The sequence below is a fragment of the Mercurialis annua genome, linkage group LG3 (genome assembly GCF_937616625.2).
Source record: "Mercurialis annua linkage group LG3, ddMerAnnu1.2, whole genome shotgun sequence".
NCBI classification, from domain to species: domain Eukaryota; kingdom Viridiplantae; phylum Streptophyta; class Magnoliopsida; order Malpighiales; family Euphorbiaceae; genus Mercurialis; species Mercurialis annua.
In genome coordinates this window covers 1,777,770-1,882,309 of record NC_065572.1, presented here as the reverse complement: position 1 = coordinate 1,882,309, position 104,540 = coordinate 1,777,770, and the positions used below count along the sequence as shown (strand labels likewise).

At 32.3% G+C, this 104,540-nt stretch overlaps 13 protein-coding genes and 3 non-coding genes across 19 annotated transcripts; 5 read left to right on the top strand and 11 right to left on the bottom strand.

Moving 5' to 3' along the window:
• Positions 1-955: 955 nt before the first annotated feature.
• On the bottom strand, positions 956-8,548 carry LOC126671103 (uncharacterized). The gene is made up of 5 exons (XM_056104917.1): positions 7,474-8,548; positions 6,493-7,160; positions 3,317-4,151; positions 3,048-3,224; positions 956-1,668 (listed from the first exon to the last, which is right to left on the bottom strand). Exons 1-5 carry the CDS (start codon positions 8,519-8,521, stop codon positions 983-985), a joined length of 3,414 nt encoding a protein of 1,137 aa, XP_055960892.1. The 5' UTR covers positions 8,522-8,548; the 3' UTR covers positions 956-982.
• A 96-nt stretch (positions 8,549-8,644) lies between these two features.
• Positions 8,645-12,036, bottom strand: LOC126674500 (F-box/LRR-repeat protein 3). The gene is made up of 7 exons (XM_050368950.2): positions 11,188-12,036; positions 10,581-10,706; positions 10,396-10,500; positions 9,903-10,302; positions 9,661-9,790; positions 9,275-9,569; positions 8,645-9,179 (listed from the first exon to the last, which is right to left on the bottom strand). Exons 1-7 carry the CDS (start codon positions 11,815-11,817, stop codon positions 8,934-8,936), a joined length of 1,932 nt encoding a protein of 643 aa, XP_050224907.1. The 5' UTR covers positions 11,818-12,036; the 3' UTR covers positions 8,645-8,933.
• Positions 12,037-16,788: 4,752 nt separating this feature from the next.
• LOC126673490 (glycine-rich domain-containing protein 2) lies at positions 16,789-21,516 on the bottom strand. 2 transcript variants are annotated; one of them, XM_050367654.2, is made up of 8 exons: positions 21,177-21,511; positions 20,940-21,054; positions 19,652-20,029; positions 19,078-19,347; positions 17,957-18,477; positions 17,753-17,877; positions 17,471-17,634; positions 16,789-17,367 (listed from the first exon to the last, which is right to left on the bottom strand). In XM_050367654.2, the coding sequence occupies exons 1-8, from the start codon at positions 21,377-21,379 to the stop codon at positions 16,867-16,869; spliced, it is 2,277 nt and encodes a 758-aa protein (XP_050223611.1). In that variant the 5' UTR covers positions 21,380-21,511; the 3' UTR covers positions 16,789-16,866. The 2 variants fall into 2 exon arrangements, with proteins under 2 accessions (XP_050223611.1, XP_050223612.1); XM_050367655.2 differs by lacking the exon at positions 16,789-17,367 and having other exon boundaries at positions 17,491-17,639; positions 21,177-21,516.
• Positions 21,517-23,550: 2,034 nt separating this feature from the next.
• Positions 23,551-23,652, bottom strand: LOC126676048 (small nucleolar RNA snoR69Y). The gene has a single exon (XR_007640223.1). It is a non-coding gene; the product is annotated as a small nucleolar RNA snoR69Y (small nucleolar RNA).
• Positions 23,653-23,712: 60 nt separating this feature from the next.
• On the bottom strand, positions 23,713-23,800 carry LOC126676050 (small nucleolar RNA snoR53Y). The gene has a single exon (XR_007640225.1). It is a non-coding gene; the product is annotated as a small nucleolar RNA snoR53Y (small nucleolar RNA).
• A 59-nt stretch (positions 23,801-23,859) lies between these two features.
• Positions 23,860-23,963, bottom strand: LOC126676049 (small nucleolar RNA snoR69Y). The gene has a single exon (XR_007640224.1). It is a non-coding gene; the product is annotated as a small nucleolar RNA snoR69Y (small nucleolar RNA).
• Positions 23,964-28,303: 4,340 nt separating this feature from the next.
• LOC126673492 (F-box protein PP2-B15-like) lies at positions 28,304-30,075 on the bottom strand. Its single transcript, XM_050367657.2, has 3 exons — positions 29,726-30,075; positions 29,514-29,632; positions 28,304-28,857 (listed from the first exon to the last, which is right to left on the bottom strand). Exons 1-3 carry the CDS (start codon positions 29,978-29,980, stop codon positions 28,398-28,400), a joined length of 834 nt encoding a protein of 277 aa, XP_050223614.1. The 5' UTR covers positions 29,981-30,075; the 3' UTR covers positions 28,304-28,397.
• A 3,173-nt stretch (positions 30,076-33,248) lies between these two features.
• On the top strand, positions 33,249-36,536 carry LOC126673493 (uncharacterized). 2 transcript variants are annotated; one of them, XM_050367658.1, is made up of 9 exons: positions 33,251-33,805; positions 34,169-34,235; positions 34,761-34,800; positions 34,920-35,052; positions 35,264-35,335; positions 35,540-35,614; positions 35,915-35,976; positions 36,060-36,142; positions 36,231-36,536. In XM_050367658.1, the coding sequence occupies exons 1-8, from the start codon at positions 33,506-33,508 to the stop codon at positions 36,121-36,123; spliced, it is 813 nt and encodes a 270-aa protein (XP_050223615.1). In that variant the 5' UTR covers positions 33,251-33,505; the 3' UTR covers positions 36,124-36,142; positions 36,231-36,536. The 2 variants fall into 2 exon arrangements, 1 of the variants encoding a protein (XP_050223615.1); XR_008790479.1 differs by lacking the exon at positions 34,761-34,800 and having other exon boundaries at positions 33,249-33,805.
• Positions 36,537-38,604: 2,068 nt separating this feature from the next.
• On the top strand, positions 38,605-45,780 carry LOC126673489 (phospholipase D zeta 1-like). The gene is made up of 20 exons (XM_050367652.2): positions 38,605-38,936; positions 39,641-39,742; positions 39,841-39,959; positions 40,062-40,203; positions 40,314-40,484; positions 40,800-40,973; positions 41,090-41,332; positions 41,420-41,536; positions 41,786-41,925; positions 42,106-42,255; positions 42,564-42,720; positions 42,799-43,272; positions 43,529-43,639; positions 43,815-43,961; positions 44,049-44,246; positions 44,384-44,485; positions 44,599-44,730; positions 44,817-44,882; positions 45,117-45,178; positions 45,268-45,780. The coding sequence occupies exons 1-20, from the start codon at positions 38,715-38,717 to the stop codon at positions 45,515-45,517; spliced, it is 3,279 nt and encodes a 1,092-aa protein (XP_050223609.1). The 5' UTR covers positions 38,605-38,714; the 3' UTR covers positions 45,518-45,780.
• A 212-nt stretch (positions 45,781-45,992) lies between these two features.
• LOC126673491 (probable protein phosphatase 2C 34) lies at positions 45,993-49,413 on the bottom strand. Its single transcript, XM_050367656.2, has 6 exons — positions 49,056-49,413; positions 47,567-47,878; positions 47,171-47,479; positions 46,848-46,965; positions 46,538-46,761; positions 45,993-46,283 (listed from the first exon to the last, which is right to left on the bottom strand). Exons 2-6 carry the CDS (start codon positions 47,807-47,809, stop codon positions 46,080-46,082), a joined length of 1,098 nt encoding a protein of 365 aa, XP_050223613.1. The 5' UTR covers positions 47,810-47,878; positions 49,056-49,413; the 3' UTR covers positions 45,993-46,079.
• A 12,029-nt stretch (positions 49,414-61,442) lies between these two features.
• LOC126673494 (CST complex subunit TEN1) lies at positions 61,443-63,446 on the bottom strand. The gene is made up of 3 exons (XM_050367660.2): positions 63,299-63,446; positions 61,930-62,083; positions 61,443-61,847 (listed from the first exon to the last, which is right to left on the bottom strand). Exons 1-3 carry the CDS (start codon positions 63,400-63,402, stop codon positions 61,731-61,733), a joined length of 375 nt encoding a protein of 124 aa, XP_050223617.1. The 5' UTR covers positions 63,403-63,446; the 3' UTR covers positions 61,443-61,730.
• Positions 63,447-75,435: 11,989 nt separating this feature from the next.
• LOC126671995 (topless-related protein 3) lies at positions 75,436-83,908 on the top strand. Its single transcript, XM_050365867.2, has 25 exons — positions 75,436-75,806; positions 76,395-76,574; positions 76,670-76,783; positions 77,188-77,346; positions 77,484-77,658; positions 77,748-77,880; positions 77,972-78,087; positions 78,238-78,373; positions 78,454-78,563; positions 78,731-78,800; positions 78,874-78,947; positions 79,023-79,118; positions 79,192-79,284; positions 79,633-79,760; positions 79,898-80,135; positions 80,222-80,389; positions 80,479-80,565; positions 81,211-81,363; positions 81,445-81,555; positions 82,087-82,266; positions 82,418-82,546; positions 82,637-82,732; positions 82,863-83,045; positions 83,132-83,307; positions 83,424-83,908. Exons 1-25 carry the CDS (start codon positions 75,727-75,729, stop codon positions 83,638-83,640), a joined length of 3,402 nt encoding a protein of 1,133 aa, XP_050221824.1. The 5' UTR covers positions 75,436-75,726; the 3' UTR covers positions 83,641-83,908.
• A 619-nt stretch (positions 83,909-84,527) lies between these two features.
• LOC126674823 (uncharacterized) lies at positions 84,528-85,437 on the bottom strand. The gene has a single exon (XM_050369345.2). It carries the CDS (start codon positions 85,261-85,263, stop codon positions 84,553-84,555), a length of 711 nt encoding a protein of 236 aa, XP_050225302.1. The 5' UTR covers positions 85,264-85,437; the 3' UTR covers positions 84,528-84,552.
• A 667-nt stretch (positions 85,438-86,104) lies between these two features.
• Positions 86,105-92,169, top strand: LOC126671373 (eukaryotic translation initiation factor 3 subunit A). Its single transcript, XM_050365142.2, has 14 exons — positions 86,105-86,213; positions 86,318-86,389; positions 86,865-87,346; positions 87,504-87,719; positions 87,860-88,228; positions 88,326-88,355; positions 88,764-88,991; positions 89,075-89,236; positions 89,750-89,971; positions 90,051-90,260; positions 90,342-90,548; positions 90,748-90,828; positions 90,911-91,112; positions 91,365-92,169. Exons 2-14 carry the CDS (start codon positions 86,344-86,346, stop codon positions 91,889-91,891), a joined length of 2,982 nt encoding a protein of 993 aa, XP_050221099.1. The 5' UTR covers positions 86,105-86,213; positions 86,318-86,343; the 3' UTR covers positions 91,892-92,169.
• Positions 92,170-94,290: 2,121 nt separating this feature from the next.
• LOC126674420 (wall-associated receptor kinase-like 20) lies at positions 94,291-95,324 on the top strand. Its single transcript, XM_050368865.1, has one exon. It carries the CDS (start codon positions 94,348-94,350, stop codon positions 94,969-94,971), a length of 624 nt encoding a protein of 207 aa, XP_050224822.1. The 5' UTR covers positions 94,291-94,347; the 3' UTR covers positions 94,972-95,324.
• A 664-nt stretch (positions 95,325-95,988) lies between these two features.
• LOC126674051 (probable protein phosphatase 2C 5) lies at positions 95,989-99,477 on the bottom strand. Of its 2 annotated transcripts, none has more exons than XM_050368421.2 (8): positions 99,248-99,477; positions 98,521-98,721; positions 97,966-98,137; positions 97,664-97,881; positions 97,431-97,538; positions 97,225-97,350; positions 96,913-97,142; positions 95,989-96,571 (listed from the first exon to the last, which is right to left on the bottom strand). In XM_050368421.2, the coding sequence occupies exons 1-8, from the start codon at positions 99,281-99,283 to the stop codon at positions 96,352-96,354; spliced, it is 1,311 nt and encodes a 436-aa protein (XP_050224378.1). In that variant the 5' UTR covers positions 99,284-99,477; the 3' UTR covers positions 95,989-96,351. The 2 variants fall into 2 exon arrangements, with proteins under 2 accessions (XP_050224378.1, XP_050224379.1); XM_050368422.2 differs by having other exon boundaries at positions 98,521-98,766; positions 99,248-99,476.
• Positions 99,478-104,540: the final 5,063 nt, after the last annotated feature.

Genomic DNA, 104,540 nt, shown 5'->3' with positions numbered 1-104,540 from the left:
ACCCTAATTTCCACCTTTCATTTTCAATTACACCCTTAAATATTAAATTGACTTATTTTTACTGCAAAAAGTTCAAATTAATACTTTAAATTTCAACAAATATTATAAATAGTATCTAATTTAATTAATTTTATGGAATTAAAACGGTAAAATTAAATAAAAGTGAATGTGAAATTTAGTAATTTTTGAAATATTTTTTTAGAGAAGATGCTTTTATTGTTGAAATTTTAACATTTAGTACTATTTAGAAAATGAGTAAAAATAAAAAATATTGATTCGAAATTCTTTGAATGAAAAAAGGTCAATTTAATATTTCGAGGGTGCAATTGAAAGTGAAAGGTGGTAATTAGGGTAAAATTGGAGATTTTAAAAGGTGAGGGTGCAAACGAAAGGGGGTTGAAAGGTGAGGGGATTTTTAGAGGATTAGCCAAATAAATATAAGAATGCAAAAAATTCTTTATTAGGCAAAGGTATTTTCTAAACAGTAAATTGTTAGGGTTTTGGAAATAAAATCACCAATTAATTTTTTAATTTAATTGGCATTGATAATCTTTTTGATCCTTGCAGTTTTTTTTATTCACATAAGCTGAACAATATTTATCTTAAGTTAAATTGGACTGACTTTTTGACTTTTGGTGTCTGGTTGAATTATCGATCTAGTTCATTTTTTAATTCATCAAACTTTATAAATCGAATACGAAATAGTTGCATTATTAAAAAAAAAGTTCAAAAATTAAATTTAATATTTTGACTCAATTGATCAACATCAAAAGAGTACATAATAAGGAGTAAACTGTTGACCGCAACGAAAGTGAATGATCATATTGTTCAAACAGAAATGACAAAACTGTGAATTATAACAGATGTTGGAGGCAAATAATTTGCTCGTTTTCATACTGAAACTTCCGATAAATGAAAATCATATAAATTTACCTGAACAGAATTAGAGCAAAAAGAACAATAAAATACAGCACACCTCACATTAAAGAACACTATAAGGTACTCCTGCAGCAGGCAACCAAGAATCACCTTGTACAAAATTAGAAACAGTAAAATTAGCCGTATCTGTCGAATTAATCACACGAAAACCCGGCCACGTAACCCTATTTCCAGTTCTTGATCCTATACCGCTGTTATTAAATTCCGCATAGTAAAGTGTATCAAGCGCAAAATCGCCGGACCATGGAGTCCATCCGGCAGGATCAACTAAACTAGCAATATAAGATTGCATAATAACAGTTCTTGAATACTCGCGCCACGGCCTGCCGAGATATGTCTTGATAGTCAAGTTACCTGTAGCCAAATCTTTAGCTTCTTTTATGGTACAATTTTGTATTATAATGCCTGTATTTTGGTTCGGGTCTGTTCTAGCTTGCGCGGTAATCGCATTAAATTGGTTTTCTAATGGCTGTCTTGAATTAATTCTGCAGTTTTGGAAAATAACTGCAGCATTACCGAATATGTAATCAACTGTGCCGTAAATTTCGCAGTCTCTGTAAAATTGTCTTAGAGAATGTGTGTATAAAGTGTCTTGATACCCTTCGAAACCGCAACTGTAAAATGCAGACATGTCTGCTCCATTTCTTACTGCTACTGCTTGATGCTTTTCCGGTCCGGCTGTGTTGCGGAACGTAATGTTCACCGCGACAAATCCTTGTCCGACAACGGCTGTTATAAAAAGTATTTCACATTAATGTGATTGCTATAAAAAAAGTGCTCAAGAACAAGTGGTCAAAATATGTACAGTCTAATTACTTATTTATAATATGTATGTTCTCAGAGATATGCATTTGGTTCGAACAAATAGAAATTTTGATTTGTTTGAAATTGAAATTTTGATTTTGTTTTAAATCTAACCAAATCGATTTTATATAAATCTTAAATATCTCAAACTGAACCGAATCAGTCGGTTTTTATTCAGTTGATTTTTTCTATTCAGATTATAAAGTAAACAGAAACCTTTTTACTTAACCGAAAAATCAAAAAAAATTATAATTAAATTGAACCAAACCAAATTTTTTGGTTCCATTCTGTTTTCCTCACCCCTAATATTTTCTTTATAAAGTAGGAATTTAGTACACACTCTATCTCAAATTGATAGGTGATTTTAGACAAATACAATATTAAGAAATTTAATTTATCTAGATAAAATGAATAGATTTATAAAAAAATATTATTCTTATAGTTATTTAATGTAGTGTAGTTTTTTATCTTTCAATATCTTGTGTTTCTTTTTAAATTATTTTGCTACAATAATGAGGTATATATATAACAGTTAACTATTTAAAAAATAAATGACGACTTATCATTTGGGACTAAATAATTAAAAATATTGTTTATTAATATGGGACGGGAACTACTTGTTTAAGGAATGTGCTGTGAGAAAATCATAAACACATGGGTTGAGCTAGCTAGTTTAATTCAACCTATAGTTTTTTAAGCATTAAGCCAAATAATTTGACTTTTAAAAGTATTTCTAAAGAAATCTTTAAAATTGGCAAACTCTTTAAATTTAAAGAGTTTGGTAATAAATTAAAACTCAATAAACTCTCTATTTTTTAAATTTAAAGAAGAGAGTGAAAATGGCTCTCCACATGTAGAGAGCCATTTTCACTCTCTACTTTAAATTTTAAAAGATCAAATTTTAGATTTTTAAAAATAAGTTAGTTAGCTTTACTTTAAAATATAATATTAATTATTTTAATATAAAAACTGAATAAATAAATAATTTTAAAATAAAACTAAATTATATTATTAGTATTACTTTTTGTAAAAATTAAATTAAATAAAAATATTATTATTAAGAAATCATTGAATTAATGTTCTTAGTATTTACTATTTTTATTATTATATGCAAAAATTCAAAATTTAACTTAAATTTAGAAATCTCATTAGAGTGAAAATAAAAATAGCACACTCTATTTTAAAGATTCTATTTATTTTACTAAAAATGCTCTTTAAAATAAAGAGCACCGTTGGAGATGCTCTAAGCATGTGTAATGTCCAAATTCAAATTATTGAATATCAATAATTAATAATTAACTTACCAAATGTGGCTGAATTAAACGTAGTCCATCCGTCAACAACGCTCCGATTACCGGTAATAACAGTCCGACCAGTGCCCTCTCCGATCATCATTATACTATGTTTATTACTCGGAATAGAAACATATTCCTGATACTGTCCCCTCATCACATAAATCACAAAATAACCGTTTCCAATACCTGTATGATTATTATGCGGTGGCATTAAATTTCTAATTATTAACACATGAGACTCTAGCATTCGATTTACATCTATGGCAAAAAAAAGATACCTGTATTATTAGGCGCTGCCCCAATTGCATCATTAATAGAAGTAAAATTTCCGCTCCCTTTCCTGTCCACAATCACCAATTGCTTCACCACCACGCTATTACTATCTTCTCTTATCTGAATAGTCTTTCTCCTGTTCACCGATTCGAACAGTTTCCGATCTTGTTTCGACATTTTCAATGGTAGACCGTCCTTGACCCCGTTTCTCAGCTCGGAAAACGCATGTTTTCGCTCTGAAATCAGCGATCGGCCTTTCTTCGCGGGTGGAACCCAACCGTGAGTGAAAAATGCAAGAGAGATACTACATTGTTTAGTTCCGTTGGAAATCGGAACTAACACGGAATTATTCAGTAATCCTGAATCTGTTTTCGACGCCTGGAGACCGTCCAAGCAAGTCTGAAGATTCGTCAGAGTAGCACTAAGTAAAGTTTGAAGATCACTAGCTTCCAATCTTTGGATCTTATCTGTATAATTAATCGATGTCAATGTATACGACAGCGAATCGATGTTTAGCTGAGCGAGAAACTGGCAATCCTGAAGAGCGGCGATAGTAGAATGCGAAAATGGCGAAGAATGTGTGAGTAGATATGCAATTAATGAACGGAATTTTCGCGCATATGACAGAGTTCGACGAAGTGAAACTCTGCCGTAGTCATGAATATTTGCAGATCTGTTGTGAGGTAAGGATGATTTGCAGAAATGTGGATAAGGTGTTGAGTTGCATAATGTATCGGTTGAGTTCGGGGCGGTTGCGAGAGTTTCGGAGAAGAAAAAGAGCACGGAAACAAGAAAAATGGCGGATAGTGTTGATAGATTGGAAGCCATTGATGGATTGAACTGTGGAATGTAATAGATTTAAGGTTCTGTATTTATATCCTTATACTGATATGAGTGAGTGAGCAAGTTGGTTTGATTAAGAACCAACTGGTTTAACCAAAACTGAAATAACCAAAAGGGTGATTTGCATACATAGTAAAATTCATGATTCATGATTTTTTTTCCCATTTACATCATAATGATGTATAGATTTATGAACCAAGATTCAATATATGAAATAGATTGTAATTCATTTATTACGTTTATAGTTGAAGTTGTTAAATTCCGTTATCTTAACTGTCAAATTAATTTGATTGTTACAGCTATTTTTTTGTCATTTTTCGAATGCCATAATAAATTTACGATAGTTTAATAAATGAACATAATATTTTGTTTTGTTATATATTTCCTTTTTCGAGTATCTATTTTCTGGCAGATTGGATAACTGGCGTATCACGTATTTTTTATATATTCGTGTGAAATGAAGCGGCATATTGAAGTTTTTTTCATTCAAATTAAACCCCATTCAAGCTGGATAGATCTTTTGTAGGCATGGGCAGTACTACACTTAGCCTGGGGTAGACTTTAGCCCGGCAGTCGAGAAAACAAAAATGAACTAAATGGTTTCGCAACTATTTGTAGGAGTCAAAGTTGTAGCCCCAAATTTTAAATGGATGTATTATGAGAGCGATTTAGACACGCAATTTAGCTTGAATTAGAAAAATGTCTTACTCATCGGCGCCTTAAGTATAAATTACTCTCTCTTTAACTGAAGAAACGAATTATCAAAACCATTAAAAATGTAAAACTGAACCAACCAAAGAAGCAGGTTAAAATCTATGAAAATATAAAGAAAAATACCTAAATATAAACATAAATGTCATGTTTATTTGATTTGTTCGGTTTTTTTTATAGCGGAACCTAAAAAGTTTATTGATTGAACCGAATTAGCCGGACTAATAACCAAACTAACTTAATCAAAATATGTAGGTTAAACCGGTTAATTCAATTGAACCGACCGATTTGCACATCCCTGCTGAACATATGATTTGCACATGCATTGTTAGAATGTATGATTATTATATATATTCAACTTGTATTATTGATCAAACCGCGTTGATCATAATGCACATTCACCGAAAATTATGTAAGAAGCAAGTAGTTGGTCAGTAAAATAATATAGAATGTTAGAATTAAAGTTCATATGAAATCTAACATATGGTTTCATATCTTACATTCAGAACTAAGTAAGTTTTGGATTGCTAAAAGTCAATCACTTAAGTTAAAATAATTGTATATTTTTGAGAAAATTATATTTGATCGTAACCAGGGACGGGACCTACCTTAGGCTAGCTTAACTTCAGCTGCGGTTCGGACCGATTTTTTTGAAAAAAAATAGAGGTAATTTTTTTATAAATAGAGAAAAATTATAATAATTTCAAAAGTCGACGGAGGTTAAAACCGAACGACCAAAAAATCACAGATAAATTAAAAGTTAAGTCCGAGCGAAAAAAAAAATCCGGTTCCGCTGCTGGCTATAAGGAAGTTAATAAAGATTAGTACTTGCATTAGATTGTCTACATATATGAAAGCTTGTTTATTGGCATGTGTAAGAGAGAAAGAAGGAGACAATGTTTCAAGAACAGCTATAGAGTTGACAAAGATAAAGTCAAAATTGCCAGTTCTGACAGCTCACGAGACTAGAAAAAAAGATTTTATTACAATTTTACTCGAAACATTAACTTTTTTCAATTTACAACTTGACAAAAGTAAATACTATCTAGTAGTACGAACGTTTTAATTTAACTTAAATTTTATAAAAGCAGATACAATCGACGTTTTCCCTATCGAAAATGTGCTGGAAATTTGACATTTCAGATTAACACTTTATTTTTAAGATAAAGAAATCTTCGTTTTGTCGTGTCCAAGTTTTCCAATATTCATGTCCGCGTCTGTACTATCTAGCTCATGCCAAATTAATCGGTCTGTTACGGGCAGATTTTCAGTTCTGTTCCAAAACATTTGGAAACCTGAAATATTATTATAATCATTTTAGCTTTATGGAAGCCATGAACTGAACAATCTCAATTACAAACAGAGATATTGATGCGGTACGTCCAATATTAAAAACAGGGATATTGACGCGGTACGTCCAATATTAAAAACAGAGATATTGACGTGATAAGTCCAATGTATTGGATAATTTTGGATTTTGGTATCAATTACACAACCCTATTTATCATCTAATTGGATTTGCCAAGAAATTTCATCTAGTTCTATTAATTAAATTAAGTCATAGTAGTAAAAAGTGTTCATGGGTAAGAACCAAGATACGATTCCATTATAATACATACAGGATCTAATTGCTTAAACCTGCAGTGAACTTTACACCAGTTGACGGGAGCCACGACATCCCGTCGATGAACCGGCCGGCAGTAAAGAACCTGGCGGTGGCAGCATCCCTCATAATGTGGTAACCCGGCCATTTAACCCTGCCCGATACAGATGCTCCAGGTCCATAATTCTTATACTCACCGTACCATAGCGTACCCAAGGCAAAGTTACCGTACCACTCAAGCCACCCTCTCGGCTGAACCGAACCACTCATGTATGTGTTGATAAATACCGTCCTGGAAAATTCCTTCCACGGTCTGCCTAAATATGTCGGTTCTGTAGCCAAAATGTAGCTATCTTGGATTGAAAATCCGGTACTTTGATGCGGATTTTTCCTGCCTTGAGCTGTGATTGTTACCTTTTGTAGAGGTAAAGGAACTCTAGTGTATATCTTGCAATTTTGGAACACTGCTGCTCCATTGCCAAAGATGTAATCTATGGTTCCGTAAATTTCACATTCGCGGTAAAATTGACGGAGAGAGTGAGCGTAGAGGGTGTCTTGGTAGCCTTCCATGCTGCATCGGAAGAAGGCGGATTGGTCTGAGTCGACTCGCAGGGCTACAGCTTGATGGTTCACCGGTCCGGCTGTATTACGAAATGTCACGTCTCTTGCTATAAATCCTCTCCCAGATACCGCTGCAGACACAAAGTCGTCATCAGAACAAAACAAGAAAAAAATTAAGATTCAAACATCAATTTACTCCCTGAACTTGTACGTAATGAGAAATTAACACCAAATTATGATAATTTAATCCAATTTTTTGGTCAGTTAGCCTCTTATATTTGTTTCCAAATAATTAATTTGATCCAATTGATAAAAATTGGAAAGTTCAAGGATTAATTGATAAGAAAAGTTAATTTTAATGTTTATTGCTCATTGCGTGCAAGTTCAGGAAGTTCAGGAGAAAATTGATACGTCAAAAAGAATGATGTAAATAGAAGTACTAACCTACAGTAGCAGTTCTGAAAGTAGTCCATCCTTGCATAAAGTTACGATTTCCGGTGATTATCGTCTTCCCGATTCCATCGCCGATTAACATAATCATTGTTTTTTTCTTCTTCATATCAATATTTTCTCTGTACATTCCCTGCTTCACATATATGATATACCTTCTATTACTGTGATCAGGAGCATCATCAAGCGCCTGTGTAATAGTATTGTAATGGCCAGTTCCATCTAAAGACACTATAGCATCTACATGCACACCAAGAATGCCAATCTTGAGAAGTTCTCGATCACCTTCCGTCATCCATTCTGGAAACTCCGGACTTATATTTGTGGCAGTACCATTCCGCGATGGTTTAAAAGGCATGCTGTGGAGTTGAATGTACAGAGCTAATACATTACCGATAAGCTGTGTTACTTGTTTTAGGCTTCCTTTCATGAAGTTCTCGAGATGTCGGTCTGTACCTTCAAATCCTTCGAGGCACGTATCCTGATTACTCAGCGCAGCACTGAGCCAAGCTTTTAGGTTACCTTCGTGCCGGATGTTATGATCGCCTGCTCGGATTTTCTCCATCTCCGCTAATGACCAAGCCAGCTCGGATACTGAGAAGTCGAGAAGTTCTTTGCAATCTTCAATTGCTACTTGTTCGCGGTAGCTGATAGACAAAGAATTGAACTTTGTGATTGAATCAATCGCTCGCCTCGCCTCGTTGAGGGAGTTCTGCAATGCAGCACTCAGAATTGAAGTTGAATTTCTATATTTTGATCTCTCAAGCTCAGCCTGCATTTTTGAGCAGCATGAATTCGGATTTTCGACACCGGCGCAAGCTTGCATAATTAGAGTTTGTGCATCCAAATGAGATGGGATCATATTAGAAAAGGCTTGTAGAAAAGTAAGCAGGAGGGGGACTAGAATGAACAGAAAATTAAAGAAGGGGGGCATTTTGGCAATGATGTGAAAGAGAAAGGGGATGAATTTTATGATCTTTTCAAAAGAAGAGGATAATTTAATATCAAAGGAAGAGCAAGAAATCTTTATAACATAGAACATAAGAATTGTTTGCTTGCAAAGGAATGGCCTTTTTCCTTTGACAAATTTGAAGTTATGCTTTCTTCCTAGGGCAAGGCGTCTGATATTCTTTTGTAATACAGTAAGAGATACTTAGAAGCTATGTTGCACAAAAACTCGACAAGTCTTACATTTCGTTCCGTATCCAAAAACGACTCTGACCTTAGAATATATTTACATAAATTACATAAGCATCACATCATGAGCCAAGAAAAGAACAGAAAGAAAACATCTTCTGTTTTTAAATTCCTCCGTATAGGCCCGGTTAAAACGACTCGATCATCTTAACATATCCTAGATTCTAGCATCCCACAAAATGAGAATTTAACTCGACATAGCCAATTCTAAGCCGATCTTATTCTGTTATGTTATGACATGTGTCGACAAATATGTTTTAATCCCACCTAATTACGCAGCCCCTGGCATCTAAAATCTCAAGTATTTCTAAGGATAGCAAGAACCTGAGAGAAGCAACCAATTTGACCTTCTTGATCCGGACACAGCATGCCCTAAGTGCAAGCTCATATCCTTCCACAGTGACATTTTTTAGGTGCACCAATTTGGCATCTTGCAGCCGTGTCAGATTTCCCATCAACATGCATAATGCCATGTCCGATATGGTGCAGTGACTCAAATTTATCTGCCACCATCAAAAAGTTTTGGCTTTAGTTTACATAACTTACAATTAGGATAAAATTTCCGCAGAGTATAACTTGATTAAACTAGATTTGGTACCTGACGCAAATTTCGCGAGTAATAGGCAAGAGCACAGAATCCCGGATCATCAATTTTCTCACAATGTTTCAAGTCCAAATCTGCAAGTGACCTGCATTTGGCTGCCAATGCTGTTAAACCTACACTTGTGATTTTGTCGAGCTGTCGCATTTCCAGGTCGGAGAGCTCCTCCAGACAGCCAAGATAATTCAATCCTATATCAGTAATTTGATTGCAGTAAGACAAATTCAGATTTTTCAACTTCTTGCAACCACTTGATAAAGCAGCTACACCATCATCTCCAATACCGGTACAGCTGAATTTTTACAAATTAAAAAAAAACACATGTTTTTACAAGCCAAAACTGCTGGAAAGTGGCATTCGATAGAATTTAGGATTCACATTACCGATATAGGTCCAGTTCTTGAAGCTTTGAACAATTAGACGCAATATAACACAGTCCTATGTCTGATATGTTTGCGCAAAATCCTAATTTTAAGCTTAGAAGTTCCGAACATCTAGAAAGACATTCAAGCCCTGGTAGAGAAACTCATAACATTAAATATGACATCAAACAATTAAACAAAACAAAAAATAAGTCTCTCATAAAAAAAAACAAAGAATAAGTCGGAAATACTTAAAAATTTACCTTTGTCATTAATTCCATAGCAGTCGGTGAGATCGAGCTCCTCGAGCAGCACGCAGCGTGATCCAAGCTGTTCAAGACCCTTTTCGGTGATCATATTGCAAGACTCTAGTCTCAGGCACACAAGTTTCTCACAAGAGTCTGCTATAACAGATATTGCAGCATCAGTTACAGAATGGCAACATGTTAAACTTAAGATCTTCAAATTGACACAACCAGAGACTAGTTGTGCAATGCCCATATTTGTCACCCCTGTGCATTTGCTCAGCCCAATTTCTGACAAAGAACTGCAATAGCTACTTAATATCTGGAAAATAGAATCTGAAACTCGAGTTCCGTTAATAACAATAGCGGTCAGGTTCTTCAAATCCTTCATGTAGTGGAGTAGTGCAGGTGGAAATTCCTACGAAAATTGGCCATAATCAAAGTCAGTTAATCAAACACAAAACATAATTAATATGAATAGTCCAGCGTCACATTGCCAACAAATACTTACCGAAATGCAGTAAGCAGCATTGAGCCGTCTAAGTCCGCTATGCCCGCTAATTATAGAAGTCAAGCCAGAGGAACTCAAAGAATCACACCTTGATACATCAATTTCCTACAGTAAACACATCTCATGCTCTTTAGAGACATCTAAACAGCCTTAATTTTCACTGCATTATGTGTAAAACATCATACCTCTAGTAAAGGACATCCATTTTCAAGAAACTGACACCCAACATCATCCACTAAAGCACACCCCACCATAGCCAAAACTTCCAGCTTCCTCAAAGAAGCAATTGAACGGAGTGTTTCATTTGTCACCTGATGCCATAGCAGTCAAAACACCAACCGTTAAAATTTCATTTTATGCATTAACACCTAGGCAGCACGGACACTCCGTTCAATGTGTCCCGTTTCGGACACTTAACGTTTCTCACACGAAACTTCATTTTTTACAGGACACTTAGCGTTTCCGACACAAAACTTCATTATTTACGGGACACTTAGCGTTTCGGACAAGAAACTTCGTTTTTACGGGACACTTGACGTTTCGGAAACAAACTTCATTTTTTACGGGACACTTGACGTCTCGGACACAAAACTTCATTTTTAACGGGACACTTATCGTTCACACGAAACTTCATTTTTTACGAGACACTTAACGTTTCAAATACGAAACTTCATTTTTTACATAGAAAACATTAAAACAACACTGTTTCGCGTTCCGCCGTTATGTATCCGCGCTACCTAATTTAACACACCCACATTCAAGAAATAAAACTAAAAAAAGAAAAGCACAAACCTTAAGGTAAGAAACATCAGCAAACTTCAAATCAACACACTTCTTACACAAAAGATCAACACCCAAATCAGTAATCTCCATGCACCATTTCAAGCTAATCTTCTCCAATCTCGAACACCCAACAGCAATCTTAGCCAATCCAACATCACTAATCCCCAAACACTTATCCAAACTCAGCTCCTTTAACCCACCGCCGCAAGATATAGCCGCCGCTTCTCTATCACCAAATCCACGACAATACGACACGTCAACCGTTTCAAGAAACGGGCACGCCCGCATTATCATCTCCAGACCCGTGGATCTCAACCCGGTAGCCCGGCTCAAGTTTAAGGACTTCAAGTTCTTCATTAGTCCAACTGAGTCACGAGTTAATAGCGACGACACCATTCCGTCGTCAATGCGTGGACAAACAGAAAGGTCTAAGCTGTCAATGTTGCCGAATTTTGTCAGGAGAGAGATTAGAAACTCGACGCGGAGGATACGCAGCGTTTTGCGAGTTACTGAGTCGATTTTATTGAATTCTTTGGAAACGAGTCGGAATCGTTTACGATCCGAGTTGTGAGCGAGTTTTTCATGGACTCGGATGAGTAAATCTTCTGTTAGCACCGAGATTACAGATCGACTCGACATTATCTGTCGTTTTGTTAAGTAAGGTTGCCGTCTGATTGAGTTTAGGTTGGGACGAATAAGAAGAGGAGGCGGAGGTGAAGGAGAGGGTGGTGGATGCGTTTCAAGAGAGTCCGATAAATACGGGTATGGATTATATGAGTCCGATTCATTTTCCGGTGACCGGTCAACCGGAATTCAGAGAAGTGTTGAGTTTAGTTAGGTGATGACAGTTGCAGAAATATTTTTGGTTTTAAAGAGACAGAGATAAGAGGGATTCTCTGCTACGTGCGTGACCATACTAGAGATGGAATATTGACCGTAGGATAGATGAGAAGGACACGTGGAGTTCGGAGGAGATGCGTGATTTTGTAAAACGATAGTGTTGATGTACGGTGATGAGGAGTGTGGGACCTAGAGGGAGTTAAAGTAAAATGGAAGTGCAAGAACCGTACTTATCTTCTGGTCAATGTTGACGTGGTGGTGATTAGGATGGAATGATGAGAAAGTGGAAGCATCTGACCTAATATAAGCTTACCTGTCATTTATTGAAAATGTATATTTTCCACTTGAATTTTCTGAAATATTCTTTCTTTTCTAAAACAATTTAATATTCCCAGTTTTGCCACATTGAATGTGCGATTTAGACGAATTTTGGATCTAATTTTATTAAAAACTAGAACGAAACCCTCGCGATGCTTCAGGTCGTACTTTTAAAAAAAATGAAATCAGTACTATTGTTTTATACAATTTAATATCTCAATTATCTACTACTATAACGAAAACAATAGGCTCACCTTCTTTTGAATAAATAATAGTATATGAACATATATTGTTTTCAATTAATAATTTTTTTGAGAATTAATTGGCAGATTACTTGAAAAATCAGCCAACATGAAAAGAGGATCAATTTGTTCCTGCAAATTATTAAAATTGAGCAGTTACAGCAGTTGGCCTACAAATAATGGATGTTCATACTCATTTCCGTTGCATATTAAATAATTCACTTCATGCCTTAATTTTTTTTTAAATGGATCATAATACAATTGTCTGAATATCAACTTTATACAATAACTGAAGCTACATTGATCAACTACTTCAAAACAAAAAACAGATTTAAGAACCCAATTATGGCTTAGGTCAGTAATTCCAAATCGACCTTCATATGACCCAAGAATGCTATCACTTTTGCTGGGTATAGTAAAGAGGAGTTGAATTAAACCACAAAGTAACAAAAATATAACATTTGATTATTCAAGAGGCAAAGTAAAAGTCCAAAATCATGTCTAATATTTATACTGCCTTGGGCAGGCCGGAAGATGTGGAACGAATCAGGAGTATAATGAGAGTTCGAGGAATCAGCAAGGAGCAGTGTAGTTGGATTGAACTCAAGAATCATGTTCATGTGTTTGTCGTTAGAGACCAGTTGCATCCCTCAATTGGAGATATAGGAATAGAAATACAAAGATTGGGTAAACAAATGAAAGAAGAAGAAAACCAACCTGCTTATCAAAATATAATATTAATAATATCTTACATAATATTAAGTTAAAAAGTTCACAGTAATATATTACAGATAACATCGCAAGAAAACATTAGTACATAAGAACTTAGTCTGTTTTGGTCTTTTTTGCTGCCTGAGTTGAAGTTGAAGACGAATTGTCATCGACAAGTTGTAGCATTCTCCGAACTCTAGGCGAAGATAGTGGAAAACCACTACCGTGAGTAAAAAATTGAGATGATGACGCAGCTGCAGAGGTTGGGCTTTCTTTTTTTATAACCATTTTAAAGAGATGAAGAAATGAAAAAAAAAAAAAAGGAATAGACTTTTATAAAGCAAGGTAGCTGTTAAAACGTTATCATTAATAAACAAATGTTGTATTTATATTAAATTAAAATTTGAGCTGTCACAATAGTATATGAGTTATCAGGTTTATTAAATACAGATATTGAGTTTGTGTTAAATATAAATGTGAGTTGTCACAATATAAATGAGTAATGTCTCTTAACATGCATACACTCTCTATTTGACATCTAGCAAAACTGAAACTGATAATTTGAATAGAAAACAAACGAAAGAAACACAAAAATGAAGGGTAGAAACGGAATATTTTAATTATTAATGGGTAAAAGGGTAACGTTGAGTCCAAAACACCGTTCCTTCTACAGTGTTTTGGACCCAATTTTATACTATAGAATAGATTTACGGATGACCGATACTCGTCAATTTCACTCATAATGTCTATCGTTTTTAGGTCAAATTTTGTTATGTAGGCATCCAAATGGAGATTATGAATTGTGTTTATTTTTTAATAATTTCGTTTATAATTTCCTCTTTTGTTCAGATTAAAGTTTCGATATTTTACGTATTTAGGGCATCTCCAACCCAACTCTAAAAAAGAGTTGGTCCCACCATTTAGAGTTGGGCAACTCCAACCCAACTCTAAAAACCTATTCTTTTTAGAGTTTTTGAATAGTAAACTCTACATGTAAAGTTTCACTATTCACATTTTTATAAGGACTATTTTATACTTTTTCATGTTTACTAATTACTAGTTTAACCCATTAACTTTAATTTATACAATTATATCCTACTATATTTAAATATTAAAAATTTATAACTTTATTATTATATTTTTATATGACTTCAAATAAAATTATAAATATTAAAAAACTGCATATATTATAAATTAATAATATATAAAATTAACAAAAAATATATTTTAGCAAATAATACAAACAATTATAAAAATAACAACAACAATAACAATAAAAAATAACAACCATCATAATAATAATAATTTAATTTTCGTGTGAGCCACTTCCACCTCCGGTAACATTAGTATACTATTCACCAAGATAATGGGGAACGGAAAATTGTTGTCGAGATTGTTGGGATCTTTTTTCTAAAATTCGTGCTTGTTCACTTTCAATATGAGCACGAATTTTAGGATCTTCAATAGCGTTCAAGATATATATTATTAAAAATATTAATATTTTATTCAATTTTATTTAGTAAAATATATATTATTATATAATAAAAATATTTATTTAAATTTATTATTTTACTATTGATAAAAAAAATATATATATTTTTATTTTTAGGATGAATATGTAAAAAAAAAATTAATTTGAGCTAAGTTGTTAAAATAATAAAATAGTGTAGTTTTAAAATAGGCTTAATTCCTTAAAAAAACCTCACCTTGCATTTTTTTTTTCGTTTATACCCTGACCATGTAAAAACACCATTTGTACCCAATTTTGAGTTTTTATGTTTCATCTCTACCCAAAAGCATTAAATTGTACTCTTTTCATTTGAAAAAAAGTTTAAAACAACCCTTCATTTTTAACTTATATACTAATTAGATATTAATATTATTAATAATACAAAAATACCATCTTTTTTAAAAAATTAAAAAATAATAATAATTTTTTTTAAGTTTTTTAAAAAATATTTCGAATTTTTTTTTTAATTTTTTTAAAAATATTTCCAACAAAATATTAAAAATAATAATAATTTTTTTTTAATTTTTTATTATTTTATCAAATTAAAAAAATTAATTAATTATTTGGATGTGTTTGATTATTTTTTAAGTTTAAGGATTTATTTGTATATTTTAAAATAGAAAAAAGTATGTTTTAAACTCTTTTCCAAATGAAAAAAGTACAATTTAATGCTTTTGGGTAGAGATGAAATATAAAAACCCAAAATTGGGTACAAATGGTGTTTTTACAAGGTCAGAGTATAAACGAAAAAAAAGTGCAAGGTAGGGTTTTTTTAAGGAATTAAGCCTTTAAAATATTGTTTTAGAGTTAGAGATAGATTTTGTGGTTGGAGGAAAACTTGTTTAGAGATAGAGATAGAGTTTGTGATTGGAGAAAAACTCACTCTATCTCTAAAAAGTAGAGTTCTAATTATAAAATGGGTTGGAGATGTCCTTATATGTTTTTTTTTTTTTTTGATAAATGTCCTTATATGTTAGTTTGAGACTTTTGTGAGGGTTTTATGATGTTTAGAACGATTTGTTTATTATTTCAATTTTCAGTATATAATTTAAATCAATGAACGTTTTTTTATGTCTAATTTTTAGTATTCATACGAATCAATAGGTTTTTTGTTGTGAGGACTCACTCTACTGAGCCGAAACTCAATATCATTGTCAAACCCCGGGATGTGGACCGCCCGCAACCCCACATACCTGGTAATTCCGGGCTATAATGGCCAGCAATCCAACCTCAACCATTCCATATTAAGAAAGGGCGTAGCCGGGGTTCGAATTAGCGACCTTTGGAGCCCAGATGGCTGAGATTTAGACCACTAGACCAAATCCATGCAGGTGTATCAATAGATTTTGAAAGCTAGTTATTGACATTAATTTATTTAATCAATAGTTTATTAATTTATTTTATTTTCTATTACTTCCTCCATGTCAGTAGCTCATTTCCTTACACTCACTATTAAATTGACATGATTAAAAATGCCATTTGGTCAACTTGTTAGTTCATATAAAAATTTCTCATCATTTAATAAAAAAAAAAAATTCATCATGGTGGGTCTCTCATCACATTCTTCATTGTTGTTTTTCCCATATGGGCCACTAATGAAAGATTGACATTCCAGTGCTTCTCCTTTGATGGAGTAAAATGGCAGCAGCAGTTTCCTACTCACTATGCTCATGACTTGTTCATGGATCAGGCTCGGAACGTGTCAGCCGTGACTCCGGTCTGAATTTCATATTTGCTATCTAAATCCGGTTTTTACACTCTATATATGCGGACTTTGGTTAAACTTTTTCAGACTCACGTGAGGAATTACGTAACAATAAAATCCCCAACCCGGAGCTAGCTTGAGACAAAATCAACTGTCCAAGTCTGGTGCAAGGCAGACGGGTTTCGACAGGGCTGGACCCATGAACATGTTTATGCTCATGGGACAAGAGCCAAGCACATGGAACCTACTGACAACACCACCTGCTTGATTCCTGAGAAAATATATATCTATGCAATGTGTTTTTTTGTAATGCAAATTGTGTGTACTCTTTACATTTCTGCTAAAAAAATGATACAGAAATGTTAAACATGTCCTGTGGTGATAATCCCTTGCTTATACAATTTATCACCACCTTCTACTTGTGAAGAACTAGCAGCCGATTGTTTTGATAAATTTTGTACAACATCTGATGTAATAACAGACTTTGCATTCCAATACCAGGGCTTCACGTACGGTGAAGCCATTGATGGCGACAAAGAACACGGATGAAGAACAACAGAACCCCAATCTCTACCACCCGTCTTTGCTTCTCTTACTCTCCTTCTCGTAAGCAAGCCTCCTAAATCTTCTTTTCTCAATTCTGATACACTTCTGAGAATCGAAATGCATATCAGAATTGCCAGAACTGCATCCTCCTCTGGTAATACTTCAACTAACAGCAGCTTCCAATTCAGAAGAGCTGTTGCTCTTCCTGTTGGATTATCTTCCGTGTATCGAATAATTGTCACAAAATCCGCTTCATCTTCTTTTTCTTCCTCGTTGTCTACTTTGTATTGCATTTTACGCCCTTTTAACAACTTCATCTGTATAATAAAGCGACTTTAATTGTGATGGAAATTTATTTCGGAAAATAGATTTTATTAAATGTTTAAGTTCTTGAAAGTGGAGAAGTAATATCGAACTTACGGTTGAATCAGAAGATGCCTGATTTGTTAAAGATAACGTTATGCCGGATAATGATGTCGATGATGATTGCCAACTTATCAATAATTCGTCTCCGGTTGAGAAACACCATGAAGCTTGCGAATTTTCCGGAGGCTCTCTTGGTGTTGCTGTTCCTACTACTTTCTCTGTACTAGATGGCAACAAACAAGAACAAAATTTCCCAAAATAAACTATTATTTCTCAAACAAACTAGATTTCAAACAAATTCTATCTATTATTATCTGAGAACTTTAAACAACATACCAGGTGCTCTACCGATTGAACCGGCAACATATTTCCAAGAACCTTCTCGTACCTCTATGATCCTGTCTTCCCATTTCACGGCTGTTGGCCTTTCTCCTCCTCTCCTCCAAAACCCTCCTGCAACTCTGCATTACACCAAATGTTGTCAATCGAACAACGACAAATTTTAATAAATAGTATAATCATTAAAATTATTTGAGATACCTTGTTCGAACTATAAAACACTCTCTCCCTGCATGATCAAGAACTGTACGGGACAGCCACCGACCTTCCTGAGGCTTGTAGTGGTTCATTTTCAGAATCACCTCTGATATCATAGCCCCTGAATCATCTGTAACTCTGTCCGGAACACATTTCAACAAGTATGGCGCTTGAACAGGAGGAGTTATTGATACAACAATCCTGAATTGCCTATCAATTTCTCTTTCCAGATTAAGAGAATATGCTCGCAACAAGTCATTCCAGAGGAACATAGCCGAGCCTTCTACTTTGCTTGACTTAAAGAAACCGCTACCTTGTTTATGAAACTCGAGCATTAGTCCTTTGGTGCCAAACTCACAATAGAGTTGAGAAACTTTATTCCAGGTATCCGAGGAGAAACTGGAAACAGGTTTATCAATCATCATTTCCCTATGGCATCTCACCATTCGCAGACGTAGAAAGCTGCATCTTTTTTCATCCTTTTCTGGTTTAATTTTAGAGTTGAGCCTCACATATATACAAACCTGAATCACAATATGAAGATTTCGACATATAAATGGCATTAGAGAATCTCATGTAAACAACAAATCAGTTGTAATCAGATTATGTCACCAGATGAATTTAGAATGTCAAGCATACAGAATCAGATAAGAACCATCAAATGTTACCGAGGTTTTCTAGCCATATTTAATGAACAAGAAGAGAAATTATGACACTACTATATTTAAGCAACTCTAACAGGTTAATTACCGCTATGAACTTGGCAATTCCGATTGTACATAACATGATTATGATTTCTAAGGGAGATTAAAATATCTTGATCCTCAAATAACTCAAATCATCTTGCTTATTTGGAAGCCTTTCATTTTTCTTTTGGCAATATGCTCTTCTGCTGAGATAAATCAAATCAATTCCGACACAAACTTGAATACTTGATCAAACCAAACTCATCCAAATTCAAGAAAAGCTCATGACAGTTTGCTCTAAATTAATTCAGTGTCCCTACGGTCCCTACCTTGATTCAACATTATGACTAATTCAACTTAATTGTTCATATTATAGCATTCAATTTTGCATAGAAAATCATTACAAATGCCTTAAAAGGGAGAGAATGGTAAACTTACTTCCAGCAAGAACCTAGGCAACAAGGACTTGTATTTGGTATTGACGTCTATATCTGATACATCCCAATACATGGGTGGCTTGACTGAGGCAAGACCATGAAAATCCACTGCTCCACCAGCTTTCTCATAAGGTTGATCAAATGCTTTTTCCCATATCCTTTTTGTTTCTTCAACCTCTTTGTCTTTCACAGTCTCCCATATCCCCACTACCTTCTCCATCATCTCAGCCTCCATCTCCTTCATATCCTCTGCATACACTGTTGCATAACTCTGCTACATTTCCCATCAACAAAATAAATAAATTAGGGATAAAACATATAATTAAGTATCATACAAATTGACAGATCAATGCAAGGATTTTGAGGTACATAGGCATTAACAATGAGGCAGCACGGATACTTCATTCAATCGACATGTCCTGTTTCGGAAATGTGTTAAGACACCTAACATTTCGGACACGAAACTTCACTTTTTACATAGAAAACCTTAAAATAACTCTGTTTCACCGTGTCCATGTCCTCGTGTCCGTGTCCGTGCTACTTAGATTAACAATGAAGAAACTCACAAAACCCACCTGATGAGTTATCAACATTAGCAAGATATCCAAACTAGGAACACTTCTAGAACACCCTTCACTGAATCTCTGCAATAAATACAAAAATCCCTTGTATCTTTTTCTAGCTGCTATTAAATACACAAGCTCACTCATATATGGCAATGATAATTTAACATATAAATATCTATGTTTCATCACTTCATTAAATAAATCTTCATTTTCAACAACTTGGTCTGATTTCAAATCAACTTCATTCTCAAATGAATCATTTGGATATCTATTCATCCAATACTCTTCACATCTCATCAATGCATACTCTTCATTTTCCTCATAAAAAATTGCTGGCTTCCCTATTAGTTTTGAGAATCTTGCACTGCAGTATTGTTTGTAACTCACCTGCAATCAATTATTACACAAGCTAATTCTATTAACCAAAGAAAATGTTCATTTTTCAGTGAATAATTATACAACACGGTTCTGCCACCTTATTTGTTATTCGTAGTATTGCTTTGGAATATTTAATGATAAAAAAATAAGTAATAATTAAAAAAATTACATCACAAATGTTCATTAACTTGTTGTAAAAATAACGTGACAGCAGTTGCAATATTTAAGGCTGAATACATAGTTTGACCCCTGAACTTGTACCCTTTTACCCATCTAACCCCTAAACTTAACGTCTCACCTATCGAACCCCTGAACTTGTTAAATAACCCGATTTGACCCCCGAACTTGATAAATACGTAAACATTGAACCCCTCCGTACACAATTTCTTCTAGAATGTTTCAAGTGACAGGTGGACACGAAGGGTTCAATATTTACAAATTTATCAAGTTCAGGGGTCAAATCGGATTATTTAACAAGTTCAGAGGTTCGATAGGTGAGACGTTAAATTTAGAGGTTAGATGGGTAAAAGGGTACAAATTCAGGGGTCAAACTATGTATTAAGCCCAATATTTAATGATAAATACTACTCCTTCCGTCCCATTTTAGAAGTTCCATTTGACTTTACACACAGATTAAGAAAACATTAATTATTCTTGTCTTTTCATGTTTTTTCATGTTACCCCTATTAATAATAGTGGAATTTTCCATAAAACTCTTTTAAGATAACTAAAATAAGGGTAAAATGGGGTATTCAATGGAAAAGTATTCTAAAAATAGTAATGAGACTTTTTAAATGGGATATCCCAAAATAGAATATGGGACTTCTTAAACGGGACGGAGGGAGTATTTTTTAATATTTGGAATATTTAATGATAAATACTATTTTTTCTCAGGAACCAAACAGAAAACTTGACTTACTGGATTCAAAGTGTGACAGAACCAAACCCACTCAATATCAAGTGGAGGAAGAATCATAGGAGGAGTTGATCCCACCGTCAGATCAGAAATCAACGGCATCCATAGCTCTTCATATCTACAAAAACAATAAAAAAGAATAATAACTTTCAATTAACCCGTCAGATCAGATTACTTTCATAGTAAAAACAGCTTGATCAGAATAAGCTGTTACATATATATTATGAGTACATATTTAACCTTCTGATAGCTTCAACAGCACAAGCTTTCTCGTGAAGCCACTGTGACTCACTCACAGCTTTCAAGAACACAATATTTCGTTTAGCAGCAGAGACAAGATCTAAGCTGAGTCGTACAGTGTCCACTTCTGAAATTTCGCTGAGTGTTGTTGTGTCCGATATCTCGGTGCGGTGGCGAGTCGCCGCCGCCGGAGACGGCGACATGGTTGGTTTAGCAGTTCGACTGTAGTGTGGTCAAATTAAGGACATGAGATTTAATTAATGTGTATCTGTGTCTGTCTGAGACTGGAGAATATTTTTGAGAGAAAGACTGAAGTGAAAGACATGTATTTTGAGGTTGTATTAATTAGGACACGTGGAGAGTGATTAGGTTGTTTAAGTGGATCTGTCGTATAGTATTTGGATCGGTTGGATTATTGGATTTTATAATTTGATTCTTGCAAATTATTGCATTATATTTCATTTCTGATATGGTATTAATGTAAACCATAAGGGCAAGTAATTGGAAATAAACCATAGAGTATAATGTACATTTAAAATCTAAATATATTAATTATAATTTTTCTATCATTTTAATAAAATATTATAATACAATTGGTTTATTTACGGATAACGTGATAAATTCGGTCTATCTAATAATTTTTCGAGTATATTGCATGCGGAAGAGGCTGCAAAAGAAAGAGACTATACTTTAAAAAATAAAGAGGAAATAAAGGAAGCATGGCAGCCCGAAAACGACCGAATGTGAGGTAAGTGCGCACTATTAGTGAATTAGTTGCCAAATTGGCCCACTTATGATATCTATATTCATGCTTCAACTATGGATTTCATATATCTATTATTTACAATTAATTTATGGTCTCTATTATAAAATGATTATATAGTTTAATTAAGTATAATATGTATTTTCTTAATCTATAATATTCATTTTCTTTTTAATTTAGATTGGTCGAACATAAACAAATCATGTTCAATCTATTTAAAAAAAATTGATTCTTTTACTATGTCTAAGGATGTAAATGCGTCGGGTGAAATTTAAATTAAGCCAAGTTTTTATAAAATTAACTCGAATTGGTAAGCTCTCAAATTAAATCTTAACTTTGAACAATATCTAAACTGCTCAAGTTCCATTGAAATTTAATAAAAGTATGATTTATATATAATAGTAATCTAAAAATTCATATATTTAATGTCTTTTAAATTTTTAAATTTAAAGATATAAAAATTTAATATAGTAAGAAAGTAAATTGTTATTTTCTGTGTTAGACATTTGTTTAAACATACAAGCATAATTATTTTTAGTTGATGCTCAAATATGACCCAACTTAAAAAAAAAAAAAAAAAAACTCACATTCTTTTCACAAATTTTACTTCTTAGAAAGTTAATTTCGCCTCGGATTTCTATTCATTCTTTTATAGGATGTTCTTTGGCTGGTCAAGCTTTAGCTTCTGTATTAAAGAGCTTGGCTATTTGCTATTGAAAGACATTTCCACTTTGTAAGTAATTCAGCTTGTTATTTATTAATTTTTTTAAGTAGAATTAAAAAATTCACTAACCCAACTCATTTACACCTTTAACTACTCCTCGCATAGATGTCAATTTCTTATACAAATTTCTCTTTCACAAATTATATAATTAAGGTTTATACAAAGTTACAAATGCACCAATGAGCTGTAACTCAATCGAACAGCAAACTGCTAGATTGTGGATTCAATTTCTCCCACAAACGCTCCTCCTCTCCAATTATAAAAAAACAAACAAACAAAACAATGAGATCTCAGAATGAGATGTTTGTGAATATAAATGAATTTAAACATCTCATGCACAAGGCTATAAACAAATTGACCTACTCACGAATTGATCTTAACCTTCTGGATAATTTTTCGCATTTTAAATTTGACTGAAATCGGATCAAGCTCGAGTTGATCCGATTGCATTTGAACTATAAACTATTCTAGAAAACCCTTCATTGTATCTCTCTGCAACAGATGCAAAAGTCCCTTGAATCTATAAAAATACACAAGCTCACTCATACATAGATATATAGCAATGACAATTTGTGTATGCTTCATAACTTCATTAAATAAATCTTCATTCTTGACAACTATCTGATGCCAATTCAACTTCAATCTCAAATGAATCATTACTGTATCAATGCACCCAATACTCATCATTTTCATCACAAACAAATTGGCTAAAAATTACTTGCAACTTACCTGCAATCAATTATCACACAGACTATTCTTATTAACCACATTACACCCTACCCTAAAAAAATCATTTTAATCAACTTAAAACAGAATTTAAACAAATTTACCAACAACTAGAAGCATACTTCTATCCATAAATCCAAAACACACATCACAAAAAGTGTAATTAAGCTCAGATAAATGTGAACATATTTCAATTCCCAGACCTTTTACAAAAAAAGGTCTCATAGAGCTGGGATTATGTATTTATCATCCTTGCAGAAATAAAAAGATTATCATATAACAAAAACAGCAATTTAATTGAAACATGAAATTTAATTAAAATTTGTTCCCTCAGAAAAAGAATCGAATTAAGATTTTCAATCAAATAATAATCAGCATTAGCATGGTTCAAAAAATAGCATCACTGGGAACAAGGATTCAATCTCAAAAACCCTAACACTAATTAAAACTCAATTAATCAAAATACTAATGATTAAGCTCAGATAAATGTGAAAAGTTTCAATTCCCGGACCTCTTACAAAAAAAGGTCTCATAATGAGCTGGGATTATAGCATTTATCATCCTTGCTGCCACAAACAAAAAAATATTATAAAACGAAAACAAAAAATTTAATTGAAATTGCATGAGTTTCATTGGGGAAGACGATGACAATGAAGGGTAACAGAGCGATTATAAAGGAGGAGATAGTGGCTAGGGTTAGGGTTTAAATAAATCTTGTTGTTTTCCGATTATGCCCCTTTAAAAAATTTAATTGGGTTATGGATCTCAGACTCGAGTCTTGGGAGTTGATAAAAGGCCGGGTTTAAATATTACTTGAGCCCTTCATAAATGTTATGGACAAATCTAATGACTTAAATAGTATTTATCCTCAACTGTGCAATGGTCAATTCTTTCTTATTTCAATTCTTTTTCTTTTATCTATACTATATATAAAAGCACGGATGAGGGGGGGACAGGCAAATTTACTGAATAATCTTTTTCAGTCTATTACTAAATAAAGATTTTATAGTCATTAACTAATTAGTTATTCAATTAATCACTATTGTAATTAAAGTCCTAATTAGAATAGGTAGCTAAATTATCTCCAATTTAATTTTTTGTATGTAAAAAATAACTAAATTGTCTCCAAATTAGTAGGAATACCTATCTTTTAGTTTGATTTAACTACAAAATTAAAATACTGTATTTGGTCAATATATTATTATTTAAATTTCTATTTTATTATTTTTAATTAATAAAATTAAAATAATTATTTAATTATGGTTATTATAAAACCAAAAGAAAAATAAATTCAGTATGAAATTTTTTTTATAACCGAATATATTATATTTACTTTTATAAAAATTCTTAACTAATTTAATATTAATTATAAATAAAAAATTGATATAATTATAATAAATTTACTAATATGTACATTGACGAGTTACGTTACGAGCCACGTGCATAGCACGTAAAGCGAAACTAGTTAGAAAAAAAAATTGCAAACATAAAACTGGAATTTGAGTATAAAGAAAGAACTTGAAACTTAAACTATCATAAACTCTAAAAGTCCAAATAAAAAAAAATCAAAAATTGAATTCTTTATCTGTTTGTGTAACTAATTGATATAATCAACTTATTTCAAATATGGATAATAGAAATAAGATTTCATCATTTTAAAATATTTTACTTTTAAATTTTTTTGTTTATGGCCAACCTTTTAAAATTGCCAATTCTATTCTATTTTTCAATTTTTAATTGAGACTATAGTAATTGTTCAAACTAGAGTGAAAAAAAAGTTCAATATACCCTACATATTGCTCAATATTTTTCCAATTTGCTTTTTTATCATCAAAATTTTTAAAACATGATAGGTATATTTAAACTTTTTTTTCCACTTCAATTTAAATAAATGATTACAATTAAAATTTAAAATTGAGAGATTTGCTAAAATTGACAATCTTAAAAGTTAAATCAAACGAAAAAGGCCTAATGTCTTTAAAAACCCCGACCTTTTAGCCCCTTTTCAATCATACCCTGACGTTGAAAAATTGTCAATTTTACCCTATTTTGCATTTTTGTGTTTCAATTGTACCCTGAAAAATTAAATTAACGTCTTTTGCGTTTGGAAATTTGTTTAAAATATTCTCCATGTCTCGCATATATTAATTGTATATTTTTAAAATTTATTTAAATTTAGTTAAATTAATTAAGAATTTAAATTAGTGTTAATTTGATTATGGTTTTTAGTTAGTTTTTAAAAATAAAGGACTTATTTGTACTTTTTTGAATAAAAAAGAATTTAATTTCATGTTTAGACTTAATTAATTGAATGATTTCATCATTTAAGTAAAAAAATTAACAAAAATTAAAATATTGGGGTACAATTGAAAACGGAAAATTCAAAAGTGGGTAAAATTGATAAATTTTCAACGTCGGGGTGGAATTGAAAAAAAGTTTAAAGGTGAGGGGTTTTTGAGTGATTAGGCCAACGAAAAACGTTAAACAGATAAGGTATTTATGAAATGATTAAACCTATAGCGGCACTTTAAGGCCACTTGAGCATTTACAGTCGATGAACCAAACATGGATTGAACTGGACAATTCATATTTGATCCACCGCCTGTATATGCATCAGCAGGCTTAACAGCTGCCCCTAATTAAGAATATGTTATGTTTGGTTCACTTCTTATTTTAGAGTTTCAATTAGATCCTCATATGTGAAGAAATGTATCTAGAATATAGCAACTTTTAATCTATGGCCAACTTAAGCATAAGTCTTTGGCAAATCAAATACAAATTGATTTGATGTGCCATTTGATTATATGATATGTATTGGCATAGAAGTTGTTACATTCTGCATTTCTTACTTTGAATTTCATTGGAACTTCTAACCTGAATCAAATTTATAAAAAATTATGAATTCCGGCTAATTATATATGTGTATGTGTGTGTTTGCGGTTTTAATCATTTGATTGTTTGGATTCATATATCTCTTACATACGCCTCTTAATTCATTTTTACGGATCATATATAAGTCGTGTATGTCTAGGCCTAAAATTTTAATCATGTTTGATATATAAAAGTCAAACATGACAAATTTATAATATGAGTTGTACGATATGATATTTATATATATAATAAATACAATTCAAATCAAATTTTTAAAATATGTTACAATTATTATATTATAATTATATATAATATAAAATAATTAAATATAATAATTATTTAATTGTGTTTAAACGAGTTAGACATGTTTAACTCATTTAGATATGAAATTAATTGTATCATAAATAAATTACTTCGCTAGTGACTGAAATCCGTTTAGTTATATATTACGTGGTCTCTAAAATTATTAAGTTTGTTTTTATTGACCGATCTAATAAGTAATAATTTGTCAAACTTTATTAAGCAAAGAAGTCTCGTTTAAACCCACTCCAACTCTACTGCCCTTCAAAAACTCCAAGACCCACAAATACAAAATGTGCCATTATTAGATTGTTAAAATCTCAAAGCAATTCCAAACACCAAAAAAATATCTTATTTATTTTCAACTATAAATTCCTTTGGTAATAAACTAATTTGCAAATCAAGAAATTATTTAGATATGCATGTTACATAACCTGATGAACAACTCCTTCTTAGTTGAGCAATTAAATTGCGCTGAGAGACAGAGTTGGTAATACGCTCTCATGTCTTAAGCGATGCCGCGGGTTCGAGCCGTACTCATGAATGCAGCCATTTAAAGCTTGAGATCAGAGTCTGTCTTCCGTAAAAACCTACGCTACTCGAATGAGAATTAATTTGAATGTGCAAGACTTCAAGATACCATCTCATAACTAATATCCGTTTAGGAAATCTCATGGATCATGTATTAAAAAAATTGTGTTGAGAGACGTTATTGGACGGACGTTGATGCATGTGATGAATGAAGAAGATAGGCAAAACAAATATTATATTACATGTAAAAAAAATGAGAAATAAACTACTCTGATTTATACTTGTTGCTGATAATTTAACCTAGGCTTATTTTTCTGGCCATGTTATTGCTATGACGACATTTGATTTCTCTTTTGGCCATTATGACAACATGAAATGAAGGTATGACCGCGTTTCAGGATAAAATATGTTCTGAAAATGATTTCTCTATGTTGTGACCACATACAGCACGAAAATGATTCAAAACAATGTGTAGTATGTAGAAAGTTTTTTTCCCCCTAACTAGCGAAAGAAAATAACGTTTATGGAAAAAATTAATTTCACGACTTTATACCATTTAAACTATAGTTTATTGGAAATGTTTACAAAACTTTTTTTATAGAATATAAAATGTATAAAAACTCTAATTCATCAAATCATATTATTTATATAATTTTAATAATATTTTATAATGTGCTAGCTTTTTTATGCGTTGCCAAAAGAGTTCAATTTTATGGAAAAGAGGGAACACAATAGGTGGCATTATAGTAGTTTCGTAATTCCACTAAAGTTTGAGTTGTGTGATTTGGGCGGTTTATGAGTCTAAATTTATTGTAAACGGGTCACCAATCGTTACACATTAGGTTCGCTCGTGATTTACATCGTTTTAGGGCTACATTATATCGTTTGAGCCATTAAAATAGTGTTTTTGCAATGATGGCCTTTTCAAGACTTGTTATTTTCTTTTCTTTTTATGTTTGATTCATTTGTTTTAGTATTTCAACAACTTTATGCGGCAATAAAATGCAACTTTGATATATGTGAGACAATTACTAAATATTTCTCAAGTATCAGCATTTATTCGAATCAAATCAATAAAATTTAGAAGTTAATTATTGATATTATTTATTAATCAACCGATTTTAATTATCTTTATATTTATTTGTAACTTCCGCTATATCACTTTTTCTTACAAATAATTCAACGAATATAGTACTCTAATATTTTCAGAGGTAAAAAAAAATCAAAATCAAATTAAAAAATTTGATATTACTATATGATATTTGATTCTTGAACAAGCAATTAACGCTAATTTGCATATATGTCATTAATATTTAGGTCTAATTTCAATGCCTTCAACAATAAGCCCTCCTTTCAAATGTTGACCCTTCACTTCCTTCAAACTCATCTTCACTTCCTCGTTACTTCCACCGTCAACAAAGAACTCTCCCAGCTCAATCTCCGACCATCCGTCGTCTCTCTCCACCGGAACCCGCCCATCCCCTTTCACCGCCAGCATATGCGTCCGATTACCAAACATTAGTAACTCCATTTGCTGTTTAATGCTATCTTCACGACGGCGTAAACAGGCTGTGCCGCTCGACGTAATTTGATTGCCGACTTCAACTGATACCTCCGACGGTGTTAAATCAAGGCCGTATGCCCGGTCGGAGATTTTTAGTATTAGAAACGCTGCGTATAATGTTTTTTCCGATAGCATTTTCGTTTTGAGTTTGGATTGTATTTCTAGCCAGCATGTTGTTCTAAGAGACGCCACTTCAGAAAATCTGCACCAATCAAAAGCATACACGTGGAGACCTGATTAGTGACTTTAGTTGACTAGTTGCATTGCCGGAATTTATTCATGACCCAACTAATCAGCTCTCAGAAAATATCACATATTTTTCACTGATTTCTTGTTTTTCAGATATTTTTCCTTTTGGACCGACGAGCTATATCTCAAATGATTTCAACGTTTTTCCGCTTAAGCAATTAAAATATTTGGAATAACCATTTAATTACACGATATCTAAAGGGTTAAAATTTGTTTATGGTTACTAAATCATAAACTTTTTATATTATAATTATCTTATTATTATTGTTTCAGTTTTTATATTTGATAACCCAACATCTATATTTTGATAACTCTGTTTTCATTTTTTTTTTAAATGAAAGGTTACTATTATAATTCCGATCAATAATCATGTGAAAATAATAAAAAAAAAATGTCACATAATTTTTTATAAGCCACTTATATATTTATTTGCGTGAATTTACTGAATAATTTTCTATCATTGAGAACATGGAAATCATGTTACCGAAATATAAAAATTGAGACGATAATAACCGAAGTGTAAAACGCTTATAATTCAATAACCGTAAGAAACTTTGACCTCAATTTAAACTAATCAAGAACAAGAAATTTAGTTGCAGAAAAACAAACCTTGATTCAGGCAAAGAAACCCAGTTCCAGTACATTGATTGATTACTCCATGTTATATCAAGATCTCTTGCTGAAATTATATAAGATTTCTTGCCACTTAATTTCTCCAACTTCAACATCTGCATCAAAATTTATTACAGAGCAACCAAAAACATACTCAGAAAAAACTAAATCACAATCCTTAAACCTTAAAAAACATGTAACTAAACTACCTTTCGACCACAATCTAAGTAAACCGCGTCGCAGAGTCGACGAAAAAGCTCCTTTTTCGAACAAAAACGGAGATGAGTTGTAGATTTTTTGACAATGTCATGATAATCAGAAGGCAAGAAACTTTCCCAGACAATATCAGAATCTGCAGCTGATAAAAATGAAGTTGAGACAAGAGATGACTTGCAGACATCTAATGGAGATGTTAATGAAAGAATTGTGGAAATACAGCCTTCTGGTAAATTAGTAAGCTCCATTTGAATTTTAAGATTAATTTTAAAAATTTTGTTTTAGAAGATCTTGATTGCTAATACTAGATCATTAAAAAAATGGTTAAGACTTAAGACAGAGATAAGTATGATTTCATTTATATATAGATTAATGCTATTAGATCTAGTATTTTGGAATTATTTTATTATATGATTTGATGTAGTGACGGGTAACATATGATTTTTTTTGTGTATAAAAATTATAAGGTCAACTTGCAAAATCTAAAGGTTACTTGTAAAATAAATAGCTTTTATTTTTCAAAGGTAGAATATACGTCAGTAAAAACATTAAATAATTACCTCAAATTGATATAAAAATTAAAAATTAAATTTAAACCTGACAATTGATCTACTAAAAACAAAACAACATTATAAAAAATTTATAATGAAATTTTGGTAGCGCTAATATTCCGATGAATTTAAATGATAAGAATTCTCAAACGCTATTTACATTTTTAAAGTTTTCATCATCACTGTTTTTCAAGATAGTTTAATGGACTGACTATAATCTTAATGGAATTGAAATTATTAAACATGTTGAAACTCATAATATTTTTATGTAATTATTCTTAAATCAAATAATAACACGTCGAGATAAAATATTAAATTAAATAATATGTGTATTTATATAAAAAAAATGGTCAAAATTGTTGAACCGTTGGCTTGCAAAAGATTATCACGTTTATCGCACAATTAATTTTTTATATTGCTAAAACATGTTAGATTAGTTGTATAAACACAAAATTCCTGTCTTTACATGCCAAATGACCCCGGCACGCATTTAAGCATTACTTCTTTTAACTTTGCTCTTTACTATTCGAGAACATGAGGATATTTTAATTTAAATTACAAAAAGTATACTTTATAATAAGGTTTAATGGCAAAAAAAACCCACACCTTTACAATTTGTTACAATTTTATCCAAACTTTTTAATTTTTACAGTAATATTCAAATTGCATTATTTTGTTGCAAAAATAGCCAAATTGCACTTTTTATGTGAATTTTTTTAAAAAAATTTGCTGTTTTTTTGAGATTTTTACTATATTATTATACATCAAAAAATAATAATAGCCTATTGTAACAAAAAATGAATTTGGATACTATTATAAAAATTAAAAAAATTGGATAAAATTACAACAAATCGTAAAGGTTTGAGTTTTCTTTACTATTAGTTATAATAACCATTAAAGAAATTGATGAGTATACCGTATACGGTTAGTTATACTGCTCATAAGGCCCCTCCTACGAGTGTGCTGTCTTGAATCATTCATGATATGCATGAAATTTTAAACTATAAAAATTCATTAATTCTCTCTGATTTGAAAAAAAAAAATCAAATAAATAATTAATAATTTGTCAATCTTTGAGTCAATTACCTTTATTTTAATCATCAAAAATGACATTAGATTAATATGTAACTAATTTAATTAAGCATGAAATGTGCTGCTAAACTTACGTATAAAATGAATTATTCACTGGGACATCAGTTTTTTAATATATATATTTGTCAGATATTAAACATAAAGGATAATTATTGTTACTTCTATAAGATTTTATCCAAAATACATTGTCCATAAATTTTAACCTCCATGAAATTTTGTCCGAAATACTAATTTATCCATGAATTTTTATAAATATTTCGGCTAACTAATGAGAAAGTAGTATTTCAAATAAAATTTTATATTATCCCAACATAATGCTAATTAACATTTTAGTAATATATAATCACTATAAAATTGTCAAAGTCATAGATTAGTAATGCAAAACAACTAGTTTAATTGTCCAGAGGTATACAAATATACAATTATACTTGGAATGATTTTTTTGACCCTTCTGGACCGATGTTCAAGATCATAAATTGCTGATATCCAGTGTTTCAAAAGCTGGAATCAATAGTTCGGTCACCGGTTGAGTCGAACCAGTTAAATAAAATTATTTTAAAAAGTTCAAAAACAGTTTATGGTCTAATTATCGGTTTAACTGATTAAATTATCAGTTCAACTACTAATCCAAGCTGACAAATTACCGATTCAGTTTGGTTCTACCGATCCAATCCGAAGCTACATGTACAATTTAGTTAGACCAAATTTTTGATTTTTAAAGTCAATTGGACCAAACAACTTTGTGTGCTCTTAATTAAACCGGTTCAACTGGCATGTTCGATCCGGTTTTTTTTAATCACTGCTAATACTAATATTAAATGAGCAAGTAGGATCATTTGGAACAATCCGTAATCTAGACTTGACAATTTGACCATGAAAAATCCATAGTAAATCAAAATTGAGGGCCAAGTCAAAGAAAATCCACTTGAACTTGATAATAAATTAATCAGCCATCCCTGCCAGAACCCGGCCAATTGTCCATTTGTCTTGTCCCTCTCTTTTCTCTAGAGTTCCATCTTGAGGTGAGCAAGTCATTTTATTAACTTTAAATAATACTTAAATCTTAATAGAATTAATCAAAATTTTAAAATGAATCGACCACTTTCAGTTAAAATAATACATAAACTCTAATAACTAACAATAAAAATAAATATTTTATTAATTTAGTTAATTAATTTTCAATGCTTTTAATCATAATCTAATTAATTAATTATTGATTAACCATAATTAATCAAATTAATTAAATTTCTATTGTAAAAATAGATTGAATAAAACTATTTGATTTTTTTACATCATATATTTTTTTAATATATATTAGATAATAAAATTACGATCTTTATCAAATTTTAAACTTTGATATTTTTGGAGGTATACTATAAATTCAAAATTTAATTTTCTTATTCCAAATTAATGTATCAGTCTTATAGTATGGTAGTTCAAAAGAAACATTTTTTTTTGAGGAAGTTTCAAATTTATTTATTTTTTTGAAATCTTTAATTTAAATTTTTTCATAACAATTTAAATTGAAACACATTTAGCGAGAGCATTACACTAATACTAATGTTTTGTTTGTGAGGCGATCTGCGAATCGGGCGGCACATATTCTAGCGCATCATGTTAATTCTTGTTTAGGTCATCAAGAAAGTGTTTGTTATTTTTTTAAATTTCTCACAAATATAACTGCTTCTGATTTAATTTAATAGAATCGTCTCATCTTTAAAATAAAAATAAAAATTGAAACACATTTTTGTTGCTTAATGCAGATAGGTTTGATTGTGAATATAGGCCCACATACGGCCCGCCCAACTTACCAGAGCCTGGATTAGGGCAGTGGTACACAACACTGTAGTCTGTAGTCTGTTCTAGGCTAGACTTTCAGCTCACCTACAAACACGAAACAGCGTCGTTTTACCAGAATTTGAAACTCCTAATCCGAACAGCACAGCCACAGACATTCTGCAGATACTCAGGATGATGACTCAGGAATGAATGTTATTACTACACCGAAAAAACTGTAAGAATTTCAATCTTACGTAATTCTGCGTCAGAATTGAAACTTTTCTTACACAATTTCTATCAGACAGCACTCAGAACTTCAAATTTCTCCAATTTTGAACTCATTTCAAATTAATGGCACTACTAACCCAACACTCAAACCCCATTAATCCATCACCCTCCACTGCATATACTAAGTATTTAAATCCTAATTCTTCATCACTTCCATTTCCACTCAAAATTCAAACCAACAAACACTTGTTCAGCTCCATTGTTCCGTTAAGAACTTGCAATCTTCAACACCCGTTGCCAATTTTTTCAAGAAGAATGGTTATTCCTGCCGTATCTGGTATCTGGGATGCCCTCTCCGGCGGCGGCAATAATGTCCGTGACGCCGTTTTGGCAGTTACACGGGGAATGGAACTCTTTAGACAGGTAACGCATTTGAATTTTCTTTAGAACCAATGCTATTAATTCTGTTCTTTTAGGCGTAATTGTTTAAAAAATAACGAAATTTAGCATGATGGACTTTTAATTTTGACAATATCAAACATCTCACTTTTATATTTTTGCACTTTTAACACCGAGTGATTTTTTGTTAAAAAATGTTGACGTGGACGCCGGAATAGTGTTTATTCCGGTGCCATATTAGCATTTATTTGACAGAAAATTGATAAAACTGTAAGAAAATGAAAATTTGTATTAAATTGTCAGAATTAAAAACACACCATGCTAAAATTTATAATTTTTAAAATAATTAAGCCTTTTTTTAGTGACTAATGTTTTCTTGTTCTTCAGGGTGATGTTTCAGGGTCTCTAGTGGAATTTGATAAGGCAATGGAGTTGGATCCTCGTCAAAAAGCTTGTAGGTTTATTGAACTTTTTGATCATTTGTTTATTGGGTAATTGATTCTAAGGTATTCAAACTATCGTTTTCATTTTCATTTTGGTGATCAAACCATTTTTTTTCATTTGGTTGCCAAACTTTCATTTTTTTTAAGGAAGACTTTCCGCCAAAAATGCTTAGATGACGTAATTTATTTAGTTTACCTAAAAACTTGTCATGTATGCATTATTTGGCCTAAAAATTCACCTCCAAAATGAAGAAAATTATGCATATGTGACAAGTTTTTAAGATAAATGTAGCACAATCTGATTACCACTTGTCAAAATCCGGCTTCTACTTTTGCATTTTAATCGAAAAAAAGTCATCTGAAAAAAATGAAAGTTTAATATAAAAAACAAAATTCAATCACCAAAATGGAAAAAAACTATAGTTTGTGTACCCTCAGGATCAATTACTCCCAGTTTATTTATGGTTAATTTTGAGAATGCCCATTTTCACAATTGCATAATGATGTATGATTATGTGTCTGGTGCTTCAACTTAGATCTTTGGCAAAGGGGCTTATCACTTTACTATCTTGATAGGTACTCATTTTGGTCTTTGTAAATTTATGCATTTATGCTTTAGTTAAGTTTGGTTGTTAACAATGAATAGTGAGTAGTTTCGTAGAGAATAAGGCTTTAGTTAAGTTTTCTATCAATAGGTTTGAGGAAGGAGCCGAGCAGTTTCGGTTTGATGTTGCACAAAATCCAAATGATACAGAGGAGTCCATATGGTGCTTCCTATGTGAAGCTCAGCTGTATGGAGTTGATGAGGCAAGGAGGCGGTTCCTTGAGGTATAATGGTCATATTTGACATATAGCTAATAATGCATAGAATTTTTAAGGGTGAATGGGTGATGAAGATAATTCTAGCTACTTAAAATTTGAAAAGTTGAATGTTTTATCACCTTAATGCATATATTTAGTTGTATGTAGTCTTTCGGTAAGTAACTAAGATCGATGGCAAGTTTTCTCAGCATTTCTGATTGTTGCTCTTTGAATGCAGGTTGGCAGAGATCGAAGACCTTATATGCGAGAAGCTTATAACATGTTTAAAGATGGTGGTGATCCTGAAAAGGTTAAACTGGTTATCTAACGTCAAAAATATACCATTTTCCGTGCTAAGCATGAAACCTCAAAGTGCATTGATTAGGCTGTTTTAGTCTATCTGATCTACAGAAATAAACACATGATGAAAACATATCAAATCCACAGATTCGTCAATTAGTCCTCCGTATTATGTATTTGATATTCTTCATCTTTGTCTGCTTGCATTGTGTAGCTTGTTGCTGCATTTCCAGATGGCGGCGAGTTTTTTTATGCTTCTTTATATGCCGGGCTTTATTATGAATCTCAGGTCAGTTCTCTTTTTCCAACTATCGTTCCCTCTTTCATAATGGGTCGATTCCGAGCATTACTACAGTTTTTTAGTCTTATCATATACCATCCAAGCATTTTTAGGCTTTTAGAACTAGAATTACTACCATGATTACATATAATAGAGTGCTTAAACTTGGAAACTCATCAGTTAATGTCACCATTCGTTTCGTAATGGAAATAGCTTTTCGTTGCTATATAGGCTGCATATGATGGATTGCGGAACTAAAAGCAGAACAAATATTATGAAAATTACAGTTGATTATGATTCTGTTTGCAGAACGAACCAGATGCAGCCAAATTGCATATAGTTGCTGCTTGTAAATCTCCTTACGGACAAGGGTATGAGCTCGGAATTCATATACGTACGTGCAGCGTTTCAGAATTCATATAGCATTGTGATCTGTGTTTACTGTTATTTTCAGGTCTGATTATATGGCTGCTCTTGCCAAGGTCCATTGTCAATGTCGGAACTGGAGCATCGACTGAATACATTTCTCATGTGCAGGTAAATCAAATTTTTTGTCAGACAAAATTTAAAAACAGACAAGTATATTTAGTTATGTCTATCCATACTAATTTGTTATCTTGTGCAGGGGCGAAGCTAGAAACTACTTCAAAGGGGGGCAAATTTTATAATTTAGTATCAATAAAAGAATAAAAAAATAAGGTGGTCAATATGTACTAAAATAAATCTAATTTGCATAATTTAAACTGATTAGTATAATAACACTAATGTAATTATTTTCGGAGAAGGCGTTGAATTGACCACTATTCTCTCAAGGGGCTTCGCCGCTTTGTAGATAAAGCTGCCAAGTATAAAATATTCAGCATCAAAATATTAGAACTTCTGTGAGAATATTCTTTGAGTAATTCGATTGATGCCATTTTATGTGCTCTAACTTTTGATGGCAATCCATTTTTTGCGTTACATAATCAAGCCTCAGTGCAGACACTAATACAGTCTATTATTATTGGCCAAACACATATTTGGGTCCCTGCACTATTATTTTTTTCCAACTTAAGTCCCCAAACTATAAAACGTTTAAAATAAGTCCCTGTACTATCAAAAGTCTCTGATTTAAGTCCCTCCGTGCCATTCCGTTAGAGAGTGAGATACAAATGCTTGACTCTGAGATTGGTTGTAGTTAAAATTTATGAAATTAAAATTTTGAATCCTTACACTATAATTTTTTTACCATTTGAGTCCTTGCACTATAAATCTAACTTAAATTTTTAGTTACTCAAAATTAACTAATTCAAAATAAATTAATTTAGTTAAATAAAATAAATATTTTTAAAAATATGATATTTTAAAGATTGCGAGGTAGATGAACAGTTTTAATATATTTAATTTTTTTATAAAAATAAAAAATTAATAGTATAAAATAAAACATTAATTGTATAAATAAAAAAATTATTTTTATTTAATTAAATTAATAAATTTTAAATAATCAAAATTTTAAATTTAATTGCAAAAAATTTATTAATAGTTGGAGATGATTCTAGTTTTGGAAATGCTAAAAACATTTAATAATTAAAAAGAAAAGAAAATAAAAATTATTATTAATATTATTTAAATTATGTGATAGAAGGACTTACAATTGATGTTTCTAATAGTGTAAGGACTCAATTTGGAAAAAAATGATAGTGCAGAGACTAAAATAGCATTTTTAATTTGTAATTGTTAACGTCATCCACATTCCGTTAACTTGCGCAACGATAGAGACTTAAAATAGATGTTTTTAATAGTGCAGGGATTTATTTTAAACGTTTTATAGTTCAGGGACTTAAGTTGGAAAAGAGTGATAGTGCAGGGACCCAAATATGTGTTTGGCCATTATTATTGATTAGTTTGAATGTTTCTATATCATTTATGAGTCCTATTCTCTACTTCATTCATCATTCCACTAAGAATTAAACCAAGAGAATATACCTTTTGCAAGATTTTCATGGTTATATACATTTTAAACAAATATTGACACTAATCTATCCTAATTTAAGTAAAATGTCTAAATAAGGTAGGCATGGGTGAGCGGCGGTCGGTTAGGCTAATAACTGAATGATTTAACCAAAATTGAATTATTATATCTCTTTATCTGAATCGACCAATTATTAATTTTAATCAAAACTAATTTAATTGAATTGCTTAAAGTTTAAAATACAAATACGTGAAAATTGATGATAAAATAAAGAATTACACTCAAAAAATTAAAATTCATAATTTATACAATGTTTGGTCAACTAAAACCTTATAATTGTTAATCATAATTGAACTAAACTTTTTTATTGACCGACTTTTTCCCCCGATAATTTTATTGACCGAAATCAATCAAATTTAATCGATAAATCTGTTAAATCGATAATTTAATGAAGCCATACATTATGTTTGGCGATTTTCCCGTTGTGGGTGGAATATGGAATCATCAACTGCCAAAGATGCTAATTAAACAACTATAATTAAACTAAATAAACCAAGTTCATGCACATGTGGAGATTCTTTTGAAAGAAAAATAACAATGATGGGTCCTTTTTGGCATATTCTTTATTTGTAGGCACCAAAAGTAGGATATGCTGAAAGTGATTCTCTTACAAGTTTACAAGAGTTTCCCATGCTAATTCTCAGTTATGGACTCCAAATTATCCCTCATGACACCAAATAAGCCAACACATTACGAGGGCAATTTGGTAATTTCTCCTCAATTTGGACCAAACTGAAACCTTAATCCGTAATAAATTATTAGCTTTGCAATCATTACATTTATTTGATTAAAAACATTAACCATAATTAGAAAACCGCAGCTTCAAAACTCCACGATATTAAATCCTGAACATACACGTACACAAGACCCGTCAGATCTGCCACATGTCACTTAAACAACTAAGTTTCACAAAAATCCTGTGTCATTGGATGTGACAATCTTCCAAGAAAAACCGGTATTTTAAGTATTTAACCGTATAAAACAAATTGCTTCCCTCCCTCTACAAAAAAAATCTTTATTTCTTCCTTTGTTTTAAAGTGACCGGAAAAAGGACATGCCAACAACATTTTCCGGTGACTGTCTCGACGGAACCTTGGAATGTCGGCAGTTAATGAACCACTATTGGACGGCACCGCCGTGCCTTCTTGTTCTGATCCTACAATATCGCTACATCAATCTTATTCCTTCAGAAACTTTCCTCAACTCTGCTGGATTTTTGATGAGCTGCCGACGGCGACGGTTGTTTCCGTTTCGAAACCGGAGACCGGAGATATTAGTCCGATAGTGTTCTCTTATACCATTGAAATACAATATAAGCAGGTAGTACTGAAAATTTCAAAACTATTTTTTTTTAAATTTCTAATTGCATTGCTAAAAGTGTTCGAGAATTATTGATTTCAGTTTTTAGTTCTTGTGTTTGGAATCTCGTAGTTAGTAAAATTCAATTCAAGAAATGAATTGAACGGAAAGGAATTGAGCGTACGACCTAGCAGATTGCATCCCATTTGAGCTATAGCTCATTAGTATGAATATAGAATTTAAAAAAAGGTTAATGGCAAAAAAAATTACGAACTTTACACGTTTTCTCATTTTAATCACGCAGTTTAAATTTTTTCATTTTCATGCACGAACTACCACTTTTTCTCAAATTCATACACGGTGTTGAGGTGGCACTCATTCATTGGTGTAAAATGACCTCCACCTCAGCAAATTACACCAATAGAGCCGTGACACGTCAACACCATGCATGAATTTGAGAAAAGATGGTAGTTCGTGTATGAAAATGAGAAAATTTAAACTGCGTGATTAAAATGAGAAAGCATGTAAAGTTCGTGATTTTTTATGACAATAACCCTTTAAAAAATTTATAGTATTGTCCACTTTAAAATTTACATTTCGTTAATTTTGAACGTCTTACAAATTTTTAGTTCAATCTTGCCCATGTTATAAAAAATTCTGAGTCCGCCACTGCTCTTTACGAATTCCCGAGTAATTGATGAGCATATTACTTTGTTTTTTGACAGTTTAAATGGCACTTAGTGAAGAAGACTTCTCAGGTTTTGTTCTTACATTTTGCTTTGAAGAAACGGGCAATTATTGAGGAATTTCATGAGAAACAAGAGCAGGTTTTGTTTTGTTTTCGTTTCATCATTCAACATTCTTTTTACTCTGCATTGGCTATAAATTAGCATTTGTATTGATTTTTTTGGGTCTAATTGGACAGGTTAAGGAATGGCTACACAGCTTAGGAATAATAGATCATCAAGTTGCAGTCGTACAGGATGCGGATGAACCTGATGATGGTGCTCTTCCGTTGAATCAAGAAGACAGTGTAAGAAAGAGGTGGTTTCTTCTGATTCTATATCCCCATGCTGTTTGTTGTTTTCCATTAATAAAATTCCGTATATGTGGTTGTAGTTTTTGATAATGTGGCTTATTATGCAGAAATATTCCATCAACTGCTGCCTTACCAATTCTCCGTCCTGCTCTAGGAGGTCAGCAGGCAATTTCGGACAGATCAAAAGTAGCAATGCAGAATTATCTGAATCATTTTTTAGGGAACATAGAGATTGTAAATTCTCGAGAGGTGAGCATAGACTAATTTACTTAAATCCTCATTTTATGCTGTTTTGTAAACATGTGCAAATTTTCATGAAACGAACCTATACAGTTTGACAAGGTAGATTTGGTATGCAGGTCTGCAAATTTTTGGAGGTTTCTAAGCTGTCATTTTCACTTGAATATGGTCCAAAGCTAAAAGAAGGCTTTGTGATGGTGAATCATCTATCTAACATTTCCGCGAGTGATGATAATGTAGGATGCTGTCCATGTCAATTGTTCAACTATTGTGATAACAACTGGAAAAGGGTAAATTTTTCTTTTAAACCTAAGTTGAGGTCATTTTTTTTGCTTCATAAGTCAAGAATTCCTCAATGTAATTATCTACAAGCAAAGGTAAATGTACAGATTTATGAAAGATAAAAGAAACTTTAAGCTTCAGTTATAATATTGGATCAAGTAACTTATGTTAGACATATTTGAATTATTTTATGAATTAGCTTTAACGAGGAAATTTGTTAGAAAACAAGTGGACTAAAAACTGTCTTTTTGCAATTCGCACATTCTTTGTTCTGGTATTCTATAACTTCAGCTTATATCGTATTCCACTTCTTCCGAGTGCAGGTGTGGGCTGTTTTAAAACCTGGGTTCTTGGCCTTCCTGGAAGATCCTTTCGACACCAAACTATTAGATATTATTGTTTTTGATATTCTACCAACCTCAGATAGGAATAATAAATGTCAAGTATTTTTAGCAAACCAGATAAAGAATAGTAATCCTTTACGTTATTCATTTAAGGTGAGCATTTTTATCACTTTGGTTTTGGAGCATAGTGTATTTGAGATTGAATTATTAATTTTCTTTAATGTTATTGGATTTGGATATTGCTTATAATTTTAACTTCTTGTGAAAAGGTTTCTTCTGGAAGTCAGAGCATAAAAATAAGAACCACTAGTAGTGGTAAAGTTAATGAGTGGGTATCTGCAATCAATGATTCAGTTTTAAGGCCTATTGAAGGATGGTGTCATCCTCACCGGTATGGTTCATATGCTCCTCCAAGGGGTTTAACGGAAGACGGGAGTCAAGCACAATGGTTTGTAGATGGACAAGCAGCTTTTGAAGCAATTGCAACAGCAATCGAGAATGCAAAGTCAGAGGTTCACTTCTTTCTCTGTTATTAAAATTCATTTGACATAAGTGAGTGAGAATTGGAAATAATGTCTAGTGATGTTATCTATGTGCAGATATTTATTACTGGCTGGTGGCTTTGCCCTGAGCTTTATTTAAGACGCCCTTTTGATAGTCATTCTTCCTCTCGGCTTGATTCTTTGCTAGAAGTTAAAGCTAAGCAAGGTGTTCAGGTGCTTGTAATAGTATTTGTTGTGATTATTACTTATGCACCTTCTCTGATTTTGTCCTTTGACACTTTTAGATTTCTACTCATTTGCTATTATCCTCACTACGAACATTGCATCTGCAAAAAAAAAAAAAAAACTGTGACACCAATAGTGATTGTAGATTATTGAGTGTCTATTGTGCATCTTTGTGATTAACAAGAATCTTTTATAACTGGAATTCAGTTTTAACTTCTATATTATATGACCATGCAGATTTATATTCTTCTCTACAAAGAGGTTGCTATTGCTTTGAAAATTAACAGTATGTATAGCAAGAAAATGCTCCTCAACATTCATGAGAATGTGAGGGTATTGCGCTATCCAAATCATTTCTCAGCTGGCATCTACTTATGGTATGCAGTCTGTTGACCTAGTTGATCTAGTCTTATCGATATTATCATTTTACATGAATTGAAAATGCACTTTTGGAAAGGAAAAAATGAAATTAGCATTTTCTTATCTATGTTTTTATCTGACACTTCCTTCAAATAGATTTCTTCTATATGCTCATTGTTCAGTTATGTTACGTACAGGTCGCACCATGAAAAACTTGTAATTGTTGACTATCAGATTTGCTTTATGGGAGGATTGGATTTATGCTTTGGTCGCTATGACACTAAAGAACATAGAGTTGGTGACTGTCCTCCTCATATATGGCCTGGAAAGGACTATTATAATCCAAGGTAGTTTTCTTTCTTTCAGAAAACAATTAGAGACCACCATTATACATCTTCTGAACTTAAAGCTAAAGTGTCTAAACCAATTAAGGTGCATCTCTAAAATTTGCCTAATTACTTGTCTTGCTATTCGTGAGGGAGATGAGCTATAAGTATACTTTTTGATGAACCTTCAGTAAAAACAAATGCACTATGATATCTTCATTTTCATTATGTGCACAAATAGAATTCCTGAGCTTATTTTTGCTTAATAGTTTATAGATGGTTTGTCTGCAAACATCTAGACTAACATTTCTAGCATATTGATTTGCTAGAGAATCTGAACCAAATTCTTGGGAGGATACCATGAAAGATGAGCTTCATCGAGGAAAATATCCACGTATGCCATGGCATGATGTCCATTGCGCTCTTTGGGGACCAGCTTGCCGTGATGTTGCTAGGCACTTCATTCAACGCTGGAACCATGCTAAGGTGTGCATTTTCACTTTTCTAATGGTGTGATTCTCTGCCTCGTAAAATTTTGTATCTGACACAGTTCATTTTCCTTAGAGAAGCAAAGCTCCCAATGAGCAAACAATTCCATTATTAATGCCTCAGCAACACATGGTCCTTCCTCATTACATGGGAATAAGTAGAGAGATAGACATTGAAAACAAGACTGCAGGAAAGAAACTGAAAGACATGGCTAGAGAGGATTCCTTCTCGCTATTTCCATTGCAAGATGTACCACTATTATTGCCTCAGGAAGCTGATGCACCAGTTCCTTCTTGTGAAAATAAGAATTTTAATTGTCTGGATCAACAAACTGGATACTGTGAAAATTTCTCATTCTCCCTCCATAAATCCAAAGTAGAAAATCCAGTTCCAGGTACAGTGCCGAAAGGATTTGCTGTTGAAGTTAATTCTTTGAATATTCAAAGAAACTCTCAGAAATCAGAAGTATGTTCAGTAACATCAGAAGAAGACGATCATAATATTTCTTCTTGTGGACAAGTTGGGCCGCGCACTGCATGTAGATGTCAGGTTAGACCCCTTCCATGTACCTTGTAATAGCTCAGTGATAAGGTTTAACAGCTTGAAACTTCAGTTATAATACCAATTTTAAAGCCTGCAAAGGAAACATACAGTGATGAAATTTTCTGCAGTGCAAAAAACATTCTCATGGAGCTATAGTTGAGCTTGTTTACTCTACTTCCCTGCGTCTCATGCATCTAATTTAAAATTCTTAGTCTCTGTGGTTTATTTTCCACCTATGTTTGAGGATACGTGTGATTTGTAGGTTATTAGAAGTGTTGGTCAATGGTCTGCTGGAGCCAGCCAAACTGAAGAAAGCATCCATAACGCCTATTGTTCTCTTATTGAGAAAGCAGAGCATTTTATCTACATAGAGGTATGTGAACCTGAGAATTCGACTGGAACCTTTGTATGATGTTGTTTTAAAAAGCATACTTTTGGATTAATCGATGATGGTGCGGATTTCTCTTTATACCAATCTGATTTTAGAACTAATATATTGTCTTTGTACAATCTAGAGTTCAATGCTAAACTGAAATTTCTGTTTCCAGAACCAGTTTTTCATATCGGGTCTTTCTGGAGATGAGATTATACAGAACCGTGTTCTGGATGCATTATACAAGCGTATTTTACTCGCACACAAAGAGCAGAAGTGTTTTCGTGTCATCATTGTTATACCACTCTTGCCAGGCTTTCAGGTGCAACTCCTGATTTTCTCTGCTACCTGTCAATTTCGAAGGTAGAATCTTATGCCATTTTCTAATATTTTGACATTCCATCAACAGGGAGGTATAGATGATGGTGGGGCAGCAACAGTTAGAGCCATAATGCATTGGCAGTATCGGACGATTTCCAGAGAAAAGACTTCGATATTGTATAACCTCCATGCATTGCTCGGTCCTAAAATACAGAATTACATCTCATTTTATGGTCTGAGGACATATGGTAGACTTTACGAGGATGGTCCAATCGCCACCAGTCAGGTATTGTCTACATTTTGTTTTGCTTTACCTTCCGTTTCATAGAAATGGTTGGCTTATAAGCATAACTGAACTATAAAAGTAAGTGTTAGTTATAAGATAATGTTAAATTTTCGTTTTTTGTTTTCATTTTCATGCAGGTATATGTACATAGCAAAGTTATGATAGTAGATGATTGTGTTGCCGTGATTGGATCGTCTAATATCAATGACAGAAGTTTGCTTGGATCAAGAGACTCAGAGGTATTTTTCACTATCAATTGAATATATTGTGCATCAGATTCAGCACAGAGTTGGAATTTGGAAAAGCCTTATATTATATAATGGAGAGATGTTAATTGATGTAATTGTCTCAGATTGGGGTGGTCATCGAAGATAAGGAGTTTGTCGACTCAACCATGAACGGAGAGCCCTGGAAAGCTGGAAAGTTTACATATAGCCTGCGGTGCTCACTGTGGTCAGAGCATCTTGGTCTTAATGCAGGAGAGGTCAGTGCACCAAAGATCTACTGAAATTATTTTTAGCATACTTTATAAAGTTCATCAGCAAATTACACTATTCTTCCTTGTTTCAGATCCACAAAATCAGTGATCCTGTAGCAGAGACAACTTACCAAGATTTATGGTTAGCAATTGCAAAGGTGAGAACAAGAGTTACTATGTTTCCACAAAAGTAATATGTTTCCTCATGCGAATGTCAAACAGACATCAGTCTAGAGCAATATCGCATGGAAACTTCCGGAGTGTTAAGTTTCCGCATTTTGTTTCCGTTTCCCGGAAATGCTTTTATAACTTTAGAACTCTGTATTTAAAACTTTTTCTTGTAAAATATGCTGTTCCGCCGTTTTATAACTGCAGTGTTATACATCAAACAGGAAAATACAGAAATCTATCAAGATGTTTTTGGTTGTCTTCCAAATGAAGAAATTCATTCAAGGTACGTACACTTGAATTTGATGTAATACAATGGAATTATTCCATGATATTGCGTTTTCGACTCAATTTAATACAAAATGTAAAATGCAGAGCTGGTGTGAGACAAAGCGTGAACTATTGGAAGGAGAAGGTCGGTCACACCACCATCGACATAGGAATAGCTCCGGAGAAGGTCGAATATGAAGAGAATGGAGAAAAGAAGGAGATAGAAACAATGAAAAAGCTAAAAGAGATAAAGGGGTTTCTGGTTTCATTTCCGTTGGAGTTCATGCGTCAAGAAGATTTAAGACCAGTGTTCAATGAGAGTGAGTTCTATGCATCTCCTCACGTCTTCCATTAATAACTTCAGCCTCAAGAAAAAAACTGAAATTAACAGAAATGTTCAGTTTTAGCTTTTCACCTATTTGATGGCCGCATTGGCTTTGATGAATTCCTTTTATAAATAAATAATAGTTCCACTTGAATAAGTATAGTAAATATTGTTTGTATACATAAATTTTCTTTTGCCTTTATTCAAGATAGTTGAAGCCATTTTTGTAATTCACTTATTTCCATCTTTAATTTTTAAACATCAGCAATCACACAAGATTGTTTATTTTTGCAGTTTTTTTTTTCAGTTTAGAGAGATTGTATCACATTTTCATTTTTTAAAAAGAAGTCTCTGATTATCAGACTAGCTTGTTAAACTGGTCGGTTCCGTTCTATTTTTGCATTTTTAGTCAGAAATTGCCAAAAAAGTAAAAAATTAATCTACTTATTGCCTATTAAATTCATAAATTAACTAGTTTTAAAGATATTATTATGGCGCATTGGCATGAGATGAACCCTTTCTAATGACTGCATTGAGAGGAAATAAACATTGGAAGGAGCAATTACTTTTGCTCATTTACATTTACTAATCACTATTTAGCTGTACTAACAGACTCAGATAAGGAAGAGGGATGCAAAAATAGACAGATAGCTGATATATCATCCGTTGCGATCCCTTTTCTTTTCCGTTTCCACGCCCGAACTGCTGACTGAACCAGACGCTTAGCAGCCTTTGCCCGGTCCGGTACCGACGACACAATTTGCACTGCTTCTTGGTTAGAAATCACATCCCATACCTACACAATAACGGAGACGTGTTAGTTATTACTAATGTATCATGCTCCTAAAATATGACTAAGATTGAGTTCGAGTCAAGTTTCGAGTTTCGAACTTTAGAGTCGAGTTTGAGTTTGGCATATCTTGACTCGATTCGACTGGATTATATCGCTAGATAATCCATACTTGGATTGAGTTTCGAGTTTTCGAATTTTAGAGTCGAGTTCGAGTTTGAAAATATTTCGACCCGACTAAATACATAATGCACACATACCCCATCAGTTGCGAGCACGACAAATTGGTCACTGCTGGTTATATGCCTTTGGGTGACTTCAGGCACCGAAATTAATCCATAATCCTTGACACAATAATCTCCAAAGGCTCTTGACATTGCCAGTCCCGGTGATTCCTGTTCCGGCAGCCAAATTCTGTGCACCCCTGGCTCATCATTTAAACAGAACACCCGTCCGTTGCACTGAACTATCCGTTCCGCCTCCTCTGCCAAAAATAACAAATTTGCTGTAAGAAATGACAGATATTTTCTCTCCTATGAAAAAACAAAAACATAAAGTAAAGGAACTGACGAGGTAAATTTGGTTTGAAGTCGATGGTGAGTTGAACCGCTACCAAGTTTCCATCATCGGACGTTGTAGCCAATACAGCTCGAGAGTCGCCAACATTTGCTATATACATAACTTCACCCTATACAAAACAGAATTTGAACATTATTCCTATGAACATTTCCCAACAACAATTTGAATTATATAACAGACCGTAATTGGTTAATCGAAGTCAATTTAGTAGTTGAATCCTAATTCCTAAGCAATATAAACCGCTTAAACCTTCTCACATTTTAGATATGAACTGTTACCATGTCATTTTAAAATAACATAGTATCTAGCTTTACCTGTCTGACAATGGTCAAGGCAGTTGTTCCGCTATGAAATGTATCGATTTTACGAAGCTGCTCTAACTCTCGATCAACAGCAGCACAAGTCTTCATGTAAGAATGCTTCCACATATGAAATCTTTGATGCTTTTTATCGGAATCTAAATTGATATCTGGATCGAGTGAGCTACGAGCAAGAGTCTCCTGCCAATTACGCAGCAGAGATAATGGCATCCATTCTCGAACTCTTTTCGACACAAAATGACCCCACGGACCATGTCCATCAAACATCCCACAAAATATCATGTCTTCTTGGCATCCAAATTCCTACTTCCACATAAACAATTAGCATACAAGAAAATGTAAATACCATGCCATAAACCTCTTCAGAGAATCTGTAGTTTAACTCTTTACCTCCCACACAATGAAGCAATCCTGATTCGTCCCTTTCTCGCCTCGTTTTGAGAAAACCGACGCGAAATTCTTCGAACCATCAACACTTACGAAGCCAGAAGATCTCAATATCAAGTCGTTCCTCTTTGCTTCTTTAACCATCTCATCTGCAGCTTCTCTACCATCACAACCGATACTCGTCCCTTTTCGTATCGACGAAAACGACCTTGCCAATCCATTGAACATGGAGGAAAAATGCCCCATTGCCAAATCACAATTCGAATGTACTACACACGAAAATGACACGGCCGTGCTCTTCGTAGACTCGAATACCTGAACATTCAAATACAAACATCAACACCATATATAAACATGGTGCAAGAATGACAGAAAAGGGACAAAAATTGATAAAATATAACAGGAAACGAAGCCAAGTTGCAGTTTTTTACTCAATAACTTTTTAGCCTAAGAACCAAAAGGGTGGTTAAAGTGCATTGAATTAATACAGTGAGTGAAACAAATGACATGATCTGACTCAGAAAGCTAAGAATCTTTAACTTTAATAAGAGTAAAACCAAAAACTGTAAATCTGTAATACATCATAGATAATATTCAAATCTGACATGGAATTCCAACATAATTTTGTATAAAGGCCAAATGAAGGTAGAAGAAAACAAAATGAAATAAACAACTCATGTCCTTAAAAGGTACAGGACTTTTCTAGCAGCTTCATTACTGTTATTGTTTGGTTGCTGAGAAAATGTGACTAGAAAAGGGTAAATACTGAATTTCATTCCCTATAATACCATTGGCAATGGCAGCCACATAAAGATTTAAAAAAGTACAGATTAATAAAAAACATACCTACTACAACAACTGGCTTGGTTATATTAAGATGGTCAATCTACAGAAAATTAATACACATTTTAATTCTCAATCCTTCCCAACATTAAACTTACCAAACAAATAAAAATTGACCCTTTTGTTATTTTTCATGAAAATCATGGTAAAATCATAGCAACTAAAATAAGAATTGTAACTCATTAATCATAAACTTATAGTACTCACTAAGTAAAAACAAAAGATGCTAAATTCAGCTAAGAAATAATTAGTTTATCTAGCTTAACTGAATAAAGGACATCCATTAAAGGAAACAACTAAATCTTGAAGAAAAAATCAGTTAAATCACTTTTAAACACATTTTTCTCTTCAAGAAAACTTAATTTTTTTTTGCTACCCTTTAAGCTAAGAAATCTAAAATCTTTGATCTTTATAATTTTCTACTAACACATTATTTTGAAGCTAATTACTACATACACAAAGAAGTAGACTTTCCATAACTTTCCAAGAAACCAAACAACACCCAGATAAAAAATAGGTTACTATATACAAGAAGTAGACTTTCCATAACTTTCCCAGTAACCAAACAAAACCCAGATAAAAAAAAGTAATCAAAAAAGCTTATATCAGCTAAAAATGAAAGAAAAAAAGTCAGGAACAAGAATAAAACCTTGAGCTAATAAAATGATAAAAAAGCCAGAATTAGAGACCAGGAATCTGACGAAATTGCAGGAAATATAAAATCATGATCAAGAACCAGAAGATGAAGCTGAGAATTCGAGAAAAAATGGAGATAAATCACAATCCATAGCAATAATAATTATAATAGGAAGAAGAAAAAGTAAGAGAGAAGTACAAAATAGTTTCTCTCTTTTAAACTAAGTTTTTGTTGGGTTGTGAATTTTTATTTTCTTTAAAACATTGGATTTGGAGAAGACAACTTAAAAAAGATATATTTTTACATGCAAAATTGCATGTATAAACACACTAATAATACTTTTTAAGGTATCTCTCACTATCTTTTTGAACTAACTCTTATTTTTTCTGGTTTAAAAAGAAGTTTCAAGCTTCAGATATATATATCCATATAATAATATATTACTATTATCGCGAGTACGAGTTTGGTCTAATGGTTTAAATCTCAGCCATTTGGGCGACAACGTCGCAGAAATTTCGGTTATATCTTTTCTTAAAAATTGAGTGGTTGGAGTTGAGTTGCTGGCCATTATAGCTTGAATTTATCAGGTATGTGAATTTACGGACGGTTTATATCCCGGAATTTGACGCCAAAAAATGAGTCCTCGTCATAGAAAAAATATATGTTATTATTATTATTGAATAATGGTGATGTATTTTTACTGTTTGAGGTAAGTGAATAGATGGGTATGAGTATGAGCTGTTTGTTTGAAGGTGAAACGAAGGAGATGTATGTACTGTGTATTATTTTGTTTGTTTGGTCAAAACTTGCTGGATTTGAATGGGGAATACAGTAAATGGTCGGCTGATTAATTATTTGGATTAGTTGTGTTATTATACTCATTATTAAGATATCTAATTATATACTTATATATGTGATGGTTATGGCATGCTAATTAGCTTATGTCAACACACTTAGTTTTTCTTTATTAATCCTATTTTTTAATATTTGAATTCATATTATCAATACTTTCTTTATGTGAAGATTCATACTATATGTCTAATTAATGAAGAGAATAATCAATAATATGGTAGATTTTATTTTATGTAAATGAACGTCGTAGATTTAATATTAAGGAAGTTCAAGATTTTTAAAATTTTGAGCTTTTTTTGTGGAAGCATACATTTGAATTTGAAGATTGAAGATTTTTTCAAAGAAGGAATAGTGTAAGTGTCTGTTACAATATCGTTCCACCTTTGATAAAAAAAAACTAATTAAAATTAAAAAAAATTAAATTAAAAATATTGGATTACATCTAATTCAGATGATAACAATAACTTACGCTGTAATAACTTATGTAGTACTATACTACATAAAAAAAAGTAGCTTTCTAATAAATTTGGTGGATATAATTAATTTAAACATAGACACTTTAACTTTAGATAAAGATAAATATCGTAATCTATAATTTGAGTAAACAATTATCGTAATCTATAATTTGAGTAAACAAATTATAATAATGTCTATTAATTCAGGAGGAGTGAAATTATAATTTTGAACTCAAGAACTAATATTAATATTGCAAGAATTTCCAATTTTAGCATTGATGGAGGAAAATTGTGGGTTCCTGAAAAATTTGAAGTGCCCATTCTATAATGTTTGGTATAAAAAGAACTGCTTGACCAGGTCAGTTCGTTTAGGACGCCAAACATTTAATTAATACTTCATTAACTACATCCTATTAGTTTTATATTCCTGAGTAATATATAATTGACGAAGTACATAAAATATCTACTATAAATTAACTTAAAGAAAAATGAAAACCCATTTAACAAACCAATGTTGGTTACGAATACAATATTATTTTATTAACCCGTTATTCTCTCTTTAAATAAGTTATAAGACCAAGACTTACTCTAATCACTAAAATACTTAGAAAATTAATACTACGTTTATTGAGAATCTTAATAATTTTTTTAATCTAACACATGGCCATATAATAGCCATTGGATCCGTTTCTGGACCAAAATCATCTGCTTTGAATTTATTAAACAAATAATATTATCCAAAGATTCTACTAGACTCTTATATTTTATTATCATTCGTCCTTTCAGGAAAGATCATCACATACACCATATATTATAGGCTTAATACATAGTTTGACCCCTGAACTTGTACCCTTTTACCCATCTAACTCTCAAATTTAACGTCTCACCTATCGAACCCCTGAACTTGTTAAATAACCCGATTTGACCCCCGAACTTAATAAATACGTAAACATTGAACCCCTCCGTACACAATTTTTTCTAGAATGTTTCAAGTGACAGGTGGACACGAAGGGTTCAATATTTACATATTTATCAAGTTCAGAGGTCAAATCGGATTATTTAACAAGTTCAGAGGTTCGATAGGTGAGACGTTAAGTTTAGAGGTTAGATGGGTAAAAGGGTACAAGTTCAGGGGTCAAACTATGTATTAAGCCATATATTATATATTATAAATAATAAAGTTGAACATCTCAACCAAAGGAAATTATTGAAATGAAATTTATTTTTTTATATATTTTTGTTCATTAATGTCTAAATTTTGATTATTTGCATGATTGTCGGATATAATATTGTTAATTTTAGATATTTTGTTTTGTTTAACAGTGTAAATTGGTTGACAATTTTGATGTTTATTATATATATAGTCATTATTCATGTGAAATATATGGTTTGCATGTTCAAGGGATTGTATATATTATTGTTATCCTATCATATTAATTTCCATTATGTAACAAATCTTTTTTCATGTGAAAGTAGTCTATACTTTTTTATGAGTAAAAAGGTTAATTCATCCAAGAATTTACAACTCGTATTGGTTAAAAATAATATTTTTTTAATTAAAGATATAATATATTATATGAACATGTTAAAAAACCGAAATAACTCAATTTTATTCTTAATTGGTCTAAAAATAAAGAGAATTGTCTTTAATTGACCTAAAAAAATTGCTCTTAATTGATCAAAATGCATAAAAGAATGTTATTTTTTGACTCCGAATCACGAGTCCATAAACCGGATTCACCTTTTTTCCTTTTCTATACATACAAAAAATACACCACTATTTTTATCTCACAAGGAGTTGATTAATTCTTATATTTGTGTTAAAAGAAATAGCATGAGTTATAAAATTCAATATATAAAACGCCGTAATTTCGACGAAAGTCGTTGATATATATAGCTATTTATTATATATAAATAATATAATTTTGTCAAAATAAATAAATATATATAGTGAGGCACCACTATATATGCAATAAATTAAGCACTTAATATTGTTTTCTCAAATCAATCATTTTTGAGGCACTATAATGCTAGATGGATTATAAGTCAAGTCAATATCTAGAAAAAGAGTTAGTTTTTCTTCCACAAAATCTTCAAATCAAACCTTTGCAATTTGTGCAACAGTAAGTCACATGAGTTCTCAATTATATTTTTATGTGCTCGTATATATTTTCCTTTTCAGTTTATGTTTATTGGATGGAATAATTCTATTTAATCATTAAAAAATTTATTATCATGTTGATGCCAAGTATTTTGTATTTAATTAGGATTTAATTATATGAGATATTTTTGGAAACAAGATTGTAAACCACTCATTTCAATTTTGAGAAAGGCAAATACAAGCATAAAACATAATAATTGATATAACTGTAGAAGGATTTGACAAAAAGCATGTGAGAAAGATTTTATCAAAAAGTTTTTAACTTACTCATGTCATCCTCAAACTTTAATTTATTTTTGAACGTAGAAGTATAAAGCTGCCAATAAATTTTGATTTCAACAAATGTTCATTATATTCCCTAAATTTGACATAAAAAATATTTAAGACTAAATTTGTGACGTAAAAAATAACTATGAATACGGAATTTTATCTTGTCCAGTAATATTTACTATATCAGTTTCCATTCGTATATTAGGTTCTAATTATTTTTCGACACGTCATTGAGAGAATAAAATGAGTTAAGATATCAAAATTAAGGTGATTTTTTTTAAACATGAACTCGGTCTTAATTGATTTTTTGTGCCAAAATCAAGAGGCAAAATAAACGTTTGTTGGTTTATTTTAATTAAAAAGTGTAAGGAAAAATGATAATAACGGTGTCCTAACTTTTCATATTTTTTATTTAAGTATCTCATCTTTATTTCTTTTAAATTAATGTTTTCATTTTATAAAAATACATTAAAAGAGTGTATTTAGCCATTTTTTTCATCCAAGACTAAGATAAAGTCTACAATAGATCTTAAAATTTCTAATATGATTTTAAATTTTAAATTCAGATAGAAAAATATACTACAATTTACACAAATTATAATTAACTTTTAAAGATATTCTAAGAATTATGCTGTGAAAATTAGTGATAAGCTAAAAAAACTGAAACTATTAAACTTAAATAGGATTTTTTTGAGTCGTTAGATCAGATGTAGAGTGGAAGAGATAGAATGGTCAGGATGAGGTGGTCCCATGGATGATCAAAACTAGTCAGCAAGGAGTTCAGAACTTGGGACCCATAATGTGGGCCCAATAGTTTCTATTTTAGGTCCATTGTCGGTAACATTAAAGAGATTTTTAGACAAATACCTATCAAACACTAAAATATTCTCAACAACACCTCTTGACTAAAATTAATTGAGATTTACTGTTTGACCAAACTCTGTTATAAAAAGTAAACTTTTTATTTTAAAAAATACGACTTATTCATTTTACCCCAGCAATTGCTTAGTTTATTTGCTCTCCTTCACCTGCCATTGTTCCCGTTGCCACTGCTCAATGTTTCACTGTCGCACTCATTTTCCAAATTGCAGATTCAATTTGATCTTTCAAAATTAAGAATTGTGCTTGATTTTGTAGTGCAGATGGCCAATTTGAACTGTGATAAAAATTAGGAAACGGCAGATGGCTAATTTGAATTCATCTATGGTGAGTGCGGAGTTAAACCTTGTCGGACGAAAGAAATTAAGAGACCCTTTTGAATTCATCAAAAAGAAAGGCCTCGACAGAGTCAAAGAGAAGCTTACCATTGCCGGACGAAAGAAACTGAGGGACCTTTTAATCAGTTCATCGTCTCTCCCAATTATTTTTCAAAAAAGAGTTTGTTTGCTTGTGAAACATTGTACATTGGCTGCTTTAGCACATATGTTAAACTTTAAATGATTGGTTTTTAGTTCACTGTTGGAGCTAATTAATTCAATTTTGATTTAGCCTAATAAATCACTTCTTGAATCACCACATCAGGACTCATAGCAAGGTTAATTATTGAGATTTTTAGACAAATACATTGAAATCGATTATTAATAGTTAGTTATCAGTTTACTAATGATTTAATACTCCCTCTAGTTTTTAATCGTCCATATGTTAAATGAATTTGTCTATAATTAGTTGTCTATTTAGAATTTTAAGATCACTTTAACAATTATTTTCCAAATTTATCCCTTCCTAATAAATGACTTCATAACTCAATTAGCAAAGTATTTATTAACTAGTATGGTTATATTAATATTTACTCTTATAATTTGAGATAAATTGTCAACTTTCTTAATATGTGCAGTTTTGGTTAAATGGACAAATAAAAAAAAACGGAGGGAGTAATAGTCAACTATCTGTTAACTATCGGTTTACTTAAAAAAAATACAATTTGCTATTGTTTATTTTTTAAAATTATAAAATATTAAATTTATAGTTTATATCGGTTTACTAAATATAAGTTTAACAACGGTTGACCATCAGTTTACTTACTACTGTTTATTTTTTAAAATTATAAAATATTAAATTTATGGTTTATATCGGTTTATTAAATATAAGTTTATCAACGGTTGACTATCACTTTATTTAAACAATAATTTACTATTTTTTTTAAATTATAAAAATATTAAATTTATGGTTTATATCGGTTTACTAAATATAAATTTACCAACGGTTAACTATCAGTTTACTTAAAAAAAATTACTATTGTTTATTTTTTTTAAATTATAAAATATTAAACTTATTATTTATATCGGTTTACTAATTATAAGTTACCAACAGTTGACTATCAGTTTACTTAAAAAATAAATTACTATTGTTTATTTTTTAAATTTTTTTAAAATATTAAACTTATGGTTTATATCGGTTTATTAAATATAAGTTTACCAACAGTTGACTATCAATTTACTAAATATAAGTTTACTATCGGTTTAAATTTGTTTACTAAAAAATAAGTATACTACCGGTTCATTTTCAATTTACTAATGGCATACCGATAGGTTACTTATACTTTCACAGTAAGTTTGATAATAAATATACTATAATATACTATCTGGTTACCCATTGGTAACCAAATAAATAATCCATCAATAATAAAAATACGTTTTATACCCAATTTTGACCAATAAAGCTTATTTTACCAAAAAATCAAATATTTTACTAGTTTACCTAAAAATTTACCAATATACTATTATTAAAAATCAAGAAACTTTAAAAATTAAAATGAATTTATAAATGATAACCAAAGGCTTACTAAATAGTTACTTAATGGTTACCAACAGATAACACAAAAATAATAATAATCATTAGACAATTATTATAATTACTATTATATTATAAAAGTTTATCAAATAATATATCGTTAGTTTACTATTAGATTATCAAATATTTACCTATAATTTGTAGTAATATAAAACATATAATAAAGTATAGTTTACTGCTAGTTAACTAACAATATATTAAATAGATACTGAATTTATAAAACTAAACAAAAATAACAACCACTATTCATAGGTTTAGAAAAAAATCATATACAACAAAATAATCCAAACAAACAACTAAAGTTGGAAATCCATATGCTAGACAATCACAACTTTTAATTTTTTTCTTCATTTTTGCCTTTCTCGCTTCCGCATTTGTCTTCTTAACTTCAACCTCTTCGTCACTCTCAATATTTTTAGCCATCTTCATGTTCACATATTGATACAAAAGAAATGCAATACGCTCCCGTTGTTTATCAGCAAAAATAATACTTTCACCAAACTTGTCATCAAGTGGATTCAATCCCTTCACAAGTTTTCATTTAGTAACTATTTAATGAACTGTTAGAAACTATTTAGTAAAAAATAATAGATATAACTAAAATAAAGAGATGTTTTTCCATGACTGCATTTGAAATGATTCAAAAAATCAAGTTGCGCCTGTAACTAAGATTTTGAAGAAAAACGGGCACAAATATACATATTCATTATTAATGTAAAAATGCAGATATTATAGGAAAACTTGGTTTATGATGATAATGCGAAGAATCTAAAATGTCAAAATGGTGCACAAAATGTTGAACGAGAGGCCTCCATTCACAAGTCAAACAGAAAAAATCAAAATAAACAACATCGTTTCACTGTGTCCGAGTATCCACTGAGCATAGAACATTTCATTCACTGAATTTCATACACAAACATAAATATCAATACTTTTTTCAAAATCACCGGAAAAAAAATTAAAAAAGAAATAGATACTAAATTTCATACACAAACATAATTTACTACCAGTTAACTAATAATGTACTAAATAGATACTAAATTTATAAAACTAAACAAAAATAACTGCTAATATTCATATGTTTAGAAAACAATCTTATACAGTAAAATAATCCAAACAAACAATTGAAATTGAAAATCCATATATTTGACTATCAAAAGTTTTAAAATTTTTTCGGCATTTTTGCCTTTCTCGCTTCCGTATTCGTCTTCTTAACTTCCACCTATTTGTCACTCTCAATATTTTCAGCCATCTTCATGCTCCTACATTGATACAAAAAAAAATGCAATATGCTCCCGTTGTTGATTAGTAGAAATAATTCTTTCACCAAACTTGTCATTAAGTGGATTCAATCCCTTCACAAGTTTCACTTTTTATTTGCCGGCTTCGCATCAGGAACTTTATAATCAGAAGCTATCTTCAAAATTTTCTAATTTTTTTTAAAATATACAATTAATAACACCTTTAGTGAACTTTTAGAAACTATTTAGTAAATCATTAATATAAGCAACAATATAAGCACTAGATAAATTAACATAAAAAAATAGATAAAATATCAATGAACTAGAAGCTCAAAAAAGGAAAATTAGAAATTATACTAGTTGCAAATTAAGAAAGTAAGTAAAAAAAAAAACCTATAAGCTAAGGGCAACACTGAGCCTACAAACGGAATCTCAATATCAAGTGGCTAATAGCATTTGGATATGTCCTCCATATAACAACACCGCAATCAAAAAGTATAAATCCTACTACATTTCATAGGAATGGCAAGATATTGGCCATATTGGTATTTGATTTTTAGCACCCAAAATAATGCAACGGTAGTGATATGAATTCATAAAGGTAACACAAGTTACTACCGCGAACTCCAATCAGTGGTCCCTCTGTAACGGCAGCCCTGGGATTTATCATTGCATTTATCTCACTCTTTAAATCCTATTGCAGAAAGAATGTCATATAAAAAGAACAAGCACAAAGTGTTAGGCAAAGTTTACCTGAGTAGACATAGAAAGTTGCTGATTACGATTTTGAGTTTGGTGAAGCAAACCAAGAGCAATACAAATGGAACCTTCATATCTACATGGAGTGGTGCAAAGGGAATGCCACAACTGCCAAATTGAAAAATCTCACCTAAAAAACGATGATAAACAATGGAATCTTTTGCTGTTCTTGAAGCCTAATAGAAACCTAAGCTAAAACAAATTCACTTCATTAAAACATGGACACTTACTCTTTGCAATCATCAGCCATTACTACCATACTCACTTCTTTAACTAAAACTAGGTTGCTTGACAAATCTTTTTTGTATGGTCAGGTCATTAAGTTCTCCGGTTTCAGTAAGTACGCACTTGCTAGAAAGATTACAACTTTTCAATCAAAGTTCAAGCTTCAGGTACTTATAGAAACTTTTCTACCGTCCTGCATTTGATAATTATGTTATTTTTGTTTGGAGCTCAACAATGACAGATTTAAGCTGAAAGAATTACCACCTAATACCTATGTTGGACGAAAATAAAAACGTTGAATTGGCAAACACTGAAATAGAAAACAATATGTTTTACAAGATTAAGTTATAAATTTGAAATTTCATAGTTAAAAAATATTTCTCATATGAAAACAACAATATAGCCTAATACCAACCCAACGCCACAATTCACTCAATAGGGATTCAATTTCACAGCTTAATTTAGGAAACATACACTAAGAAATAACTTACGGAGCTAATATGAAGCACCATCTCAATTTTAAAGATTCAATACACATATAAATTACAAACTCAGATCGAATCCAAGGAAATATTTCAAACAATTACTTGCCACCTGAAATGTTAGTTTCACAGATAACATACATCAGTTCTAATTTCATCATCACTCAATTAAAAAAGCAATCCCTTGAAATACTCTCACTCTCTTACCCTAAATATTAATTTATCCTCAATTTAATCCTACTAAATTAACATTCAAGTTAATTCAACAGTAACATCATGTTTAAGATAATTTTTTTTGTTTTTATATGATAAACACAGAAAAATGACTTGCCTGAGTCGTCGAGCTGCCGCAAAACACCGACGAAGCCAACCACGGCGACACCTTCCAAAGGAGCTTCAGAATCATCTTATATCAGAGCTCTATAAAAACCTCTGGATCGACCAAATTCGTACTCATTTCTTATCTGAAACTTCGTCAACGACAAACCCACCACTGATGCATTTGTTTCCTTTAAACATAGAGAAAGAACAACTGGAAGGGGAGAATCAACCACCGGAAGCAACAACAACATGACAAATCCAAGTACAATCACAAGCCCCAAAATTAATAAAAGGATGAATCGTAAAAAAGAAGGAAAGAAGATGATATATGGAAACTATAAACTTAGTGTCGTATTTTTGCAAGAAAGAAAGTCGCGTGGTAGCTGTGAGAATATTTAGGCCTTTTGAAGTGCTGCGCCTAATTTCCACAACATTAAAACTGTTCTAGGAATGTATTGATGTTAGTTGTTAAACCACTCATTATTATTTGTTATTTATACAGCCAAAGGAAATAAATGTAATCAATAAAAATTAAGTATTATTTGATTTAACTTACTTAGGTGATTGAATGCACATTTATATTAGATCTTGGTCATTTCATTAAAATGAATAATGAATATATGATATAGCACATCCATACTTATAATTATAAAATTGAAATAATATAGAATAAATATTAAATGTTTGAGAATAAATAAGTAGCATACAATGCACATGTGAGCATTCAAAACTGGCACCTGTATTTTTTAATTAAATTTATTAAAAATAAAATATGATTTGTAATTTTTGTATTTCTTTTTTCAAGTTAATTTGTTTGGGTTGCATAAAATTTTAAAATTTTAAATATTCAAATTAGAAAATAAGATTTTATTAAAAAATTCATTATCAAAGTAAAGTTGCTACAACCAAAATATTTGATGAAATAATTTTTTTAAAATTGTTCCAATTAATTTTGTACGAATGAGTATGAACGCAGATTGATATATATATATATATATATATATATATATATATATATATATATATATATATATATTATATTTACGGAACTGATGAAATACTTTAAATTTTGAAAGTCTGTTTTTATCAAAAAAATATCTTCTTTTTTACATTTTATGCTTATTTTCAATGTATGAAAGATAGATGGGATAATTTTTTCGGAAACTAAAATTTGAATTATTTTTCTAAATTTTTTTTTTAGAAAAAGAAAATAGAAAAGGATATTTGTAGGCTGCTCCGGCTGCCCCACCCGTATTTCCGCCCCGTGATGAAAAAAGATATTTAAAGAGGCATCCACAATAATGCTACGTGGGCGTTAAATCGGTGCGAACAAGGCAGAGGTGATTGCATGGGTCCTCATATCCAATAGGGACCAACCATTTGTGTAGCTCTTACAAATCAGAGACTGACACGTAGCAACAATAATCACATGTGGGGCGGTGCACTGGACAACGACCCTTAATCTTTCAAAAGAACACACCTCAATTTAATCTGAATGAAGAGAAAAAAAGTTTGGGAGTATTGTTTTGTGCTGGTAGGTGTGGACTGAAAAAGATATGCAACTTTTTAAGTAATTAGTTACTAATAAATTGGTAGATTTTTTAGGTTTTAATTAGATTAATTACTCATTAGGGTTCTTTGAAATTTGATTGATGGACCCAATCAATGACTATTTTTGGTCATAATGGGACTTAAAATTCAACTTTGTGAAAGATTTTGCTTTTTCATAATAACTTGGAGCATTTATTTAATTAAACATTCCTTATAAAGTTGGTGGAAAAAAGAATTGTATTGTATTATCAAATTGCTGAGTTGAAAAGCCATGGACCGTAAGTTATCAAATTCAGTTCATTAGTCAGTGGTAGTTTTCTGAAATTAGATAATTTACTCTTTAATTAGTTGTCAGAAATTAAATAATTTAATCTTTTTTAGTTGATTACTAATTATGCGTGATACTACAAGATATCTTTCTAAATCTAATAATCTTTGGATCCGGTTTAAAAGAGGAATATGTTTTTTTTCACGTGGATTAAGAAGATAATAATTTATATTATCTTTTCTCATTTTACTTCTATTAGTAGTGTTCTTATTTATTTTTTAAAAAAGGGATAAAAGAGAAAGTCCCATATGAAATACTAATATTAAATATGATATGGACTTCTAAAAATGAGACATAAAAAAAAAAATTAAACAAAACAAAAGAACTATACTGACATTTGGATAAAGTTCAAATTTTGATACAAAAACTAATGATAAGAAGTAGTACTAAACATATCTTAATCTTTTAACATTAATAGAAGATGTCAAGGGATGCTTTTTTAGAAACCGGTAGTCAAACCTGTGAGTCGACAGGTTTTGCTGTTTTAGAAACCGGTAGTCGAACCTGTGAGAAGTTTAACCACCTGTTCAACTATTTAAGTAGTATAGTTGTGTTCTGATATTTTGTGTTTTCTTTATCAAAGAGGTTGATACTTCCCATTTTTAGAATAAGAAAAAAAAAACTGATCTATGATTTGTTGTCAAACCGATCTGGTTCGGTTCTAAAACTCTGATCAGATATCAATAGCATAAACCCAATTCACTGGCCTTTTCTGCTTTATCTGATAAAGGAAATAGAACCCACTAAAACAAAGAACCCAAGAAAATAATTATGGTGTAGAAATAGCAATAAGAATAATGGTTTAATAAGCTTTACGGGCTAGCAACTTGCACACGCACAAGCGTTCCTTTTTGGTTTCTTTTCCTAATATAGCATCTTCACTCTCTATTGATCTTTGCCTAACAAGATAATGTCCGAACCAAAGAATAGAGCACAAACACAGCACTCAACTAAAACCAGAACGTGCAAAAACCGAATCAAACCGACATCATTGATTTAGTTTGATTTAATATATAAACATTTGGATTTTCGATTTAGTTCGGTTTTGGACATGTAAAATTTTAGTGCACATTGAACCTAAATAACCAAACCCAAAAAATCACAGTTTGAAAATATGGCTTGTTTCGGCTTTGAACCGAATGCATACCCCTAAATTTAACATGTTGTATATTCATCAGATTCCACCAAGAGCACATACAAAGCAATCTTACTATGCACATTACACATAAAAGAAGCAAAGTTCAGTTTTCTATCAAGTGGAATTTTCAATACGTTCAGCTTGAAACCGTCTTAATAGTTGTAGAGACTGCTTATAAAGATTAAGATCAATGCCATCGACATTCCTACCTACACGTGCCTGCAATATCGCCTGAAACAAAACCATTTATCTTACCGGTGATTTGGCAGAAAGGAAATAAATGGTATTAGCAAGCCTTCAGCCAAACTATTACCTCATTATCAGGTTGAATTAAGAGTTCACCGATGAATTGGTAAGCAGAATCGATTCTAAAGCTAAGGTCCCTCAAGTGCTGAGTGTCAATCTTCAGGATGGCATTTCCATCAGCAATTATAGCTATGGCCGTCTCCACATTATATTCTTGTAGCCTATAGCAGAAATAAATGATTAAATTCAATATGTTGCAACACAAAGATAGCCGTAAATTCGTAAAAAATATAAATCGATAGCAAGAGTTTCGTATCAAACGGTGCATAGCACGCAATCATGCCCAGGTACAAAAGATTCTTAGCTTTTCAGTGGGAACAAAACTACTTCCTTATTCAAATAAAGCAATGCTAGTGGGTAATGTTGAATTACAAGCTTACAATTCATTGCACCTTAATACTTATATCTAGAAAACTAAAATTCTTCAGAATGAAATTAAGCTCATAGATACAATCAAATATAAGTAAGAGATGCCAAGATGACGTGCCATAAGCTTCATAGACTATAGTATTATGGGCACAAGTATAATCAATTTAACATGTTAGCTACGGTTGTACAAAAGCTGAAATTTCACCCCGACCATCAATTAGTTTAGTTAGAGCATTTATAACACGGACCAAATAAGCCTCACCCACAGATATCCAAGTAATTCTTCCGATTGCTTTTACATAACTTCTCATGGTTTGATTTGAATGGTTTAGCACTAATATATTGAATCGTTAATTTTTCAAACCAAAACTAAACTAAAAAGATGTTAAACCAATTTTTCCGATTGGTTTGAATTTTTTAAACTCATCATTCAAATAATTAGCAATTTGTACAATAAAATTTAGGATTAATCTATTTTAAGGTCCCTTAACTTTATGTTTTTAGTTTATCTGATCCCTAAACTTTAATTTGATCATATTTGGTCTCTTAACAACTTTTTTGTTTATATGATCTTTGAACTTCCATTTGGTTTTATCTTACCTTTTTTTGATTTTCTTCGCTTCCTCATGTTCTCAAACGGATGACGATAACATGAAAGTCAGTGACCATTAAACTAAAAAAATGTAAAGTTCATGCATCAAATAAGATCACTAATAGAAGTTCCGAGACCAAATAAACAAAAAAATATAAAGTTCAGGGTTCAGGGACCAGAAAAACTAAAAACATAAAAAAATTGATAAATCTTAAAATTCAAGTGCATTTTCCCCAAACTCCAATCACCTTTATGATCTATCTAATCTTCACCTAGTTATCACATTTTTAGGCACAACTCTTAGCTACCGCAAATTCAAATTCTAAACCCTAAAATGACACACACCTAACAGTCTAAAACATTCAACACAGATGGTAAAAAAAAGAAAAAATAATAATAACAATAAAAAACTTACTTTCCAGTGACTCTAATTGAAGATCCTTGCTTAAAGAAAGGAGATATTGGATGCAAATCGTGTAAGGTTACTAACTGTCCATGTTTAATTGCAGGAACTGCCATTCAGAATTAGCACTTTAAAATGCTACCTCCAATGAGAAGATGAAGTGCAATCCCATGACTTTGGGCTTTGATGGAAAATTGTGTTATTGGGCCCGTAAAGGCCCAATAGAAGGAAGAATTGGACAAGAATTTGATTTCAAAATCCCATTTTTGTTTCATTCTACCTGACACTCCAACTCTATTTGTGATGACGACGCATTAATATTCCATCCGTGTTTAATTGAAAAATTGTTTAAAACAAATATAAATATTTAAAACTTTATTTTTACAAATAATAAGTTAATTTATAAAAAAAATTGTTGTAAATTATTTTTTAGTTAATGTAATAAAAAATTATCTATTTTTAAATTTTTATTATAATTAACAAAATAATGAATATCTAATAAAATAACCAATGAATTACAGTTCAAATGATATAAGTAGTGCCTTCGGCAATATTTATTGAGGTTGCGGTTTTAATTTCTACTATAAAATAGTCATAATACTTGTCATTTTAAAATAATAAAAAAAAAAGTTGACAATAGAAATAATAATAAATAATATGAACAGTGAACGTGTATATAGATCAAGACTTATTATTTTTTAAATTTATATATGATAGTTAAATACGATAAATATTATAAACTGCAATAAGCATTCAATAAAATAATAATTAAATGTGTATAGTTTAAAATTAAAAATAAAATGATATCTATCTAATACTAATTTATAAGCAAATGTTATCAACGTTCCTTGGTTTTTAAAAATAATAAAGTAAAGTAGTAATAATTTTTTAATGGTTTTTAAAAATAATAAAGTAAAGTAGTAATAATTTTTTAATAAAAAGTTAACTTATTTAATATTAATTATAAATAAATATATTACTATGTATATAAATTAGTGAATCATTTACGACTTACGAATCACGTGTAACATGTAGTGCGAAACTAGTCTCTTTAAAAATGGAGGAAGTATTTGTGTCCTTTCTGTTGAGTTGTTGCATTTGAGAAAATCAAATGTTGACTATGGCTTGTTCCTATTTTCCTATATTTGATAGTAATTTGATCATTACAAAGTCCAAAATGTTTTTAGGTGAAGTTGATCGAGTCAAAGCACTTGTCTTACATTAACATAATGGTCCATATCCAAGAAAATGTATATAAATTTGGCAGATGTGTTCGATCAATTAGAACAGCACCAAACTGAATTAAATTCTTTTATATAAAAAAAATTGAACCAATTTTTAAGAAAAATAACTTATTAATCAAATCGGATTTATTGATTCAATTTTTTTTAGCTTGTTTAGTTACCCATATTATTATCATTTACCAGAATATAGAAATATTAATTTTTTAAAATTTAAATAATAAATTTAAATATAATATTATCGGCATGTTTAATTTACTTATTAGTTGTGATTATTACTTTAGCTTTTTTACCAAATATAACAACACATAAATGAAAGAAATGTAAAAAAATCAATGTTCTAAAAGAATCATAATTTTACTTTTTTCTTTTAATGGTTAGATTAGCTCTCGACAACAATAACAATTGATCAACCAAAGATCATGTAATAACTATTATTTTCAACATATAGAGGTTAATTCATTTAACTACTTTGTTGGTTTGACTTTTGACATGAAAGATCATGTTATCTTTTTACATTATAAAGTATTTTGTGGTATGGAAATTTAGTATAAATGTTCAAATGTGCTAATAAAATCAATTAAATAACTTAATTAACATAGATAAAATATCTATATGTACAATTTAAATTCAGTCCAAACTGTTTAAATATAAATTAAATATTTTTTTGCCATGAGTTCATATATGTGACCTTTTTATAATGTGAAAAATATCACAAGATTAACTCTCGAAAAAATAATAATTGATAAATCAAAGACCGTGTAATAGCTATTATTTTCAACATATAAATTTTGTTATTTGTCTCTCTTTTATTGCACAACTAATAAAAAGTCTTTGTTAAATTATTTTATTACAAAAAAAAATGAGATAATTTTTTGAATCTGTATGTATGTACCTTATGTTCCACCCATTGTAGCCATGTATTTATAAGATTGGACCAATAAGGATTATTTTAGAACAGATAAGGACACAAAGATGTGTATATTACTTGTGTTATGGGCTTCCTGATTTTGTTTGTTTTCGTACAAATTAGACTGTGTGATGTGATACCTCTCCATAATTTAATTTTACTATATAAATTTAATCCAAACTCATATGTTTCTTTTCATGTGAATCACTCCTACACCTACTCTATATTATAACACTAAATATGCTTCCGTGATTTGTATATTTAGGCAAAGTTGACAAGTAAGTTAAAGTTAAGGATGACATTGTCAAAATACCATAAACATGCCGGGCATTTATTAAAATAAGAAAAAAGGGTTATTTATGCTCATATGGTTCGACTCAAGGATCAAGTGACCCCTTAACGTGTAGAAAGATTCAAATATGCCCCTAACGTCTTAAAAAGTGAACATTCAGGCCCTCCGATGTTGACAACCAGACCCCCAATGTCTCATTTATAAGTTAAAATAGGGGCCTGATTGTTCATTTTGTAGGACGTTAGGGGCATATTTGAACCTTTTCGGACGTTAAGGGATCATTTGTCTTGTAGACAAACCATAAGGGTATAAATGACCTTTTTCTCTTAAAATAAAGATATCAATTTAAACACGACCTATTTATTAAAGAAATTAATACATGTCAAACTGCCTAAACCATTTATTAAAATAATCAATATATTTTCTTTTGACGAGGAAACCCTAGGCAGAGTCCGACCATCCTTTACGGAACTCGACCACCTGAGTAAACCATCGAGAAGGCTAATCTCGATATTCCACTGCTCGGACCTTCCACTTAATATGAATCTTTTAATAACTCATCCACAAATGTTTTCAATAAGTTCTATGTTGTAGGATATAAAATTCGAACATAGGTTCTTTAATGTAATACCCCAAAAGATCAAATTATTTAATTGGGCCACGTGTCCAGCCTTGAGTCGCTGGAGTAGCGATAACAAAAAGATATTAACGAAGAATTAAATATTATATTTCAGTTCTAAAGTTAGAACTGTAGTTGAAAGGAAAAATATCGAGAAAAGTCCCAAAATAAAGTGCAGGGACTAAAGTGGTAATTTAACCATATAAATCTCGAAATGAAAATTATTTCGCCAAGGTCCGCGAAATGTTTTATAGTATCTGCGGTAAAAGTTTCAGGTCAATTGGAGACCTTTTAAAATTTGGACGCGGATGCATTTTGGGCTAAATTGTAACTTTTGAAAAGTTCAAGGACCAAAGTGCAAATTAGCCAATTAAATCTCGAGAATAGTAATTAAAAGATTATGGACGGGAAAATATTAATATTGAGATTCGTATTATTTATTGGACATAAATAATACGTATACGTTAGGATTAAAGTATCGATTGATTTAGTTATGGACTAAATTGAACAAAAGAAAAGTTCAAAGGATAATTTGTAACAAATAAAGAAAGTAAGGACCTAAGTGGAATTTTAGCCAAACTATATAAGAAATGGATTATGAAAGAAGGAATCAAATAGAGAAAAGAAAAGAAGGATCCAGAGCTTTCAAAAATCGTCGATCAACTTCGTTCGCTCGCCGTTTCGCCGTTCGGAGTCCGATTCGAGTGATTTTCGCGGCAATCTCTTCGGAATTGGAAGCTCTATCAATCCTAAGCTTTATTTCAAGGTAAAAATCTCAAGATATGGTGCGGAATTGATAATATGCTGGCTGTTTAGAATAGAAAGTTATAAACGTGTCGTATTCGTCGGTAATAGGTCGGTTTTGATGTTTTGGAAGTGTAAAATGATAGATTAAGTGTTTCTATGATTTGGGTGTGACTTGGTATGAGTTTTGGATGATTTGGGGCCTCGGAAATGGTCCAGACACGTCAAAAACGTCGTGGACACGACGTGCACCACAAGAGTGCACGACGTGCACCACCAGGGGTGCACGACGTGCACAAGGAAGGGCACGACGTGCCCTTCATGAAAAATGAGGGGCACGACGTGCCAAGCTAGCACGACATGCCCTACTTCGATCGTGACCTCCGGGGGACCTCCGGGAGCAAAAAATAGCTTCCGAAAGCATGAAATGGACATGGAACTTGACGTTTTGAGCTAGGCTTTTGGAATAAACGTATTAATCAAGGCTTAATTGATTAGTTGAACACCACTAATGGTATTGACCAAGCGTAAGAATGAGATTTGGTAATAGGTATCAAGAGAGATACGCTTAGAACGCGACGGCTTATGTTTTGCGCTTTTGGTCATGTTTAGTGGTTAGAATAATTGTTAGAATAGATTCTTTAAGTATAAGTTTTAATGATAGAATCCTATGATAGATGTGACGGGCTATCGAGCTACGAGTATGACGAACCAAGGAGCTCGGTAAAGATTGACGGCCCAGTCTCTTGGAGCTTACGTTCGGATATAAGAAATAGCGGTCACTGTGAGTGGCAATTTACTTTCGCGTATTATTATTATTAAAGTTATTTTCATATATTATGAATATTATTATCAATACATCGCATTTATATGATTTTCTCGTATAAGATGTTATGTTCGATGAATTTGATTATATGAATGCTGTTGTATTCATTGTTTTGAATACGAGTATCTAGTGTGCGATCCGAAGAAACCAACTACCTATTGGGTGTCAATAGGCTGTGTGATCACCAGTATTTGAGTCAGTCTAGCGTGTCTAGATTGTCTATGAGATTACGAAATGCGCATACGATATGAATGCGATACGAGTGAGAACTCGGTTACGGTGTAACCTGAACCCCGTATCTAGTGGGTTGGACCCACCCGTGAGTTGGACTCACACTTTGAGATTAAGAGATTGGTCGCGGCTGACGTGGTTGAGTGTGAACACTCCCGGGTCGGACCATTTGGATCAGTTTGATTTGAATATTCAGAATAAGATAAATTAAGAGTTTAAGATTAGGGTTTCGGTCGGATCTGCTATTTGCGAATATTATGTTATTTTCATATTATATTGAAATAGATATATATATATATATATATATATATATATATATATATATATATATATATATATATATATATGTTTGAGTATGCGATGTGTATTTTCATAATATCGATAATAAGTTGCATACTCACTCAGTATTTTCCCAAATACTGACCCCTCACTCTGATATTTTCAGGTAGCCGGAGTCGGATCAGACAAACCATCTCCATTGTGCCAGAAGTCATTGGACTTGCACAAGTATGAGTTTCTAGAGCTGCAGTAGTCAGTAGGTGTCTATATAAGATGGATGAATTGATTTCAAATAATTAGTTTTGAATGTAAACTCCAATGTGATATTTTAATATCTAACATTAGATTATTTAAAAGAGTTTTCTGAAAACGTTTTATGTACAATAATATATTTTTAAATGCGAAAAATTATTAGTGGTTTTAGGCTTGCTATGGGTTTTGGAGCTACCACTCCCATTCCCTAGCGCCGGTCTCGGCTTAATAATTTGGGTCGTGACATTTAAATCTCAAATTGATCAGTTTATGACTGAATCTATCTAAGTTCAATTTAAATTCGCTTAACGTGCAAACAAACCGTGTCAAAAATTATCAGCCCTCAATTTATATAAATTTAAATAATCACATGGGATTGATTTTTAGGTTAATTTATATAAATTTCCAATTAAAAATGTTAATCATGTGCAAAACAATTTTTTTCAAACACAAGTTAAACTTTATTAATAAAATATGAAAAATACAATTAAAAATGACATTTTGATAGTTTTAAAAAGACTCAATCATATAAATTGGTATTTTAAATGATTTGGAGCTGATATTAGGTGTTTTACATAAAAATATTCTTCTATTGTTTGCAGGCAGTTACAAGATGTAATGTATGTTTTAATTAAACGGGACAAAATAAGTATCTTGTTAGTTCATATGAGTTTTTAAATTAAGTTTATATGAAAACTAAATTGAGATTTTTGTACTTTTAAAATCAGACTGAATACAAAAAACATATTAAAAATGCGTATAATAACTTAATAAGTTGGTCATTCCCTAATTACATGTTTAAGTATGCTACTGACCGACTCCAACACTTAAATCAGTACGTTAGGAGATGAAAAGGAGAAGAAGAAAAAAATATTAAAAGAACAAAGATAATGTGCTTAAAAAAATAGCTTAATACATAATTTGATTCCTGAACTTGTACCCTTTTACCCATCTAACCTTTAAATTTAACGTCTCACCTATAGAACTCTAAACTTGCTAAATAATCTGATTTGACCCCTGAACTTGATAAATACGTAAATATTGAACCCTTCTGTGTCCATTTGTCACTTGAAACATTTTAGAAGAAATTGTACACGGAGGGGTTCAATGTTTACGTATTTATCAAGTTCAGGGGTCAAATCAGTGTATTTAACAAATTCAGAGGTTTGATAGGTGAGACGTTAAATTTATAGGTTAGATGGATAAAATGGTACAAATTAAAGGGTCAAACTATGTATTCAACCCTTAAAAAATGGCCACACCCACATGCATATGCACACATGCGCTATGCGGATGCACATGTCCTTTTAGAAGATAATTATATTGTTAAGCTTTTTAGCTCGAGTTTACGTTTTTTGTTTAGGACTGAAAATCATTTATTAGAGTTTTTTTATTGCTTTATTACGAGCTAGATCTTATTTAAATTATGGCTAGATTCTTATTTGGCGTTTTGATATTCTCGTACGAGATATAATATTGTTTTTTATCTTGAGTTGAACCTAACTCATATATTAAGTAATTTTTTTTAAAAAATTGATACCTCAATGTAATACCCCAAAATATTTAAGTATTTAATTGGACCACGTGTCCAGTTTTGAGTCGCCAGAGTGACGATAACGGAAAGTCTTCCGATAAAAATAAGATAAATAAGTTTTAGTAGATCGGCTTTGAAAGAGATTATAGCAAAGACTTAACATTATATTTCAATTCTAAAGTTGGAATTGAAATTAGAAAAGAAAAATGTCAAGAAAAGCTCGAAATGAGGTACAGGGACTAAAGTGGTAATTTAGCCACTATGACTTAAAATGGAAATTATTTCGCCAAGGTCCGCGAAATGTTTTATAGTACATGTGGTAAAAGTTTCGGGTCAATCGGAGACCTTTTAAAATTTGGACGCGGATACGTTTTGGGCTAAATTGTAACTTTTGAAAAGTTCAAGGACCAAAATGTAAATTAGCCAAGTTAGTCTCAAGAATAGAAATTCTAAGATTATTGACGGAAAATAATAATTTTGGGTTAGTATTATTTATTTGAATATAAATAATACATAAGTAATTAAGTTAAAAGGATAATTTAACCGTTAGGTTAAATTAGAAAGCTTAAAAGAGAATTGGTTGGAGTTAAAGAAATGAAGGATCAAAGTGGCTAATTAGCCATGATATATTAAGGAAACCAAATGAATTAAGAAAAGAAGAAGAAGGAGCAGAAGGTTACAGAAGAAGGAAATGGCGATCGTTACGTTCCGTCGCCGTTTCACCGTTTCTCGTCCAAATCGCGAGTTCTTTATATCGATTCGTCCAGAATTCGATTCTCTATCATCGTTAAGCTTTAAATCGAGGTAAGCTTGACGTTTTTATTGTGAGAATTAGTAAATTAGGGTTATTTCGTTTAAACGAATTAAACGAATTGTAATCGCGTTTCTATACTCGTTTTTGGTGAGATTTAGATTGGATTATATGTTAAAATGAAGCGTAAGCATGTCGGGAGTGTCGGAAAGCGGCACAGCGCCCGGAAAATGACTTTTCTGGGGGCTGTCAAGGGTGTGCGTTCGCACACATTGAGTGTGCGATCGCACACTCCTTGAATTTTGGGGTGTGCGTTCGCACACTCATTGTGTGCGTTCGCACACTACCCAAATGTTGCCAGATTCAGAAACCCTACGGCCAGTTTATAGATTTGCCTCTTAGGAACGCCTCTGTCCAATTTTATCTCGATCCAACGGTTCAATTGGGAGATATCGTCGTTTTACTAAACAGTGTCAGTGCGCAGGCAGCACCTGCGCATTGTCCTGAAAACTACTTGAAACTTCATCGGAATGAAACTAAACCCTAAAGTTTGAAGGTATCATACGTATTGGAATACGATTAAGAGATATAACAAGTATCTCGACTAAGTATTAGAATACGATTAAGGTTAAAAGTCGTATTTGAACTACGATTATATTAATCTAAGTTTATAACTTAGGGTTTTGATATTGAGCCTACGTTTATGGATTAAACGAACAGGTAACTCGACTAAGTAACTGACGTATCGACGAGCTACCAAGCCATTGGGCCGGAGTGGTTACGTGATTGGACAATGCATGGAGCTTACGCTTGCGGGATTATAATAATGCAGTTTTGGATAGCGGTCACTGTGAGTGGCAAATTTACTTTCGTGTATTATTAGTATAAAAGTTATTTTCTTATATTATGAGTATTGTTATTAAATATCTCGTGTCTATATGATTTGCTCGTATAAGCTGTTTTGTTTGATAGATTTGATTATATGAATGTTGTTGTATTCGTTATTTTGGAGATAAGTGTCTATGTGCGGTCCGAAGAGACCAACTACCTATTGGGTGTCAATAGGCTACATGATCATTGGTGAGTCAGTCTAGAGTACCTGACTTTATGATTAAGAGTTAATATATATTTATGCATAATATGTTATGAATTCGATACGAGAGTGAACTCGGCTACGGTGTAGTCTGGAAGTCCCCGTATCTAGTGGGCTGGGCCCACCAGTGGCTGGGCCACCAGTGAGTTGGACTCACACTTTATGATTTCGATACGAGTGAGCACTCGGCTACAGTGTAGTCTGGAAGTCCCCGTATTTAGTGAGTTGGACTCACATTTTTAAAATTAATAATGTTTGCTTATATCATAAATTTATATATGTATTAAGCGTATAACGCTATATTTTGATAATACTATAAGTAACTTGCAAACTCACTCAGTATTTTCCCAAATACTGACCCCTCACTCTGATGTTTGCAGGTGAGCAGAGTCGGATCAGACAAACCATCTCCATTGTGCCAGAAGTCATTGGACTTGCACAAGCATGAGTTCCTAGAGCTGCAGTAGTCAGTAGATGTCAGTATTAGATAAACATTTGGATTTCAAATAGTTAGTTTTGAATGTAAACTGTAATATGATATTTTAATATCTTCAATTATATTATGTAAAAGAGTTTTCTAAAAAGGTTTATATATGATATTATAATTTTAAATGCAAAAAAAAATTAATAGTGATTTTAGGCTTGCTACGGGTTTCGGAGCTACCACTCCCATTCCCTAGCGCCGGTCTCGCCTCAATAATTTGGGTCGTGACACTCAAATAAGTTTATCATATTGATTTAGTGAGTTATAGGGATTCGATCACTATTCTTGAAATAAATTGTTATCAAGTTTGATTTTTAATTTTACTCAAAGAAAATAATAAACATATATTAATTTAAAAAATATAGAAAATATTAATTTTAGGAATTAATTTAGGAGAAATTATAATATTGCACATTTTAATCATTTTGAACACATTAAATAACATTTTTAGAAATTGAAAATCAAATTGAAGGAGATTTTTTTTAAAAATAAAACCAAATTAATTATTTTGTTCAGTTAAGGTGTTTTGATCGGTAAGTCTGCCTTCTGAGCCGGTGAGTAAGACCTGCAAAATAGGGTAGAAGCTAACCGGACGGTGGTTGTCCGATTAACTCTCCGATGCTAAAGTCAGTTTTGAGTTTTGAGCAGCGTTTTGTGTACATGAATGTAATTGTGATTCTAGGCATACCTCGTGCTCCTTTTATAGTAGTCAAATATACCTTGTAGAGTCATAGTAGGTAAGTGAATCCTACTTTGTAGGGATTCGCCTGATTTGTCGAGATCTACCTTAATCTGATAAGAGTCCTATTCAGGAACGTCTTCCTAAATAGTCTTATCTTCCTAAGGTAGAGCTTATCCTTCCATATTTGGTGTTTGTGTCCGAATAGGAAAACACTTTCATTCTTGGTTGTCTACCCGAATCCCGGACCTAACGCGCTTTGAGCGGATCATGTGGGATTCAGTCTTTATTGGCATATCACCGAATCTCAGGGGATTCGGTATCTGTTGGTATATCACCGAATCTCAGGGGATTCAGTATCTCCTTCATATCTTCGGACCTTTGTGGGGAGTCCGGTATCACCTGAGATCGGATCTCCTGTGACTCGGCTCCATTCTATTTACTGTAGGATTCGGTATCCATCATGTACTTTTAAATGTATACCTCTTCCGTCTAAAATTGATAAGTGTTGGTACAAAAATTGAATTTGAAAATATAAGAAAAAGAAAAGTGCTAAGTGAGAGTAAAGAGAGTATTGTGGAAATCCCATGAGCCGCAAAACGTCTTAAAGAGAGCGACACAGTCCGCGACTCAGCCAGAAACATTGTTTGGTAATTTCGTTCCATTTCATAAACTGTTCTAACAATAAGTCATTTTTTGGTAGATATATTAGAAAATATTAAATATTAAAAAATTGATAGAAATAATGTGATATTTAAATAAATTATCTTACTTTATCTAAATAATTTTAAGTTTTTATATCAATTTATTTAATTGTTTCAAAAAGTTAACGTAATTATAGTTTTGTGGAGTTCTCATAAAAACACAAATTTATTGGCCCACCAACAAGAATTCGGTGGAAAGACTTAAAAGGCAGCGCGTAAACTCCACATTCACCACACTGCGCCTCATAAAAATCAAAGACACGCTAATTAAAGCAAGAGGACTGACTATCTTACAATGCCATAATGATACGCAATGTGCGCACTGCACCATACGCTAGCAACACTACAGTGACGCGCCTTTTTAAGGAAGAGATGAGGCGCGAATTAAAAAAATAAAAAGATGAGGTGGGCCCCAGCTTGACGGGACACTTCTCCATTATGTGTTCCTTATAAAGAGCTTTAAAAAGGTTGTAAATATCATGATAAGTTGTTGCGATATTTTGAACTTTTATTGCACAGATTAAATAGTGAGAGACGCAGAGATACTGACAAAATGATGGGGCGTCTGGAACCACCCAATGTTGGTATGTAGATTTGAATATAATTTTTTCAAATTCAAACTAATTCGAGTCTGATTTTATTAATCAAATATAATAAATAATTTATTATTTCAAAAAATAATTAGTATATTTATAGTTTATAATTAAAAATATTAAAATCATTTATATTATTAAACTTAAAATATACTAAAATGCTGATTAAAAATAATCAATTTTATTTTATTTTTTTAATTTTCATACAGATATAATTTAGTTTATTTTCATGAAACAGAAAAAGTAATATATTTATTTTTATTATAAATATTATGATATATATTCAATAAATATAGTATATATATTTTTAGTTAAGGATATTTAAAATATAAATTTATTATAAATAAATTTTAATTTATTTTATTTATATAAATTATTCATTATTATCTTAAATTATCCATCACTTTGAATAAATTTAAATTTTTGTCAAATGCTTCGCAGCACGCTATATTTCAGCTTATGAATTTAAGAAATGATTAATATTATCAACTAGTCATGCCATATTTCAGCTTCTAACCACTAAAAAACCTACCAGTTTTCAAAAATCCCAAGAATTTGTCACGGTCCTTAAGCACACGCGTAAGTGTAGCGCGTGGAACAAACGAAATCTCAACTTCCAAACCATCAGATATAGCGAGATATAAAACGAGCACGTAACTAACGATACGATAAAATGAGATATTAAAAAAAGCGAAAACGACAGTATCGTAGAAGGGGGGACCGACTGGACGTGTGTACCGAATATTCACTAAATTTGAATTTGTGGTTTCGAATCCGCTGCAACGTCTTATATACGTATCACTTATCACAGTGATAAGCACTGTATTCGCTATGTGATAAGAACAATAACTTATCTATAAGCGGAGCTTCTTATCACAGATAGGTCAGTATATAGGAGGACCTCTCTGTACAAATGCATCGAAGATAGCGAGAAGTCTCTCTTTTTTCGCTACTTTTTTATTTTTTGTTTCTCTTTCTTGTTTATCTTCCACACTTCAAAGCAGCCTTTGAAAACCCTAGAACTCCTCGAATTTCGTGCCTTTTGTTCTTCAGCAGCTTAATTTTGACTAGAATTAGCTCAGATTTATGCTAATTAGAGATGAATTTCCTGTTTTGAATTTAAATCAGCTCTATAATTTTAATTTAATCGTGTCGTGAGTTTTTGGTTTCTGGATCGGTTTTGTTTCGAGCTTTAAAAGGATAAAACGATGTCGTCTTTGAGCAGAGAATTAGTATTTCTCATACTTCAGTTTCTTGAAGAGGAGAAATTCATGGAGTCCGTGCACAAGTAAGGCGTTTTTTTTTTCTCTTTTCAGTTATATGCGTTACTATTTATTGTTTTTGTTCTAATATAGAAGTTTAATAAGTTTTAATTAGTTTTTTTTTATTTGTATATCTGATGAAATGAATAAGATGTTGTATGTAGAGTTAAAATTAGTTTTAGTTAATTGCATGAGTTTTGTTCAATAGAAGTGATTGCATTTGAGGAAATTGAGGTGTTTATTTATTGCGCTCGAGCGAAACGAAAACGTTCGGTTTTGACTCTTAAATTCTGTTTTATTCATTATGTTAAGTATGGAAAGAATGTAAACTGTAAAATTCGGTATCATTTCTATGTTTGATTGATGCGTTAGTACAATTTCAAGTAAGATTGTGCCGAATTAACATGTTATGATGGTGCGATAAGTGTACAGAGCAATTATTACTACGTAACTGAACTACGAGAGCCCAAATTAAGCCATATGGTTCAGTTCTAGTGGTTAAGTGTGGGGTTTGTCATCTGTCGGGTTTCAAGTTTAAGATTTAAAGCTTATAGCATAAGTTATTTAAGATGTCAATTTATTGGAATGTTTTGCTAATATTTTTTTGTGTGTAGACTTGAGAAGGACTCGGGGTTTTACTTCAACATGAAGTACTTTGAGGAAAAAGTCCAGGCTGGAGAATGGGAAGAAGTTGAAAAATACTTATCAGGATTTACTAAAGTTGACGATAACAGATACTCCATGAAAATATTCTTTGAAATAAGGAAACAGAAATATCTTGAAGCACTTGATCGGTTTGTTGAATCTGCACTTGTTTCTATGATACTACAATTTGTTTCTGCCTGGTTTGGAAGAGTGTGGTTATATTATCTTTGGTTACTTGTTGCAGACAGGATAAGGCGAAGGCTGTTGAAATTTTGGTGGGTGATTTAAAAGTTTTTTCAACATTTAATGAGGAATTATACAAGGAGATCACTCAACTCTTAACTCTTACCAATTTCAGGTAATTATCTCTCATGGCAAGTTAATATTTGATTTCTAGCCAGGTGGAACATGATTATTATTTCACTTTTTAATCAGTATAGTTTCCGGGAGAATATGGAGAACAGAAATATTGGACACTAAAATCTGAGTATTGGATGACGAAATGGAAACCTTAACTATGCTAAGCTTGATTGTAATTGTTAGAAAATTGTTTCTCTTCTGAAAACTGAAAAGCCAATTTGCCAAAACCATTCTACTTTCTTTTTATCTTCCCTACATTTCTCATACTACCAATGAGGCTAAGTTGTGCTAGATATGGATTGGATTCATGTCATTGTTCACTTCAGTTTTGTGAGTTTATGAATTTAATGAATTGCTTAATTTGTTAAAACATGTTTTACTCTATCTTTGTTATGAAAACAGAGAAAATGAGCAGCTATCCAAATATGGGGATACTAAAACAGCTCGAAGCATAATGTTGATAGAGCTCAAGAAACTCATAGAAGCAAATCCTCTTTTCCGTGATAAGCTTGCGTTTCCTACTCTAAAATCATCTAGATTGAGGACTCTAATTAATCAAAGGTAAAGTTGACATTGGATGCATTACTTTAGGATATTGTTTCTTTGGTAATCGCATCCCGGGGCAAATTTTTTGGAAAGCCTGCATATTCCATATTCCATATGCCGCTATCTCAGTTTTTATTACTTGGTCTTTTCAGTTTAAACTGGCAGCACCAGTTATGCAAGAACCCGAGACCAAACCCGGACATTAAGACCCTATTCATAGACCATACATGCTCTCCTTCAAATGGTCCTCTTGCTCCTACACCTGTCAACCTACCAATTGCAGCCGTTACGAAGCCTTCTGCTTATCCATCTTTAGGGGCACATGGCGTACGTACACCTTATTTTTTAGTATTGCAGGAAGCAATTCTGGTTCCAGTTTTATGACTATTGGACATTCTCTTTTCAATTTTGTGTAGCCCTTTCCACCCTCTGCAGCTGCTGCTGCTAATGCTGGTGCCTTAGCTGGTTGGATGGCAAATGCTTCTGCTTCTTCATCTGTTCAAGCAGCTGTTGTCACTGCATCCTCCATGCCAGTTCCACAAAATCAAGGTTTGCAAAATTTAATGCAGTTCAAGCTGCCAGCTGAAGCATTAATTAAGAAGTTGACTTTTGTTTAGTAAAATTGTTTGTTACTCTCCAGTTTCAGTCTTGAAACGGCCAAGAACACCACCAACCGCCCCGGGTATGGTTGATTATCAGAGTCCTGACCATGAACAACTAATGAAACGCCTGCGACCTGCCCAGTCTATTGAGGAGGTAACTACCTATTGGTATTTTTCCACTAATAATCTTAGAATTTGATACCATTTCTTTGGTTGATGTCTTTGAGCTGTTCAAAGGTCTGCATCTTTTTTTTGGGGCCCATACTTAAAATTTGTCCGTCTTTCTTCACTTAATTTTTTGAAGGTTACATATCCGACATCTCGGCAACAGGCCTCTTGGTCTCTGGATGACCTGCCAAGGATGGTTGCTTTAACCATGCATCAAGGTTCAGCTGTCACAAGCATGGATTTTCATCCTTCTCGTCAAACTTTACTTCTTGGTATGATGATTCATGATTATCCTTTCGGGCTTTGTTTCTGCTTTGCTTTTCCTCTCTGATAAATGGTATCTTTGGGCCAGTTGGTTCTGCTAATGGTGAAGTTACACTATGGGAATTAATGCAACGAGAGAGGTTGGTTTCAAAGCCCTTTAAGGTTTGGGAAATGACAGCCTGTTCGTTGCAGTTTCAGGTTCAGTGTTACTACTTACCAGTTGCCATACTCATTTGTGATATCATATAAATATGACTTTGTTGTAAAATGGTATCTCTTACATTTCATTGGACGCATCTGTTTCACTGCTTTTGAATTTGAAACAATACTTGTTTTGAGTCATCATTCATGGAATTGTCTTACAGGCTTCCTTTGTCAAAGATGCACCAGTTTCTGTCAACCGCGTTACTTGGAGTCCTGATGGAAATCTTGTGGGTATGTGTTCTTTCAAATAAATTAGCAATTTAAGGTGCTATATTTTAGTATCTTACTTTGTTTCCCATTACAGGGGCTGCCTTTAATAAGCATTTGATACACTTGTATGGCTATTCTGGGTCAAGTGATCTACGCCAACAATTAGAGGTGAGCTTGTATCTGCTTTTCATGTCTGGCTATATATGTAACTGCAATATTAGCATTTCTTCCTTTTTATAATAGATTGATGCCCATGGTGGAGGTGTTAATGACTTGGCTTTTGCTCATCCAAACAAACAACTGTGTGTAGTGACCTGTGGAGATGATAAGCTAATAAAGGTAAGAGATTAAGTTTCATGAATTGATTAACTATATAGAGCTACAACCTTAACTAATGTGAGACGCGAAACAGGTGTGGGATTTGGGGGGACGGAAAATGTTCAATTTTGAAGGCCACGAGGCTCCGGTTTATTCTATATGTCCTCACCACAAAGAAAGTATCCAGGTATGATGTGTGAAAGAAATGAATGGGCTGGTCTGTTGTTTCCTTGTACTTTCACTGTCTAAGGTGCAACATGTAAATTTGATATGGGACTGGATTATCTATAACCGTCTTCTATGCCATTTGGTCAATTTCCCCTGCTGCCACGGATGTCTTTAAGACCATCAGAAACTGCTATCCAAATCTTGTTTGTCATGTCATGTCTATTCAAGCTCTTCCAGCTTATGTGGGTTAACTTATTTCTCCCATTAGGCTTTTGATTTCGTAATGTCAGTTAACATTGCTAAATGATTTGTATTGGCGAAGACATTTTTCTCAATGGTATTAACTTTTCTAGTCGTCAACTTCCAGTTCATATTCTCAACTGCTATCGATGGAAAAATAAAGGCCTGGCTCTATGATAATATGGGATCTAGAGTTGATTATGATGCTCCAGGTCACTGGTGCACTACAATGCTTTACAGTGCTGATGGTAGTAGGTGAGATCATTAAATTGTAAAATTATATTCAATGATTCATCTTTCTTTACTGTTGAATTAGTTCAATCCCTTTTTTGTTGTCCCCCTTCAAGTTGTTTAACAAATTTTGTTATTTCTGCTTTGCTTTCCGCATTCAGATTGTTCTCTTGCGGAACGAGTAAAGAAGGAGATTCTTTCTTAGTTGAATGGAACGAAAGTGAAGGAGCAATAAAGAGACATTATTCTGGATTTAGAAAGAAATCAACAGCAGGTGTAGTGCAGTTCGATACCACACAAAACCACTTTTTGGCTGCAGGTGAAGATGGACAAATAAAGTATTGGGATATGGATAATACCAATGTACTTACCAGCATTGATGCAGATGGTGGACTGCCGGTAAGCTACTTGTTTGTTGTTTATAGCTCTTTGGGGGATACATATGTTTTCGAAATTTTGTTGCTTAACCATAGCAATTGTTTCAGAGCCATCCTCGCCTCAGATTCAATAAGGAAGGAAATTTACTTGCTGTTACTACCGCAGACAGTGGATTCAAGATAATTGCAAATGCTGCTGGTCTCAGAGCATTGAGAGTAGTAGAAACTCCAGGTTTTGAAGCATTGAGATTGCCTATTGAATCAGCTGCTATCAAGGTTACATTAGTTTCTTTTGTTTCATGTTCTTACTCTGAGAGAAGTGTTTGGGAGCCAAATGTTTAAGAATCTTTAGGACCTCTGAACAGGTTTCTGGTGCTTCTGGTGTTACAAATATTAATCCAGTCAATTTGAAAGTGGAAAGGAGCTCCCCTGTCAGGCCCTCTCCTCTTCTTGTAAGCCAGCTACTGGATTTTGATTTATTCTGTCTTTTTTTTCTGGAGTACACTGGCAATAGTGAATTTATTACTCCCTCCACAAAATTGTTCCAATTTAATTGACGTTCTCAAGTTTCAATGCACTTAAACAACTTTTGTCCATCATACCCTTATTTATTACTCACTTTTTTTAGAAATAAATAAAGCTAATAAATGAATGAGTGAGTTATTATGAAGATAGTATAGTATTTTAAACACATATTAATAACTCTTCTTAATCTTTCTGTATAGTCTTTGACCGTCATATAATGTGGAATGGAGGGAGTATCAGTTTCTTGATTTCCGAAACTCTAAGAAAGCATCATCAGTTGTGTGATGGTGAATGTGTGTCTAATCAAAGCATGGCTGAGAAAAATGTCTCATCTCAATGTTAGAGAAAAAGTATTTAGCTACATCTAATAGAAAAAACTGTGCAATTAATACATGTGATATGGACATAGATCCTTTATATAGAGTGAACAAAGTCAGCCCTCTGTTCACCTTGCCCTGTTTATGCTCTTGGCATCTTGCATTCTTGCTGCTTAAGAAATAATTTTTTTGTAGTTGCTTGTGAATCACTGCAATCTAAGGATTAATATAGCTGTTTTGGCTTTCTTGTGCAAGAATGGAGTTGATCCCATGAGTAGAAGCATGGAAAAACCTAGAACTTTGGAAGATGCAGTTGATAAACCAAAGCCATGGCAGTTAGCTGAAATTGTGGATCCTGGCGATTGCCGACTAGTTACCTTACCCGACAGCACAGATACTTCCAGCAAGGTTTTATTAAGTTCCATTTCGAATTTTGTTACGTGCCTTTGTATCTCTCTATAGTGCTACAATCACATCAATTATATCCAGGTTGTTAGACTTCTATATACAAACTCTGGTGTTGGAGTTTTGGCACTGGGGTCAAATGGTATTCAGAAGCTCTGGAAGTGGACACGCAACGATCAGAATCCAAGTGGAAAGGTAATATCTTGTTTAGAACAGCTCATGTGATGTGATGATATCGTGTTTCTATCCCCTCCCCTCCCCACTCCTCTTCTAGGAGTGAGTGAACGAATCCGTATTGAAAAGGCCAAAATTGTATTTCATCCAAATTGGATCGAAAACCAAACTTCATAAAAGTGAAAACTAAACGAACCAAATTTTGTTGGTCAATTCAGTTGGTTTGATTTATTTACCATAATTTAGATATTATTGGAGATAGTTTATTTAAAAATGAAATAAGTGGTTTATTCATTTTATTTGTTAACTGAGTTTTTCAACCACAAAACTGAGCCTAGCCAAAATATTACCTAAAATCGGATCAAATTAGACAAATAAACCAGATTCTATAGGGTTAGACCAAAATGAAGCGGTTTGGTTCTGTTGCTTCTTTGATTCAGCCAAAAATTTGCTCATCCTACCCATTCTTCTATTCAATTGTTTCTGCATTTTTTCTCCTTATTCAAATTTCTACATTGCTGAATAGAGTTCTAAAATCGTCGTTGTTTACAGGCCACTGCCAGCGCCGTTCCACAGCATTGGCAACCAAACAGTGGTCTTCTTATGGCCAATGATGTTGCAGGTGTTAACCTTGAAGAAGCAGTCCCGTGCATTGCACTTTCAAAGAATGATTCATATGTAATGTCAGCTGCGGGAGGAAAGGTTTCACTGTTTAACATGATGACATTCAAGGTAGATGTAAAATACGCAATCTTTAAGTTTTACTATTTTAATTGCCGTTTTAACATGATGACATTCAAGGTAGATATAAAATGGACACCGCAATTGTTCACTATTTTAATTGTCAATTTTTAAGTGTTGACAAAGAATTCTTGGTCTGCAGGTTATGACAACATTCATGTCTCCTCCTCCTGCCTCAACCTTCCTAGCATTCCATCCTCAGGATAATAATATCATAGCCATTGGAATGGAGGATTCAACTATCCACATTTATAATGTTAGAGTTGATGAGGTGATTGTTTGCCTAACATATTTTCAAATTTCTCCCAAGAATTTCTCCACCTTTAGAACTTGAACTTATGTCTCTTCTTTGTTTTCCTAGGTTAAATCTAAACTGAAGGGTCATCATAAGAGAATAACTGGTTTAGCCTTTTCCACCAATCTTAATATTTTGGTTTCATCAGGTGCGGATGCTCAAGTAAGTGGATTGGTGTTATTATGCCGTCTCATTCTTCTTTTTTTTTTTACTAAAATTAGCTCAATTACAAAATTTGGCTCTCAATTAATGCCTAACAAAAAGGTGTTTGTGTGCGACTATTTTGTTGCAGCTTTGTGTCTGGAGTATCGACACATGGGAGAAAAGGAAATCATTTACTATTCAAATTCCAGCAGGAAAGGCACCTACAGGCGACACCCGAGCACAGTTCCACTCCGATCAGACCCGCTTACTTGTGGTTCACGAGTCTCAGTTAGCAGTATATGATGCATCCAAGATGGATCGCATTAGGCAGGTAGGAGGCTGATATAAATATTTCGACATTCATTGGCTTTTAGAAGTTCTTGGTGACCTTTGTAATATACATTTGTTTCGTTTCAGTGGGTACCGCAAGATACACTGTCTGCACCTTTATCTTATGCGGCATACTCCTGCAATAGCCAATTAATTTTTGCTACTTTTTGCGATGGCAACGTTGGGGTGTTCGATGCTGATAGCCTGAGACTAAGGTGTCGTATTGCTCCGTCAACATACTTATCTCAGGCAGTCCTTAATGGGTATGTGGTCTTCAGCCGACTAATCCGAGTTATCGCCACATCTTTTCTGTTTTAATATTCTCCTAGGTTTCATTTGTTTTCTATGCTGCAATTTTTATGGGTGCATTATTTTGCAGAAGCCAATCTGTTTACCCTCTTGTTGTGGCTACTCATCCTCATGAACCCAACCAATTAGCCGTAGGATTAACAGACGGATCCGTAAAGGTGATGGAACCTGCAGAATCAGAGGGTAAATGGGGAACAAGTCCGCCTGTGGATAATGGAATGCTGAATGGCCGGACGACATCGTCGTCTACGACAAGTAACCATACACCAGATCAGTTACAGAGATGAAATTAATTGTGTGCTGCTTAGGTTGCATCTGTAATTTACAGGCATAGAATTTAGGTTCCTAATCCCTAAATGTCCCTTATCAAAGGTAAGTGTGGACATGAATGGTAGATATATATAAATATTTATACTCATTCTTGTATACTAATGTCTAGTTAGCAGTAGTCTCTGTTTTTTTTCTTCCTCCTTGAGTGATATGCTCTTTTAAAACAGTAAATTGTATTGATAATTTGTTGCTCCTTCAAATAAAACTCAATTCTGATTGTGATTACCTTGTCCCACCTCTTCTCTTTTTCGTTTGTGCTGGGGTGTATTTGAATCAGAGTTGAAACAGTGTCAAGGTCGGGTTCTATTCGATTCAAAACTTTAAAGCTTGAAACTCGATTCGAACTCTTATCGTATTTCATTTTAAAAGCTTGAACTCAATAGAATAATTGAGATTCAAGCTCTATTTATTATCTATTAAGTAAATTAATTGAAACACGATTGGACTCGCAAGCTTATCGAGTTGAGTATATTGATATTCGAACTCGACACAATAATTAATCCAATAGCTCGAACTTATTCAGTCAATTTTGAGTATTTCTCAAGTCAAATCTGAGTAGTTCATGAGTTGGCTCAACTCAGTTATAGTCCTACCCTATGATCAAATTTGCTGACACTCTAACTTGGTTTGATTTTTTTGGATCGTTAAATCAACCGTACTGGCTTGTTTGTTTTAGAAAGTTGACATCCTTGTAAATTTGGCTTGCTATTGAAAAAAGTAAATTTTGGGTCAGATCCCTACCCAAGGCCAATGGCACAATTCAAGTTTATGATTAGCATATGCTTCAGAAGTGGAAACTGCGGAATTTAAAATTGAACACAAAGAACATAACTGAAAAAAGAAAGAAAAAAACTCCAATTCCTTAAGAACTAATGAAGATCAGAAATAATATCGGGTAACAAAAACCCATCTCCATCATACTCAAGAGTACCAGAATGACTCAATGGCCTACACTTCCCACCCATCAAAATCCTCTTCTTACACAGCTCAATTCCTCCATCACGCCCCTCAGAATTTCTCAAACCCTCGCACCTTATCAGCGACGCATTTTCATCACCATCACCGTCACCATCATCCCTTATGGATCTTCTTCTGCTGCTTCCCATCTTCGTCAATGAATGAGCCATTTTCAATCTCTGCCTCGTCGTCATTATTCTCGACGGAACTCTCGGCAGACTACGAGCCATTATATCACCAATTCTACCATCTGAGTTCGAACTGTTTTGACCTGTGAAACTGTTTAAACCAGCGCTAAAATTACTATTCACATCAAATTTCTTCACGTTCCCCCCTCCCATGCAGTTGAAACTGTAGCTTTTCTTGTGGAAGAATCTCGTTACAGACTTGTTTTTCTTCTTTTGCTCGTCCTTCTCAATCTGCACACGTCTCTTAACTGATTCTGAACTCTTCTTATTATCTCCATTTGTCTCACCATATTCAATTCTTTTCAAGATTTTTGAGTGATGAACATCTTTAGGTAAAGATTTTTTGGTAGGGTTTAAGACACTTGATAAGATCAAGCTGGCCCTTCGTAGAATAACCCATTTGGATTTCTTGTCTTTGGAGAGATCACTGTTCATGATTAATGGGTTATCTTCAAAATGGTGATGAGTTTGGATTTACTATAAAGTGGAGTTTGAAATGCGAGGGAACTGACTAAGAACGTGGAGTGATGAGTCCTATATTTGTGGAAGTCTTTCTTGAATTAATGGTATTTTTAGAGATATGTAGTGATTAGAGGGTTAAATTGGTAATACGGATGAGGTTTATAAGGATAGAAGATCAGGTTGATTGAAATTTGAAACTAATCTAACTATCGTTAGTTTCTTTTGATCCATATCTAAAATAATGATAAACGTGGTCCCTGAACTTTGGACATGGATCATTTAATCCAATTTGTATCCTTTTAAGCAACTAACTCCTAAACTCATTTTAGATTAAATTATTCCATAATTATATTTCTGAAATGCGTTTAGTACAAACACTATATGCTGGAAGGTGAAGGATGCGAGAAAAAAATTAGAGAGCTCTTTAGTTGTTACGATAAAATTATTCTAAACTTAATATTTGCAATGAAAATCAAAATCATGGGCAATCTAATCTAAGTTTTGGAGTTAATTGCTTAAAAAGGTAAAAATTAGATTAAATAATTTAGTGTCTTAAGTTCAAGCACCGCGTTGACTCTTTGTTTATATTAAAATATAAATTAAAAATAAATAATTATTTTAAATTGTTTTTTAATAAGAATATATCAATTTAACTCTTTAGGGTAGAGATAAAATATAAAAATTCAAAATATGATATAATTAAACTTTTTCATAAGTTATGCTATAAATAAAAAAAAATTCATTTACTAATAAATTAGACCATTATAAATGTATAAGATTGATGTTGGGCTGGCTAAAGGAGGCCCATTATATTCTCTTTCCCTAACCTATTCCAGTTTTCCTAACCCTAAATACAGCAGCGCCGCACCTTCTTCTTATTCTTCCTCTTCATCTGATTTTTGGACTCCGATTGCTAAAAAAAGGTAAAAAAAAAGCACGCCTTTTCCAAATTTAAATTAATCTATTTTATATTCTAGTGTTATCGTATATATAATTCGGTTTTTAATCTGTTTGTTGTCGTTTTTAGATTTGGTTAACGTTTGTGTTACCGAGATGGCGACCTTCGCCAAACCGGAAAACGCTCTTAAGCGAGCTGAAGGTGAGCTATAATCAGTTTCTCTTACAATTCTATTACTTAGATTTTAATGAAAATCTCACTGTTCTACGGTTTTGTTCCAGTTTTCTGGTAATTGGATTTAACAAATTGATTTCAGCATGGAGAGTTCGTAATTGCAAGATTTGAGTTTAATTGAATGATTTTAGTCAATTTTTGTGTTTGGAGAGCTGAAGTTGCTAGAATTTAGGAAGAAAAACGTAAAATTATTGCTAGATTTGAGTTTAATTGAATGATTTTAGTCCATTCTAGTGTTTAAAGAGCTCAAGTTGCTAGAATTTAGGAATCAGATTTTTTTTATATGTTTTACTATAATTCTATGGAATGAATTATACAGGGTTTGTTCTGAATATTGCATCTGATTTACATACTTTAGGTAGTTTTTTTATTTAAGCTGTTGCCATTAGACGTCATTCATCTGATTGTGAGTCTGATTTGTTTCTTTGTTTTGTGGTTTTAGAATTGATAAATGTGGGGCAGAAACAAGATGCTTTACAAGCGCTGCATGATCTGATTACTTCAAAAAGGTACCGAGCATGGCAAAAGACACTTGAAAAGATCATGTTCAAATATGTCGAGCTTTGTGTTGAAATGCGTAGAGGGAGGTTTGCAAAGGATGGTTTAATACAGTATCGTATAGTGTGCCAACAAGTTAATGTAAATTCGTTGGAGGAGGTGATTAAGCATTTTATGCACCTTTCTACTGAAAAAGCTGAACATGCTCGGAGTCTTTCACAAGAATTAGAAGAAGCTCTTGATGTTGATGATCTAGAAGCAGATAAGAGGCCGGAAGATCTGATGCTCAGTTATGTCAGTGGAGAGAAGGGAAAAGATAGGTCGGACAGAGAACTTGTTACTCCTTGGTTCAAGTTCTTGTGGGAAACTTATAGAACCGTGCTGGAAATATTGCGAAACAATTCAAAGTTGGAAGCACTATATGCGGTACGTTTTGCTTTAAACATAAAACATTTTGATTAACAATACATTTTCTCTTGATTAGACTCTGGCTATGATCGATAATGATGACTCTGTACAAACTAGAATTTCTTCTCCAATAAAATCAGAAAATGGAACTTAACATGCAAGTTATTGTCTGCAGATGACAGCACATAGAGCTTTTCAATTCTGTAAGCAGTATAAACGGACTACGGAATTTAGGCGGTTGTGTGAGATCATCAGAAATCATTTAGCAAATCTCAACAAATATAGAGATCAAAGGGACCGGCCTGATCTGTCAGCCCCAGAGAGCTTGCAGCTGTATCTTGATACAAGATTAGAGCAGTTGAAAATTGCCACAGAGTTGGAACTCTGGCAGGTATGCTGATTTCTCATATGTCAACATAGCAATCAAATCTTCGTTTTCCACTCTAAAGATCTTCAAATCTTCATTTTCTACCCTAAAGAAGGTGTAGGCTACTCTTTTCTGACTGGATGTTGAAATATTCATTTGTTCAGGAAGCTTTTCGGTCCATTGAAGATATCCATGGACTAATGTGCATGGTTAAAAAGTCTCCAAAGCCATCACTGATGGTTGTGTATTATGCTAAGCTGACAGAAATTTTCTGGATCTCATCAAGTCATCTTTACCATGCTTATGCATGGTCCAAACTTTTTACTCTTCAGAAAAGCTTCAATAAAAACTTAAGCCAGAAGGATTTACAATTGATAGCCTCATCTGTTGTCTTGGCTGCACTAGCAGTGCCTCCCTACAACCACACACGTGGGGCATCCCATTTAGAACTTGAAAATGAAAAAGAACGCAACTTGAGGATGGCCAATCTTATTGGGTTCAACTTAGACCCAAAACCTGAGAGTAGAGAAGTGGTAATGTCATTTTTTTTCTTTTAGCTAGCAGTAACCTCTTCAAGTGTTTTAAATTTTTTGATTATAAAGATTTATTTTCATGTGTTTTTGTTTACAGCTATCAAGGTCAGCCCTTCTGTCAGAACTGGTATGTTCAAGCAGCTTTATTTGCTCACATATTATCTTTTTTATGCCTTATTTTCACTTGATAGTTGATATAGGCTGTCCTTACAGGAATCCTTCATTTTGAGTTTTTTTAGGATATTTTTAAAGTTGAAAGCTGAGTGATCTTGGCTGTGTTCAAACACTGCTATAATATCATTCTTTTAAATAGTGCAAAACTGCAAATCCTTGCATTCAACCATAAAAATGAAAGATATTGATACACAATTTACTGTTCAAGATGGTTTTAGCATTCACATTCAGCCATAATAATGAAAGATGCTGATGCATAATTTACTGTTTAAAATGATTTTAGTATTCATGTCATGCTCATATGAAATGTGCGAATGTCATGCCATGTTCGTTTAATTTTTTTAATGGTTGTTTCTTTTAGGTTTCCAAGGGTGTATTGAGCTGTGCTATGCCAGAAGTAAAGGATCTATACCATCTTTTGGAACATGAATTTCTTCCATTGAATCTCACAGCTAAGATACAGCCATTATTATCCAAAATTTCAAAACTTGGAGGGAAAATTGCTTCAGCTTCCTCCGTGCCAGAAGTGCAGTTATCTCAGTATGTACCAGCCCTTGAAAAGCTTGCTACCCTGAGATTGCTCCAACAGGTTTGTGATTTCTTTACTTCCTGCTGCCATTTGTCCTATTCTCTTTTTTTATTTATCATGTATGCCTGTACATGCTTTTTCAGGTGTCTCAAGTGTATCAGACAATGAAAATCGAAAGTTTGTCTCAGATGATTCCCTTTTTTGAGTTTTCTGTTGTGGAGAAGATTTCTGTTGATGCTGTGAAGCACAATTTCATAGCCATGAAAGTTGATCACGTGAAGAATGCCATATTGTTTGGTAATTTGGTATGTTTCATTTTGTATACTTGTTCTTTTATGTTATGTTTTGGTAGAGAAAAAATAAGGTTGAATTTACTTAGAATTAGAGAAAAATAATTTACAAATTCTATTTGGGCCAGCTTTTCTCCAGGCTGGACAGAGACTGATTGGAAATTATTTTTATTTATTCACTAAATACAAATTTCAAAACTGTATTAACTCATCTTCGTTATCCATTTTCAATATTTTTCCAATTAATCAAGATGAAGAAATAGTTGCTCCATCCTGTCACTGTCATACACACTTTTTACTTTGTGATCTTCTGTATTTACGTTTCTGGTTGTGTTAGTATCACTTGCTTATCTCTCTCGCCCAGTGTACTATTTTCCTTTCTTTCTGAAAAAAGACCCACCACACATTGTGCTGGCTTATGTTGGTCTATTATTTTCCTCCATTTAGTCTGTCCAGCCTTTATTTCCATGTTTTAATGGAACTGTGAACTGAATTTTGATTGCTTTTTGTGTGGTTCACTTTTTCAAGGATCTTGAATCGGATGAACTGCGAGATCATCTTGCAAAATTTGCCGAGTCTTTAAATAAAGCAAGGACCATGATATATCCTCCAGTAAAGAAATCATCAAAATTAGGTGATATTTTACCTGGACTAGGGGATATTGTGGATAAGGAACATAAGCGTCTTCTTGCTCGTAAGACAATTATTGAGAAGAGGAAGGAAGAACAAGAACGTCAACTATTGGAAATGGTATGCGCATTTGGATTACTAAGCATGCTGTTTGATTATTTATTATGGTTTGTAATCTTATGGAAAACTGAATTTTAAGGAACGAGAGGAGTCGTCAAGGAGGCTGCAGCAACAGAAGAAAAGAGAAGAGGCAGAGCAGAAGAGGCTTGCTTCTGAACTTGAGCAACGGAAGAACCAAAGGATCCTTCAAGAAATAGAGCAGCGAGAACTCGAAGAAGCACAGGCTTTGCTAGAGGATGTTGACAAGCGGAGTAAAAGGAAGGGTGGAAAGAAGCCAATCATAGAAGGAGTGGGTTTAATGTCTAATTTCATGTTTTTGTGATTGTAACTAGATGGTTGTTCCTAAACTGACACGTCTATGCTTGTATAGGAGAAGGTGACAAAGCAAACTATAATGGAAAGGGCCTTGAGCGAGCAGCTCCGGGAGAGGCAGGAGATGGAAAAGAAATTACAAAAGTTGGCTAAAACAATGGACTTTTTGGAAAGAGCTAAACGAGAAGAGGCAGCTCCACTGATAGAAGCAGCTTTCCAACGGCGATTAGTAGAAGAGACGGCCCTTCATGAACGTGAGCAGCAGGTACTTAAATTAGTTTTTGTTATATTTATATTCCTGCTGAGCCTTATTTTTGTTATTCATGTGAATGTTGAGTTTTTCTCTATCCTTGGCAGCTTAAAAAGTGCTCTGTTCTAGTTATTGTATTTGGATGTTATAGATTACCTTACAAACTTTATCAGATTCCTTGCTTTTAATATTGTAATTATCACCAATCTTGCAGCTAGAGACTGAACTGAGCAGACAGCGTCATGATGGGGACCTCAAAGAGAAGAATAGACTGTCTCGAATGCTCGACAACAAGGTCAGTTTATAATTTGTGGTGTGGTTGTTTTGAGGGTTCACTATCAGCACCTAGAATGAATTTTGTTGCATTTTTTCCTTAGATGATTTTCCAAGAAAAAGTGGTCGGTCATAGGAAAGTTGAATTTGACCGCCTGAAAGCAGAGAGGTCAGAGAGAATAAATCAGATCATTCATGCTCGAAAGCAAGAGAGAGAGGTCATGAGAAAGAAAATTTATTATGTGAAGTGTGAAGAGGAGAGACTGAGAAAGCTACATGAAGAGGAGGAAGCCCGTAAGCATGAAGGTAATAGACAATACGCAATAAGCTCCCTTAAGAGTTCATATTATTTCCTATTTAGTTTTTTTTTTTTGCCGGAATTTCCTATTTAGTTTGCTGAATCATTTTTTTGGGGTAAAAGTTATTGCTGAAGCAAAATTCCTCAATTTTTAGGCACCTTTTCTTGTTATATTTTTTTGTACTCCTTAATTGTAGTGGCTTTTTTAGGATGCAGTAGGTTGTGAATTGCGTCATCTCATTGTCATTTTTGAAATGCAGAAGCTGAGAGACAAAGGAAAGTAGAAGCAGAACGCAGGGCAAAATTAGATGAAATTGCTGAGAAACAGAGGCAAAGAGAAAGAGAAATAGAAGAGAAGAGGAGATTAACTGATGCGTCTTCTAGGCCTTTAGATCTTCCTGCTGTGTCCCGTCCAGAGCTAGGAGCATCTGCTCCTGCTGCTGCAGCTGCAGCTGCAGTGGGTGCAGCTGCTCCAGCTGCTGGGAAATATGTGCCTAGACATCGTCGGGACAAAGAAACCCCAGCCCAGGCTCCTCCTGAGGCTGATAGGTGGGGCAGTGGGGGTTCCAGGCAGGCTCCTTCAGAACCAGGACGGTGGAGTGGTGGTGGTGCTAGGCAAGCACCTGCAGCTGATGGAGACCGCTGGGGCAGTAGGCAGCCTCCTCCTGACACTGACCGCTGGGCCAGCGGCACAAGGACTGAAGATCCAAACCCACCTGGTGATAAATGGCGCGGTGGCAGCACTAAGTCCACTACTTGGTCATCATCTAGGGCCCGGGAACGTTGAGATTACTTGAAGATATGTGAGAATTTTGATTTATTGTGCTCTGGACTGTATGGTTTCTTGGTGATAAAGTGAAAATACCTTGAGAGGGAACCCTAGGAATAATAGCTGTTTCTAATTTTGAGACCTGCCATTAAGAAGCGGTTTCCTTGTTTTTTCTTTTTTCTTTCTTGGTACAAGTTTCTACTATTGTTCGTTGTAATTTGGATCTCTAAGAATTGGACGTTTTGAAGAGTTATTTGTTCTTTTGAACTTTAAACAGTTATGTCCTTTTCTCGATACAGTGAAGGTTTTTTTGGTGTCTAGGTTTAGATGTTAGCTTCTTCTACAGCATTTTTATTAGATGTTAACTTCAACACAGGAAGTTGTATTCTTTTAGCAGTTTGCAGATGAATGAGCAATAATAATACCTGTAAGTGATCTAAATCAACAATATTTAAACTGAAATTTGAGATTGCTAACTTTTAAACTTATAGTAATGTGGTGCGAGGTTGGTGAAATAAACAATATTTTGGACTGATGCTCGGTGTCCACTGCGAGGTCTGAAGAGACATATCCTTACAAACCATCATCCTTTTATTGGATCTCTTTATTTAGTTATTAATTAATCTCCCTTGTAACACATACAGCGATCTATTTTATGTGCCAATTTTCAAAAAGTTGCCTGAGAAAATTCAATTCTAGCAACTACCATTTTTTCCTGATATTCGGAGAGCGAGAAAAATTGTACTCACGACAGTTTGCCGCACAGCCTTATATCGTTTGAGCTATAGTTCAATGGTAACTGCCACTGTTCATGGTGATTATTTTTTCCCCTTCCTGCAACATCATAGATCACTGTTAGTGTTAGGTCAGTTGGGTCACAGTACATTAGGTTTTTAATATGAATTAAGAGGCGTCATCCATGATGACACAAATCAAAAATTAAATGTCCAAATTCCCTAGAGAGCATAAAAATATTTCTTGTTTAACCCTCTAATTTTTTAAGTAAGCAAAGCAATTATGGGATGACAAATGCCCTACCCTTTTAATACCATGATTGTACTATCATAGTATATAGGATTCACAAATAACATGCCTGCAAGTTACAATCATGGGCGGACATATATATGATGTATGATGAATAATTAATTACATTGTAATTTATTTTTTTCAAATAATATTACTAATAGTGTAGTTTTGTCTATTTAATTTTTATCTTTTTGTAAAATTATAATAAAATATTTCATTTTATATTTTACCTGATTTCTTTTGTTCTGCCACAGCTTATAAAGTTATAAATTATAATCACCGATTTAATGGCCTACTTTTTGTTGATTATAAGTATTTAGCCGGTTTGTCCTTGCCACTTTGATTAACCCAATATGTTTTTTAATTATTTTACATACACCACTTATAGTAAGTGGGAGCCCCTCCACTTCCCATCTTGGGCTATATGATTCTTGTCTCATGTTTGAAACTTGTTGGCTCAAAGAATATAATACTAAACTTTTATGGTGAGGTATAGATATGCTAACATTAATTTAGGATCTACAACTTAGAGCATTTGTGATGCAAGGCTATATATTTATGCTAAATTTAATACATGTATATATGACGTGTGTCCTACCTTTTAAAAAAGTAATTAGCTGAGATCGTAAAAATAAAAATAAAAGTTAAAAATGAAAGAAAAAGTTAAAAAGAAAATAACGTGTAAAATAACAAATTATAAAAATTAATAATGAATATTTATAGAATATTAAAATTCAGCATATGCTACGTTGTCAACTTTGACAAAAAATATAGCATATATCAAATTTAGTACTAACCATATCATAATTGAAGTTAAATTTAAAGGCAAGTGAGCGTTGGCCCATTTGGCAACGCTCACATTGCATCTTTCTGAGGGTGGGTTCGACCCACCCCTCGGACAGCCAGTGGGCTGATTAAAAAATAAATACTAATACTAACATCTAACATCTTAGTGTAATTCTACATTCGACAAAAAAAAAAGTTAATTTTAAAGATTCAAATTCTAAATTATAACATAAAGCAACCATCCATTTGACAAAAAAAAACCATCCATTTAAATCTGTAAATCATATATGCAGCCTGCCTATAAAGCATGCAAATCCATAATCTACACAATCTTAATTAATATATTTAATAATTCCATCCAAGTTATGAAATTTATATAAGTTTTTATTTTATATTAACAATTTATTAACAATGATCAACAACTAAATAAAAAAATAAATAAGGACAGTTGATCAATAATTGAAAGCACATAAAAGAATCAAATGTGGTTCAATTGGTTGGCGTTCACTACAAATTTGGCTAATCAGCTTCATAGTTCATGCAGTTAATTTAGTAAAAGTTAGGGCTTAGTTTCTGTATAAATAATAGGGCATCTTCCTCACACCATTTCTTGCATCACACTCTTTAATTCTCATCTCTCTTCTATTACAAAGAAAACAAAAATGTATTTGGTCTTTCTCATACTTTCTTTAGTCTTAAAAATGTCAACCCTAGAAGCTTGCCCTAAATGTGGGAGCATGGAAGTTCCATACCCTCTAAGCACAGCTGAAAACTGTGGAGATTCTAGGTATAGAATTTACTGTAACAATGGTGCCCTTCAATTCCTATCATCTCAAGGTTTTTACTATAAAATCCTCAGCATAAACCCTAGGGCTAATAAGCTCGTTATAGCCCCTCCGGCGATACAAAAGAACACGTGTCATTCGTCTGATGTCGGTTTAGGTGGATTAATGCTTGATGATAAGTTACCGTTTAATATATCTAATCGTAATACTGTAATGTTGTTTAATTGTTCCGTAGATATTTTAAAGTCGCCTTTGAATTGCTCGGCGAGCAGCTTTTGTAGAGAGTTTGAGGAAGAAAATGATGAAGGGGGGTGTAAAGGTACGCTTTGTTGTCATTTCTTGAAAGATTCGGCGATGACTTCGCATAGGATTAGGGTTAGGACCGAAGGGTGTACTGCTTATACTTGTGTTGTGGATATGAAGGCCGGAGATCCGGTGGGCGTCTGGAACTATGGCATTGAGCTTCAATGGCTGCCTCCATACTCGATGGGGCGAGTTTAGGCCATCGCAAATCTCGTTTTTCGTCTCTCGCAACTCCAACACCATGCCATATTTTACTTCAAAATAGTGAGTGTGCACCTCATATTTTACTTTAAAATGGTGTCTGCTAAGGTGGATCATCAATGAGTCAATTTTTATTTTTGTGTATGTATAAAATGAATAAAAAAAGAAGAGAAGAAAATAAATAAATTTAAGTTTGTAGTGTTGAAAATATTACTATTGTATATTGAAATAAATTATGTATTGCGGCTATCGCCTACTCTAAAATGGATTTTTGTGCTGGAGACGAGTTATCGTTAATTGCTTGTATAAGATTCTTACATTATCTAATTAAGGGTAATATTTGAGTTGAAGTGTTAATCTTTTTGATAGAAACTATATTTTTTTTTTAATTGAAGGAGTTTATATTTTGATTTTTTTTTTTGTCAAAGGTTAAAATTAAATTTTGATTTTTTACTATTGTAGTTTCGGATAGCAATGATGGCATTTATGTGGTATGAAAAATGAATTTACTGGTGGCGTGTACATTATATTATGCTGATAAAAGGAAATTTACCCTCCATTAGACATATTTTTATTACCGTTAAATGATTGATTAAAGCGGTTATATTTGTTTTTAATTTATAAAGATTCTTTATATAATATATGAAAAGGGAGTGATTCACAGGCACTCAATAGTCTAAAATTTTGATTGAAATGAACCAAAATTATCAAGTTTTGGAGTTTTGTTAGAAAATGAGAACTTAGTCTTTTTTGATCTTTTTAAGCCAAGTTCAAGGAGCAACATGACCCTTTGTCCTTAAAGTTTAATTTTTTTTTTTGATGGAATAAAGTTTAATTCTTTGTCCAAATTTATGCCACAAAAAAAAGTCCAAATTGATGATTTTAGACAGATAAACCCACAACTTGATAAAATTTGATCATTTTGCTAAAGAAATAAAGAACACCAAATTCTTATATATAATTGTGTCTTGTCCTAATACATTTTTCTTATTTTAAAAGCAAAAGATCAGTAAATTGCACAAGATGATAATTTCCACTCGGACAAGAAGGAAGAAGCTGCTGCAATGAACACATCGCTTAGCAACCTTCAGTTTTTACTTACAACTTCAAGCAGTTAGCAATCAAACTATCACAACCATGTCTATCAGAGGGGCATCTGAAGTCTTTTGTCAGTTTAGCAAAAGCTCGAACAAACCGGAATTCGACACAACCAATTGTAAAACAGACACCTATGCACTACATTTCTACCTCATTTGCTTATACATCTATTATAATCACTACCATCAAATCAAAAAAAGAAAAAAATAACCAAGCTTCATCGTACTTCCAGCGGAAAAAATTCGACAAATATTTACTCTGTTACCGGATAAAGTGCTTCTATGCGGTTATTGTGGGTCTGGTAGGCCTTTTCCCTTCCATGGCATCTTTCTTTTTTTGACATTTAGGGCAGAGGAAAGGGCCTTCCCATGGCTGTGATCCAGGAGAGAGAAAGGAACCCGAGTTTACTGATAAAATTTCAGTTGGGGCTTCATCCACTTGACACACTGCGCATCTGTACAAGCCGGAATTTACATTTAATGGAGTATCTTTGCCCAATCTGCATTTGCAGCAGAGAAGTTAGAAATACATCACAAGCCTTCAAACTTAATAACTTTGTCGGAAGTGGGAGACAAAGTAATAAAATGCTGCGGTGAGTATCAAAGACATAGAGTTTTACAATCGAGCGGAAAGCTTCTCGTAGTTCCTACTCTAATAAATAGCGGCATAATTAAGTAAAACATGTGTCGTATGCACAATGGATCAGTAAATAACAGAAGTGCCTAATCTAAGAAAAACATGCCCTTAATTTGCTTTAATGCTTATTTCTCATAATAACTACTTATAAAATCACAATTCATATCGGAAGAATTGTATTAAAGAATCTGACGGTCAACAAACCTTTCTGCGAGCATAGCAGAACCCTCTTCAAACAACTCCTCTACCATTCCAATAGCAGAAAGCTTATTTGTTGCTCTGTTCAAAGGAATTAAAGGATTCTTTCCAAAAAGTGAACTGATCATATTTTGCTTTTTTCTCGGCATGGGAGGTAAGACTGGAACATCAGATGGGATTATATCAACAACAAGGCAAGTTGTATCATCCTTCAAGCCCCTTGATCTTAAAGCTTCCTAGAGAGGAGAACAGTATAATTTAGGCAAAGCCCGAATAGCGCATAACACCAGAGGATAATAGCATGTAACAAGACATCACCTTAACAACCAACTTGGCAGAAATCTCTGCAGGTAAACCCCGACAAGACTTTGCAGCCGTATCAGAGGATAAAGCATCCCAAATACCATCAGAAGCAATAATGAGTCTTCCCCCAGTGTTTGATAGCTATAAAACCAAAAAATAATTCCTAAGTTTCATAAATCATATAAGTGATAAACCATAACCGACAAGAGAAAGGAACTAACCTTCACTTGCTTTACATGTGGTACAGGGACAATGAACTCCCCAACATCTGTGTCCCCAATTGACCGAGATAGACATAATCCACCTGGCCAGCAGCGCAATGGACCGACCTATAAAGCCAAAGAGAATTTGAACCAATAAGATGAAACTGAGAGAATATGGAAGTGAATGCTCGATAATAATAAATTTCTCCTGCAACAAACAGCAGATACGAAAATAATCATTTGCATGATACCTCATTGCCACCATAAATATTGAGCCTTCCTACTTCACCCCCACTTGCAGTTACACGCTCCCTCTCTTCTTCATTCTCTTCTAACCTATGATCAACTGTTAACAGCGACACTACCCCACCCTGTGTGTCCAATATACATCGTGAATCCCCCACAGATGCAACAGTCACAGTCCACCCGTCTATCACAACAAATGTAACGGTTGTCCCAGAAGTTTCACCTGCCATTTTTATTTAAACTGAGCATAATGATGAAGATGTCAAAAAGAAAGTAAAAGAATGATAAGACGGATGTTGGTACATACGTTTCTGCTGAAATTCTATGTCAGTTTTCACGAAACCTGCAACTAATGCTCGAGGAAGGGCTTGAAGCCATTCTTCCCGACTACTTTCCTTGGGGATTGCACTCAAAACATTGTCCAATAAGCTCTCTTTTGTAAATATGGCAGCTGATATACCATTATGCCCATCAAAAATCTGTCAAGACCAACAAAATGAATTTCTACACAATACGAATCAAACAATTGTTATGGCTTCCTACGACTTCAAAGGTAACAGAAGCTTTATAATTCTCCACCTCATGGGTGAAAAGTGGTTGCAAATAAAACAAAGTATATACTGAAATCGTAGACTTCTAACTCTTTGATATAAGTGACTATTAATTTCCCTTTTTATGGTGATGGAGAAGCACTACAAACAGGTAATACATAACTGCAGAGAACCACTCATGTCAACTGTTTATATATAATAGAAATTGTTCCTGTTCATTATTTTATTCTAGATTTTCTCAAACACCAAGAAGAAAGTAATATTCTCTTAAAGGTAATACTGAATGGAAGCATAAAGAAGATAAAAGGTACCGCAAAGACAGAAAAAGACGTTGACGAGTCTCCGGGAATCCTCTGGCAGTCAGGTTTAATCAAAAAGTAATCCTCTCCTTTCTTAGCCAAAGCAGCTTGTCCATACTTCACAAATGGTTTTTCAACTTTCTCATTCCTAAGCTCACGACCGATCAAAGCCCCAAGCGGAACAAGAGGAGCTTTCATCTTTGATAATTCAGCCTGGCTCATGGCAATTCAGGTGTCAAGTCAACATTTCCACAACCGCTGTATCAAAACCCTATCCATTCTCATTAACAATATTAACAATTTTCATCTTCATATCCTAAACAAAGTACATTACACCTCTATATTTTCAGTTCAATGCAATTAAAAATTGTAACAAACTAAAGAACCTTGTAAAAATGCAGGACAAAAATTAACAAGGTCAATTCAAAATCTAAAACTTCAATTCATAATAGCCAGAAAATCCCCAATATGACATAAATTTCACCCAAATCAATTCAATTTTTTTGAAAAATAGTTAATCAAAAATGTGGAAGGCAGTAACTTTAGAAAATAAAAACGTAAACCCTGATCAATTAAAAGAGACCCGGTAAAACTTATCACCAGAATTACACAAATCTGAGATAAATCATAAAAATTGGATCTTAAAATTTTGATTTTTTTACACAAAAAATAACAAAACCCTAGAAAAATTGGCATTGAAAAATTAAACAAAGAGAGCAGCAGATTATAGAGAACTCACAGTTGAAACATGAATTGGGCTTAGCAGATCCAGCATTGAGCAGAAAAAAATGATTTATTAAAGTGGCTTCATTTATGTTGTAATAGCAGAAGATAAAGAAGAGGGCTTTTTTTTTGGATTAGGGATTAGAGGGAGGAGAGTACTAATTATGAGTGATTTTTGATTGGGTGGTTTTTAGAAATCTAGAGAAGAACAAATATTTATTTTTCAAAAATAATTGTGAGTATTTAATATTTAGAGAGGTGATTTTTCAGATAAATGGACTTTTTTCGATAATGACGTTTATGTCCTAATCTAAGTGTTCGATGTTATAGAGTGGATGAAGATATAGGGAGTAACTAATGGGTTGGTTCAATTGGTAAGCGACGGCAGACTCGTCCACCATGTCAGGTGCGCAATATGGAATCCGGATTAGTCGGGACGAAGTTTTGGAAAATGGATGGGCAACAAAAAAAATAAAAAAAGAAGATATAAAGAGTAAATAAATTGGGCTACTCGTAAATGAATCAATACGGACTTAGAAATAAAATTAAAATCAATTTGAAAAAATAGAGTTGAGATATAATATGTACCGGCATGCGAGATTAAATAACTTTTTTTTATATTATAGTAACATTTGAAAGTTTAAAGTTTGATATATGGTATCTTATAGTTTAGTATATTTTATAGTTTATGGTAAGAAAAATATTTTAAATGTATCACAGGAATTATTATTTTTAATAACTATTTTCTATTAAACTTGAACCAGGTTTAATAATTATTTTCTGTTAAACCTTAACCAAATTCGAGTAGCTTAGATATCGTCTAAATTTTAGTCCATTTAAATTTGGAATCGGAAATGCATAACATATTTCATCTCGAATTCACATTTGACATAATTTGAGTTCGACTCGGCTCCTTAACATCGCTGAATGAATATTTTTTATATATATTTTTACTCTATTTATTATATTATCATCTATTTTTTAAATTAGTAATCTCTTTCGATAAAATGTTTTGAAGCTATTTACTTTAATAGAAACAAATATATTTATATATGTGGGGTGTTCAATATAGTTTACGTGGGTTATGAATTTTGAATAAGATGGTACTTTAATTGTAATGTTGATAATATAGAAAAAAAAATGATAATTGGCTCAGTAATTAATAGATCTATAAAAGTATAGTATTCACATAAATTAAATTTGGACATTCCTCGATATATTATGTTTTTTTATATATAATTGAGGAGAAAGAACGCTTGCAGAAGAAATTGGACTCACGATCTTAACAGTTTGTTATTCGGTGCCCATACCATTTGAGCTAAATATATTGTGCTAATTTTTTCGTAAGCACAACTTGCTCGTAGAAATATTATAATTCGATTTGAGAGTTTTCGGATCGATTTTCACCTCTTGTTGTAATAGAAAATAAAACTAAAATATGCTATGCAATCTTAGAAACACCTGTGTGTAGGTTGGCAAATAGTAGTGGATTACATAATCGAATTATTAAAATTGGTGGAGACGATTTTGGTTGGAGATTACACAATCTAATTAGACCTGGTAAACCACGGCCGAGTCCCAACAAAATACTCACTATTAATACTATTTGTTTATTAAAATAATAATTATCTGAATTTTAATCTGTCTTCATATTGGCATAACAAAAATCAAGCGATGTGAAATTTTTTAATTTTAAAATACTAAAAATTAATTTTAGATATTAAATTTGATACTATTATTTACTTCTTTTCATAATAATAATAATAATAATTCATAACACAGAAACTATCTTTTTGTTGAATGTTAAATTTTGTATGATTTGAAAAAAATACATCTTCAATTGATTTTATATGTATTTTGAAACAAGTGGAATTTATAAATTTAGGAACACGAAAATATGACAAATAAACTATAAGCTCACAAATATCTTTGATATTAACTGGTGAACAAATATTAAATATAATCAAAAGTCAAATTAAGAGATAATGGCATCAACATGTCTGGAGCAATTATTTTGAGTGCCGTTTTCTGCTAATTTTGTTTCTTGAAATTAAATAACTTATATTTTGAATAAGACAATGCTCTCTATTTATAAATTAATAAAGAACAACACTCTAAATTTTTAGGACTATTAAAGATAAAATTGGATCGTCACACTCACTAAATTTATTCATATTATACAAATTTATCTTAATTGATCCAAAAATCAAAACTATTGCCTTTTTTTTTATAATTTGAAAGGGAGAGCGCTTGTAAAAAAACGAACCTACGACCTAACAGTTTGTTGCTTAACGCTTATATCATTTAAAGTATAACTCATTAGTAACTATTGCTTTTTAGTTGGTCAAACTGCCTAAAAGTGAGCTATTTAACTTTGAGTTATAAGTTAAGTGATCAAGTAGACCCTTGCTCGTTTCTAATTTGCCAAGGGGGATCTATTATTCATTATGTATTTAAAATTATATAAATTAATGTAGTTATTAAAAGAGTTGATTCTATAAAAAATCATCATTTTTATATGTTTTTCATTTTAATCATATCTTTTAAAAATTATCATATAAATTCACTATTTGTTTTTTTACAAATCTACCACCAATGTAAAAATTCGGTATCTTCCTTCTCTCAAATAAACGCTATAATCTGACCAATGTCCTAATTAAAACAAAAAATTCTTTTCTCTTCCACTTTGTTTGACAATTCGGTTGTCGAGTCAGCAAATATATACCGAATTTTTACATCGCTGATAAATTTGCAAAAAATTAAAGATGGTGAATTTATATGACAACTTTAAAGGACGTAATTAAAATAAAAAAAAGTGTTAAGATGGCGATTTTATATGAAACTAACCCAAATTTAAAATATATATTTTTATTTAATGAAAAAATTAGTTTTTTTAGTTTATTAGAGCTCCGTCTGAAATTTTAAAAAATAAATAATAAAAAACTATATTTATAAATGGGGACACAATTATACTATACATTAAAACTGAAAGAAAACGACATAAAATTTGAAACGACAACTATAAAATGTGAAGCTATAGGTTATCAGGGTAAGCAAATGGTCGTTGAATCCAAAATATAACCGTTTAATTGCCTTAGGCTTTTGCAAGTGAGACAAAGATACAAATGGGACAAATGTTGTAGTAGGTTGGTTTGTCAAAGTGATTACGTAAACTAATCATTACATTTTACACATTTGAGATAAAAATTAAGGAAAAGCCAAAATGAAACTTCTACCATTATGTATAAGATAGATGTTAAATGGAGAGTAGATATCCACATGTACAGGTGTCCCTATGCATGTGCTCATGCAAAAAGTTCAATATGTTTGTTTTACAAAATTCACAGTGCATTACTTCGTTCACAAAACTGCTCCCGTTTTAGGCGATTTTTCCGTTAGGCCAACACTCACACTTTCTTCAAATATTTTCAAATCTTGGAAACTGTTTCCCTTAGTTCATAGTAGTACCCTCTCATCGTACTATTCTCGAGCTGAAATTGAGGTAACGTTTAATTTTTTTTTTATTTTTTTTATTTATTTATAATACAATTGAATTTTACTTTACTTGGTTGTACATGATATTTATGATGAACTAAACAATTAAACTTTATTTTTTTTTTAATCAAAACAAATTTATAATTTGAACTAATGATTTTCATGTGTTAATTTATAATTATTAAAAGAAAAAACCTACTAAATTCTACTGTTTCTTCTTTTCAGAAAAATTGTGAGATTAAATTAGTGATATGAAAAGCATGAGTTAGTTTAGCAAAATTTTGTTAAAAAAAAAAACATGGATGCACAATCCTAAATTCATATAAAGCTTCTGTTGTAAAGTTTTTCAAGCACACATATTATTGATCACTAACATTACGTTGAACATGTTAAGCTTCATAAAAAAAAAATTTGAAAAAAACATATTAGTTAGTAGTAAAATTTGAAAACGATAGAGAGCATACGAATTTTTAATTTTCTTATATTAGTGTGAAAAATTATTGTCAGGTTAGTAAAGCAGGCAATTATACTCTTTTAATTCAATTTATCAATTCATGAATAAGCATGCTTAACCTAACATTTTAGGAGGTTCATTTATTTTTATGTGGAGACATAGAATATATGGTAGTATTATTTAATGATGAATGTATATAAGATATTTAACCCTTTTTTTTGGTAAAAGATACACGTGAATGACTTTATTAAAAAAACATATTTATTCTTTTTTTATATAGAAATAATATTTATTTTTATTATATATTATACTATTTAAATTTTATTTTGCAAAAAATAATCTAATAATTAATAATTGTTTTTTTATAAGTAATATCCGATGATTTTTTATTCGAAAAATTTTAAAACTTACTTTATTTTTTTATTAAATTATTTTTTTTAATTTAATTTTGATATTACAATTGTTTAATATAATTTTCTGAAAAAAAACTTATAGATTAATAATAAAGAAAAAAAATCATTACATACAAAATAAACGCAAAAATATTACAGATAAATAAAATAATAAACGTGACATAAGAGATGTAAAAAAATTAATTACATTGATTAATGACAATGTGTTTAAAATATTTGACATAATTCTAATTACTTTATATATGTGTGTTTATTTTATATTTTTAGTATGATTTATGAATTTATAAGTTTACAAAATAAATCGTTTAATAGAAAACTAATTTATTTAATTTCAATTTATTTAGGTAAAGATGGTTTTAATGATAAGAACTCCTCGCCGCATACATACGCCTGAGCAACGAGCTCGAGTTAAATCTATGATGAAAACATTAAATAAAACCCGTATGCTGATTAATAAGGATTTCAATTTGCATATTATCGAAGTAAATAATCAGATCCAGGAAATTATATTTGCTGGTAATGTCATGGATGAAGAGAGTAAATGTCGTGCTTTGCGTAACACTTTATTAGAATCTGATCAAATGCTCTATGATTTTATAAAAGAAAGCGAAAATTCGATTATCAATTATGTGTCAGTGGTTGAAAAATTAGTACAAGAACGTAAAAGACGCGATATAATAATGGGAGATTATTGGCGTAATCATATGATGCGTTCACCTCATGTTTTAAATGTTTCATACAAGCGGTCAAGAAATATTCCTTTATTAGTACAAGAGTCGATGCCTCGATCGCTGCGTATAATTCGATAAAATATTAAATGTATAATATTAATGTGTGTTAAGTTTTGTAAAATTAAATATTTTGTATGTAATAGTATATGTATATATAAATGTTGATGTACACTTTATTGTATAATATATGATGGTTGAATTATTTATACCTATGAA

Bases quoted from the DNA above. Each gene is read 5' to 3' on its own strand.
- LOC126671103 (XM_056104917.1), bottom strand. From the start codon at position 8,521: ATGTTCTATGTTATAAAGATTTCTTGCTCTTCCTTTGATATTAAATTA. The intron at 3,225-3,316 runs GTATCTTTTTTT...ATAATCATACAG, and splicing joins GGCAGCGCCTAATAATACAG to GTATTGGAAACGGTTATTTT. The intron at 1,669-3,047 runs GTAAGTTAATTA...TTTTTATAACAG, and splicing joins GTTTAATTCAGCCACATTTG to CCGTTGTCGGACAAGGATTT.
- LOC126674500 (XM_050368950.2), bottom strand. From the start codon at position 11,817: ATGTCGAGTCGATCTGTAATCTCGGTGCTAACAGAAGATTTACTCATC. The intron at 9,570-9,660 runs GTAATGTGAATC...GTAAAAATTCAG, and splicing joins CAAGAACTGGACCTATATCG to CTGTACCGGTATTGGAGATG. The intron at 9,180-9,274 runs GTACCAAATCTA...TGATGGTGGCAG, and splicing joins ACTCGCGAAATTTGCGTCAG to ATAAATTTGAGTCACTGCAC.
- LOC126673490 (XM_050367654.2), bottom strand. From the start codon at position 21,379: ATGTCGCCGTCTCCGGCGGCGGCGACTCGCCACCGCACCGAGATATCG. The intron at 21,055-21,176 runs GTTAAATATGTA...TTGTTTTTGTAG, and splicing joins GCTGTTGAAGCTATCAGAAG to ATATGAAGAGCTATGGATGC. The intron at 17,368-17,470 runs GTAAGTTCGATA...TTTATTATACAG, and splicing joins AGGCATCTTCTGATTCAACC to ATGAAGTTGTTAAAAGGGCG.
- LOC126673492 (XM_050367657.2), bottom strand. From the start codon at position 29,980: ATGGAGCTTACTAATTTACCAGAAGGCTGTATTTCCACAATTCTTTCA. The intron at 29,633-29,725 runs GTAGTTTAGTTA...ATTTTGATGCAG, and splicing joins ACTTAGATTGTGGTCGAAAG to ATGTTGAAGTTGGAGAAATT. The intron at 28,858-29,513 runs GTTTGTTTTTCT...TGATTGGTGCAG, and splicing joins GTTTCTTTGCCTGAATCAAG to ATTTTCTGAAGTGGCGTCTC.
- LOC126673493 (XM_050367658.1), top strand. From the start codon at position 33,506: ATGGCACTACTAACCCAACACTCAAACCCCATTAATCCATCACCCTCC. The intron at 34,236-34,760 runs GTAGGTTTATTG...GCTTCAACTTAG, and splicing joins GGATCCTCGTCAAAAAGCTT to ATCTTTGGCAAAGGGGCTTA. The intron at 35,053-35,263 runs GTATAATGGTCA...CTTTGAATGCAG, and splicing joins CAAGGAGGCGGTTCCTTGAG to GTTGGCAGAGATCGAAGACC.
- LOC126673489 (XM_050367652.2), top strand. From the start codon at position 38,715: ATGTCGGCAGTTAATGAACCACTATTGGACGGCACCGCCGTGCCTTCT. The intron at 41,537-41,785 runs GTGCTTGTAATA...ATGACCATGCAG, and splicing joins AAGCTAAGCAAGGTGTTCAG to ATTTATATTCTTCTCTACAA. The intron at 44,883-45,116 runs GTGAGAACAAGA...TACATCAAACAG, and splicing joins TATGGTTAGCAATTGCAAAG to GAAAATACAGAAATCTATCA.
- LOC126673491 (XM_050367656.2), bottom strand. From the start codon at position 47,809: ATGGGGCATTTTTCCTCCATGTTCAATGGATTGGCAAGGTCGTTTTCG. The intron at 47,480-47,566 runs GTAAAGAGTTAA...ATGTGGAAGTAG, and splicing joins ATTGCTTCATTGTGTGGGAG to GAATTTGGATGCCAAGAAGA. The intron at 46,966-47,170 runs GTAAAGCTAGAT...TGTTTTGTATAG, and splicing joins CCTTGACCATTGTCAGACAG to GGTGAAGTTATGTATATAGC.
- LOC126673494 (XM_050367660.2), bottom strand. From the start codon at position 63,402: ATGGCAGTTCCTGCAATTAAACATGGACAGTTAGTAACCTTACACGAT. The intron at 62,084-63,298 runs GTAAGTTTTTTA...TTTCTGCTATAG, and splicing joins TCAATTAGAGTCACTGGAAA to GCTACAAGAATATAATGTGG. The intron at 61,848-61,929 runs GTAATAGTTTGG...GTTTTGTTTCAG, and splicing joins TAATTCAACCTGATAATGAG to GCGATATTGCAGGCACGTGT.
- LOC126671995 (XM_050365867.2), top strand. From the start codon at position 75,727: ATGTCGTCTTTGAGCAGAGAATTAGTATTTCTCATACTTCAGTTTCTT. The intron at 78,564-78,730 runs GTTCAGTGTTAC...ATTGTCTTACAG, and splicing joins CCTGTTCGTTGCAGTTTCAG to GCTTCCTTTGTCAAAGATGC. The intron at 80,390-80,478 runs GTTACATTAGTT...ACCTCTGAACAG, and splicing joins TTGAATCAGCTGCTATCAAG to GTTTCTGGTGCTTCTGGTGT.
- LOC126674823 (XM_050369345.2), bottom strand. From the start codon at position 85,263: ATGAACAGTGATCTCTCCAAAGACAAGAAATCCAAATGGGTTATTCTA.
- LOC126671373 (XM_050365142.2), top strand. From the start codon at position 86,344: ATGGCGACCTTCGCCAAACCGGAAAACGCTCTTAAGCGAGCTGAAG. The intron at 88,229-88,325 runs GTAATGTCATTT...TTTTGTTTACAG, and splicing joins AACCTGAGAGTAGAGAAGTG to CTATCAAGGTCAGCCCTTCT. The intron at 88,356-88,763 runs GTATGTTCAAGC...TGTTTCTTTTAG, and splicing joins CAGCCCTTCTGTCAGAACTG to GTTTCCAAGGGTGTATTGAG.
- LOC126674420 (XM_050368865.1), top strand. From the start codon at position 94,348: ATGTATTTGGTCTTTCTCATACTTTCTTTAGTCTTAAAAATGTCAACC.
- LOC126674051 (XM_050368421.2), bottom strand. From the start codon at position 99,283: ATGCTGGATCTGCTAAGCCCAATTCATGTTTCAACT. The intron at 97,539-97,663 runs GTATCATGCAAA...TTGGCTTTATAG, and splicing joins ATATTTATGGTGGCAATGAG to GTCGGTCCATTGCGCTGCTG. The intron at 97,143-97,224 runs GTGATGTCTTGT...TCTCCTCTCTAG, and splicing joins CTGCCAAGTTGGTTGTTAAG to GAAGCTTTAAGATCAAGGGG.